We start from the raw sequence: 143,748 nt of genomic DNA, 5'->3' as shown, positions 1-143,748 counted from the left end.
TAGGCGCTGCCTAAACTGCTCATCATACCTCCACCAAGCGAGTCCCCCGTAAGTCCTGTATGCATCCCCAATGCCGTCCAGATAGCAAAAGAGCTGTGAGCACCGTTCCGGGTTCTTTTCCCCGATCACGCTCGCCAGTATACAGAAGGCACGCAGCCAGTTACCGAATGTCTTAGGTATTTTTCGATACTTACGCCGTTTCTCCTCTTCCTCCTTTTTTGCGTCCTTCTTGTCTTCCTCCTTTAAATCTAAAAACTCCTCTAAGGGAAGAAGCGAAAATATTTCGACAAATTCCCCTTTTCCTATCCTCTCCTTAACTTCAGCCTTCAAATGACAGCCTAACGGTCCTGCGAAGGACACGTGTACATTCTGTCTAGCTGCCTCCGAAATATCGCCGCGGTCTTCCAGAGCACCCGCACAGTCGACCTTCCCAGCATCCGCATCCGCGGCGCCCCCTCTCGCGCCCCCCGCCGTTGTCGCCACGGGACCCCCTCCCACACCCAAGTCGCTATCCGCTGCCCACACCTTCCCGAAGTGCCCAGGGGACCCAGCCTCCCCCGACCAGGACCCCAAAAGTGATTGTAAGCATCCTAACAAACTCCCAGAATGAGGTGTAGATGTCAACTCACCACCCACTCCCCGGACCTCGGATGGCCGCGGGGGTACCGTCCTTTCGGCCGCCTCGACTGGCTCCGAAGCGTCCAGGGGACGCCGTTTCCTGCCCGCCCTGCTGCGATCCAATCTTGTAGGCGACACACTTCGTGACCTGTAATGAGAAGGTGACCTGGGTAGTCTGTTCATATTGAGCCTCACCCGTCCGTCACATCTGTCTCCTGTCCTGTCACGACCAGACCCCGTCCCCCGCTTGGCCTGGGACCCACGGTCGCTCCTAGTCTCACTCCGCCTGGACACAACACTGTCTTTCGACCCTGACTCGCTGCGCCGGTACCTCCTCCAACCGTCCCTAGTGGTGGACCTCCTCCTCCTATCCCTACTCCTCGAATTACTCCTGTCCTTGGACCTGCCTGGCTCCGAAGATCGTCCTGAACTGCCATATCCATCCCTCCCGCTGCTTGGTGTGGCTCTATCTGCCCTCTTTGTGGGTCTTGCCCTGCGCCGTTGAACCTGGGAGCGACCTGAGAAGGCCTCCCGCGCATCACACCCCCGGGGGTCCCCGTCTGCATGGCCCCTCCTCTGGCTTCGACTATCCCGCCTCGCGCTGTCCTTCCCGGTCACCATCTCCCTTACTCCCCTTCCAACGCTCCGCTCCTGGCTGTAGTCCCTCTGCACCTCTGACCTGCCGCTGGGCTGTGGCACACTCCCTCTCCTCTGGCTCCCCTCCTCCCCGGAATCCACTGCTGAGGACCTAACCCCTGACAGGGCTGACTTGCTTGTCGAGCTGCCCGCCTGGACCCCACCACCTCCATGTGAGCCCGCTGTCATGGTCCTCCCCGATCCCCTGACACCCCCCTGCCCCTCAGTGTTGCCCCCAGGGGGCGACTCACCGGGACGCTGGGACACCAGCACTGCTCCTCCTCCGATCCTTTGCTCAGCCTCCTTGCCCTGGGCACCAGCAACATCCAGGGGTGTCCTTTCTTCCGCCCGCCGGCAGAGGGCGCTCTGGGCTAGAGGCCCCTTCCCGGCCTTCCGTCGAACCTGACCGGCAACGTGACGACCATGCAGCACCGGCCGCCGCTCCGAGCCTACCCGGCTTCCAGACCCACCAGCCACCTCACGCTCCCTGACCGCAGGGCTCTTCTTCCTCCGCGCCGCCGGCACCGCACCCGGACTGAGCCGCTGGGGCGGTCTCGCCCGCCTGACAGGCCTCTTCTCCGCCGCACCGACGGGGGGAGCAGACGTGCTCGGAACCCCCAGCTGCTCCTGTAACCATCCGAAGCCTCTCTCCTGCACCAACGATCGTACTCCTGCCATGATTTCTTCGGCGGACGCCATGACCTGCAGTAAAGACAAAGAAGAAGAGCTACTCTGACCTGTAACAATTCACAGGTAAGGGCAGCTCAGATTAAGATGGCCTCAACCTAAAATGGCCGCTATTTAAACTAACCCTCTCCTCCCCACACTAGCTAGGCCCACCCCTTGAACTCCAGTTCACCTGCCAACTTTCTGGCCCTGTCAAGGCCCACTCCCCCCCTGCGTTGCTCCGTGGGCTACAGGAGACTTGGGATGGCTTCCTTCATCACCCCCCACACCCACTACAACCTTCATCACCCCCACACCCACTACAAGTTTCATCACCCACTACAACCTTCATCACCCCCACACCCACTACAACCTTCATCACCCACTACAACCTTCATCACCCCCACACCCACTACAACCTTCATCACCCCCCACACCCACTACAACCTTCATCACCCCCACACCCACTACAAGTTTCATCACCCACTACAACCTTCATCACCCCCCACACCCACTACAACCTTCATCACCCACTACAACCTTCATCACCCCCACACCCACTACAACCTTCATCACCCACTACAACCTTCATCACCCCCACACCCACTACAACCTTCATCACCCACTACAACCTTCATCACCCCCACACCAACTACAACCTTCATCACCCACTACAACCTTCATCACCCCCACACCCACTACAACCTTCATCACCCACTACAACCTTCATCATCCCCACACCCTCTACAACCTTCATCACCCACTACAACCCTTCATCACCCATACACCCCCTTCATTACCCCCACATCCACTACAAGCTTCATCACCCACTACAACCCTTCATCACCCATACACCCCTTCATCACCCCCACACCCACTACAAGCTTCATCACCCACTACAACCTTCATCACCCCACACCCACTACAACCTTCATCACCCATACACCCACTACAACCTTCATCACCCATACACCCCTTCATCACCCCCACACCCACTACAACCTCCATCACCCACTACAACCCTTCATCACCCACTACAACCTGCATCACCCACTACAACCCTTCATCACCCATACACCCCTTCATCACCCCCACACCCACTACAACCTTCATCACCCCCAAACCCACTACAACCTTCATCACTCATACACCCCTTCATCACCCCTTACAACCTTCATCACCCATACACCCCTTCATCACCCCCACACCCACTACAACCTTCATCACCCATACACCCCTTCATCACCCCCTACACCCACTACAACCTTCATCACCTATACACCCCTTCATCACCCGCTACACCCACTACAACCTTCATCACCCACTACAACCCTTTTCAACTCCTACACCTACTACAACCCCTATCACTCCCCACACATACTACAACCCCTATTACTCCCTACAACCCTATCACACTCTACTCATACTACAACCCCTATAATCTCCTACACCAGTAATGGAGAACCTTTTTGAGCCTGTGTCCCCAAACCGCAATACATGCCAACTTTTTTTCCTTGAAGTGCCAACACGGCAATTAAACCTGAATACTGAGTTTTACGTTTAGAAAAAACAACGCATACAGTTGTCTGAACTAATTCTCCTCTTCTCTCCCCCCAGCATCTTCCCTTCTTACAGCACACGCACAGCCCCCCTCACGCACAGAGCACCCCTCACACACACAAATACAGCACCACACACACACACCACCCCTCACACATACACACAGCACCTCACTCACACCCCCTTCACACACAGCACCTCTCATACAGAGAGCACTCCTCAAAAACACAGCACCCCTCACACACACACACTGTGGCGAAACCGACCTTGCCACGTGTCCTTGGAGGGGGCTGCTTGCCCGCCTCTTGCCTTTGGACTATGGACCAGACTTTATGTGAATGTGTTAACCCAGATAGCTATGCCATGGAGCCCATTCGTGTAGTTAAAGACTTCGGCTCCATGGCAAGTGAACTGTGTGAATAGGATCTGCGCGCTATTCGGTAGTTTTGTGCGCTCAGATCCCAGCTATCTGGGGATATGTGAAATGTCTGTGTGTTATGTGTAAAAGGTGAATTTATGTATTTTAAAGTGTTTTACTGTCTTTGTGTCCCCATGTGCTCAATGGAGTCTGTCTCTGTGCTGGGAGGTAATTGGATTACTTCTCCAGGAGAGAAGGCTCTGTAAAACCGGTCTGAGCTGGAAAGCTAGGGGTTTTAAAAGATACTTTACTAACTTTTGAACCCCTGGTCTGATCCATGCCATTTTTTAATTGTTCCCCTGAATGGATTGATTGTGGATATGTAATTTTATGTGAATGTGATGTATGGTTTTGAAGTTATAAATATTGTGTAAAAAGTATATTTTAAACTGTATGAATAATGGGATTATGTGTCACACTAAGGGGAGGGGATGTGTGGGTTGCACCCGTGATGCTATTGGATATTTTACACCTCCCCTGTGGGCGGTCTTATATGTGTGAGATGGAAATAAAAGCCAGGCTGGATGGGCCAGTCCAGAGTTCCTGTTTTACCCTCAAAGTGAAGTGTCGTCTCATTATTGGGGGAGGATTTATTGTATGCTGTTCCAGTTTGACTGCTAGGATTTAAAACCTATTCGTATGGTTCCTATTCAACTGTCTACAGCATTCAGAGGCTTGAGAGGATTTATATGCTTGTCAGATTCGGTGATTGTGGTGTCTGCCAGAGTGCTTGGAGTCCTCAGGAAACGCTAGGAGCATCCTTTATCGGAGGTACCAAGTCGGGGTGCCAGGCGATCCGTTACACACACACCACACACACACACACACACACAAACACAGCACCCCTGATACACACACAGCACACCTCACACAACACCTCACGCTCACTCACACACACAGCAACTCACAAACACACACATAGCACTTCACACACACAGCACCTCACATACACTGCACCCCTTACCCCACGCACCCCTCTCTCGCACACACACCACAGCACCCCTTACACAAACACATCATCCCTCACACACACACTACACCCCTTGTCTGTCTGTGTTTATTCAGCATTTTGTGTGTTTATGTTCAGCAGTCTGTTTGTGTGTGTTCAGCAATATGTGTGTGTGTATGTGTGTTCAGCAGTCTGTGTGTTTAAAAAAGACCTCTTAGCAGGTCGAAACGTTGCTGTTCATTTTTGTTCCAATAAAACTGCCTGCAGCTTCAACACCTTGAGTGCCTGTATAATGTGTGTGTATTCAGCAATCTGTGTGTGTGTATTTAGCAGTCCGTGTGTGTGTATTCAGCAGTCCGTGTGTGTGTATTCAGCAGTATGCGTGTTTGTATTGTATGAATGTATTGCATTTCTAGGAGGTACCAATAAACATAAGCTTAATTGTATCGATAATTATTTTTTTTTTTATAATTTCCTGTGAGTGGTTGTGTAGGCAGGGCCTCAGTGCACTGCTTTGCCCGGGGGCCCATATTGTTGTTAAGATGGTACTGGCCACTTTAGGTCACTGAAGTAGTCATGGTCTTTAGCGTAACTCTTAATTTGAACTAATGTATCTCCTCCATCCGCTATTTAGCTTGGGTGTTACATCCTCCCTTCCCTATGCCTGCTTTCTATCAGATGTCTCTATGAAACATCCCTCCGTACATTCCACCTACATCATGTTTCTTCCTTCATGTTTCCCTGATAAGGGCTTTGAAAATGCGATCAGAAACGATTCACTTAATGTAAAAATGCATATAATCTGGAGTATTTGTCTCTGATCGACGATCAGATTTTTGGAATCTAAAGGGAAGATAAGAGACAAATTTCAAGTTTTACCATCTTGTCCAAGTCTTTTAACTTGACGAGACATCTGGGAAGTGAACACATACATTGTACTTTGTCAGTAGGATACTCCTTTACAATGCACAGGGTTTTAATTGTTTTAGCTGTCCCCTCTCTTTAATTAAGCAATTTAATCTCTTACCAGTCACAACAGGAGCCAGTGGAGTAGATTCATCAAAGTGTTCCTAAAAGTGTTTATTTTTGGGTTCTAATCTGTTTGTATTTATTAAACAGTCCTATTCATTAATTCACTCCGCATAAATTCTGAATTTATGTATACATTTCAGAGATTAGGGCAGTTAAAGCGGCACTGTCACGCCGAACTTACCTTTTTCCTATTGTTTTGACTTTTCTTCCTGTCTCAGAATCTGTTCTTCTTTTCTTTATTTCTGATCTAGTTTTCTTTAAAACAAAAGACAAAGTAGGGACTGAGAGCTGAGCTGTATGTAGGGTTAGACTGAGGGTGCCTGCGTTAGCTGCTTGAGTGGTGTGTGTGGTGACTGAATAGGTGTGGAGGGAGGGAGGGAGGCTGAGTATTGTGTGTGAAGGGAGGCTGAGTGTTGTGTGTGGAGGGAGGCTGAGTATTGTGTGGGTTGGGGAGGAGGTTGAATGCTTAAACTCTTTTTTTATTTGCCCCCCTTCTCCTAATCGTTTGGCAGGAGTGGTATAATCCCTGGTAGTCCAGTGGAGGGCATGCTGTGGAGAAGACTCTGTGGTCATCTGGTATGGGAGTGTTCTGGTTTAGTTGTGGCTCTCTGAGTCATTGACAAGTATAAGACTACAAGGGATTATTATATTGCAAAAACATTTTTTGAAGAAGCCACATTTAGTGAAACGCGTTATGGTTTTAAATTGTGTATTTTAGCAATAAAAGTCTTTTGGTTGGGGGGCGTGGCCAGCTGAGCAACCGACAAGACGTGCCTGTGCAGAGCTCCTGCTAAATAGACAGCAAAAACGGCCAAAAACCACGAAATCGGGCATATTTAGAAATAAATTCTTGCCTATACCTCCTATATCACGATGGGGCGCAAACACCGCAAGTTAACCCACACGGAGGGATACTGCCAGACCGATATTCGACGATCCTTCGACGGGCCGCGGCCTCAGGCCCGGACCAAGATGGCCCCTGACACAGCACGAGGATCTAGTAACTCGGAGGATTCCATGGAGGAGGAAGATACCGAGGCCCCACAGACAGTGAGTGGAATACACCAAAGGGCAGAATCAGACACAGACACATCCTCGTCCACTAAAGGGGACATTAAACAACTCCTACTGGACCTACGGGCGGTATGGAAAGCAGACCTCGCGGGGGTACAGTCTGAAATAACCACCCTGACCCACCGAGTAAACGAAGTAGAATCCAGAGAGGAGGAACGAGACGGCCTAATAGCAGTCTCTCAAACGCAAATACAAGCCATGTCCCTGCAGATCCAGAGACTTATCAACTCGGTCACGACTCTGGAGGCAAGACACCGCAAGAAAAACATTCGGCTCAGAGGCATACCGGAAACCGTGAACCAGGAGGCCCTGATGGAGTTTGCCACTAAGGTAGCCGTAGCATTGGGGGTGCAGGTGGGGAACGGAATACAGCCCTTGATATCGGCGTTCCGAGTCCGGAAGGCCCCCACAGCCCCTGCAGACGCCCCCAGGGACACCATCGTTATTACACGAGATATCTCAGTCAAGTCAGCCTTACTGTCCCGCTCCAGAAACCAGGACACCGTGGCGGTGGAAAACAGCCGCATAAGAATCTTTGATGACCTACCTTTCTCGATACTAGCAGAGCGGCGCAGATTCCAGCCCATCACCAGGGCCCTCAGAGAGCACGGAGTCCGGTACAGATGGGGAGCATCCGGCACGTTGGTAGTGCCCCACGGCGACTCTGTCCTGGCCCTCTCAGCAGGGGAAGACCCGACCAAGCTCCTCAACACGCTGGGGCTGCCCGTTACAATGCAGCCGCCTAAGGGAACAACGGAGGGAACGACCACTCCGGCAACCAGCCAGAACGGACCAGCCCGAAACAGTGCCCAGAACCCTCCTTAACAAGTCGGCAGACTGTAGTGGCCAACCCGGCTACTCATCAGGCGGTATCCAGTTGCAGCGGAACGATTGCTGTAGTTGCAAGGGACAATTAAAACCTTGACTCACAAACACTTGCAGCGCAACCCTTTAACCTCTGCTATAACTTACATTTTAAACTTGCATTTTATCAGAGCAGTAGCTCAGTTTACCGAGTGCGCCCCACCAAGACAGCACAGCAGACTAGGCCTTAAATTCAGTTTGACACATTAACATTTTTCCCTACCTACACCTTCCACATAGCGAGGTATAACCCCAAACTAGTGGGATCACTTGCCTTATAGGGGATCGCTCATTAGATCACACACTCTTTCTCTGTACCTGTAATTACTGGCAAGCAGTGAAGTCCATATAACCTCACGTCGGCCAGATTACTACATACGGGAACCTCCACCCAGGACAGGCCCTCCTAGACACCACATTATGTTTATTTTGCTGTACATAGGCTTAATTTGCAATAATATATTATATAATTTGAGGAGACAAAGTACCAAAGGCCACAAGAGATGCATGTGTCCCCCAGGGGAGAATCAGGCTTATAGCCCCTACTAGACAACCATAGACGCACTATTGTGCCCACTTACGGGCCATGATCTAGGCTAACACGATAGTCCTCCATGCCATTGTTTCGTTTCTTTTATTTTCCTTTTTCTTGCATACTTGATGTTCTTAAGAGAATACATTATATAACCTACTTTGTGACAACATAGTTAAACGGATAATCAGTCATACTAGCAGGAACCGTTTCTAAAGGTGTGAATGGTTAAGTCAGGCTCTGGTTTCCAATGAAGCCAAAGCTTCATAAGATTTATATATAACAAGCCAACACTCCTTTAACTCCAAAAAAAAAAAGTATTTTGGTTACCTAAGTTGTACCAACTTTTCTTTTATTGCCATTTTTATATACACTTTATGTTTTTTATACCTGACTTTATTTTACCTGGCAAACATCTATCTGTTCCTGTACCCAAAGAAATCCGAGGTGGGGATCATTCCACCAACGCTTTATAAAAGAGCAGTAATTCCTGCTCTATATTTGTAAAAATAATTTTATCGATTTTATATCTCATTTTTATCACATTGAGAGCATTATTGTTGTCTTTCTATCATCTGTTGGAGTCTTGGATACCCAGACTGTATTGACGGACATACCTTTCCTGTATACCGCTACACGCCCTCCATCCCAGAGCTGGTATAGTTCTTTTCAATGTGAGTGTAATACCTATCTTTATTTAACTTTATCACTGGATTTTGGCCTATTGCACTATTAGTCGTTGTATCTCCCCTTTATCTCTCCACATATACGGATATTTTAACCAGGACGGATCAACTCCTGAGGATCTCACCCCCACCCTATCCTGATATTTTTAGTAAGACTTTTATTTCCAACTACCTATTTCAGTGGACTATACCCTTATTATTGGTACGTTGCTTCTACTATATTTATCGTTTACTGTTTTATTGGCGCAACCTTGCCTGTTTTTTACTATTTCGTGTTCTTTGAAGGGTTGGAAGGATCCCCTTCGTTAAGGTTGCTGCCTACATACATATTGTTTGTGAATTAGCGCTTATCTTTTATTTGTTCTTTGATTATTATATTGCACCTTATAGAGGAGCACACCAGAATTCCCCCTCAAGGTATGAGGGGCACAGGTGTGAGGAGGGAGATCTTTTGATCTCCCTGCTGGCTCAGGAAGGGCCCTCTCACAGACAACCTGTCCAGCTGAGAGTCAGTGGGTCTATTTAGCTATTTGCTAATTTGTAATCGATTAATAATTCAGCTCTGAGCTTTCAGTCCAAATACAGACTGATTAAGGTGTTTTATTTTAATTCTATTAAATTCAGCTGAATAACTCTTGACCATATAGTTGAAAGCATCATCTGGTATCAGAAATGTAGTCGATTTTTCTTTTAACATTTTAACATTGGATATGCGAAAAAATTCCAAGAATGGCTACAGCTTTACCTTGTGTTTATCGTTCTACAAAAAGGCACATTCTAACTATTCCTTTTTTCTGCGCACACCTGTTTATGTTAACGATGGCGCGGCATCACATACCCCTCAGTCTGACATTATTAACCATTTCGGATCATTGAGTTTAACGCTAGTGCTTCAGAGTATTTAAAGGATCACTATAGGGTCAGGAACACAAACATGTATTCCTGACCCTATAGGGTTAAAACCACCATCTAGCCCCACTGGGCCCCTCATACCTCCATAAATACAGCAAAATCTTACTGTATTCAAGCCTGAAGCTGTAGATCTGCATGCTGTTTGCCTCAGAACAACAAGCTGTCTGCTGACATCAACAGAAGTGGTAGCCTGATCCAATCACAATGCTTCCCCATAGGATTGGCTGAGACTGACAAAGAGGCAGATCAGGGCGGGCTGCGAGGGAGCACTAATCCTCCTGTTCAGCTCCCTCGCGCGCACCGAGTTGATGCCGGAGTCGGAATGAGGAGCTGAACTTGAGGATTAGTGCTCCCTCGCCAACTGCAGTCACTGGACGGCCACGCAGCATCCCCACTGGACCCCAGGGAAAGTTCTAATCCACCCAGCATTCCCAAAGGTAAGGAGGCTGGGGAGATTGAATTTAAAAAAAATGTGAGTGTGTTAATGTGTGTGTTTGTCTGTTAGTGAGTGTGTGTGTCTGTTAGTGAGTGAGTGAGTGTGTGTCTGTTAGTGTGTGTGTCTGTTAGTGAGTGTGTCTGTTAGGGAGTGTGTTACTATGTGTGTGTCTGTTAGTGTGTGAATGTGTGTCTGTTTTTTTATTTTATTTATTTTTTGTGCAGGTAGTTACAGGGTATCAACAGACGCCACAACAGCGTATTTCAACATTTGCAAGAGTTAGGTAGTGGCATGAGTATTCGCTCATTTTCTTTATATATATATATATATATATATATATATATATATATATATATATATATATATATATATTATGCTCAGCTAAACAGTTATACTGTCAGAGGAAAGTTAGATAAGTAGTGTTAAATGGTGTCAGATTGACTGTGCTAGTGAAGCTGCGATGTGCTAACATGTTATGCATTGTAGTAGTAGCCAGACAATATGCAATACTAAGATAAGTTATGCTGTGTGTAAGTAGGCTGGTAGGCATTAGATAACATACCGTTTAGCTATCTATGTGCTAGGTGCAGTAGTTATTATATGATATGCTAAGCAGCTTATGAACTTGTTAAAACCAACATGGGTACAACCACTGGGAACGCTCCAACCATGGACTGGAGGCAGCCAAAACCAAGAGAGAACAAACTTTATGCGTGTGAGAATTTGCCATGCAGAGTTCAGAGTGTCCGATAGCCTGCTGTGAAGCCCTGTTTCAGCCTATTCCGGTCGGGTAGGTGGTACCTGAGTCCGCCGATCGCCTTAGCCTGTGTGACAGCAGGGCTGTTAGGTAGATTCTGCCAGTGTTCGGTAGGGCTCTGTGTGGCATGGCTTTCCTCTGGCTCTGCTGGGTTTGCAGCACCACTTTCTTTGCGTGTACCGTGAGAAGAGCTCTGTTGCAGCGGGCTGTATGTTGATCGGTCGTCCGTTTTCTTTCAGGTGCGGGTCTCACTCCTGGGTGCCGTCTCATCTGTGTGTAGCCGTGGCGTTTCAGGGGCAGGAGTTCTCTTCTGCCCCGGGGTTGCGTGAGGGCTGGTGCTTGTGGGCCATGAGCCTGGAGACCATCGTGGTCCAGGTTTGTCCTGTTCAGGGTGATGCGAGGGGTCTTTGTATGTCTCTTGGGTTTCCGCATTACTGTTCCCCGCATATGTGGCCGGCACCTCTGGGGCTCGCCCCTTGTTGCTCTCAACCCGGGAGAGCCTGAAATGAGGAAGTCGGATGTTTGGGTTGTGGTGTTGCCCTGAGGAGGGCCCCCGCTCACCCGCCCGCCGTCGGCTCCAGTCTTAGTATGCAGGATGTGGTATGTGTTGCTCGCCCAAGATATCTTCGGGTTGTGAGGTCGCTGTGGTCTGCGCGTGCTGTTGTGGTCTGGTTTAGGGTGGTGTTGCCTCACTCTGGTAGGGGCTTGAATCCCTGGGTTTGCAGGCAGCGGATGCGTTTCCAGAAGGTTTGGCACACCATATTGAATCTGTTCTCCAGGCCTGTCTCTCTGGGCTTTCTGTGAGGGTCTTGCTTTCTGGCTCGGCGGTCATCTTAGGCGCGCCATGCGGTTGCTGGTCCCCCTTTCAAGTAGGGCTTCCCCAGTGGGGACCGGGATAATCCCCGCCGGTCCATGGGGGGGGGGGGGTTGCGGAGCTGTCGGAGGTCTGTTGTGTGCAGCTAGCCCCGCGCCGGGAGATCGGCCGCTTCCCCCATCCATCAGGTCGCCACACCCGCTTGGCCCCATATCCAGACGGCTCGGTTTCGCTGCCATCGGTGTGAGTTTCAGGTGTCGCTGTGTACCCACTCGCTGCCGGTCAGTCATCAGTGCCTGGGTTGCTATGATTAGCGTGGGATTTGAGAGTTTTAAGGTTTTTAGTGCTGGAACGTGTCGAAACTATAGGACAACATGTATGGCCATCTTGGTTGCCAGGCTCCGCCCTCGTGAGTGTGTGTCTGTTAGTGTGTGTGTGGGTGTGTCTGTTAGTGAGTGTATGTGTGTGTGTGTATGTCTGTTAGTGAGTGTGTCTGTTAGGGAGTGTGTTACTATGTGTGTGTCTGTTAGTTTGTGTGTGTCTGTTAGTGAGAGTGTATGCGTGTCTGTAAGTGAATGTTAGTGAATGTATGTGTCTGTTAGTGAGTGTGTATGTATGTTAGCTAGTGTATGTGTGTCTGTCAGTGAATGTGTGTGTGTATTTAGAAGGCGGGAGGGGGGGGGGCGGTGCCTGAGTTTTGTCATGCCTAGGGCAGCACAAAACCAGAATACACCAATGACTATAGTCAGGGCCGGCGCGTCCATAAGGCGGCACAGGCGGCCGCCTTAGGGCGCACGGGCTCTGGGGGCGCAAGATTTCAGTGACCGGCAGGAGGGAAGCTCTCCCTCCTGCCGGGCCACCATCTCGGCCCCCGGTGCTGCGTGCGGCTGTGCTGTAATCAGACGCGGCGAGGGAGCTCTAACCTCTCTGCTCTGCTCCCTCGCGCGCTGCCTGTCTGCTGATACCGCGGGAGCCGGAATATGACGTCATATTCCGGCTCCCGCGGTATCAGCAGACAGGCAGCGCGCGAGGGAGCAGAGCAGAGAGGTTAGAGCTCCCTCGCCGCGTCTGATCTCAGCACAGCCGCACGCCGCCCAGCAGCCCCACTGGACCCCAGGGAAGGATTCATCATCCACACCAGCTCTCCAGGTAGGGAGGCTGGGTGGAAAATATTTATTTATAAAATAAATAGTGAGTGTATGTGTGTGAGTGTCTGTGTGTGAGTGTCTGTGAGTGTCTGTGTGTTAGTGTGTGTGAGTGTGTGTGAGTGTCTGTGTGTGAGTGTGTGTGAGTGTCTGTGTGTGAGTGTCTGTGTGTGAGTGTGTGTGAGTGTCTGTGTGTGAGTGTGTGTGAGTGTCTGTGTGAGTGTCTGTGTGTGAGTGTCTGTGTGAGTGTCTGTGTGTGAGTGTGTGTGAGTGTCTGTGTGTGAGTGTGTGTGAGTGTCTGTGTGTGAGTGTGTGTGAGTGTCTGTGTGTGAGTGTGTGTGAGTGTCTGTGTGTGAGTGTGTGTGAGTGTCTGTGTGTGAGTGTCTGTGTGTGAGTGTGTGTGAGTGTCTGTGTGTGAGTGTGTGTGAGTGTCTGTGTGTGAGTGTGTGTGAGTGTCTGTGTGTGAGTGTCTGTGTGTGAGTGTGAGTGTCTGTGTGTGAGTGTGAGTGTGTGTGAGTGTGTGTGTCTGTGTGTGAGTGTGTGTGTCTGTGTGTGAGTGTGTGTGTCTGTGTGTGAGTGTGTGTGTCTGTGTGTGAGTGTGTGTGTCTGTGTGTGAGTGTGTGTGTCTGTGTGTGAGTGTGTGTGTCTGTGTGTGAGTGTGTGTGTCTGTGTGTGAGTGTATGTGTCTGTGTGTGAGTGTATGTGTCTGTGTGTGAGTGTATGTGTCTGTGTGTGAGTGTATGTGTCTGTGTGTGAGTGTATGTGTCTGTGTGTGAGTGTATGTGTCTGTGTGTGAGTGTATGTGTCTGAGTGACAGAGTGTGCGTCTGTGAGTGACAGAGTGTGCGTCTGTGAGTGACAGTGTGCGTCTGAGTGACAGTGTGCGTCTGAGTGACAGTGTGCGTCTGAGTGACAGTGTGCGTCTGAGTGACAGTGTGCGTCTGAGTGACAGTGTGCGTCTGTGAGTGACAGAGTGCGTCTGTGAGTGACAGAGTGTGTCTGTGAGTGACAGTGTGTGTCTGTGAGTGACAGTGTGTGTCTGTGAGTGACAGTGTGTGTCTGTGAGTGACAGTGTGTGTCTGTGAGTGACAGTGTGCGTCTGAGTGACAGTGTGCGTCTGAGTGACAGTGTGCGTCTGAGTGACAGTGTGCGTCTGAGTGACAGTGTGCGTCTGAGTGACAGTGTGTGTCTGAGTGACTGTGTGTCTGTGAGTGACAGTGTGTGTCTGTGAGTGACAGTGTGTGTCTGTGAGTGACAGTGTGCGTCTGTGAGTGACAGTGTGCGTCTGTGAGTGACAGTGTGCGTCTGAGTGACAGTGTGCGTCTGAGTGACAGTGTGCGTCTGAGTGACAGTGTGCGTCTGAGTGACAGTGTGTGTCTGTGAGTGACAGTGTGTGTCTGTGAGTGACAGAGTGTGTCTGTGAGTGACAGAGTGTGTGTCTGTGAGTGACAGAGTGTGTGTCTGTGAGCGACAGTGTGCGTCTGTGAGCGACAGTGTGCGTCTGTGAGCGACAGTGTGCGTCTGTGAGCGACAGTGTGCGTCTGTGAGCGACAGTGTGCGTCTGTGAGCGACAGCGTCTGCGTCTGTGAGCGACAGCGTCTGCGTCTGTGAGTGACAGTGTGTGTGCGTCTGTGAGTGACAGTGTGTGTGCGTCTGTGAGTGACAGTGTGTGTGCGTCTGTGAGTGACAGTGTGTGTGCGTCTGTGAGTGACAGTGTGTGTGCGTCTGTGAGTGACAGTGTGTGTGCGTCTGTGAGTGACAGTGTGTGTGCGTCTGTGAGTGACAGTGTGTGTGCGTCTGTGAGTGACAGTGTGTGCGTCTGTGAGTGACAGAGTGTGCGTCTGTGAGTGACAGAGTGTGCGTCTGTGAGTGACAGTGTGTGCGTCTGTGAGTGACAGAGTGTGTGCGTCTGTGAGTGACAGAGTGTGTGCGTCTGTGAGTGACAGAGTGTGTGCGTCTGAGTGACAGAGTGTGTGCGTCTGAGTGACAGAGTGTGTGCGTCTGTGAGTGACAGTGTGTGCGTCTGAGTGACAGAGTGTGTGTCTGTGAGTGACAGTATGTGTCTGTGAGTGACAGAGTGTGTGCGTCTGTGAGTGACAGCGTGTGTGTGTGAGTGCGTCTGTGTGTGTGCATGTGAGTGTATGAGTGTGTCTGTCAGTGTATGATGAGTGTGTTTGTCAGTGTATGAGTGTGTGTCTGTCAAATCAGTGAGAGTATGTTTGTCATTGAGTCTGTGTGTGACTATCAGTGTGTCTGTCAATGAGTGTCAATCAGTGTGGGTCTGTCAGTGTCAATGAATGAGTGTGTGTCAGATCAATGAGTCTGTGTCTGTCAGTGACGTCTGTGTGTTTGTCATTGAGTGTGTGACTGTCAGTGTGTACAGAGTGTAGCGGAGCGCGGTACAGGAGCTTCTGTTTCCTGTACCTGGCCAGACTGACAGGAGGTGCTCACAGAGAGAGCACTCCCTGTCAGTTCGGCCGGGTACAGAAAACTGAAGCTCCTGTACTCCGCTCCGCTACACTCTGTACACACTGACACACCAGGAAGGGGAGTGTGACCACTAAAGGGGTGTGGGGTGCACCAAGGGACAGGGAGGGAATGGGAGAGAAACACCAAGAGACAGGGAAAAGAGGGGGTAGGGGAGAAGAACACTAAGGGACAGAGAAAGGGACCATTAATGGTCAGGGAGGGGAGAGGGGCTGGTTAAGAGGCACATAGGTGAAGATGTTTTTTTTGGGGGGGAGGGGAGGGGGGGGCGGAAAAATGCATCTTCGCCTATGTACCTAAAAATCCAAGCACCGGCCCTGACTATAGTGTCCCTTTAAAAATACTAGCAGGGTTATTCACTAAACGTGAATAACAGGAATTCAAATGGAATTTAACATTTTGGGCCAAAGTATCTAAGACATAGTCGACTTGGAAAATATTTCCAGTTCAATTACTTTGCCCTAAAAAGATTTTTTTTGGGGGGTAATTGTCTGTAGCAGACACAAGGGGAGCCCAGCACAGCATTCTGCAGGTTCTGTAGCCCCTCTACATCAAGGTTAAAGATGATGTGAATTCAGAATTGTCCTTCTGCACCCACTGTTATAAAGAGTGTATATCATGTGAATATTTGTGTCCCCACTCTGCTGGAGTCTAGCGGGTCTCATTTGCACATTATTTTTTATAAAGGTGTTTTCCCCAGCAGAATTGAATGTTTTTATCATGTTATTTCCAGTCCCCTAACAATTGCTATTTTGCGGACCTGTCCCGCCATTCTGATTTAGTTGCTGATGTTTCGCATTCTGGGACCCCAGGGAATTGTCGTTGGGCTGCATATTGTGAGCTCATGAGCTATGGGCTAAGATTCCTCAGGAACGCTGTCAGACGCTGGTGCCTGGCTATGCATCTCATTTTCAGCAGGTCATAAGAGCAAAAGGATGCTATACTAAGTCCTAAAGATGCTTGCCATGAAGGGGGGGAATTATTTGAGACTGGAGAAGTCATTAGAATTTGTATTTTCTGTTGAATTTGTGGAAACCACTTGAAGCATTCATTGTGTTGAGCTATCTCAATTGGTTTCATTTGATTTGCAAACAGCTGAAAGTCTGTAAATGTTGATAATAAACCTGATTTTCAATGGGGGATGAATCATTTTGATCACTACTGTATATTCTTCACCTTATACACCCTCAACAGACTTTCTAAATTACGTTATATCGGCATTTTATTCTGATGATTTTATTTTATTATATTTATGTAAGTGGTTTTAATCGTTCTTGGGTTACCCTCTGTATTATCCTTACAACAATTGGCACTGTTCTTCTTTAGAACTCTTTACTCATGTCTAGCAAGTGTATATGGTACATGCTGTACCACCTGGATCATTTCATAGCCCAATAAAAATAAACATTTTTTTTTAAACTCACAAGAGGTTAGAAATAATTCATCACATCTTGCACAATCATGCCAAGGTCAGAGTCTCAAGCAATTATTCACACAGCAACCTCTAGAACAGAAGTAGGCAACCTTTTAGCAGTCCTGCGCCAAAATAAGATTGTGACGTCCCGTAGCGTGCCGGTTCTATTTTTTTAAATTAAGGTGTGTATGTTGATGTATTCTGCTTGTGTTATTTATACTGCAGTTGCTTTGTATCATTGTATTTGAGTGTATATGAGCTATTATTAATAGCGCTACGGAATCTGTTGGCGCTAAATAAATGGCAATAATAATATTATATTGTATATGTTCAGGAGTAGTTTGTGGTATCGTGTATGATACCTAGGAATGTAGGCTGTGTATGGGGGCTGCTTGTGGAATTGTGTGTGGATGGATATGTCGCATAGTGAGTTTCGTAGTGTGTGTATGTGTGGGGCTGTTTGGGGTATTGCATGTGAGAGACTGCATGTGTGGGGTTGTGTGCATGTATGTGGATTGTTAGTGGTGTTACGTTTGTGCGGACTGTGTGTGGGGTTGTGTGTAGGCTGTTCGTATTATTTGTATGAGGGGAGGGTTATTCTGCATTTCGGTGTATGTCTAGCAGTGTGGGTGGCGTCCCTGGGTTCCAGTGGGGACCAGGCTGGCCTGGTACAGGTCAAGGACAGTAGCTGCAACAACAGTTGCTGGATGCTCTACTCCAGTGTGAATTCCCATACGTGCTGCAATTCATAAATTGGGGATTTTCCTTCACCACCGTTTCGTATTAGCAGATATCTGAAGTTTACTGGGACTCCTGATAGGCCAGACCCTGTTTGGCTCTGGCAGCCTTGAGTGCCGTGCAAAGACACCTCGAGTGCCGTGCATGGCACACATGCCATAGGTTGCCTACCCCTACTCTAGAACATGTCTGCATGCTTTATATTGAGTTGCAGCCACATCATATGACTACATGCATTAATGAGCAAGTATACCAAACCAAGCCACTAATGCCGTTTAATGTATTTAATATTTACCTAATTATATTTCATTTTAAATGACATGTAAGATCCAGTTCACTCTAGACTGTATACACATTTTTTTAAATTCAAGGCTGGATTTTAGATGTGACAAGATTTTGAGGTTATTTTTATTATCTTATGAAAGACTACGTTTCCCAATATTAGCTAGATTTACTAATATCCTCACTTGACCTTTTCGAAATATTGTGATGTCTCGCATGAATGCAATGTATATTTAACAAACAAAGCTACATCTTACACGCACATCATACATGCAGACGTAATGTGAGAGTAACATGCTGAGCTCTTCCAGAGCAACTTGATTAATGGGCAGAGGGTCTGACACCCCATGGAGTGACAGTGACATCCTGTGGTTATTGACAGGATAGAATAGAATGACATTCCACCACAGTTTTCTTTCTGTTTTTCCAGACTTAAGATACAATCATAATTTAATCATCTTTTTTGATGATTGAATGTAATTGTTTATACTTCGCCTACGAAACAAAAAAATGCTCTAAAATGTAAAATGCACACAGTAACGCTGTTACGACACCTTTTGCCATACTACTAACCATTAATATTTGTTAAATCCCATTGCCTTACCCATGTCTCCTGCCCACTGGTTTGATCACATATGCCTATTTCCTTTTAGTAAAACTGTTAGCCCCATATTCTTCCTGATTGGGTGTATGTGCCTTTGTGCCCGTACTCAATAAAAATCATATGGGCAGCCCTAATTATTATAGTACCATGGAACCTGTGCCAGGGTTTAACCAATCCCACAGGCAAAATAAATAATATTAATATCCCTACCTCCCTCAATACTTTAAAATATATGTGGGCATGGAATTCCATAATCTGGCACAACAAAATATTTTTGTCTTAAATCTCCAAACCTGTCTCTAAATTATGGTCAGTTTAGGGTAAGTTTGGATTAAATTTGATGGTTAATATATCCATATCTCTATTGTTCATAAGATACTTGGACATGTTTGTGCCAAACTGCTCCAAATCATATGTGCATATTTAGGGGTAATCACTACATTGGTTTTAGTAAATCTCCAAATTGCATTATTAGGACAAATTTGACGGTTTTCACAGAATTTTCCAATTCATCCCTTAGTGAATTTAGATTTTAATTATCTATAGAAATATATGAAATTAATCAATTATATTATTTTAATAAGTATCAAAAAACAAAAAAAAAAGTAAATGTACTAAAGACTATGACAGATTGTTAAATCAATGACTAAGAGAGAGTAGAGACATTGAAAAACTGACAGAATGAGCAAAATTGGCAGCAAAATAAAATGTAGAGTTCAGGGAGTGATACCAATAACCTTGATTTGAAAGAGTGCAGGCCTAGATGCAAATTAATTAACATTTAGTGGGGGAGGAAGTATGTAAATATTACCTGGTCCAGTGGGTACACAAGAAACGTGCAGCATTAAAGGGGGACGGTCTCTTCCCAGGAATTTTTATATAATGTTTAGTTATCTCTATCATTAACAAATATGTATTTGTGAGGATGTGAAATTGAAAATAAAATGAAATGTAGAAATTCCCATGCTGCAACTGGGTGCCTCCATCTTTGCTCCCTGTGAAATATTGTTATAAAATCTGTCCTTTATACCTGACAGTCAACATAGAAAGAACAGGAAATATTAAACAATGTTTCTAGTTTTCCTCTTCGTTTGTATTGTTTGCCTTGCTTTGCCAAAACGGATTCTGTACCCTAATACATTCCATGCCATGCAATACCCATTTTAGTCACTGAAAGCGAGGCGTCTCCTAATTTAATTTGTTCTTTTTCAGTGACCAGCTATCTGTTTCCGTTCTGACTCCACTCCTAATGGTTCAATTGGTCAGGTGAAGGCCCTACATCCTGCTTTGTCTATTTAAAAGTACAGACCTCTCCATAGTGCCCCTACTAGTGAGTGTAAGTTAGAACTCTCTCTCAGGTTTATCTGTATTTACCACGAGGCTAACAAGGCATTTGTCTTGGGTGGCACTTTCCAAAAGGGTGGCAAAAATCCCCACCACAAAAGCCCCAGCAGAAGCCTTGTTACCCTTGTGTCCTGTGGGGCACATGACCTGGCATGACTAAGTGTGCGCAAGGGAGCAGAGCAAGAAGAGCACGGCTACCTCGCCACCTCTATTGTGCACACACCAGTAAAAGGATCCCGACTGGACCGCAGGGAAAGACTCCACAACAGCTCTCCCAAAGGTGAGAGGCTGGGTGAATTAAATTAAGATAAAAAATAATTATTTGTGAGTGTGTGTCTGTCAAAATGTGTGTCTGTCAGAGTGAGTGTGTGGCTGTCAGTGTGTGTCTGTGAGTGAGTGTGTGTCTGCTAAAGTGTACCAAAATCAGTGAGGATGTGTCAAATCAGAGAGTATGTATATGTCATTTGTAGTCTGTCAGAGTATGTATATCTTAGAGTGTGTGCCTGTCAGTGAGTGTGTGTCTGTCATTGGAAGTCATGTCATGTGTGTCTGTCAGTATATGTATATCTGAGAGTGTGTGCCTGTCAGTGAGTGTATATGCCAGTGTGTGTCTGTCATTGAAAGTGTGTGTTAGTTAAACAGTGTGTGCCAATGATCATGTATTTGTCAGTCAGTGTATAACAGTGTGTGTATCAGTGAGGGCGTGTGTCTGTCAGTCAAAGTGTGTGCTGGTCTTAAACATGAACAGGTGCAGCCACGGACGTATTAGCCGCGAGGCAAACAAGGCATTTGCCTTGGGCGGCATTTTCCAGGGGGCGGCAAAAAACGCCGCCCTCAAATGCCCAGGGCAAATACCTTGTTAGCCTTGCGGCTAACTGACAATCCGGGCGGGCTGCTGGTCGGGCGGGAATATTACGTCATCTTCTGGCTCCCGGTATCACCCTGCAGGCAGCGCGCGAGGGAGCTGAGCAGAGAGCTCAGGGGAAGTGCTCCCTCGCCAGCGCCGCCCGCCCGACCGACCAGCAACCACTGGACCCTCAGGGAAAAGAAGACCCCCCCCAGCATTCCCAAAGGTAAGGAGGCAGGCTGGGGGGTTGAATTTTTAAAAGAAAAAGCGTGTGTATGTTAGTGTGTGTGTATGTTAGTGAGTGTGTGTGTATGGTAGTGAGTATGTCTGTTAGTGTGTGTGTGTCAGTGTGTGTCTGTTAATGTGTGTGTCTGTTAGTGTGTGTGTCTGTATGTCTGTTAGTGTGAGTGTGTGTCTGTTAGTGTGTGTGTGTCAATGTGTGTCTGTTAGTGTGTGTGTGTCAATGTGTGTCTGTTAGTGTGTGTGTCTGTATGTCTGTTAGTGTGTGTGTCTGTATGTCTGTTAGTGTGAGTGTGTGTCTGTTAGTGTGTGTGTGTCAGTGTGTGTCTGTTAATGTGTGTGTATGTTAGTGTGAGTGTGTCTGTTAGTGTGTCGTTTAGTGTGTCTGGTAGTGTGTGTGTCTGTTAGTGTGTGTGTCTGTTAATGCTATAGTGCTTTAGTCACCATTTAGGTTACCGGGCACCCACTGCCAGGTGAGTCTACTTACCTTTTCTCTTTAGAAATACAATTTGGAAATGTTAGACTGTTCCTCTTAAAAGAGAGTTAGAGGCTGAGGCACATTGACTGTCCAAGTGCAATCAGGCTCTAATGAATGTTATAATGTGTAATAAATGTGCTACTTCTTCTGTGTTTTTCAGGGTGATTGAGATAAGTCTTTTTTGTATATTTCAATATTCTACATAATGTAAAAAGCAGGAATCTCAAACTCTGGCCCCCATATGTTGCTGAACTACAACTCCCATGACACTATTGCATTCAAAGAATTCTGGGAGATGTAGGCCATCAACATTGGGGTGTGTTTGGGAAGAGTTTTGAGATCCTTGGTGAAGCTCAGTGTATCTTAAAACATTTTCTGCTGGGGGCGGGGCCAGACCACCATGCTAACCGGTCGCATGCAGGAGAGGTTCTGGAAAAACCGGGCCTTTTAAGCTACTTACAGCGGACTTTCGCACACAAAACAAGCCTACCAGACACCCATAGATGTGGAAGCGGTGGCAGACCCCGAGATCGGGAGCTCTGGTCCTCTGAAGGGGGCACGGAGCTTCGAGGGCTGCGGCCTACCGGGGATGGGAGCGTGGTGGACGGCCGCTGCTTCGTCTTCCTCCCCGGCTGCCGCAGACCGCCAGAGATGCATGCCGGCCCTGTTTCTCCCCCCCCCCCCCCTTTGGACCGGGGGGGTCATCCCGGTCCCCACTGAGGAGAGCTTGAGACAGGTGGGGGCTGAGGCGCACGGAACCATCGAACTGCCTCACAAAATGGCGGCCGGCAGACGGCTCACCTTTATCTGCTCCTGCACCACGGAGGCCCCTTGAACCGCGGGTACATCATCTGCCCTGCCGGAGGACTTCAAGCACAAGAAAACCATGGAAATACTCACCGCAGTCTGGGAGAGTGAGAGAAGGGTTGTTCCTAGGTGGGGCCGAGTGCAGAAGGCGCGAAATGAAATTGTGCTGCAGCGTGTAACAGCCAAACAGACCTACACGACTTCAAGCACTACACCCCCAGGACCACCCAGCCTGACATGGGGAGACTTACCACACACAGATGAGCACCTGCGAAGCTGAACTGCCGTGGTGAGGGATCCGTGTCCGAGAGGAAGGAGTCATACATGCCAACATAGAGACTCTCACAACACCACAGGACACTGAGAGCAGCTACCTAAGAGCAGCTACCTATTTACCTCTTGCCACCTAAACGGCGCTCTAACATTCACCGTAGCCATACTATTATATTACTATGTCTAACGTTAACACCTAATAATACAGGAATGCACTCAGCCCCGGTGGCCGCCCGCCTACCAGTTTGGCAGTGGTAATATCGAAGTTCAACTGTGTAATACTCTTGAAAGCACACATTTACTTATTTAAGTTAAACGTCTAAAATGTATGCCATAAGCTTGTAGGACCCATTGCATTAGATATGATAACTCAGCTTGCGTTTAACTTAGCGTAATGCAGGTTACCGATGTTAGTTTCTGGAGGAGTGCGCATAGCATGTAACCTAAAGCGACTAAGCTATAACTACCCTATGACTTGATTGATGAGCCAGCTTTTAGTTTCAGACGCATACTTTGCAATTGTTCATGTTGATGATTTTTTGGCAATTCTTTGTCTAGCAATGTAATCTATGCACTAACACAGTTGTCTTATGTAGCGGGTTAATTATGCATGAAAAATAACAAAAGTTGTGCTGTTTTAACTGCATACCATGACAACTTGATGTTCCCAATATTCCCACAACTTGATGTTGTGGCACTGCAAGAATTCATGTAATCTGTTTTCACATGCACAAACAAAAATAAAGAATTAAAAAAAAAAAAAACATTTTCTGCTAGTGATGGACGGTTAGCAATCTCCCTTTTAGTATTTGATTGTAGAGTCACAACAGTAAAAATTATTTCTGTTGATTTACAAATAGGTATTTACAAAATGAACTGTGGTGCAGCCCTTCAGTTGTGCTCGGGCTCATTGAAATAAAGAACCGATTGATTGCTAAGCACCATGGGAATGATTACACTCTACTAATACATTTCTGTTTAGCACAGTGAATTAAAATCACAGTATCGCACATATTTAACAGTATTGTGCCTCCTTAACGCAAAACAAAACAATAGCATGTTAGGTTATGTAACTGTAAATATGACGTTTACTTAGGTGGCTAGAATGGGGGATATTTACGGTTTTAATTTTTAATGCAAAAAAAATTTCATTTAAAAAACTTTTAAAGCTTCCTTTGATGCAGTGTGTTGTGAGTCTTCCTGCCACTACAGCCAGTCAGTTGGTACCATACCTTCAGCGTGGCACCTGTGAATAGTTGCTCCCGTATCAATGCCCTGGACCCTTCCTCCGTCAGCCACACAGCGGATCCGGTATCCGGTCGCCTGCCATCTCACATTCGAGGCTGCACCATGTTTTCTTGGTTCGGTCTTGTGCCATTCCACTAATTTGGTTGTGTGCAGCTCTATAGTATGTTTGAAAGGAGGGTAAGCCCAGTCCCCCGTTGAGTTTAGATCTCATCAGATGCGACATAAGAAGTCTGGGTATCCGGCCCCTTCAGATGTAATGCACCACAGCCACGTTTAGGGATTTAAAGAAAGCGACCATCAAAATCAGGGGTATTTTTTGAATGAGGTAGAGGATCCTGGGGAGGACATTCATCTTTATCGAGTTTATCCATCTGGTCCAGGAGAAGTGGGGTACAAGCCATGTCTTGAAGGTGGTTAAGGAGCTGTTGTAAGTTAAATCGGAACAACTGGTGTAAGTCACGTGGTATCCAGATCTCCAGGTATAGTAGCTGATCTGTGCACCATCGGAAGCGGTAATTTGAGATCAGGAGTTCATGATCCCCGTTCAAAGTAGAGATATTTGAAGCTTCTGATTTGTCTAAGTTGAGTTTACAATTGCTCAATTCGCCGTATACCCGGAACTTTTGAAGGGTATTAGGGAATGAAGTCAGGGGCTTTTCCATGTAGTTCAGGGTCTTTACCTTCTTTTTGGCAGAACCATAATGTGCGCTGCCAGGGCTTCCATCCCCAAATTGCCCTCACGGAGCAGTGAGCTAAACGAGGTGAGGAGGTGGGGGAGCAGTGTGTGGTGTGGAAGAACTTGACTAGTCCACACAAAGCCCTGACCTCAACCCCATTGAACACCTTTGGGATGAACAGAGTTTTGAGCCCGGCCTTCTCGTCCAACATCAGTGCCTGACCTCACAAATGCTCTACTGGATGAATGGGCAAGAATCTATACAAAAACACTCCAAAAGCTTGTGGAAAGCCTTCCCAAAAGAGTGGAAGCTGGTATAGATGCAAAGGGGGGACCAACTACATATTAATGTCTATGTATTTAGAATGGGATGTCATAAAAGTTTCTGTTGGTGTAAACATCAGGTTTCCCAATACATTTGTTCATATATATATATTAGTGTCAATTGGACTATTTTTCCTTGGTTTTGCCATTCAGGTTTAATTTGTGAATATATGGAGTTAATTTTGCTATCTTATGTAAGCATTAGAGCTGCCCTCTGGTGAGATATTCTGTGGTTGAATTCTCAATAAGTGTTTGAACCTGTGGGCCCCATCTGACTTGAAAGAGTTATAGCACTATTTCGAACATGTTGCAATTTTCACAGATTGTGCAAATGTTCAGTACTGATATTTTGTGTGAAAAATTACATTTAGAATCAGCCATATTTTTCATGCCTCAAATATACATTGAAAATGGAACTGCACTTTTTCTCCCTGTACATTCTGGCAATCTCCTTCTAAAGAGTCAAAATGACCTTTGTATATTACTGTTCATGAACGCGCTAAGAGTTGGTTTGTACCGATCCTGCATATTTGTGCTTCTACTTTGTAATATTCAAATCTTTTAAATCCTAACACTAGAGTGTTCTTTTAACACCACTGTTTGGTAGATACAGACCCAAATACAGCATGCATGAATTTTCATTGGGGGTATATCAAAAAACAGATTGCAAAAGCTGCAAATCTCTTGTCTGTTGCCTTTGCAAGCCCTCCCCATCTAACTCCGCCCTGACTTTCTGTGGCTGTCCAATCACAGACTTCCCAATGCAGCTCAATGAGAAGTCTTTGTAATGCAGGTGCTTGAGTTTAGCTCCACTTTTGAAATCTTAATATTTGTAAAATGAAAAAAACGAGAAAAGTGCTCTAGGTGTGTGGAGTGTTCCGTTAAAGTAACATCCAATAAAGGTGTTACATATAATTCCATTGTTTCCAAGGATTTAGGGTGCCTCAGCCTTTAAAATCCCTAGTGGGCTGCATTATTATAACAGTAAAACATCAGATAAGAGATATGTAAAAAGTTTAAAGGGACACCTAAGGCACCCAGATCACTTCGGCTCATTGAAGTCGTCTGGGAGCTTAGTGATGCAATGTTAAACATTGCAGTTCCAGAGAAACTGCATTGTTTACATTTCAGCACTAGGTCTGCCTCCAGTGCTTCCTGCATTCAAACGGATCTGATGCTGGACGTCCTCACACTCGGTATAAGGACTTCCAGCGTCAGATTTCCCCCCTAGGAAAGCATTGATTCAATGCTTTTCTATGGGAAGGTCGCATTAGCGCTCACTCATCGCGGGACAGAGAAGAAGGCGGAGCCGCGACCAAGCACCGAGGGACGTCAGCGCTAGGATAAGGTAAGTTAATAAGGTGTTTTTAACCCTTTATTGACCACCGTGCGGGGAGGGGGAGGGGGTGAGAGGGAGGGGGCAGGCAGAGAGAGCTATAGTGCCAGGATTTATTATAATATCCCTTTAAAGGACCACTATAGGCACCTAGACCACTTTAGCTCAATGAAGTGGTCTGTGTGCAGAGAAACTGCTATGTTTACACTGAGGGTTAATCCAGCCTCTAGTGGCTGTCTCACTGACAGCCACTAGAGGCAGCTTTCGCCATTCTCACTGTGAAAATCACAGTGAGAAGACGCTGACGTCCATAGGAAAGCATTTAGTAATGCTTTCCTATGGGCGGTTTGAATGCAAGTGCGGCTCTTGCCCCGCATGTGCATGAGGTGCGGACGTCGGCAGGAGGAGGAGAGTTCCCCAGCACATGAGGGTGGGGGGGACCTGAGGACTAGATAGTGCCAGGAAAACGAGTTTGTTTTCCTGGCAATATAGTGGTCCTTTAAGCTTTGTGTATATTTTATTGTTTTTTCAACCTAAATGATGGAGTTTCAGTTTTGCATTGTGTATAACAATTCACTAGACAGATGTCTGATTAGTCTCTCTTAAACATACAAGCTTACTGCATTTTTTTTTTTACTTGTTATGCTAATTGGATACATTTACCCCTCATGCATGCCTTCTGTGCACACCAGATGGCCAGAGCAGTGACGGGACAGCTTCACTTATGCATTTAGTTGTACCATTGAAATGCCTCCAATGTTAAAAGGACACTCCAACATGGGATTTGCTATGTATTTTTTTATACTTAAAAACAAAACAAAAAAAACCCCAACAACAATCAATGTCATTCAAACATTGTAAAAAGTTAATTTTAAAATAAAAAAGTTAATATATAATAAATCATACCAATAATACCGATTGACATATTTTCCTGTCTGTTTTTGCCAAGCACAAATTGGCCTCTGCATTAACCTTGAACCTTTCAAAATCATGCGCATAACCACATGACAGCTGTAAGTAGTTGATGATCAGTGTAACTCATAGATCTAGGGAAAAAAATCATAAAATGTAACACTGCCCAGATACCAAACTAGCAAGTTGTACTATAAACAATGCACATAGAGCCAAGGCACTCTTTTTTTTCCCCTCTTTATTTTTTTTAAAAATATTTTTTATGTATACATATTTATAGCCGATACCACATGCAGATTTTAACACTGAAAACAATTTGATAGTTTCACTCAACATTTTTTTTTGTTCCGTTTTGATTGAAATGTCACCCCACCCTTCTTTTCGCAGATTAAATGTATTCAGTTTTTTTTTTCCGTAACACGGTTTTTCTTGAAAACCGTAATTGAGACAAGACATGCACAAAACGTAAAACAAATAAAATAAACAAAAACATAAAAAAACGTGATAGCAATAAAAGACAGACGTACGGATGTACAGATCATGTAGGATTAGAATTTGCGAGTCTTCAATATCTGCATTGTTGTACGAGATAAAAAAAATTATTTATTTAATTTAATGTCACATCTTACATCAGCAAACAGTCTCGGCAGAACAGCTATCGTAGCAGACGTTAATTGTTTTACCGTATCTTGATCATAAGGCAAACAGTCTACGACATCATATCTTTTCAATACAAAGAATACAGCTTGCTATATATTTTTTGTACTTTTTTTTTTTTTTAACACAATGCCGAGCTGCCATGACTAAAAGAATTAGTACCTTGTTATCTGGACATACAGCAGTCTTTCCTCAGGTGCCGAAGTATCATTTTTACAGCTTCTGTGGCAAAATCTAAAAATAAAATCTCTCAAGAACGCCAATTCTACGAGATCAAAAGTGCATGCATTTAATTAAATATGGATGCAGCTTTGGCTTATAAGAGCTGTTTCAACTTGAGAACAAAAAAAATAAAATATGAATGTTCTAGTATGTCAACCAAGGAAAATGGTCTCATCAATGATTGTAAAAACTTAAAAGGGCACGCCATGGTGCATTTATCACGCTTGCTCATGCATTATAAAAATAACACATTTAAAATTAAAAGTATACTCCCCTCTGAATATCCCTTATTTACATCAAGTCCCCTGGATGTGCTTCTTCTGCCGGGAAAATCTCTTAGACATGGAAACAATTTTAGCTAATCTTAAAACTTATCTGTGAATAGAAGTGTACACGTGTGCAACCGACCCATTCGTAAGGTTTCATTCATTTAAAAAAAATGAATGAAATCCACTTGAAATGCATTATCCACAGTCCTTATTTTAATTGTAATTTGTGTGTGGTTTTACACTGTTGTTTTTTCTATATTTTTATTCAAGTGATTAAATACTTAGAAGATTCTTTTTGCATCTGGATCGCTGCAATTTATAATCTGACGGAATATTTTAACGTATGTACTTTTCTGTTACAGTGCACCACACTCCTTTTTGCTGATTTGTTTATATATTAATTTAGGTGTGCAGCTTTCAATGTTTTGACACAAAAAAATTGATACTTTACGAGCGATTTTATAAGGAGAGAGCATTTAGTAATGATGGGAGAACTATGAGCTAATAGGCATTATTTTTAAATCCATGTGCTTGACATCATGTAAAAAAAATCATAGTTATTCTACGCATGATCCTTATCAGATGGTATCTTGCAGGTTAGAAGGCTGGACTGTCCATTTTGAATCAATACCACGGTAACAAAGACGCTGCTATGGCAACAAATAATTTCAACCCATCTGATTCTCTCCTTGTATAGCGTGAACGCAGATTACAAATTGATTTGGCCCAGAAACGATATGAATGAGAGAAAATCTGAAAAACACAGTAGTTATTTCTTGTCCAGGAATGTACATCAAAAAGTCATAGGGATAGTATCTCAAATGCTGTCGTCAGATATAAACACAGGCTTAGAAGAAACTGTTAAGGGTTAATAAGTATATAGGGGTGTATATAAAAAATACCCCTCTCTGTCTCATTAGAGATATCTTTGCCAGAAGCTCAAGGAAGCAGGCTGAAGGGTCAGTGTTAGGACCCGCTTAGGGGGGTCTGCCTTGACGTTGGCAGGCGGGCATTCCCTCCAATGGCCATTGGAGCAACTAAATGACCTCCATTTGTCTAAATATACATAGGGATTAAGAAGAGAACGCAGGTAACTTTTTCTTTTCTTTTTACTATATATTGGGGCTGATGTGTACTGTAGTCATTGCTGCCGGCCCAGTAGTAATGGGAGTGAGCGCAGGACTTCTCTTTTTGTATTAGAAGAAACTGTACCTAAACATTATGAAGGCGACATAAAGCTTTTTAGGGCTGTTCATATTAAATACTATTCGAATGCCCTTGAGCGAGCACCGATGTAAGAAACATTAGCAAACACTCAGTAAAATCTCCTTTCTGGCAACTTAGAAGTTAGGAGATAAAAAGGCTGGTTCCATGGAGATAAAAAATGAAGGCTATGTTTTGACCATATCGTGGAAGCTTAATGTGCTACCCATTCTCGATATTGCCATCTTAATTAAAAAAAGAAAAAGACAAAAAATACATTCACATGAATCTTACAGGACCTGCCTATTGGCAACTAATAGGTTAAAAAAAATCTTCTTGGAGCAAGTACTTAAAGGTTATAGATACTCCATATTCTGTGACCTGCAGCCCATTAACCTGGAGAACAGAGGGTGCACCACTTCAATAACTTACACACAGAAATTTCCTTCCACCTAAGAATGCGGACATTTCTGTGATAGCACAGAACGGGGGAGGATCACAATCTTCTTATTTATGCCCTCCAAGAAAAGAAAAATAGTGTTTACCAGTTGGCACGACTCCATTCCAGTCTCCACTAGGTACTAAGGTTGGCACATTTCTCTCGGCTCTTCTTTTTCACATGTGGGTTTTTAGAAAGGTCAACACATTACTTTTCATAAGAACGTAGAATACAGCAGAGATGCTTCAAATTAAAATGTCTTATTCATTTAAATGGTATCGTAGAATTTAAAGGGTTACACAATATGTGCCTAGTAAGCTGGTAATGATAGCCAAACTATAACAGCTCGATTTATTAGGCACCATAAATAGCCACGCTGCAGTTGAATGCAGTTGCACTTGGAAGTTAGTTGAAAGATCTGTCATCTTCACTATGTTAGCATCTGAATGTAACCGAGCTCAACCATCCTAGAAGTCTACAAGACCTTGGCATTTCACACGAGAGATCCAATCAGATCTCTCACACAAAGTAAGCCAATCTGATCAATCCACTAAATAAATATATATATATATTTTAAAAGCATGTATCTCTTAAAAACAAAAAAACAAATTAGAGAGTAGAGAGACTACTTAAATATGTTATGTTTTGTCATTTTGAGAGGGAGTCCACTTTGAATTATTTATTTATATTGCGAGACCAGATCAGCTCTCACTGAGAGAACCAAGTGGGTCTCTGTAATAAAACGCTGATAATGCAAATAACACGCTAGGTTTCCTTTAGTTTTTTGGCCACGGGGGAGAGCAGTGCATAGCCAAAAGGTTTCATTTTACTGGCATACCTTGCCTAGTAAGATTGGTCTATGTAGAAGTAGCCTTTACTTGAGTTAAAGGGATTTTTTGGAGCCAAATGGTATGGCAATTTCCATGGGTTCCTAGGGAACGCTCATTCACCGGTTATAACACATTACTAACTACATCTATTAGTAAATACCAATGTTGGCATTACTTTGGTGTTGTGCAAAAAAAAAAAAAAAAACTAGTTGGACTCTAGTAAATTAAGCTGGACATCTTATTGTCATGGAGTGAAAGGTGTTGATACATCCTATCTAGGTCTGAAATATTAGCAGGTTTCAAGAGACACTAATCCCTCATTACTGAGCACATTTATGCAAAAGCAGACTTTTTTAAAAGCCAGTTCATTTTTAATTATTTCTGATATGTCTGTATTAATTATATTAGAATTAAGCTGTGATATAATAATAGCCAGGGATCTGTGGCTCCTAGAATTTTTCTTTGGCAATCAAATCCATCCTAAATTTAAATTCATTCTTTTTATGGATTTACGGAAATCTTAGGAAGTCTTATGACACATCAGCATTCCACATTCTCCTGGTTCTAAACTCCTCCGTTTCGCAAACACATGTCACCTAAACAGGGATCTCTGGCCTACAAAACTTACAAAAGACATCTTTCACGTTTCACAGACATGAGATAAGTTTAGTATCTTCACTGACCAGATATTAAAGGGACACTTAGCACAATAACCACTACTGCTCATTTTAGTAGTTATGGTGCAAGGAGACTATTGGGTACAATTATTCTCCGGTTTCTGTCAAAATCCTTTTAAAGAAACACTGTAGCGTTTGGAATATGTATCTTTATTCCTAACCCTACAGCCCTGTTGCCCCTTGTGAATCAGCCCCCCGCCCCCCCAACTTTATAAAAACCAAAAATGAAATAAATGATAAATAAACTACGTACTCTCTTTTCTCCAGCACGGCGCAGCCACGACCTCCTTCTCAGATTAGTCATCCTGAAGGCATGTCTCCAGGATGACAGGCCAATCCAGTGCTCCTCATCATGACAAGCACCGTCCATGCGCCTACGATTCCTCCATAGAGAACCATTGTACTCAATGATTCTCTATGGCAACCATGACGGCACTGCGCGTCCGTGATGTCACAGTAAGAAAGATTGCCCAGAGGGCTTGTAGGTGAGGCTTGAAGCCGTGATTCCAAGTATTCTAATTAGTTTAATATTGGGTTTTGGGGGGGAAGGACAGGGTGGCCAGCACTGAAGGCACTATAACAACCTCAATAGGATGACGTTATTAAAGTGCCTACAGTGTTCCTTTAAGTTTTAAATTGTCATTAATTGAAGGGGAAAACACAGATTTGGCAGCACAGAAAGGGCTAAAATAATACAGCGCTGTCACCTGTGGCATTGGTGGCTAGGGGTATGCTCTGGGTACAGTTTCATCCACTGTTTTTAAAGCTATTTTACAAAAACTACAGGGACGGCCTCCATTTTCCTTTAATTTAACCCTTGATGACAAGGTGTTAGACAAACTATTTGCCATGCAAAACCATGTGCCATGAATGGATTAATAATTATTTACCAAGATGGAAAGTAATACATTGTAAGCAATGCCATGCAAGCAGACTCCAGGGTGTTACAAATTCAGGCATTTCTCTGCAGGGTAACAAATATAAAAGACCATATGTAGCAGTGAACCAAATAGGGTATGTGTTTTTACTGTTAAAGGACCACTAAAGTCACCCAGACCACTTTATCTCAATGTCTTCATCTGTCTCCATAACCGATTAAAAAAGCTTTTTCCAGCATGTGGATAGTGGAGCACTGCATTTTGCCACGCATGTGCTCTGCAATCCAGTGCTTTTCTATGAAAAGCATTGTATTGGATGAGATTGTGGGTGATGTCAACATGCTTGGTGACATCACAGGAGGCGGAGCTGGAGGCTGCAGCGGAAGAGTCCTGGTGCTAGAAATGGAGGTGAAGAATATTTATTTAAATTCATTTTTACAGGGCAAAGGATGGTGGACGGTGTACACAGTGCAGGAAAGAAGCCTACAGCCCAAAAATAATGCATGTTTTTTTTTTTTCTTCAGGACTTTTTTTGCCTGCTTTGTCAGGTGGATGTTCTGGCTAGATAAATAAAGGGTTTAAATACAATGCAGTTTTCCAACCAATATGAACACAGCATGTGACACACGACTACATAAAAAATAAATAAAAAGATATGCTATATATATATATGTATATATGTATAAAAAAATCACTTATTCACAATAAAAGCATAATTCTGCATCATGTAAAATGAACCAACCCATGGAGTGCCGTGCTCTGCAAGACAGATCCAGCCTAGTCCTTATCTCATCATTTCGGAGTACCTTTCTGTCTGTGGCTGGAATAGCCTCATTAGTCTTAAAGTCATCTTTGCAACCCTCTACTTTTTTTTTTTTAAATCCTCCTCCACTACCCAGGGAATAGTTCTCTTGAAGTGGTGGAAGAGCTGAAAAAAATGTCAGTATTTTTGATCCTTAAAATCCGGCATCCCGCAGTCCTTGAAGCAAGAGGGAAAGGGCTGGTTCCTCCTTCTCAATAAACAATCCTCTGCAAGTGCAAGAAAACACAAGAAGCTGCAGGTGGGAGATGGGACGTTGGAAGATTAAAGCGCGTCGGGTACCGTTAGGCACGGGCAGCTGTGAATACTCTTCGTGCTCATCGGATTCTGCCAGAGCTGGGAGGGGGATGGAAGTGAGTTGAGAAAGGAAGAGGCCAGGTTTGGACGGATGTCCGTTCCCAGCTCGATTTGGGAGTAAAGACAGGAGGTAAGCAAGCTGCGTTACTGGCATGGTCTGGTGGCACAGGACTGATTTTATCCAGGGCATCTAAAAAGACAAGAAAGAAGAAAAAGTTAGGGGTTATAAGTCAAACAAGAATTTTCTTTCTGACTAGATCAACAAGATACATGGCTGCACACTTCCTAATAAGAGAATCATATGCAGAGCTATTTAGAAGGGACTACCAAAATCAAAATTTACTATTAATAAACAAGTCTCATAATGCTTTGCCAGCATCAGTTTTCCAAACATCACTTTACTGGTTTTAATTTTGTATATGGAGCTAACAAATCAACATAGAAACACAGAATGTGACGGCAGATAAGAACCATTCGGCCCATCTAGTCTGCCCAATATTCTAAATACTTTCATTAGTCCCTGGCTTTATCTTATAGTTAGGATAGCCTTATGCCTATCCCACGCATGCTTAAACTCATTTACTGTGTTAACCTCTACCACTTCAGCTGTAAGGCTATTCCATGCATCCACTACCTTCTCAGTAAAGTAATGCTTCCTGATTTTATTTCTAAACCTTAGCCCCTCTAATTTAAGACCACGTCGTCTTGTTGTGGTAGTTTTTCTTCTTTTAAATATAGTCTCCTCCTTTACTGTGTTTATTCCCTTTATGTTTCTATCATATCCCCCCGTCTCGTCTTTCCTCCAAGCTATACATGTTAAGATCCTTTAACCTTTCCTAGGAAGTTTTATCCTGCAATCCATGAACCAGTTTAGTAGCCTTTCTCTGAACTCTCTCTAAGGTATCAATATCCTTCTGAAGATACGGTTTCCAGTACTGTGTACAATACTCCAAGTGAGGTCTAACCAGTGTTCTGTACAATGGCATGAGCACTTCCCTCTTTCTACTGCTAATACCTCTCCCTATACAACCATCAATGATACTGAAACATTGAAGAAAGGGCATAAGAAAAACGTTGCGTGAACGTTTCCAGCTAATTCTAATAATGAACATAGTTCTTCAGAAAAAGCGAGAGAACTGTATGTTAGACGAAGATAATATAATTTCTGACGTGTTCTCTGTTATCATATTAATCAGTTACACTGCCTTAAAATTTCATTTTGGGTTATTCACTATTTTTGGGGGGAGTCAGTAAGCTCATGTAACATTTTAAACTAGAAAATTTCGAAGTGGGGGGGGGCGGAGCTAGCGGCGCAGCGGAAAGGGCGCCATTTCCAGCAGCTCTGACTACCGGGTACGGAAAAACGGCTAAAAGACGCAAAAATATTCCTCACCTCGGAAAACGAGCGGCGGGCACATACTCCCGACAACCGGCTGATTCCACAGATGCCGTTTATGCTGAAATCGGGCACGAAACGCCGCGCCAAAGGTACTGGGGCCTACCATACACGCGAGCAGACCCTTAACAGGGAATTAACATTGTGGCTCGGGGCGAGCTTATACTCAGCCGACGCTGACTTCTACTCCCAGGAAGAAATGGGACGGAGGTCCCAAAAACCAGCCCAGAACAACCCCTTACCGCACAGGGACATAAGCAGCATGCTGCAGACTCCCACGCAACAGCGGACTCGAACCGCCACGGCAATCTCACCTGAGCAGTCGGAGAACGGAGACTCTGCACATAGCGCAGCCCAGGCTGCCACTGACAGCACGACCATGCAACCCGCCGAAGAGTCAACCCCGGCCACAAAACAGGACATTCAGGTTATGCTGACTGGCCTCCAGCGAAATCTCCAGCTCATGTGGCAGGCGGATTTAAAAGGACTAGCAACTGAAGTACAAGCGGTATCAGCCCGTACCCACGCTGCAGAACAAGAGGTGCGAGAGCTGCGCCAAGACCTCACATCCCTAAAAGACACAGTCACTCAGCTGCAAAATGCACAAGCCAATGTTAATAGACAACTAAATGTACTGGAGGACAGGGGCAAAAGAAAAAACATCAAAATAAGAGGTGTACCAGAAGAGGTACCACTGGACGAATTGCCCCACTACATAAGGCGCCTGGTGGCCTCCCTCCTACCAAATAAGCAAACCAAACACTTTACGTTCGATGGCGTGTAATGTATCGCTAAACCTCGACTAGCACCACAAGCAGCCCCACAAGACGTTATCCTGAGATGTCAGTCCCTCACGGACAAAATAGCTCTGATGACAGCAGTCAGAGGGAAAACACCGTATGACTTCTGGGCACACCGGCTTACATTTTTCCAGGACTTAATCAGGGATACCTTGCTGTGGCGAAAGAGCCTACAGCCAGTCATGTCCACCCTCCAAACAGCTGGCATTGCATACCGATGGGCGACTCCAAGAACACTATGGGTGACCAAAGGCAACAACCACTATAAGATTTCCTCCCTGGGGGACGCTCCAGCCCTAATGGCAACACTGGGGCTACCCAATGTCACCGCGGACATTCCTGCTGAACACCCTGAGACTGTACCATGAAACCGGTGGAAACTACATGCCCAGATTTAAGTTAACGGGAGCTTAGCTTCAGATTGCACTCTTACTGTTATACCAGTTATCTTATTTGATATTATTTGATGTTATTTTATAATGTTTATAGCCTAGACCCCAACTTACCAGTCGGCCTAGGCCAACAAGCCCCGAAGAGAAGAGGCGAATGCCCAGTACATAGAACTGACCTCTCCCCCCCACTCCCCCCAAATGCCCTGGGGTTAAAGGGCATAGTAACTACTGGAGCTCTTACCTTACTCACAAAGCATAGCAACAACCCTTATCAGCTGACACTATCAGCTTAGACCAGGGGACACACAGTCGACCAAGCTCCGTTATATGACTCGATTACACAGCGACGAACCAAGGACGCCCAGCCCATACATTGACGCCAAACCTAACAAACCTATTACCCCGTTGCAGGCTGGGAGCCCATAAGTTAATCCCCTATGCCAGTGTTAAACTACTACCCACCACCGTCACTAGAGGCACAGACAATATTTGCGCTATGACCGACCAGCCCAGTATATCCCCCCAAAAAGTGCAGATTATACTTCAGCCCGACGTACAGGTTGCCTGTTATGCAGAGGTAGCTTAGGCATATGCTAAGGTGGCATACTTATATATATGTCAAGATCGTATTGTTAATCTGAATGTTATATGGTTTGACTATCACTACTTGTAAAACTGGAGCCAAAACCACTAACGTTACGAAATTGTACAAAATGTTATAATTGTGCCTGCATACGCTGTTGGGGCTAAGGAGGCAATGTTGTTGGATCTTGCACAATGAAAATAAAGAATTAAAAAAAATAACAAAATTTCGAAGTAGGCTAGTCTGGCCTAAAATGTGTTAAATTGCCTTGTCAATTCTCCGCTATTCATACGCAGTGGGGTTTAGTCGCAAAATGGGGTGTTGTCAGGAACGTACAAAAGAATTGCATATTTAGGCCAAATTACCCGAGATGCATCAGAATCAGTTCTTCACAATTCTAGGTTTGCTGAATAAAACCTTTAATCGTTACCCTGCATTTTCTATTGCTTATTATCTCTGTATCACAGTGTTTTACCTCTAAATTTCTATCTACATTTAAACAAAATCAAGGATATCTAAAATCGTGTTTTAATGCACCACGTTCAGATGACAGTTCAATAGTACATGAATGCTCTGTAGTCATGCTGCTGGATGGAGAGCACCCCCTAGTGTCACTACAATCTTTGCATATTAGCCTCCCTCTGAGATATTCAGGGTAAAGCGGCTATTTTAGAGATTCAATAAAGTAATGTTAGTGAAACACAGTTGTTTTCAGCCTCCCAAGATTTTCTATTACCTAACAGACACAAAGATACTTTAGTTTAATCATGTCTCTGGGGCACACATCTGGACCTTGGGGAGAACACTGTTTTATGGTAGGATCTAAAAATTCAAGGAAATTGCAACTTTGTATAAAGCATTGAAAACCATCTATAACAGTAATGGAGAACATTTTTGAGCCAGAGTGCCAAAACCGCAATACAAACCAACTTTTTTCCTTCAAAGTGCCAACACGGCAATTAAACTCGACAATTATACACACTGACACTCACATATGCACATACACTCATAGATACACACATACTCACAGATACACAGACACTCACAGGTACGTAGACACTCACATATTTACACTGACACATACACATACACTCACATATATACACTGACACTCACAGACACACACACATACTGACAGACACACACACTCACTGACAAACACACACTCACTGACAGACACACACTCATACACATTTCCTCCAACACTCACAAATTAATATTATTATTTTTTTAATTTAACTCCACCCAGCCTCTGTGGGAGAACTGGACAGGCAGGCAGGGGGCGAACTGGCAGAGTAGGCAGCGAGAGAGTTTTGATCTTCCTGCTCAGCTCCCTCGCGCGCCGCTTAATGATGCTGGGAGCCAGTCTGACGTCATATTCCGGCTCCCGGCATCACTAAGCGGCGCGCGAGGGACCTGAGCATTAGGAGCTCAGACTACAGCACTCCCTCGCTGCCCAACCGCAAATCAAGCTGCCACCTGCCTCGGGGGTGCCCAAAGGCCAGCTCTTGGCAAATGCCTTGTTAGCCTCGTGTGAATACACTGCTGGGCACCCTACCGGCGACCTATGGCCGCGTGCCCACAGAGAGGACTCGGCATGCCAGTTGAGGCACACGTGCCATAGGTTCGCCATCACTGATCTATATAACATGTGTTGACCTATTCTCACGTGATGCTTGGCTTTGTTTTAAATGTTTATTAAACATTTAGCAAACTAAATTACAATTCAGTTCAATCCTGGCACAGCCAAGGCACACATTGCACTGTAAAAGGAATACAAACTTTGGGGGTTAGGTATAAGGAGTTATTCTATGGTAAACTTATAGAGGTGGGCCAGTTATTAGGTATTTGCCATTGGTTTCCATGCTGATCTCCATGCATGCATCTTTTAATAACTACTTACTTTACCCCAAAATTACTCTTTACAACTCTCAGTGTTTATTCTACTCCACTCTAACTGTGTTTTGAGCTAGGGGTAATGAGATTATGGGATGGGGTTAATGTAATTTGGGTGCAGAGGTAATGGAATTATGGGTTATGGCAATGTGATTGGGGCTGCTGTCATGGAATTATAGAAAGATTAATGTGATTGCAACAAGAGTTGATGGGATTATGTAATGGGGGATGGGATTGGGAGTGGGGGTTAATGGGATTATGGTATGGAGTAATGTTATCTCAGTATAGAGAGATACGATTATTTGATGGGTAATGTGGTTGTGGCTGGGGGGTATGGGATTACTCATTTTAATTGGGGTTGAGAGTGATCTCATTATCGGTAGGTGACAGATTAGGGGCAAGGGTAGTTAGGATTACTAGGGGAATGAGATTAACCAGGATTATGGGACAGTGGGTATTGATGGGATTGTGATGTTTGAGTGTGAAGCGATTTACTGGGCCTGGTATTTGAGTTTTGTTCAAGGCCTCGTAAAGCAAAGCCTGGTTGTATATAAACAACAACCTAATTTATATATATGGAAACAAAATGCCATATTCACTCAAATAAAACTTAAAGGGACACTATAGTGACCAGAACATTACAGCTTATTGTATTTGTTCTGGTGAGTATAATCATTCCCTTCAGGCTTTTTGCAGTAAACACTGTCTTTTGAGAGAAAATGTATTGTTTACATTACAGCCTAGTCTATTTCCACTGGCCACTCCTCAGATGGCTACTACTAGAGGTCCCATTCAGTGTCTCCTCCCTCTGCATGCAAAGTTGCTTTGAATCAATGCATTTCTATGATGAGATGCTGACTGGCCAGGGCTGTGTTTGGCTTGTGCTGATCTGCCTCCTTGACAGTCTCAGACAATCCAATGCATTCCTACGGGAAAGCATTGTGAGTGGCTGAGAACAGCACTTCTGATAATGTCAGCCAAGCAGGCAGATCAGCAAAGATTTTACTATATTTAGGGGGCAAGGGTAGGCTATGGGGGCTAGATGGTGATCTTAACACTATAGGATCAGGAATACATGTTTGTGTTCCTGACCCTATAGTGTTTCTTTAAGTCTGCATACAAAATCATATAGTAATATTGTGATAACGAATAAAGTAAAATACCAAAGCCGTCTAATATAGAGGTCCACATGGCTGTGTTAAGAGAAAGATCAATGTATACAATTACAGGTATTAACGTCAAATACGTTTATGGAGTCCTCAAAACAGAGAAACTCTGAATCACACTGAGTCACAGGCTTCCAGGTCATCTGGGGATCTATTAGCGTGTCCACTAAAAAAACAGTTTGTTTGTTTTTATTTCTTTTACCCTGTCACCTAAGAATATTTCTTTTTTTCTCTCATAATTTAATGCTTGAATGCACTGTACATGATAATGGACACTAATGGCAATGATAATTTTCCTAATTGCTCTGCCCAGCTTTTGCTAATTAACATTAGTCAGACAGTCCAAATGGCAATTACCAATGACTATTGACTGACTGAGCTATCTACAGGCCAAAACTCCACTTACAACACTTGTGATTGGTATCGAGTTAATTCATTTTTTATTTTATTTTTTAAAGTATGGGTTCCCAGGATTCCTAATAGTGAGGAATGGGCATATATCCTATCTTGCCCTGTATATTATGGCGGAGAAAGTGTAGAGGGAAAAACAGGCCATGTTTGCTGTCAGAGACGCAGATCTGTTTATTTTCGATCATCACAAAAACAACCAGTCTGACCTCTCCTGGCTGCCTGTGAGAGACCAAGCATGGAGTGGGGGGTTGATGGGGGAAGGGTATATAACGGAGAAACGAATACCCACACATTCAACTTCGTGTTTCCATCTTTCCATAGTTACATAGCTGAAAAGAGACTGGCGTCCATCAAGTTCAGCCTTCCTCACATATGTTTTTTGCTGTTGATCCAAAAGAAGGCAAAAAAAAAAACAGTTGGAAGTGCTTCCAATTTTGCAACAAACTAGGAAAAAAAATCCATCTTGACCCCAGAATGGCAGACAGAGGGGTCAAGAAGGAATTTGTTTCCTTCCCGTTTATGGAGTCTTGCAAGCTGATAACAATGTAAAAGTTACTGTGGGCCATGAGCTGGGCAGACCCTGATCCTTAAAACATTATTCACGCTTCATAAAAACATAATATAGTATTGTAAATGGTATGGATAGTATAAGGATCTTCATAATTTAAAAAAACAAACAAACCAAAACATACAAACTAAATTCTACAGGTTACAATCTATACAAGCTGGCCCCTAGGTACTTACACACAGCTGTGGCGAGTGATCCCTATACCAATCCGTCATATAGAGATAGTGCCTGCACAATTGAGGGGTCTGCTTTTGACCCTTCTTGGAACTCCTGAAGAGTCAACTTGCCATCTGAATTCTGTAATGATAAAGAAAGGGACAGAACATTTATAAAATTCATTGTACGAAAAATACTTCTAAAGTTATTCAATATTAAAGCGATCTGAAGATACTCAATGGGAATTATATTTTCTAACGTACAATGACCGTATCTTGTCGATGTTATTACAGGATAACTTCTGAAATTTATGTTGGCTGGCTGGCAAGAAAGCGTGGTTTACAGTAGGTTATGTGGCTTCCAGCTGCATATGCTCATATTGCCAGTGATTAATCTATTGCCCATGTAAAGCAGGTGAATCAGATAGCACAGTCACAAAGTAGCCATGACTGGCTTTACCATTCATTGTATGTGTGTGTTCATTGGAATAGCTATACCAAATCAGAAATGGGACAATGGGAGACATATGTTTGCCGGAGCACCACTGTGTGAAAAAGTCATTATGAGGGTCTGTGCATGAAAAGGGATGCCTGGAAAAAAAATGATTATAGCTTATTTACCTTGTCCATCATAGCAAAAATCCGATCAACTCGCTTCTCTGGGGTATTTTCTTCTTCTGGTAATTCAACCGTGTTCCCCTGCCAGAAAGAGACAATGGTTTAAAACTCCTTGTGACCCAGTGAACACAGATAGACAACCCCTGAATATCACAGTGATACATTTCATTAAATAAAGAGACAAACAACACAAATTAAATAAACCATTGAGGGAACCGCACAAAACTACAACGGTTGCCCTGAAAACAGGCAGAAATTTAGATCTCCTCTGTAACTGAGCAACCAACACTTACCACCATTTGATAAATTGCATCCACAATGTCCAGCATCTCGTTCCGTGTGATAAACCCATCATTGTCCAGGTCGTACAATTTAAAAGCCCCTGCATGAAGATAAAAAAGGAAGTTAGGACCAGAATCCCTTTACCCTCCAAGTGGTTGAGTAAAGTGCTAAATGTCGATCTTAAGGCTCTAATAAATGTATTAACAAGCGTATCCCCAAGCCATGACCAGCATGGATGGGTGTGCTTCAATCCTTCAGAGCCATAAAATGACTTCCATTATAGGCTTACCAGATATTGAAATAGATACATATATTTTACTTAATTCAATTTATCGGGCACATAATGCCACATAAATAGACTTATCGGATTCAACAAATAATAATTAAGTTGTTGATATATTTATTTTTCCTATATGCCTGACGGAAGCATTAGAAGCCAGAGGGTAAGTAATTAAAAAGAGCCCATACGTGTCATTATGACGCCCCCTTACACCTCCACCTGCCATGCCATAGGTGGGGGCATGTCTACTATACAGTGAGCAGCCAGCAAATGCTTACTGTAATGAAAAACTAGGGACTGAGCAGCTATTGCGTGACCAAAGGGTGGAGGATATATTAAATTAAAATAAAGAGAAAACAGGGGGAGGGGACCAAGTGTCACCCACCCACCCCAATAGGGTTGGCGGCTAATAACTGAATAAAAGGAGTGTTTGGACTATGTCCACATACCATTGTTTACCCCTCTAAAATTATGGCCAGGATACCCCATCCAGAGAGGCTAGGTGTCCTCAAGCACTTATCTGTCAATGAGTGAGTGTACATGAGGTCTTTATATAATTATTAGCCCACTACCTGCTGCCCATGGGTTAAGCCCAGTCGCAGGTTTTCCATTACGCGGAGCAGCTGCTGGCTGACCATTATTTAGTAGACATGCCCCCATTGTCAATGTGACCTCCATATTTGTATAACATGTTAGTCATGAACAAAATTCCATTAGTGTGCTTCCGATGCACATTTATCAACAATTTTATTTCAAATAGCTGACTTAAATACAGCTGAAATATGATTAATAAAAAAAAAGAGAGAGAAAGATGATAACCCTGGGTAACTGATGAGCAGCTATCTTAAAGGGACACTACAAGCACCAAAACAACTTTAGCTTAATAAAGCAGTTTTGGTGTATAGATCGCTTCCTGTAACGAGAGATCTAATGTTTACACTTCCTCTATTTTCAAATTCTGTTTAATTTAGAATTTCCTATCTATTGCTTTGTTAATAGTTTGCTGGACCTTGCAGGAGCCTAGTTTTAGTAAAACAAGTTCAATATACAGAGCAGGAGATACAAACTTTTAAAGTAAGTTAACATCTGATTGAAAATGAAACCATTTTGTTTTCATGCAGGCTGTGTCAGTCACAGCAAGGGGAGGTGTGACTAGGGCTGCATAAACAGAAACAAATGTGATTTAACGTCTAAATGACAGAGAATTGAGCAGTGGGACGTCAGAGGCATGATCTATACACAAAAATAGCTTCATTAAACTAAAGTTGTTTTGGTGACTATAGTGTCCCTTTAAGTGCTCTACTAAAACAGAAACTTTCATAAAACATTTATAGTCTTCCGCTCTTAAAATAAAAAATCCTAATTAATCACTCTCATTCAAAAAATAAAATGCTTTTTACATTTGTTGGCGTTTTCATATTTCTGCTTGTGCTGAAATGTATCACAATGACAACTGTGATAAAATATTTAAAGCTGCAGTTTCCAAATTTAACCCAATGAGCGTTGCATTGAGCCTTGTTTGCGTGCCCAGGATATCCTAACCAATTACTACTATATTACAGAATCACTTACAACGCAGTTTCTCATCGAGCGTTCCTCGGGAAGTAACTGACAGCGCCTGGATAAACTCAGCAAACTCAATACGTCCATCCTGCAATGACATCAAGTGTTGTATCACAAAAAATATTTTCAAAAATCAATGAAAATGTGACATATTTTAGGCAGATTTAAAAGCTGGAGTGTTACAATATTTCCATTTGATTATTTTGTACCATTATTTGCACTTTAGGTTGTCAATGATCTATTATTCAAATCTAAATAGTCTGGGGAAAAAGGCAAGCCAGAAGCAGCATTTTCCACGTACATCATTAAACTTTTTAATGGGTAATTACAGAAAGGATGAGACACACAATGGGAGCCACACAAAATTTTCAAATTTGATTGTACATGGTAGTAGAGCTTCCCTGCCAAGTCCATCTGCTCTGATAATGGTAAGCAGTTTTTGTTTTTTTGGATGTAATAATATATGAGCTTGTTTTTTGTTTTTTTATGTTTTTACAATGCTCTATTAATACCAGCTTCAAAACTTTGATGACTTTAATTATATAAATGTAGAAACTGGAAATGATTGATACATTTAAAACTACACCACCTCATGGTAATTTCACATATTTGGGCAAATTGCACGAAATGGCCCCAGGGTATCAGCTCCTTCAGAACCTACAGCCTTGGACTAAGAGTTTACTTTAAAGGGCTATTTTTCCTACGCTTGACAAAAATGTGAAGCTTTATCGAGCCCTTAGCCTTCACTAGCGACAACTAAGAGCAAAAGGGCTATGTCTATGTAGGGTCCTACAGTCTCCGCTATAGACATCACTGACAGTGGCTCATGGTAGATGAAGCATCAGGAGTTAAAAATGACCCCAAAGGTTGTTGTCGGAGCTTGATGGTGGAACAAAGCGGTCGCATGATAGAGAGGCTCCGTGGACAAACAACGGTACCTAACCATTTTCGGAGATATAAACTCCAAATCCAGAGACCCATCTGCCTGCAGTGACGATGGGAAGAAATACAAAGAAGCAGAAACCAGACCGACCCAAAAGAGGGGCCACTATAGGCGACTTATTCCGCCAGGCACAAGGCGCAAATGGACCCAAAATGGCCGCCGAGCTCGATGAATACTCCGATTCCTCGGGGGATTTCTACCCAGAGGAAGCAATCAGCAACTTACTCGCTGTGAAACCGCCACAGCCGAACAAGAACCCTGGCGACACGGAACCTGTAACTGCGTCACTGCTGAAAAATATGCTGGGTGACCTACAGAAGGCTCTACAGGCGGACGTAGCACAAATACGGGCGGACCTCACGGGCCTAGTAGGCCACATTGACGCCCGGAACTAACCTCCACACGACACTCACAAGAACTAGTGGAGCTCAGGCAAGAGATACAGGCGCTCAAACAACAACAGGCCAAAACAATCTGCCGATCCTCCACTAGCCGCAGCCAAGACCCAGTAGTGACTGTTCGTACGTTTAATGGTGACTATATTTACCCCTGTAATCGCAGGTTGTGACAGAAATGCGACTAAACACTTAAAGACACGAACCACTGTAACGCACAAAAGTTTAATATGCACAAGTTACCTGTTTCCTTATACTTTGATTATATGTTTTTTTTTTTCCTATCCTCAATGTAGACACACAATCTTAGGCCTCAGGGAGACTAAAACATAATGCATTCCTAGTCTCACATACCCGAGAACAGGGTACAAAATGTAGTCCCACCGCATCAGTTATACCCGCAACCACATAGCTCCCCTACAAAGACCAGGCCAATGAGAGCCCGTCCTCTCTCTCCCCCGCCAACCCCCCCAGGTAACAGGGGATTGTAATCCACATAGCAGACCACCAGCCACCTGATCCTCTCGTACATGCGTTCAACGCATAACATCCATAGGCGGACCAAGCACATCAGGCACAAAGAAAGCCACGCTCTCCATAGACATCTAACTACGTTACACTCCAGTGGCAAGAAGAGCACACACGCTATAGTTAAGCCAACCCATTATCTATTATCTAATATATGAACCAAGTTTGTGAATGTCTTCAGGGCCAACGCTAACTAAATATAAAATGTGTAGTGTATATGAAGCCATATTACGGACATTAGTTGAATGTTATTAATGCACTTGATACGGCTGTGGTGGCGTTTCAGGCTTGTTTGTCACCTTTGTGCACGTGAAAAATAAAGAATTAAAAAAAAAAATTACCCCAAAGAAGAAGATGACGGTGGTCGCAAGGGACAGCTTCAGGTAAGTGAAGCTCACCTTCCCCTGCACCCCGTGGCCACCACACTGCCAGAGGCAAAGTCACCATTGGCGGTCTTTGCAAAATACGCAAAGTCCCCAAGCGGTGACAGAGCCACTTTGAGAACCTGAAAAGGGTAAAAACTTCTATTTTATCATAATAATAACCTAATGGATTTATATATTTTCTTTCTTATGGAACCCCATTTGTTTGAATATACACTTTAAAAATGTTTAATGAAATTGGCAGCTGATTAATAAAGGTTATTATTACCCTACTAAACAAGTCAACCCTGTAGGTATTCAATATATTCTGTCTGTGCTTTAAAAATATTTAATGGATATTTAATTGTTGGCCGTACCCCTGAGCTGCGGGTAGGGGTCCTTAATTACAATAAGGGAGGACCTATTGTCCCCCCCCCCGACCCCCACCCACTAAAAAAGTAATCCATCTTCACCCAGCGAGGGCACCGCGCAGACTGAGCTCTGCATGGCAGGGAAAGGCTTATAAAGCCTTCCCACGCCCTGCAGTTAGGTTTAGAGCACTCTGATTGGTTGATTCCAAGTCTCTACATTTACCTGTCACAGCACTCTGATTGGTTAGCTTGAAATCCAACCAGAGTGCTCTGTGTAATTTTACACAGCATGGGAAAGTTCTTTGGAATTTGGAACTCATAGCAACACTCCCCCGTTTACTTTTATAGCCCCCACTCAGGTCAACAGCAAAAGACAAATGTGAGGAAGGCTGAACATGATGGACGCAAGTCTCTTTTCAGCTAACTATGTAACTCGCAGTGCACGGGTTAATAGATGTTCCACCATGGGGGCATTTGTTGGGGGGGGGGGGGGGGGGCTTTTTTACAACAGTGAGCAGAAACAGGCTGCTCACTGTTTAGTAGACATTCTCCTACTTACCCCATAGAGTGAGGGAGGACATGGGGGGCTAAGGAAGTGGAGGGGAGCACTGCTCCCTGCCGCTTCTATTTTTACATAGTACAAGGAGGGAGCTGCGAGGTCTTCGTTTATTCATTTGAAATTTCTATTAATTTATTCGGCTTAACGACGAATGATTGAATTGAAATTCCCGTTCGCATGCCCAAATGTTTAACTGGGCATGCGTGGGAATTTCACAGCGCTATCTAGTGTGTGACAGATGACGTGTCCCACAGGACTTCATCTACCCACACAAAGATAGCGAGCCCAGGACCTAGGTCCAGGCAGAAAATAAAGATTAAAACTAGGTAATATGGAGGGCTTAGGGGCATTTGGGGGTGACTAGGGGGACAATTAGATGTAGTGGAGTCGGGAGGGGGGTAAAAAAACAAAAACAAAAGGGATTCGGCCATGACAGTGCTGCTTTATTTGAGCGAGGGATGGGGCATTGTATTAATTTGAGGGAGAGAGGGGGCACTTTATTAATGTGGGGGAGGGAGGAGGCAGTGTATTAAATTGAGGGAGGGGGCACTCTATTTATATTTTTAATTTTTTTATTTTTGTTGTGCAAGTGAGTACAAGGCAGAATCAAACTCCACAGTGTATACTTATACATAAATGTAGATATATAGGTTAGACAGTGGCATGAAAGAGTCGCACATTTTATTTTATAGGAACATATTTAACTAGTCTGTCTGTGATGTCTCAGATTTGTGTAGCTTAGTTATCAAGATTAGTGAGATGATTTAAGGAAAATGGTTTTAGGAAAACAGGCATGTAGCACGTGAGAACTATTTCTAGTAGCATGGCAGTAGCTGGCATATTAATTATAACCTGTGTGAGAGCTGGACACACGTATTTGAGTGCAGAAATAAAATACTAGGCCTGCTAAGCTTTTTAAACATAAATATACGCATAGTAACAGGCTTATCAAATAGATAAAACATATGAAATAGAACTTTTATACCGCTGGGTATTTAGCAGATAATACTAGTGTAAACATTCTTTAAGTCCTGCTCTGTTGTCCAGTATGGAAGCTAAAATAGAGGTAGCTGAAAGTCTGCATCCAATACCCCTAGTGTGTTGGAACAGGTAGTCCATTCCTTGGCTCGGCATGGTGAGTATCGTGCTCGGGAACGTAGGGCACTGTGCGGATTGACGTTCCAACCCCTTGTCACGGAGAGTGAGCAATCATCTGATACCCCGAGTAATTGTCGAGAGAGTAGCCCATACAGCAGGAGCTCATGCGAGGCACGACTTGTCAGCTCGCTGGCTTGGTTCCGCCCCTCAGGGGGGCACTCTATTAATTTGAGGGAGGGGGCACTGTATTAATTTGGGGGATGGAGGGGGCCAGTGTGTTAAATTGAGGGGAGGGCAGTGCAGAGTGGTGGTGGTTGTGGGGGGGTCAGTGTGTTAAATTGGGGGAAGTGCAGTGTATTAATTTAAGAGAGGGAAGGGGCAGTGTATTAACCTGGGGGAGGGAAGGGGCCAGTGTATTAAATTGTGGAGTGGTGGCAGTGTATTAATGGGAGGGAGGGTGCAGTGTATTAATTTGGGGAAGTCAGGGGGCCATTGTATTAAATTGGGGAAGGTGGCCGTGTATTTATTTGAGGGAAGGCCAGTGTTTTAGAGTGGTGGGGGGCAGTGTGTTAAATTGGGGGGAGGGAGGGCAGTGTATTAAAGTAGAGTGGTGGGAGTGGGGGGCAGTCTATCCAATTAGAGTGGAGGGAGGAGGGGCAGTGTATTAGATTAAAGGGCAATGTATTCGATTGGGTGAAGGGGGCAGTGGATGGTGGAGTGGATGAGTGGAGGAAGGAGGGGCAGTGTGTTGGATTTGGGGTCAATGTATTAGAGTGGGAGGAGGGGCAGTGTGTTAGATTGGGTCTGCATGGAGGCGCTGAATGCTCCCCATAGAGATGCTGTTTGGCCGCACAGCTTTTTGCTACACGTGCACAATAGCCTCCCAATGCTTTCCTATGGGAAAGCATTGGATTGGCTGAGATCATCAAGTTTGATGATCTCAGCCAAAGTGAAGAACACACTCATAGGACTTCAAAATAAACAAAATAACGTCATTTGTTTTTTTTTACAGCTGTGCAACAGAATACATCATTTCAATCCCATTACCAAACTTTTCTCAATATGTCAAGGTAGTTGGTTTGAAACGCTGGTTATATGCAAATGCATTTCTTAAAATAAATTCGCTCTTTTGTTTATTTTGAAGCCTTACAAGCGTGAGGATGTCCACTGTCAGTTAGGCCACTTTTTTATGATTTACTTTTCTAAATAAACCTACGTTTCTATGTTAACTAAAGTTTATTTATTTTTGCGGCCCACATAAACGTAAACCTTGTTTATTTGGCCCGTCTTAGCCTTTGAGTTTGACATGCTTGGATTACATAAATATGATTATATGTTAAATCCAGCCTTTTCTTGCTGGTATTAAAATGCAAATCTGCATGGTGCATTGTTTAAACTGTAGAGTGTCGCTACTAAGTACAGAGATGCTATAAAACTGTGTACCTTAGCTCTACCACAATTTAAATATTCGAAATAAACCAAATAGAAATCATTTGCATAAATTAATAGAAGCAGTTAGATACTAACATTAACTTGCACGAGTGATTTGAATTGCTTCTTACAAGGGGTTAAGGTCCATTTTTATTGATTTTATATCAGTTAATTTTAACCCCTAGTTTCTCGTGTCATTACAATGAGTCCCCATGGGTAGGGAAAGGCATATCGTATTCATCAAGCCCCATATGTCTGAAAACTATAGCGTCACTGCTTTCTACAGTACAATTTAGACAACTGGAAGACTAATTTAAGAATATGACAACATTATTTTAATGTTAATCATTGCAAGAATGGGTCAGTGATCTAATTTTGCAGTTAAAAATATGTGTTGAATAGCTAATGTCGCGTACATAATTTGGGCCCCTGTCAAAAAAAAAAAAAAGGTTAAAAACCACTGATCTATATAATGCGTTAAAATATGATATTAAATTAGCTCTGGAGCATCCCTTTAATAATGCATTTAAAATGACAACCTAGTAGTGTTAGCTTGTTTTAACCATCTGAGCCTCATAGGGTACAGACAGGTTATCTTCTGTAAATTAAAGAGTTTAAACCCAGTTAAGTGTAATAATGTAGCAGTATACATATATTTTATTATAGATCTTCATTTATGGTATAATACAACTTTATAAGAAATTACAGAACAAAGACGGAGATTTAAATTATTCCAAAACAGCCTTGGGCCAGTACATCATTTTACTGCACAGTGGAAGAGGGAGAAAATATTCAGTGAGATTTCATTCCTGGTCTCATAGCGACGAGGTTTAATAAGGAGAACCCAGGAGTGCTTGTCGTGAAGCGAGGCGTGGGTACGTAGAGAGCAAGCACCCTCTCATGGGAGAATAGGGAGAAGATAATGGAATGACGGGAGTCAAAAGCTCTTAGGATTGACACAAAGATTCTGCAGAATATAATTGAAGGCAGTAAACTAAATGGGGTGTGAAGCTACAGAAAACAGGCTTCTGGGCAGAGCAGATGGGACCCACTGTGCGTTTTGTTTCATTCTCACTGACAAAAGTAAACCTGGTTCAGTTTTCTGATCATTTTGATGCCAGGGACTGGAAACCTTCTGAGATCGAGATTTTGCAGCATGACAGACAGGTGATATTCCGTGCCTGTTAGAATTATATTGGTACCTCCATGTTCTTATATCGAACCCTGAAAATTAGATATCATTTCTTCTGTGTGATACGATTAAGAGGTCTAAAAGATGAATGCCAACCCTTGTCTGCAACCAGATTGAAGATAAGGGTACTGCGTTATTGGGGTGATTCAGTAAAGTGTGAAATGTTAAAAATTCAACATGAATTCAAATAGATTTTATGCCACTACAATGGAATTGATAAAAACATCTCCAAATTTGTTCTCAGTTTGGCTCTTGGCATAGATTTCAAATTCACTTAGTGTATCCAAACACACACACACACACATATATATATATATATATATATATATATATATATATATATATATATATATATATATTATGAATATATGTGTGCATATGACTATGTATACGCATTACGCATAGCTTGGTGGAGTGACTGGTATGTTACACATGTAGCTGCATGGCTGACAAGGGCTGATGATATCTAGCTTGATAAAGACCTGAATAGGTCGAAACGTTGCAATAAATCTGCCTGGAGACAATCACAGTGAGTGCCTGGGATTTTTTCTATTTTCTAATGGCTGATGATATGTGATGTATTTGTGATTGATTGTCAAGCTACTAACGTTTGGCTCAGTCTGTTATGTATATTGGATAGTGTTTTATGAGGAAGATGTATATATTATTATTATTTATAAAGCCCCGACAAATTCTGCAGCGCTGTACAATAGGTGAACTAACAGACACGTATTTGTAACCAGACGAGTTGGACGCACAGGAACAGAGGGATTGAGCCCCCTGCACAATTAGCTTACATGCTAGTGGGAGTGGGGTACAATGACACAAAGGGTAACGGTAGGGTAGAAAGGTAGGCTGTTAGGATAGTATTAACTGAGGGCTTAGTGTTTTGTTTTGATGACAGTTGCCGGAGAGGAATCAGGGTGCTGGGAGGGAAAGCTGTTCACAGTTTAATTGATACGCTTTCCTAAGTTTTCAAAGCGTTTTTGAAGCAGTGGAGATTGGGTGAAAGTCTAACAGAGAGGGGAAGGGCGTTCCATAGGAATGGTGCAGCCCTAGCGAAGTCTTTAAGGTGAGCATCAGAGGTAGGCGTACGAACAGAGGTTAGACGTAGGTCTTCGGCAGAGCATAGGGGCCTAGATGGGACATATTTGTGTATTAGTGAGGATAAGTAGGTCGGAGCAGCATTGTGTAAAGATTTGTAAGCAAGTACCAGGATCTTAAATTGAGTCCTATATCTTACGGGAAGTCAATGTAGGGACTGACAGAGGAATACATCCAGCACAAAACACTGCCAATCAGTCAGTACACAATACCCTGCCCACTGCTCGTAAAGTACATTTGTCATTCTCTAGTATCTAAGTTATTTATTCGTCTCAGGACATAACATGAACAGTTGTTTTTTTTGTTTGTTTTTTTTCATTTGAGTTGCCGACAAGCAGAGAAGCATATAAGGTAAAGTAGTTCCTACATTAACACAACAATAAGGAGAAAGCAAAACACAGAAAAAAACAAAACAAAAAACAGAATTCATTTAACAAGGAAAACTTGACAGATCTACTTTAAAAAGGAGAAAAACACTCTTATACTAGAGGAAGATTTAATGATGACTTACTTTATTTTCGTCAAAAACATTAAAAACAAATGTTGCAAATTTTGTGGGATCTCCGAAAGGGAAGAACTGCTTATAAATTTTCTGGAACCCTGCAGCGTCCAGCTGTCCACTGGGACAGTCTTTAATGAAGCCTTTATACCTGCAACAAGAGACAACATGGGTTAGACTGCAAATTATACAGACCAAGAATCAACCAAATGTCATGCATTAAAACCTAACCAGGGACACATAGAGGCAGAGATACAGGCAGAGATACAGGCTCTCAACTGTGGCACTACCCCTCAGTAGCACGTAAACAAAAAAGAAAAATGTATTAATAGTATAACACACTATCAGAGTTATGCACTAAAATCAGAATTCAGAGTGAATTCAATAGGAATTTAAAATTCTAGGTAAAAATAGCCGAACTGGAAACATTCTCGAATTCATCTATGCCTCCAATTTGGCTACTTTGCCCTTAAATTTGAAATTTACTTTGAGTTCACTTTGCAGAACAACTCTGTACATGTCAATATGCTCTTAACTAGGCCAGTTTTGTTTCACTGCAAAAATACCCATTTACATCTAAAAATAACGTGTCTCCACTGATCCAAATATTCTTCAAACCACTAAACTTCTGTCCACCATCCCATTGATGGTTCTCCCCCCTTGGAGATCTAAGCTGGTCAGGGCTCAGTATATGGTCAGGAAATGGTCCAATACAAATAAAAGCCAATGCCACAGCACAGCCACCCATAACTTCCATTCACTTGCATAGAAACCTCTTTGGCTACGGTATGTTTTCTATTGCAGGAACATTAAGATTGCGCATGCACGACATCATAAGAGCTTCTATAAAGCAATGGAATGAACTTGAATGGCTGTATATATTAGTCACTTTCTGGTTAAAGTGGGAGTGTCTAGAGTCACACCTGCTGCAAACATGCAATGTAACGCTAAATAGGAGGAGTTTGCCTGTTTTTTTTCTCTCTCTCTTTTTTTTTAGAATCTTTAATACGTTAAACTTTGCTACAAAAAAAAAAAAATCTCTGACAGGCACGCTCTCATCCACAGACAATATCAGTAGCATCAGTGCTTTGTATAAAATTGAGATCAGTGGCGAATCCTGTATAAATGTCTCAATCAATGACTAATAATAATTTGCTGAAACTTGAATTAAATTGATAACTAACAGCACTGGTAGACAGAGCTTCGGTGACATGCTTCCATTCGGTCCTTCTAAATATTGTCAAACCATGTTCACGTAGTTTGACGAAAACATTAGGAATCCCTGGGCATTTAATCCATTGTCTGTCCAAGTTCTTGAGAGGCTCAGAGTGCTGAGTTATAACACAAAACCACCACAGCAGAACTGGCACTGGATCAGGGAGAGACTGTACCTATCATTCCCTAACACCATAGCCACTACAATACTGCCAGACACAGGAATCGTTACATTTGTAAAAATGGGGGGAACATTTTTTTGTTGCAGTGCCAACATATTTAGAAGAGCTTTACAAAAAGAGAAAGTGGATACATGAAAGTCAAGAAGGCCCTGCTCAAACAAGCTGCTAATATATGAGGATTTGAGGTAGGCAGATGTATATCGTTAGACGTCTTGCCTGGGTTTCCAAGTTCTAAGACTCTAACTAGCCGATATAAAGGACATCATGAGAGTCGGACTACTGCTGAAGCAAATCAATATTAAAACAAAGTACTAAATCTACACTGCTACCTCACAGTAGGAAAAGTGAAGGTTAAAGTTTTATAAAAAAATAAGCCTGCTTTTATTGACTAGAATCTTGTGCCATTTATCTTCTTTTTTTCCTTAAAGCCAGCGTACAGTAAAGCATAAATGTTAGTTCAAACCCCACGAGTTCATAGCCAACAAGTGATTTAAGTCTGTGTCACACTTGTCCTTTCAGGTATTTTCCATATCTGAGAATCAAATCAATTTAATTCTTTAAGGTTACCACTTTGTACTTTTAAATGATGATATTGCCATTAATTGATTGAATTACTTCTTTAAATACAATCGAATGCCATGAAATATTACCATTCGCAATGTTTAAAAATGATATTTTCAACTTATTTTCTTGGCAGTGACATTTTGCCAAGTGATTCAGGAGCTATATTCTCAGATAAAAAAAGAAAAAGTAACAATTGTCTTCCTCAACAAATCTAGATCTGCACGTAAGTAAAATAATAAACTTATCCTAAAAGTTCAACTCCTTGCATAATCTACATTGGCAACTTTGACACATCCTGGAAAATTTGAAAACAAGGTAATGATAAAGTAGCACTTTTATTGAAAGAAGTAATATAAATAAATACACATGGCATTACACTAACAAAAGTCCTTGCATATGCTGAGGTAGTTCCAATATCATGTACAAAATAGTATCAAGTGTGTAAAATAACACAGTATCCAAAGAAAAAATATATAAATATTGGGTGATTGAACTACTGTTCAGAGGAGAGACCACCTAAAAAGACTACCCAGAAAACGGTAAGTGCCGCATTGGACGCGTTTCGCACCACACCGGGTGCTTTATTAACCTCGACAGATCCCCATTCTTGATCTTGATGAGGGCAGGACAAAATGCAGTCCTGGGCCAAAGCATGCAAACTGGAACTGGACTTATGAGCGAAAAGAAAGCAAGATCCCACTCATTTGTATTCTAAGGTTATAGACAAGAAAAGGGTCCATAACTCCCAGCTATGGGTGGTGTGAAGTAGCATCTCTTGGAAACCAATTAACATGGGGGAATTTCAACACACTTGGACATTTTGTCCATGAGCTCACTTTGGGTTATCGTATGGTGGTACCATGAGCAGCGTTTGGAACTCTACAAATTGAGATCATTGAACTAGGCGAACATCTAGTGTGAACACAGTTACTTTCAAAAATGGAGTGAGGAGTGTGAACTAGGTATACCAGAAGGATTGATTGAAATCAGTGCAATATGATGTTTGATTCTTTCTTTGAATGTCCACAGGATAAGTCGAGACACAGTACAGATATTTCACACAAGCGTAATTTTTACATTACAAAACTATTTTAAGTGTCGGAGAAGCTTTTGTTTGAATACATGAAATGAAATCTCTTGTCAAGACTAGCCTAACGTAAAACACAAACACAAGGTACACAGTACAGAAGAACGTATCGGCCCTTAGACTTGACGGACTAGTGCCTACGAAACGGAATATCTATACGTAGACAAAGAGTAAACCAGAAACAGGCTGATGTTTGTTTTTTTTGTAAATCATATTTTATTGTGTGTTTAGTTTTTTCAAGAGAAGATAGAGAATAAAAGGAGCACGCAGGATCCAGGAAGGTTATTAGCGATTCAACAACTTACATGTGTTAAGGTTTAGCTTTATACAATGAAAATATTTCAGGCATAGCAGAAATCAACTGGTTAACCATGCTAAGTATAATAAAATTAAATAAAATAAAATAGCCCCTGGGTGTGCATTTATCAGTTGTAGGTGGTGGCATTTTTGAGAGAGGGTATTTGATCAGCTCATTTTGGGGTTATCAGCTATCGCAAATGTATATGATCCAGGGCTGTTTGAGTCCAATTTTGGTTAATTTGCATGGTGGTATCCCCATCAAGAGTTGATGGGGTTAAAGGAATATAAAATGAAAGGAGGTGAAGAGAAGGGAAGGAGTGAAAGTAGGCATGAGAGGGAGATGATGAGATGTAGGGGGATTTGGGAGTGGCAGGTGTCTGTGAAGAGAGAAGGGAAGCGAGATCATCTATCTGTGGACCCCACTCCAGTCACTCATTGCTAGGCGGCCCGACAGTAGCATTGCCCCCATCGTTCTCCATCCAGTCTGATATATATATATATATATAAACCATGGTCGCGGGGGCGTGGCTTGGAGGTCCGCGAAGATGGCAGCATAAACTGTGAGCTCCCCGCCGGCCTAGCTATCAACCTCACCGACCGCACTATCTAGCGCCAAAAATGGGGAAAACACAGCGCGCATCGTGCACCCAAAGACCCGTGAAGCGATACCTCGTGACACCGGCGGACTTAGACCAGGCCTCAAACGACTCCACGTCCTCCGGTTTCTCCCGCCCGCGATCCCCGCAAGGTGATCACCCACCACCAATCTCCCAAGCCTCCCTACCTGAAATAATGTCCATTTTACAGCAACTGCCCACGAAAGCAGATCTGAAGACCGCAAACGCGGAACTCCACGCGTCCATTACCACTGAGCTGCACGCAATGCGAGAGGAAATACAAGGCCTCAGCCAAAAAGTGACTCAGCTAGAAGCAGACAGTAACCACATGTCTGCGGTTCAAGCAGCCACCACAGACAGACTGCAATCCCATACTAAGGTACTGCAACAAATGGCACTTCACATTGAGGACTTGGATAACAGGGGTAGGAGACAAAACATCCGTATCAGAGGGGTGCCTGAGGAGCTGGATAAGAAAAGCCCGATCCAAGATACCTTGCTGGACTTATTTAACAAATTGCTGACGCGACCACTCCAGACACCCATAAACTTTGTACGAGCGCACCGCGCCCTGAGGCCTCCGGGCCCCCCAGACGGACCACCCCATGACATTATTTGCTGTCTGGAAAGCTTTCCACTGAAGGAGGAAATCCTCCGCAAAGCCAGGGGCACAGATAAAATATTACTGGAAAACTCAGAAGTCCACCTGTTTCCTGACCTGTCCCCAGCCATGCTATCATTCAGAAGAGCACTGAAACCCCTTATAAGGCAGCTACAAGCGGCTCACATGAGGTACCGCTGGTGCTTTCCCACGGGCCTACAGGTTGCAACTCCCAACGGCCCCTTTATGGTCCTAGGAGAAGAAGATGCCCAGGCGCTGCAAAGAGAGTTGCACCTTTCGCCGGAAACCCTGACATGGCCGAGCCCGCTTAATTTCTACGCCTTCGCCCCCAGATCGCAGGACACGGGCCCCCGCCCTCAGAGACTTCGACCCCCTCGTACACAAACGACCAGACCGGTGGGGACACCCAACTGAAACCCGCTCCATCCCCGAGAAGTTACATCCTCGGAACCGCCACTTTGACATCACTAGCAGATTGTGAACTGTAATACTCTCAGCGGAAATCCCTCGGCGCTCCGCCGCCATTGTGAACATTGACAATAATTTTGCCACAGCAAGTATTATGGGAGCTGCGGCTCCACCCTGGGCATGTGGGGAAATTCAGGTCTTGATGGGGCCGCCCTGGGGAGAGGAAGGGGTCCTGAACCCACACTTTCATAGAGGGGATGGGGACCCATGAAGGGCCTAGGCCCGGGAGGTAAACGAAAGGAGTAATACACCCCACAGCCCCATTGCCAGGCCCCCTCACTCTAACACTCAAGGGCCCGCTGTCTTAATTGAGATTGGTACACTAGGCTGGGGTGGGAGGGGAAATCTAGTACGGGGAATGGAGGGGGGAGGGCGACAGAAGCCCGGGAGGGGGGAGGGACGCGGCACAGTAGGCCAGACGACCTGCACGGTTCAGCCGTATGGGGGAGGGGGGGAGGGGGGAAATGTTGAAATGTTTTGTGTTATGGCTACTACAACTGCTACTGTTATTATTGTTATTACATGGTGAAGTTGACATATATGCTGAATTTCGTATAGATTATGCCGTAAGTCGGGGAGACGGTGGATCCTAACTGGGTGGAGCCCTGAGAGGTCACAGTGGTCTGTGACGACCGTTTTGAGAGCGCACTTGGCCCCCTGGGCCCTACTCACTTGGGATTCCCGGAACTCCTTCGACTGCCCTACTGGAGTGAGCGACAAGAATCAGGTGAGCGGTCCCCCTCCGCCCTCTAACGGTCGGGGGGGTTCCAGCCCCCCGACGCTCTTTTCCGATACCGCTGGTTACAGCGATTCTGTACAGACTCGACGACTGTGACTGTGACTCACGACCCCTGACCTTTTCCCTCCCCGTCTGCCCTATACCTTCCTATATCCCCCCCCCATCCCACTTTACCGCTTGCCCGCCGGACGGACAAGTTTGCGCTACTGCACGACTGACAGAAGAGCCCCGGTCATGTCCATTGCCCCATGGCCCCCATCACGATTCTATCCCTCAATGCTAGAGGCCTTAACAAACCCGAGAAACGGTCGGGAGCTGTGAGGGAATTTCTCTCCCGTAAAGCATCGATAGTGTTTGTACAAGAGACACACTTCAGGGAGGGGTCACGGCCCACATTGACAAACCAGCACTATCCTGTAGGATACTATAGCGACTTTCAGGGTGGAAAGTCCAGAGGAACAGCGATCCTCCTCCACAGACACATCCCGTTCACAGAAAAGGGCGTACAAACCGACCCAGAGGGTCGATATACCTTTTTAAAGGGGGAGATAGCGGGCACGCTTTACACCTTCGCTAATATCTACGCCCCAAACCGCAGACAATACCGCTTCCTGGCTCGGATACTCCTCTCCCTTCAGCACTTCGCGGAGGGGGTACTGGTCCTAGGGGGTGACCTGAACGTAGCCCTAGAACCTAATTGGGACTCCTCCTCGGGACGCTCACACGTCCCTACCCAACACATCGCAGCAATCCGGGCCCTACTGGCGAGGGAGAGACTTGTGGACTGCTGGAGAGCACTGCACCCTGACGAAAGGGACTATACCTTTTACTCTCACCCGCATAATTCCTACACCCGCATCGACTACCTCTTCCTCTCACAATACCACCTACCGCTGGCACTCCGGGCTGACCAGGGCACCGCGACGTGGTCGGACCATGCACCGGTGTCGGTCACCCTGGAGTCTCCCCTATTCAGACCTAAGGTCTCCAAGTGGAGGCTGAACGAAGCCCTACTTGCCATACCAGAGCTGACTGCAGAAATAGACGCCACACTACGCAACTATTTCACACACAATGGCGACCAGACGTCCCCCACCATACGATGGGAAGCACACAAAAGTGTTATCAGGGGACATTTCATACAAAAGGGCGTCCTCCTGAAAAGACAGAGGGAGGCACGCATGGCTACACTACTGGCAGACATACACCACCTGGACGCCCTCAACAAACACCTCCAACTCCCTACACACCAGGCGACGCTGTTAGGGCTGAGGAGGGAACTGACCACACTCATACATTCCCAACACCATAGGGCAGTTCTACGACATAAGGCATTCTTCCATGTTAACGGTAACAAGAGTGGGAAGCTCCTAGCGCGCATGCTCAACAAAAGAAGACGGGACACATACATAGACCGCATCAGGGACAGGGAAGGGAACCTCCACAGACACCCTACAAAGATACAGGAGATCATTCGGTCATACTACGCAGAACTATACTCCCTACCACGACCGCACACAGGCACGCACACCCTCAGACTCCGCGACTCTATAGACGAATACCTCTCGGCCCATACACTCCCCACCCTAGCGACAGGCGTGACTGACCGACTGGAAGAACCCATCACCTTGGAGGAACTTGCGCTCGCGATCAAAAGCTCCAAATCAGGGAGGAGCCCAGGCCCCGACGGGCTACCACTAAAATATTACAGGAGATACGCAGACATACTATACTCCCCATTGATAGACATGTTTAACGCGATCAGAGAAGGACACGAACTTCCCGGACAGGCACTAACGGCACACATCACTATCATCCCCAAAGAGGGGAAGGATCGGGAGCATTGTGGAGGCTACCGACCCATATCCCTCATCAATACAGACCTTAAACTCCTGGCAAAGGTCCTTGCAACCAGACTCCAAATACACGTGCCTGGCCTGGTCCACGCAGACCAGGTTGGGTTTGTGATGGGTCGGGAAGCTAGGGACAATACTATCAGGGCCCTAACGCTTATGCATAGGAGGACCGAGACTGACACGGGCCTTCTCCTACTCTCCACGGACGCGGAGAAGGCCTTTGATAGGGTCAATTGGGAATACATGTTCCGGACACTGGCACATATGGGTATGGGACCACATCTCCTGGGTTGGATCAGAGCCCTGTACTCCAGGCCGTCAGCACATGTGCTGGTCAACGGGGCACTAACGGACCCGTTCCCTATACATAATGGCACGCGTCAGGGATGTCCCCTTTCCCCGCTGCTTTTTGTCCTTGCACTGGAGCCATTCCTGAACACCATCAGACACCACCCCGACATCACCGGCCTTCACACGGGGAACACGCACCACAAAATTGCCGCCTACGCGGATGACCTACTATTTTTCCTCACACACCCAGAGGTCTCCCTGCCCAACCTAGTGCAGGCCTTCCGAACATTCGGACTCCTCTCAGGGCTGAAAATTAACTTCTCGAAATCATATATTCTAAATATTAGTGTACCCGCACCTCGCGCAGATCAGCTGCGCAGGAGCTACAAATTTCAATGGGCCTCGGACAAGATACGCTACTTGGGTACCTGGTTGACAGTGAGCGTAACAAACCTGTATGCGACAAACTTTACCCCATTACTGACCCAATTTTGGAAAGAGATGAGGGAGTGGGCCTTCCCCCACATATCCTGGTTGGGTAGGGTGCAAGTGGTGAAGATGAATTTTTTGCCGCGACTGCTCTACCTCTTCCAGGCCCTGCCTATCCTGATCCCAACATCCTTCTTCACGACACTCCGGGGAGCACTGGGGTCCTATGTATGGATCGGGAAGAGACCCAGACTGAAACACTCACTGCTCACACGACCCAAAGACAAAGGAGGATTATCCCTTCCAGACTTCCCACTATACTACAAAGCATGTCACCTACAACGTGTAGTGGAATGGTCCAAACTAGGGGTACACAAGTTGTGGAAATCCACAGAGGAACACGCAGCGGGTGTCCCCACCGCCTTACTCCCGTGGCTCCCCGCCGGAGGATCAGGAAGGGAAGCTCGATACTCACCCTACACAAAAGCGACCCTGACGGTATGGAGGAGGAGTATGGGGCGTCATGCTCTTAGTACGTACCCTTCCCCTCTACTACCTCTCACCCACAACCCTGACTTCCAACCGGGCCTAGACCCGAAAGCCTTACGAACTTTGGTAGACGACCCCCTACCCCGACTAAGACATGTCTGCTCCAACCGGGGACTGAAAGACCTGACAGAATTGCGTGGGGTGACCCCTCAGTCCTTCCTGACGCGCTTTCGCTATGAACAGGTACGCAATTACATAAGACTTCTCCCACAGGGGCAAGCTCTAGGCAGAGATCTCACAGCCTTTGAGAGACTGTGCTCAGTCCCGGACCCACTATCACATGGAATTTCGCACCTATACTCCCTTCTCCAAACGCAAACCCCAGTAGAAACGCCTAATTTTATGGGGAAGTGGGAGGAATCCCTAAATAGGACGTTCAGCGCCCCAGAATGGGAAAAGATTTGTAACATTATTCACCACTGCTCAACATTTAGTAAGAGTCAGGAGACAGCTTATAAACTGCTCACACGATGGTATCATACACCAGCTACAGCGCATCACATAAACACTCAAGACTCCCGCCTATGCTGGAGATGTGAAAAGGAGATAGGCACACTCATACATATTTGGTGGAACTGTGAACTGATACAGCCTTTCTGGCACACTATCCATCAAGTCATAGCCCGCTTCTCAGATAATCCCCCACCTCTTGAACTGGCGGCCATGCTGCTTCATCACACATCCACCCCCACATCCAAATATAAAAAGACACTCACGATCCGGATCATCAATGTAGCAAAACAATTAATCCCACAGTTTTGGAAGAAAAAAACGGCCCCATCCATATCCCAGTGGTTTGCCCAAATGGAGGACCTCAGAGCTATTGAGGAACTTACCATGCACGCGGCTGGCCCGCAAAAACAACAACAGACCTACCTAGACATATGGACGCAGTGGATACTGACGACTACGAAACCAGAATTTCAGACTATGCTGACGGGCCATATGACCGAAGTCCCACGACCGACAAATGCAGAGACAGCTGACTAACCCTATAACCCCTTCCCTACCTGAACCCTACCCCCTTACCCCTGACTCACTTACCTCGCACCGACTAGAGAGATGAAGACCCGTAACCCAGAGTAAGCAGGCACACTAGGCTGAGTAACCAAGAGCAATAGGCACTGGTGGCTAATGTATACAACTCTGCCCATCAGCCTAAACGACCTACACATCCGAAGACCTGGTCGGTAACCGAGCACACAGTGCTCATTACGTTTCTGTGTAACACCAGACCAAACTCATGAGAGCTACAGACCTAGTCGGATAAAATGTTGCTTGTAGAGTACTGACGAAGACCTGCGAGTTCTGAGATTCATAGGGCCTACGCGCCCACAAGAATGTGTTTTTTGTTTTTCTTGTTTTCTCCTGGATGGACACACGTTGTGTCCTGAACTCTAGTCGTGATCAAATATGCAGTACTCATTATGATCCTATGTAACACCAGATTTAATTTATTGCGAGACAGTCATTGCCTGATAACATGGTTACGTGAAGCTTAGCGGAGATATCTTGATTATTGACGAGGACCTGCGAGTCCACTGATCCATGGGGCCTACGCGCCCACAAGTGTATGTTTGTGCTCTATTGTTTTTATATGGTTGGACACACGTTGTGTCCTAAATACTGACTATAACCGTATATGGAGACTTGCACGTCTCGGAATGACTCTTTTATCTTTGAAATAAAAATCATATTTACCAAAAAAAATAAACCATGGTCGCCAGAGTTCCGCATATTTGTCACTCTCACCCAGCAGAGCAGCTTGGATGGCTTCTGTGGCTTGGATATCCTCTACTTGTTCCAACCATTGATCCCTGTTGGGGGCTGGTATCAGTGATTTTGTCGCGTTGATGTGGTGATGGTGTGAGGTGTAGCCAGGCTTGTTCAGCAGGAAGTTTTTGTGTTTCCCCGAAGATTTCTGACAGAGTGTGCCGCACCCAGAATGGTATGATTTTGGAGCAGCTCCACCACATATGTTCAATTGTCCCCTCGCCCAGGCCGCATCTCCAGCATAGTGGAGACACGTTCGGGAATATCCTGTTGAGGAGGGTAGGAGTGCGGTACCAAGATGACAGAAGATTGTAATTGGTTTCTTGGGAAACAGGCTGAGGTTAAGGGTATGAAATACACAGAAGTAAGAAGCAAGTCATAGTCAGGATTACAGAGAGCAAGTCAGACAAGCAAGGCTAATAAACAGTGATTTACCTAAACAATAACACACTCAAGGTATACAGAAACAAGGTATACAGAAACAACGATAGGGCAAGTATATATGACCTATGTTGGGTTATGATTGGTTACAGAGGGCTGTGATGTCACAAGTGCCACATAGACTATAAAAGGAAACCAATAGAAGGGTTCCATGTCATAAATGATGTTAGAAAACTAGGGACGAGTGGGGAACGCCTCATCTACATCGGAACAATGAACTGACATTACTTCCATGTTCACACAGCACAGCAAGAAACAGGTATTGTGACATCTCTTCACAATAAAAAATTAAAATAAAGATTTAATGTGTATCTTATCAATTAAAGTCAGCAGCTAGAAAGCCGCACAATGAAAGAGCTCCAGCATAGAAGCGACTTATCTGGGGACAAATACCCCGAAAATCTGAGTACATACCGGCAAAAAGGCGCATTGCAGGCAGGAGAAACCCGGGGGTATCCAAAGACCCCAAACAAGCGACGAACACCCCTCGGGAACCCTCCCAAGCCACTGGGGCCTTCTCGAGACCGAACCGAGGTGAGGCGGCCGCTCACCCCGACCTCAACGACGCACGTAGCCCCTTGGTCACACCTGCATCCAACCCCCCCCCATGGACCGGCGGGGGATATCCCGGTCTCCCCTGGGTAACAGGGGCAGCCCAGCACAGCCCCACCGCAATACTGAAACCGAGCCTGTACCAGTGGGGGGCAATCCGACACACGAGGCCCTCAAGATGGCGGTGACTGGGGACGCTTACCATATCGCAGCAGACACGGAGCTCCGACTGGCCGCAATATTCAACTCCTTCTGGGAGAAACTGGCAGCCTGCATGCGACCACCCCACCTGACGACCCAAGCAAAGGGCAAGCTACCTAGCCCAGTCCGGGTGACCGCACGGCAGAACCCCAACACTCTCACAGGCACCAGGCGCCCGAAAGGCCGGCGCCGCAAGAGCGCCATCACTACTTATGCGCCACCTGCACAGTACAAAACATGTGGCGAAAGGAGGCTGGAGAATTCTCTTCAGGGCACATTACTGACCCGATCTCTGGATTCAAGCACTACTGGCCCTCCCGGGCAGAGAGCAACAGGGGGAACACCCCACAGGTGCCGACCACACTGGCGGAGGGCAGTCAAGCGAAAGCCACAACGACCCAAGATTCAGGCCCGCTGCAATGTCCCAAGAGGGACGACCCTGGGCCACAAAGGAACCCAGGCTCGTGGTACATGGGCACCAGCTCTCCTACAGCTCCGGGGCGGAAGAGTTAACCTGCATCCACGACTCCAAGAGGTCTCCCCAGAGAGCGCCAGAGCGCATGGCTCGCTTCAGCTACACACCGATAAGCATGGGAGATGGAGGAGTCGTTCGCCTCACACACACGGTGCCACGAAGCACAGCATGCTGTACACTGGCCCACAGAGCAGACCCGCAACGCAGCTGCAGCAGACAGTGCAGGGGGAGCCCATCCAAGGCATCGGATGAACCACACAGCAATGGGACTAAGGTCTAGCTAAGGACTCTTCACCTGTTTTATTTTTCCTTTTCTTTTTGCTTTAATAATTTTTTACTACTCAGAGGATCTTCCATAAATGTCTAAGCAACTAATCCCTGCACGACCCTTCCAACGGCCCAAACAGGGGACCAATGAGAGGGAAAAATTTTTTTTTAGATCAAGCGACCTCACATTAAGCACACATTAAGCATGAATATGACTAGCTTAACTTAAACCTAAGCAGATCTCTTCGATTAAAACACAACTGTTTGCATTAGCATTTGAAATATGCAGTAACGTTACCTTGTGGCATAGGACAGCCCTAGTATTGTTAATTGTTACGTGTTTTCTTTTTAAAAATGTTTCTTTCCTATAGTACAGCATATATAATAGCAGTGTAACCTGCAAATGCTTTTACGACGCTACAACTACACTAGCAAAATTGAACTCGCTTTGTTAAACGTGTGTTGTTTTATGGACATGTAATATGTTTAGGTTTCTCATACCATAACCGCACATATCTGAGTCTCTCACAGTTGCCGCTTCAACAGTATACCTATACACATTGAAACTGCATGTATCACGTGTGCCCTAGCTATTTTTAAAACGTATGCAGTTACCTTTTGTACCTTAATCTTAACAAAAAATGTGCAGACACAACAAAATGAAGCAAAGTAATCACTCTTAAGATGTAATTTCTGATGTAATCTGTTTCATTGTGACATTTGCAAGTTCCTGCACTCGTTATTGTGACGATGCAGGATGTTATGTTCACTCATGCACAACAAAAATAAAGAATTAAAAAAAAAAAAAAAAAAAAAAGTCAGCAGCTAGCTATTCAATTTTAGATTAATAAAAATGTGCAAAGCAAATGAAAAATTTAAATGTTTACAATAACTAAATATATATTATTTTAATATATATTTTAAAAAATATATAATCAATATTGAATCCCAATGACTAACCTTTTACAGAGTACCCTTTCGACCATATAGGTATATTATAGCATATATGTATAAAATGATTCTCAGCTTGGTGTGGGAAAATACATTATTGGCTATAAGCTCATAAAGTGTTTTTTATCCGAACATTACACAGTAACAAACTAATATAAAATAATTCAGACCAACATATCATTCCGGGGGCCACCACCCTTTGGTTTGTCTTATTCCAATCCTTGAGTAGTTCAACACAGTGCCAAGACGTCCCTCAGATACACTTATCGTGCAATTGGTGGGTAAGCGTGTGTGTACATTCATTCATCGTGCAACCAGTAGGCCACCAAAAGACCAAAGCCACATACATCATAAGCCACTTTTTTATTTTATTTATCTAAAGTTTCACTCTTGTCTTGCAACACAGACATTGTTCTTCATTATTATAACACCATACTCAGTGGTAGTATTTTTTTATTTTATTTTTATTAGAGGTTTTGTTGCCCCTTCTAGGCACTAGATCTGCCACAGGGGCTTAATTTAGTTATTTAATCAACCAATACATTTCACTGTTCTGTTGAGGACCAATGACAAGGACACAGATTTATTTCTGCTTTGCTTTAATAAATGTGTGGTTTGTTTCCACCAATACTTTAATTACCCTCGATACTGGTATGGCTGTTCTATTTAGAAGCAACTGATAGTAAGGCCTGGTTTAAAACATGGGAAGATTAGAACAGCAATAACAAGACTTCCACTCAGCCTGTCCTCAGGAACACCCCTTCCCGGACATCAATGGAGAAGATCAATGGAGAAGAACTTGGTGTGGCTTTCCCCGCACATGCAATTTTCGTTCGAATGCTTCTTTATGAAAAGAATTTGATTGGACGAGAAGGATTGGGAGGAGGAACATGCGGCAACACCAAGCAAGTCTTGGCGCAGGAATAAAGGTAAGTGAAAAAAATGTTTTTCCTTTTATTTTTATTGAAGTTAGGTGTCTCTCTCTGATCTTAAAAGTGAGAAGACACTATAGTGTTAGGAACACGTTTTTTATTACTAACTCGTTAATGTTAATTACTATTAATTTACAGCTTGATACATTTTATATAGAGTATGAGTTTGATAATGGTGAGATAATATAACATCAAAGTATAGAGGCAAAATGAAATAACCCTCCCACTTTGCATGTTTGAATATGTTTTAATGGAAGTACACATATTTTATTGGAATTTTTAACTGTGACTCGAAAGAAAGAAAAAAATATATTTTTTGTTGGTTGCATAATTATCACCTTAGTTGCTATAAAATGTGTATAATAGTTCTGATGCAACCAACAGTGTTTATTAGTCCAAATGGTGTACATATTCATTAAAACTCAAAGGTGCCAATTTTTTTACTTCAAAGGAATGAAATCTGAGCTGCCCTGCTGGGCATCAAGCCTGCAACCCTGAGGATTGAAAAGCTCCTACAGTTAATGCTAACTGAGTTATTTCTCCAACTTGTAAATAGTTACAACAGAAGTACAAAAAATTCCGATAAAATGTACATTTCATTTCTACCTAGACATGGCTGCTCCCTGATGCTTTATAATATAGACTGGGAAATTTTATTTGTACCATAAAATAGTTTTTACGCTTATTTCAGTAGTTTTAAAAAAAAAAAAAAAATCATATTAAAATGCCCTAAGGACATAAAAATAGAAACAACAAAAATGTGTTTTAAAGAAGGAAAGTTCTGATGTATTTTACAAAGTTATATTTGGACTGTCCTTGATTTTTACCAGTCTGTCTTATAATGTAATAACCTTACTTCCTCAATATGGACAAAAGGTTGTCTGCATTTGAAAAGTTGGCAGCTCTACATTAAACTTGTCCATTCTCAGACAGATTGCAGATCATAATGCAACACGTTCAACATTAAATTGCGAAGCAGAGATGTGCATGAGCACAGCGGATTGCGTATGAAGAGAAATCCTGTGTCAAAATCCTACAAGTGGAATCGTTAGCAGGAATAGACTTTTGGTTTTTATGGTGAATGCGTCACTCTTGAACTTTGCCCCAGAAATTTTCTTGTACATAACTCCATAGCCTTTTGATATATTGTTTCATGTATGCTAGAATCCTATGGTGTTGTAAATAAAGGGGCAGTTTAGGTACCATAACCACTACACGCTGATGTAGTGGTTTTGGTGCTATGAGTCCCCAGGTGCCATGCCCCATTAAGCAGTCAAATATAGATTTTTTTTAACAGTGTGACACTTGCCTGGTTCCCCTGTGCTTCTCCTGGTCACCCTCCGTTTGTGATATATCTAAAGTGGAAGTCTCCATTTCTCAGTAAATATATAATTTCATTTACCTGACAATTAGACAATGAATTCCATTCAAACACAGGAACAATCATCACTAATGCAGAAGTAGGGTCCTTACTTATAATTTAATGTGGCCAGGGGCCCAGGAAAGTGGCAAATACCTAGAAAATGGTTTGACTCCTTACCACGGTTTGGCTCCACAAGACTCCTGCACCATATCAAATACAGTAGGCTGCAGTGGTCATGGTGCCTAGACTGAAACAACAACGCAGACTGTTGTTCCTTGTTTGAATTGTATAGATTATGCATGTTAGTGTATCATTTTAGGCAACTGTTTGATTTTCACTATTGATCCCAAATGGCTTTGGATTGAATTATCATTATTTTTTTTTTTTTAGAACTCATAATTGCCGATAATAGGTCAAAATGATAAATGTGAGTTTTTCTCATGGGAAGCCAGTGAGTAAACCCTCTTTGGGATCAGTGGACAGAATGTGTGATGGCTAGTTGCTTGACGTGTCCAGTGCATTGTGCCAAAGTCACGTAGACTGGAATCATGCGATATGTCATCAAAACTCCCTAAAAAAGAAATCCATACAATCATATCACATTACAAATGTTCCATTCCTCCTCCCACTGCTAATTAAAAGAAACACTGGAAATCTCCCAATTTCACCACAATTAACACGAAGATTGTGTTCAGAAATCCAGAAGGAAAGAGAAAAATACATACAAGGTCTGCCAGAACCTAGAAAGTGTTGTGTGCGGAGGCGTTTATTAGACTGTCCGTCTGTGACAATGTTTTTATCAGCAAGAACTGTTCTGCAAATGCATGTATCTCCCGGTGCACATCTGTTTATATATCAGAATGCAAATATACAAATGTCCACATGCATATTCATCAGAATGAAATTATCCAGGGTATCGGGGCCGGGCTAGGGAAATTACAGCTAGACAGTTAAAGAATAGCAGCCCACTTGTCCAGTTGGACAAAATACAATGAAAGTGTTCAATTCGTACCAGAATGGCAATTATCATGTCTGTTAAAAGTAATTCTGGTCGGAATTTAGCGAACATGCTGAAAATGCAATTGGCCAGATGCAGAACGCAGGCAGTTTATTGGGAATCCTATGAATGAGACACTAATCCCATTTCTATACGTATTAGAACGCAGGCAGTTTATTGGGAATCCTATGAATGAGACACTATTCCCATGTCTATACATATCAGAACGCAGACAGTTTATTGGGAATCCTATGAACGAGACACTAATCTCATGTCTATACCTATCAGAATGCGTTCATTTTATTAGGAATTTATGAATGAGACGCTATTCCCATGTCTATACGTATCAGAACGCGGGCAGTTTATTGGGAATCCTATGAATAAGACACTATTCTCATGTCTATACGTATCAGAACGCAGGCAGTTTATTGGGAATCCTATGAATGAGACACTAATCCCATTTCTATACGTATCAGAACGCATGCAGTTTATTGGGAATCCTATGAACGAGACAATATTCCTATGTCTATACGTATCAGAACGCGGGCAGTTTATTGGGAATCCTATGAATGAGACACTATTCCCATGTCTATACGTATCAGAACGTGGACAGTTTATTGGGAATTCTATGAATGAGACTCTAATCCCATGTCTATACGTATCAGAACGCAGACAGTTTATTGGGAATCCTATGAATGAGACACTATTCCCATGTCTACACGTATCAGAATGCGGGCAGTTTATTGGGAATCCTTTGAATGAGACACTATTCCCATGTCTATATGTATCAGAATGTAGACAGTTTATTGGGAATCCTATGAACCAGACACTATTCCCATGTCTATACGTATCAGGCAGTTTGTTGGGAATCCTATGAATGAGACACTATTCCCATGTCTATACGTATCAGAACGCAGGCAGTTTATTGGGAATCCTATGAATGAGACAATATTCCCATGTCTATACGTATCAGAACGCAGGCAGTTTATTGGGAATCCTATGAATGAGACACTATTCCCATGTCTATACGTATCAGAACGCGGGCAGTTTATTGGGAATCCTATGAATGAGACACTATTCTCATGTCTATACGTATCAGAATGCAGGCAGTTTATTGGGAATTCTATCAACAAGATACTATACCCATGCCTATACGTATCACAACGCGGACAGGCCATCCTACGAAGCAGTGTGTGTGTTCCAGAATCCATGTGACTGGTATGCGTCTTGTGTACAAGTTAATGTAACCCTGTGTACATACAAAGATGGACCTTACAATGCAGAGCCAATGAGAGATAATAGGGAGAGGCAGATGGAGGAAGGTTTTCGGTAGCAAGGGATGGCAGAAATGGCATTTTATCAGTAAACACAGCTGTGATCCCGGAGCCCTGGGAAGAGAAACCATTATCTCTTCAAAGAAGGTTCATTAGAACGTTTTCATACACAGATTCTCTCCTCACCCAATGGAAAGAAAGCGAGAAGGTAATTACAGCAGCCAAATAATTAACCCTTTCTACGGCAGACATCTACGCATCGCTGTGCCACAGAAAAGGGGGAGTTATGCTTCTACAGGCCTCGTAATTGATATTATGCTATAGAAGAGCAAAAGGAATGTTGGAGACAATTTTCTTTAAAATGAGAAGGAAATAACACACTTCCATCCGTTACTAATTTTCTACATGCTGTTAGTGAAAGGATTTAGAAAAGCCCTCAGTTCAACACTAATCCTGATATTGTAGGTTTCATTTCTGAGCCAGTCAGAAAAATACTTGCCAACAGTTCCGAATCTTGCAGAGAGTCCTGATTTTGAGCCTATTTTCCCATCATCCTGGTTTTATTTTTTCTAGTCCGCTGCAGGTTGCTGAGTATATCATTTTTTTAATAGTCTTACAGATACAAAAGGAAAGTCCAGGACATTTTTGAACATAGGTAATCATATCAACAGCCTGTTATCCATCAATGCAAACCTTCTGGAACGACATCCTCCCCATAGAAGTGAAATTGACAAAAGTGACGCAAAATGCGCAAATGGCATGTTCCCATACTAGCACTGCGCTCAGACTCAAAAAGATATTTAAACTTTAGTTTCAACCCACAGTTGCTAGTAGAATTCATAAATAAGCAGCATTGGTCACTGTCTATCCACTTTGTAAAGTGTGTTAAAGGGACACTATAGTCACCAGAACAGCTTCAGCTTATTGAATTCGTTCTGGTAAGTATAATCATTACCTTCAGGCTTTTGGCAGTAAATACTGTTTTTTCAGAGAAAATACAGTGTTTACATTACAGCCTAGGGCAGGCATAGGCAAACTTCGTCACTCCAGATGTTTTGGATTACACCTCCAATGATGCTTTGCCAGCATTGTGGGTGTAAGAGCATTATGGAGGATGTAGTCCACAACATCTGGACTGCAGAAGGTTGCCTATCCCTGGCCTAGGGATATCTCCTCAGATGGCTACTAGAGGTGCTGCCTGGGGCAGTGCGTGACAGTGAGCAGCACTGCTATTCAGTGTCTCCACCCTCTGCATGGAGACACTGAACTTTCCTCATGGAGATGCATTGATTCAGTGTATCTGTATGAGGAGATGCTGATTGGCCAGGGCTGTGTTTGGCTTGTGGTGGCTCTGACTCTGACTGACTCAGCCCACGTGATATTTTCTCCTTGATGGGCATTCTCCTCATTCTCCTGGGTTCTATGATTGAACTAAACACCCAACCACAACTACTGACAGCGGGTGAGCCTACAGAACAAGCTCAGTGTTAAAGGTGCACTTAATGGAATAGTTATGTTTTTTTCTGTGCATTTCTTAATGGAGGGCTATGCTGTGAAAATAAATGAATACAAAGCAAATTTGCTGTGTGCATCATATTTCCATTAAAAAAAAAAGAAACAATAATTGAGAATGATAGTGGTTCTGCACTGATGAGCATGTCTATGCACATTTAATGTGCTCCTTATTGCTGAACAGAATATTAAAAGGGGTAACTAGCAAGAATTACAGACTGATCTGGTGTCACAAGGGAGGCATCATGGTATAGAGATAGATGAATGTAAGGGGTAAAGGGACTCTCCAGATCCCTAAAACACTTTAACTTGCTGAAATCCTTTATGTGTGAAGAGTGTGACCTTTTTTATAAAATGTTACAAAAAGTGCAGATTTGAATAGAAATTGGCAATTTTAGAAATTACTAATCCTCTACCTTTTAATCTGACAACTGGTCCTCTTACTTCCTGGTTGGGACAGTGCAGTGGAGCTAAACACAAGTGGCAGTGTGATGTAATTCCAGTAAAATACAAGTTTAGCAGGCTAAGATTGCCACAAGGCATATGTATGTATATGTGTTTGTAGTACACGTAGCTAAGATACTGTTATCACTGTACTGACCAGGTGCAGGAATGTAAGAACTGGAATTACGCGTCCCTCTCCTTTATATCAGATGAGTCACGTGGTTAGACCGGATGGATGAGTTTAGACTCTATTTATTAAATAGGTTAAGGGTATGTGTGGGTGTAGTTAATTGTGGGAGGAGCTACAGTGCTATATAAGGAATGTACTCTATGTATTCAGTACTCAGACTTTGCTGTATTTTGGTGACGCTAGTCCCTCTGAGTCCCGATCGGTGATCCAATAAAGAATCTCTTCCTTCCTGAAGAAACCTGTGTCCATCTCTCTGTGCTTGGCTTCCGTCAGTTTCTCCGGTATCATTTGGTGCATTGGCCGGGAAGCTCATCGTTCAACGGTAGCTGAGAGGCAGAGGCGTGAGACGGTCTATCTTTGCCCACGTTCTCTACGGCTGCACCCCTGAACTTCTGCGTGGACCTCCCTTCGTCTCGGCGCCACTGGTCTGTTGTCCAGGAGATCATCGGCCTCTACGTGAGAAGTGCTGGGGTGTCCCCGTCGATGAGTGTGAACTCAGGTTCAGGAACGAGGAGGTAAGACAACTGCTGTTTTAGACGGCAGGACCCACTAGGGGTATACCGATTGTGCGGTAGGCCCAAAGGGGTTTTGAATCAGTGTATCTGCCCCCTCTGTCGGAGGGAAGGAGCGAAGGCGCACCGCTCGATCGAACGCTCTTTAGTCAGACCGTTTGATTTGGTTAGTCAGGCGGGGTCCTGGTGTAAATAGCCCTAGCCGGACACCGGTGTCTTGTCTAGACTAGCGTTCTAGGGTGTATATTACGTTCGCTAGGTCGGAGGGACCGGGAGACTAAGCGGCGCCTGTGTAAATTCGGTTCGCTAGTTCTCATCCTATCTGGGCTAAGTGGGAAGGCGTGTAAATTTGGAACCCACTAGACTTTTGATAGTGCGACTAAGAGGCGCCTGTGTAAATTCGGTTCTCTAGCTCGCTATATATGTGGTGATTGGGCAGTGTGGCTAACCAAAACGGGTGTATATAGTTTTAGGTAGTCCATTCAAGGTACTGGCCAATAGTTTAGTTGGGAATTGTAAATGTGTTAACGATTGTTTTAGTAAAGTGTATATCTTGTTAGATAGCGCGAGCTCAGCCGTCTAGCGAGAGTGTTAATAGTGTGTTGCTGTATTATAGTGCACGGTACCATAACCCTGTATATTTACTGACATTATATAATAAGTACTAATCATTGTCGTCCATTGCATGTTTAACACCATAACCACTAATAATTGTATTGTGACCTTAACTTGTGCTTTGACCTATGCTAACCGTACTGTAACCGCTATTTGTAAAAGACGATGTTACTGGGGTGTGTTATAGACGGGTAATTCGTATATAGAGAATTATAGCGTGGGTGACTGTATAGTTACGCCAAAGGGCATAATATTGATTATATAGTGACTGGTGTAACAGCTGTGTGTGTACGGGAATTCCCTGAGTGTTTATTGTTATTGTGTACGTTTCACTTGGTAACCGTACCACGTGGTGCTGTTGCCAGAGGAAACGGGTGTGACTGTTGAATAGTACGCGTGTATAGTATTCGTTGTCGACGACGTTCCATTGTTAAGTATGGGTGCGTCGCAGTCAACGATTCCGGATCCCTTAGGATGTATGGTTAAGAATTTTAAAAAGGGATTCAAAGTTTGTGATTTTGGGGTAAAGATGTCTCCTGTACGTTTGGTCACTTTGTGTACTAGGGAGTGGCCTACTTTGGTTGCGGCATGGCCGCCACGTGGCAGTTTGGATCCAACTCTGGTACAGCGCTTACACGTGGCTGTATCGGGTAGGCCTGAACTTTACGGCCAGTTTCCTTATATTGACTGTTGGAGACAGGCCGTAAATGACTCGCCAAAATGGCTCCAGACATGCCACGAGGAGCAGTGTCGCCTCATGGTAGCTAGGACTTGCTCGTCCACTAGGACTGGTGTTAGGCCCATTTTGGACACGCCCCCTGAGTCCGAGATCCCTTTGCCGCCCCCTTACTTTCCGTTAAGAAGAAGTGACGCAAACGCAGGAAGTCCTGCACCCCTCCCCTCATTACCCTCATCCACTTCCGCTTCCTCCTCCAGTACAGGATCCACCCCCCCTCGTACTAAATCTCCCCTTCCGGAACCAGAATCCACCCCCATTAGAAACGAATATCCTGATTTGGCGCCACTTCAGACTTCCGGTCAAGCTTCATCTAGCTCGGCTCGAAGTGTTTTATTTACGACCTTTTCCCAAAACCGACCTCCCACATCCCCATACCCTATCTCTCCCCGACCGGAACCCATGACTGACGCCTCTCTACGTAGCCCCATCCAAACCCGACAGTTGACTGATGCCCAACAATTAAAGCACTATCAGATGCCTCTTCGTCTGAATCCCGGGTCAGCTTATATCGATGCCGCAGGTCAAATGGCACACGCTGACCCAGTCTTCGTATATGTCCCATTTACCACAACCGATCTTTTAAACTGGAAGAAGTGCTGAAAAACCGGTTCTTAAAAGTCGACTCTGTACATTGGGAGGCCACGTAGTAAAACACCAATTCCTTTATATGCCTGAATGTCCAGTCCAATTGCTGGGACGTGATATGCTATCAAAATTACAAGCGCAGATTACGTTCCTACCAAATGGAACAACATCCTTAAAGTTTAATGGACCTTCAGGTATTATGACTTTATCCGTACCAAAGGAAGAAGAGTGGCGACTTTATACAGTGTTGACTAGCCAAAACCCTAGGAGTGATGAGACATTGTTTAACATACCAGGAGTTTGGGCAGAGAACAACCCACCAGGACTGGCCCGCAATATTCCACCAATAAAAATTGAACTGAAACATGGGGTTTATCCAGTGAGCCTAAGACAATATCACATTCCGCAGAAGGCTAAGAAGAACATCCAATCCTATCTGGATAAGTTCATACGGTATGGTATCCTAAAATTCTGTACTTCCCCCTGGAACACCCCATTGCTGCCTGTTCAAAAGCCCGGTACAGATGAGTATCGACCTGTACAGGACTTAAGAGCAGTCAATGATGCGGTTGTTAGCATACATCCAGTTGTACCCAATCCATATAACCTGCTTGCTTTAATTCCGGGCGGGGCTACTTACTTCACAGTCTTAGATCTCAAAGATGCCTTCTTTTGCCTCCGAATTGCCGCAGAAAGCCAATGTATTTTCGCTTTCCAATGGGAGAACGCTGTAACGGGCTCAAAACGCCAAATGACTTGGACAAGACTGCCCCAAGGGTTTAAAAATTCACCTACCCTATTTGGTTCAGCTCTAAGTCAAGATCTACTGGATTTCGAGTCTATCCCAGGAGAATGTGTATTGTTACAATATGTAGATGACTTGTTGATAGCAGCAGTTACAAAAGAAAAATGTCAGCAAGCAACGCACGATCTACTACATATTCTCTGGAAGGCAGGATACAAGGTGTCCAGGAAGAAGGCTCAGTTGTGTTTGCCAACTGTCAAGTATCTGGGATTCCATATCTCTGAAGGTCAAAGGATTATGGGGCCAGAGAGAAAAGAAGCTGTCTGCCAAATACCAATACCCAAGAATAGAAGACAAGTGCGAGAATTCTTGGGGGCAGCAGGCTTCTGTAGGATATGGATTCCCAGCTATGCGATACTGGCAAAACCTCTGTACGCAGCCATCAAAGGTACAGAGCACGACCCCTTCTTATGGACCCAAGAACAGCAAACGGCATTTGAAGATGTGAAGAAGGCTTTGATGAGTGCCCCAGCATTAGGTCTACCTGATCACACACGACCATTCTACTTATATGTACACGAGCAAAGAAGAATGGCTGTGGGAGTATTGACACAGTACTTGGGATCATGGCAAAGACCTGTTGCCTACATGTCTAAGCAACTGGATGCAGTGGCCAGCGGACTTCCACCTTGTCTAAGAGCCGTAGCTGCAGCTGCCCTGCTAGTAGCTGAAGCCGATAAACTCACTCTGGGTCAAGAACTTTATGTACGAGTCCCACATGCAGTACAGACGTTGTTGGATTACAAAGGAAATCATTGGTTTAGTAACAGCCGTATGACCAAGTATCAAGCAATGTTGTGTGAAAACCCAAGAGTGCATTTAGAGACTGTAAACACCTTAAATCCAGCTACCCTTTTGCCGCAACCTACTGAAAGTCAACATGATTGTTTGGAAGTAATGGATGAAGTATTTTCAAGTAGACCAGATCTTCGTGATTTTCCCATCCAGAACCCCGATGTTCAATATTACACCGACGGCAGTAGTTATGTGAAAGAAGGGATCCGCTATGCAGGATATGCAGTGACAACAATAGACAAGGTGATAGAAGCTCGGCCACTGGCGAAAGGAACATCAGCACAAAAGGCAGAATTAATAGCACTAACACGAGCGTTACAATTGGCTGAAGGTTTAAGAGTAAATATCTATACGGACTCTAAGTATGCGTTTTTAACCACTCATGCCCACGGAGCTTTGTATAAAGAAAGAGGACTACTGAATTCAGAAGGCAAAGAAATCAAGTACGCAGCTGAAATCCTACAACTTTTGGAAGCAGTGTGGGAGCCGAAAGAAGTCGGTATCATACATTGTCGAGCGCATCTGAGAGGAGATGGTGATGTAACCAAGGGAAATCGGATGGCAGATAGTGCAGCTAAGCGTGCTGCTGAATCAGGAAGACAGGAGTATGTGGGGCATATAGCTGCTCTTATACCAACTCCACTGTCCCAATGGACTCCAGTTTATACAGCTCAAGAAGAGGAGTGGTTAAAGACTGAACTGGGAAAGTATTTGGAGAACAAGTGGTATCAGCTAGAAGATGGAAGAATAGTCATACCAGCATCACTAGCGGTAGAAATTGTCCAAAATTATCACAACGGGACACATTCTGGGAGAGACAGTACTGAAGAATCTCTCAGGAAACATTTCTACATACCAAGATTGTCCAACTTGACTCAGGCCATTGTACGCAGATGTGTAACGTGTGCTAAGAATAATGCAAGACAAGGACCAGTAAAGCCACCAGGAGTCCAGTTTATGGGGGGACTCCCCATGTCCGATCTACAAATAGACTTTACAGTAATGCCTAAATCGGGTGGACATCGTTACCTGTTGGTAATTGTGTGCACCTATTCAGGCTGGGTAGAAGCATGTCCTACTCGTACAGAGAAAGCAGGAGAAGTTGTAAGATTCCTGCTACGAGAAATAATACCCCGATATGGACTACCCTGTTCTATAGGATCGGACAATGGTCCAGCTTTTGTTCATCAGTGCCTACAACAACTGACTCATATGCTTGGTATAAAGTGGAGGCTTCATACTGCATATAGACCCCAGAGTTCTGGTAAGGTAGAGAGAATGAATAGAACTATAAAGAACCAGTTGGCTAAAATGTGTCAGGAAACCCAACTTAAGTGGAACGTTCTCTTACCCATAGCTTTATTGCGAATCCGCAGTACCCCTACCAGAAGGATGGGCCTCTCTCCTTTTGAAATCATGTATGGGCGACCACCTCCCGTACTTGGTAACTTAAGGGGGGACTTGAGTCAGTTGGGAGAAGGAATTACCCGGCAGCAGGTTGTAGAGTTGGGTAAGACTATGGAGGAGGTACAGAAATGGGTACAAGATAGATTACCTGTGAATATTTATCCCCCTGTTCATAGTTATCATCCAGGAGACCAAGTGTGGATTAAAGAGTGGAATAATGTACCGTTAGGGCCCAAGTGGAGAGGTCCTTATGTTGTTCTTTTGTCTACCCCTACAGCGATAAAAGTAGCCGAAGTAACTCCGTGGATACATCACTCCAGGGTTAAACCAGCAGCAGTCGATTCTTGGCAAATTACAGCAGATCCAGAGAATCCCTGCAAGATCCGGTTGAAACGCACTACTCAGTCGGAGTAACGAGGAATTATTGTGGATTACAAATTTTATTGTTACAGGTGTGAGTGAGAAGGCCATAATAAAGCCTGTCCGCTTACCAACACATAGTGTATAAGCCAGGAAAGTCTCGAAGGGACACCTGTGAAGACGAGCAGAACTCCATTCCCTGCAGCCCTCACATCCTGGAAGCTGAGGTTCCATCGCACGGACGAAGACTGAGGATGACGGCGAAAGATGTGCTTTTGATTGTGTTTATTTATATGTGTTTTTATATTCAGGAAGGTAGAGGTACCGACACTCCTAGCTGTGAGGTATGCATTAAGACTACGAGAACAGGTAACCATATTTCCCAAACCCTAATTTGGCATTCACAATACGAATGTAAAGGAGAGGTATCAAGATGTAGATACCTAAATATAGACTATAGTGTGTGCCATTTAGGAGTAGGAGAACCTAAGTGCTTCAGTCCAGAGTATCAACCTCGTACAATTTGGTTGACTCTCAGGAATGGAGATCCTCAGGGGACCCTAATTAATAAGACGGTGTTAGAATCCGTACATTCTTCGGGTGTTCTGCTATTTGATGCATGTAAGGCGATATCAAGTGGTAGAAAACCGTGGAATGTATGTGGGGATCTTAGATGGGAGAGGACGTATGGGTCTAATGATAAATATATTTGTCCCAGTAGTAAAAATAAATATGTGAGTCCTAGATGCCCAAATAAAGACTATAACTTTTGTCCATATTGGTCTTGTGTGGGGTGGGCGACTTGGGGACAGACAGTAGATAAAGACATGATAGTGACTAAGTTGCCGACTAGCCCTTATTGTAAGTCTATGGAATGCAACCCAGTCCATATACTTATTAATAACCCCGACAAGTTCCTAGATAAGTATGGAAATTTATTTGGGTTTCAGATATACGGGACGGGTTTAGATCCTGGGACATTATTGTTTATAGGAATAGAGACTGATACGGTATCCTCCCAGACTCATCAAGTATACCATTCCTTTTATGAAGAGATGAGTATAGATAATAAGATCCCCCATAACGCTAAAAACCTGTTCATTGACCTAGCTGAAAGTATTGCCGGTAGTCTTAATGTTACCAACTGCTATGTGTGTGGAGGTACTAACATGGGAGACCAATGGCCTTGGGAAGCAAAGGAGGTAATGTCCGGTTCTGAGGCAGTTGACCAACTAATATCTACACAAGCCGATTATCATTTGAGTGTTAGAGGTAAATCTGAGTGGAGATTAAAGACCTCCATCATAGGTTATGTTTGCATAGCAAGGAAAGGAATAATGTATAATACTTCTGTAGGAGAATTAACTTGTCTAGGGCAAAAAGCTTATGATGATGATACTAAAAATACAACTTGGTGGTCGGCTTCAAATGTCTCAGAACCATCTAACCCGTTTGCTAGATATGCCAGTTTAAAGGATGTGTGGTTTGATTTATCCATCACATCTACCTGGAGAGCCCCAGCAAATTTGTACTGGATCTGTGGTAAGAAAGCCTATTCGGAGTTGCCACAGGACTGGGAAGGGGCATGTGTGTTGGGTATGCTCAAACCATCCTTCTTCTTGTTACCGATTGAAACAGGTGAGACTTTAGGTGTTAAAGTGTATGATGTGAATCATAGGAAGAAAAGGGGACCCTTAGAGATAGGCACCTGGGAAGATAATGAATGGCCTCCCCAGCGTATCATAGATTATTATGGGCCAGCCACGTGGGCAGAAGATGGTACCTTTGGTTATAGAACCCCAATTTATATGCTCAACCGTATTATAAGATTACAGGCGGTGGTTGAGATTATTACTAATGAGACCTCACAAGCACTCAATCTTCTAGCGAAGCATAATACCAGGATGAGGACAGCAGTGTACCAAAATAGATTAGCCTTGGATTACCTTTTGGCAGTAGAGGGAGGTGTATGTGGGAAGTTTAACCTGAGCAATTGCTGTCTTCAAATAGATGACGAAGGGCAAGCAATAGCTGAGCTTACTAGCCATATGGTTAAACTAGTGCATGTGCCTACTCAGGTATGGAAAGGGTACAATCCAAGTAGTTGGTTTGGTAGCTGGTATGAGTGGTTTGGAGGGCTTAAGGCAGTGGTAGGTGGAGTCCTACTGATTTTACTGTTGTGTCTACTCCTACCGTGTCTTATACCCTTAGTAGTTAGGTCTGTGCAAAGCCTGATAGGAAGTATAGCAGAGAGGAAGGCTGCTGCACAGATAATGGCGATATATAAGTATAAGGCTCTAGATCAAGGAGAACCAATGCAGGAAGATGAGTGTTAAAAGATTCACATCATAAGATAAGTCTGGTCTGGTTCATGGTAACCTGAGGTATATGCAAACCAAGGTTAAGTGATGCCTCAAGTAATTGTGAAATATCAGAGGCATCAAAGGGGGGAATGTGATGTAATTCCAGTAAAATACAAGTTTAGCAGGCTAAGATTGCCACAAGGCATATGTATGTATATGTGTTTGTAGTACACGTAGCTAAGATACTGTTATCACTGTACTGACCAGGTGCAGGAATGTAAGAACTGGAATTACGCGTCCCTCTCCTTTATATCAGATGAGCCACGTGGTTAGACCGGATGGATGAGTTTAGACTCTATTTATTAAATAGGTTAAGGGTATGTGTGGGTGTAGTTAATTGTGGGAGGAGCTACAGTGCTATATAAGGAATGTACTCTATGTATTCAGTACTCAGACTTTGCTGTATTTTGGTGACGCTAGTCCCTCTGAGTCCCGATCGGTGATCCAATAAAGAATCTCTTCCTTCCTGAAGAAACCTGTGTCCATCTCTCTGTGCTTGGCTTCCGTCAGTTTCTCCGGTATCAGCAGCAATTGCTCGGATCACCTGCCTTCCAAAGACTTCTCATTGAGCTGCATTGGTAAGTCTGTGATTGGACAGTCACAGAAAGTATGGGCGGGGTTAGAAGGGGAGGGCTTGCAAAGGCTGCAGACAAGAGATCTTTTGCAAGCTGTTTTTAGATAAACCTCCAATGAGGTATAGCTACTAAACAGTGATTTAAAACAAAATTGTGCTGTGTCCCTTTAAAGAATGCAAGCATATCAGGATACACGCGTTTCAGAAATAAACCCTTTAAACACAGAAATCTCAGCGGTGACTGCCCGTTCTGTTGCAGTGACTTCGCTGCAGGAGATAAATATTCAATTCACCCACTTCTACGCTTCACTTTATAAAAGGATAATCCCACTTATCCCACTAACATCACATTTTCTGCATTCTTCCCACATCTCTCAGAAACGATAGATCATCTTAATTTAGAAATATATGTGAAAAATATAAAATTAATTTGGAGTATTTCAGCATGTAGTCTTGTGAAACCCTTTCTTTCTTCACAGTTGCTGCTACGATGTATGTGGTTACCATGGAGATTCAGAAAGCATCCTTCCTGCAATTATCTGTCTGGCTTAGTGCACTGTCATTACCTATTTCACTGTTAATATGAGCATGTGATGCGGGGGGGTAGGTAGAGGTCAGTGATGGCTATTCTTAACATCTCCGTATATTTTTTAACTAAATGTCCCATGATGCACAGCAAGTTATAGGATATGTAGTTCAAATAAACAGGGTTCTGGTATAATGACCAGTGTTGAATTTGCACGTAAATGATTTATTGCACTAAGGGCTGGTTTAAGATATTGATATTTTAAAACACATTGTCCGAAATGTCCCTAGTCAGAAGCACAGCCCGTCTTTTTTATCCTCATGTTTCTGATTTCTGGGACCCCGTCATTTTTGGTGTATGATCGTGTAACTCATGAGTGTATAAAGCAAAGCCATGAATAGAAATGTGTATTTAAAATACAATAAATGTGTTTCGAAATGAGTTAATGTAAATAAGACAGTTTGGTTCTAAAATAAATTATTTGTTACGTAAACAGCAACTAGTAGGCTGTAATGTTACCCAACAGGTTTTGGTAATAGCCCCATTTCTAGCCACACCCCCAGTCACACACCCTAAAATTAAGGAAGGCATCCATCGTTGGCCATCTGAAACAAGTGAAACCACCAAGTATGGTTTGAAAATCCTGACCCCTAGTCCCATGTTTGTTACCTGGCGTCCCATTTATGTAGAGACACCAGAGAAATACCCTTAATAAGAAAATGAAGACCTCCCCAGATGCACCTGCGCCATGCAAACTCTTCGCAGGGTCTTCAGAGCATTAAAGAAAACTTCAGAAGCGCCCCGCTCATGGACAGACCTGAGTGAAGCTGGCCTTCAGCCTGGCATAACATGCCACATTTTTGGGTCGAATTTTGAGCGAGACATACCTGTGCATTGCCACTATGCCGCAAGACCCAAATGGCCCAATTTTGGGAGATCTGGTTGCCTAAGACAGACTATAAATGAATGAGATAGTTTGAAAGCTAAATTTAAATTGAGTTCTTGGCAGATTCCAACAGCTAGCAAAAGACGTTAAGAGGGCCTTTTATTTCCCAGTTGTATTAATCATAACTAAGCAGATGGTCATTATTTGGCCTTTAGTTACATGCCCTCTGATCTGATGGCAGGACTTCTTAGCAGATGGATGGACCTTAGAGGTATATATATATATGAGAGAGAGAGATTTACATTTATTTTCATGATAGACTATTCTCAATGTGAAAGCAACCTGAGTATGTCAACAGAAATGCATGTCTCTTGACGGGCTCTAAAAAGCAGAAATTGATATGTAAACATGTAATATATTTACATATAGATTGAATACACTTGTATATGTCACAGAGAGACAAAAACACAGACGGTGTAACACATGTAGACGCTGTAAAGATGACGTGATGCACGTGCAGGCTTTGGCACACACACACGGATACAGGCAGACTCATTAGACAAGTCATGTTGAAATCCTCCAATTCTGCCCAATCTCACTATGAATTTACTAAGAGGCTCTCAGAATCTGCCATCAATAGAATGTGCTCGTCTGTTCTAGAAATCTGCCCATTCATCATGAGACACTGCGCAATACCTTTCTGAAACTCCCGGCCCATCATCAGAATCTGCCTATTTACCCTAATAATCTGTTCATTCAGCATCCAATTCTGCCCATTCACTCTACAGATCTGACTATACATCATCAATAATACCCAATTGCCTTGAGAATCTGCTCATTCATCAAGAGAAGCAGCCCATACACCCAAGAATCTGCCCATTCCCTATAGACAACAGAGATTTGTGGAAGGGGCACTCAAAGCTCTATAAATCTTTCCGCATGCTGTAGTAGTTATGGTGACAGGAGTCCCTTGGCACCACACCATGGTTAATAGGCAAAACATTTTTGCACAGTTTGACACTTACCTGGGTCCACAAGGATCCATGAAGAGGGTCCACTGATACCTCTTCATGGATATTCCTAATGCGCAAATCCCCCTTAAAAAGGCATAGTATGGGGGTTGTGCACCATGACATCACCCTGCATTTCAGCCAACAAAAAGATCCCAGCAGGATGCAGCGCTGCAACATGTGTTGGCGCTTTATAAATAAAGTATAACCATAATAATAATAATTTTTTCATGGTGGTGATGCACGCACGGATGCTGTGTCATAAATAGACGCAGGGTCCAGACCTATTGTGTGAGCTCCCAGAGGCCCTGAGCATTGTGTGAGGCTGAGTAGAGGAAGACATAGCACCGAGCAATTGTGACAGCAATTAATTAATCTTTTAAATCAAGGAACCCCTTCGTGTATGAAGATATTAAAGACAGGTTACTCTGAGACACAGGGTATATCCTGCCGGAGGCTCGGCCCCGGGGCCCGTCTGGCAGCAGCTGCAGGTGAATAATGCATGATTAGGCTGCTGCGCCCACCCTTGACACAGCCTGCTGCACCACATCACTAAAGTCAGTTATTCGCTTGGCTGCGAGCTGCAAGCTCAGCTATTTCACACGCTGTCTGGAGCCTGCGACCAAGATTCCCCCGAAGACATCACCCTGCATTTCAGCCAACAAGGAGATCCCAGCAGGAGGCAGCAGGGGGGAGGAGATGCCTGACTTTGCACTTGTACTAAAACCTGCTTAGTCTGACCTTGAGTCTTTTATGCCAAAAAAAAAAAAACTATTTAGGGAACCATGGCATAGCTATGATAAACGCACTTTCCTGAAAGTCCAACGTTATATAAAGAAATATTAATTAAAGGGACATTCCAGGCTGTAGACTAATTGCCTCATTTAAAGACATTAGCTAGATAGATAGATAGATAGATATTAGCTAGCTAGATAGATAGATAGATAGATAGATAGATATTAGATAGATAGATAGATATTAGATAGATAGATATTAGATAGATAGATATTAGATAGATAGATAGATAGATAGATAGATAGATAGAGAGATAGGAAGATAGATAGATAGATATATATTAGATAGATAGATAGATAGATAGATAGAGAGATAGATAGATAGATAGATAGATAGATAGATATTAGATAGATAGATAGATAGATAGAGAGATAGGAAGAGATAGATAGATAGATATATATTAGATAGATAGATAGATAGATAGATAGATATTAGATAGATATTAGATAGATAGATAGATAGATAGAGAGATGGATAGATATTAGATAGATAGATAGATAGATAGATAGATAGATAGATAACACACACAAATGTATATGATTTCTGTATATCCTATCATGTTATTTACAAATCTGCAGCTACCCCAGAGACCAGGAAGCTGCTAAGATTTCTTCTAAATACTTTATTTAAAAGGTAATTCTGCACAGATCCCATATACCTTTGCCCTGCAGAGATTGGTTCACATGCTATGTAGTTCACCATTTCTAAAGTAGTTTTATTCATGAAAAGCTATGAAAGAAGCTACGCTGCATAGCTTCCCTCTGTTGGAATGGGGATTTGAAGTTGCATGAGATGCAGAATTTAACAAGAGCAATACTAGAAAGCGTTTTGTACCATAAGTAAAATAAAAGGTTATGGTGCTCAGACCATTAAAAAAAAACAGATAATTAATTCCTTGATTTCATCCGTATCATTTCATTGAGGTGAAGTGGTCTCGGTGAAGTGCCCCTGTCAATTTACCCCTGCATTCTAAAACATTACTGTTTAGTAGATACGGTAATGTTTTCATTGCAAAGCTAAACACACCACTAATAGCTTTCTGGAAGACTCTGCTTTTGTAAGTATTTACCCACTTGCTGTTTAACCCCTTAACCCCTTAAGGACACATGACGTGTGTGACACGTCATGATTCCATTTTATTCCAGAAGTTTGGTCCTTAAGGGTTTAAGGACCAAACTTCTGGAATAAAATGGAATTTTGACGTGTCAGACATGTCATGGTCCTTAAGGGGTTAAACAACTGTGCAGACTGTGATAAAACCACCTCTTCATTCCACATACTTATTGCTTTTACTGTTATAAACCCTTTCCTTTGGCTTAGACGAAATCTCCTTTATTCCAGTCTAAATGCGTGACCTATACATAATCCTGTTTATGAATAGATTTCCACACCATGGTTTGTATTGGCCCTGAATATATTTGTATAATGTCATCATATCACCGACCCGATCTACACCCGCCGCACCGATGAGGCCTACTAGCGTGGCAGGCGCGGGAGAGGCGGCCACTTTCCCGCCGCCGAGAATAAAGGGAAGGCAGACACAGAGCCCTCGTTCCCCCCCCTCTGGACCGGCGGGGGTCATCCCGGTCCTCCCTCACAAGATCAGCAGGACACGCCATACCCAAGCAACAGGACCACAGAGTCCAGAGGCCCCTAGCGGAGTACACAATATGGCGACTGGCCCAAGCACCACCACTATGTGCGAGATTAGAAGGGACACGGAGCTCCGATACAACAGCCTATTCAGGGCAATCTGGGCGAAGCTGGAGGCCCTATTGCAGCCCTCAAGACCGGAACGCTCACCCGGCGGTATGCTACAGGGCCCGAAGCGCAAAGGCAATGAGAGAGATGGGTCTAATCCCACTCTCACAACGTTCACACGCCAAAACAGGCGCGGCCCAACAGCACCGAAACGGACCATCCACAGCTTGCGCAAAACAGACCAAGCTAAGCAGATTCCGGGGACACAGACACACAGACAGCCCAGCCGACAGGCAGCGACCCAGAGCAGACGCAAGAGGGGCAATACACAACCAGTCAACCCGAGCAGAAGGCGGAAAGTAAAGCCCAATCATGACCGCTACGCCAACACCACGAACCGGCAGCAGCCAGCGACTACTCCGACCCACACGAATCTCAACCAGGGTCACATTTAACCCCCTCCGGGAACTGTCCTCCGGATATGCCAGCGAGCCTCACCTTTACCTTACACCTGCCTCAAGCTACTCACCGGCCGGTCCCAGCAGCCTCCCTCTGCTGGGCATCGAATGAGGATGACTATTGTGGACTCATGCCAGCCACCCAGGGGGACATATCCTTAGTGCACAACGTTAGATATTCCACCTAAGTGCTTTTTACGTGTGCTAGGATGTCTTGCACCCCTTTTTGCTATACTACTTAAAGCATGTTTTGCTTCCTTGACAACACTCAGCACTGGTGGTTGCACTATATTTGTCCTATCTGAAGCGGTCAGCTAGCCTAACAAAGCTATTTCAAGTTGTATATCTTATATTCTATTTAATCGTGATTAATTGTTACAACCTTTTAGCTTACTCTTGCCACAGTGAGGCTCAGAGAATACACTCATAATACACTAAATGTAAGCTTTTAGTAAACTCACACAGCCATAAATGTCTAGCCTTGAGCACAGCTACCACTGTAGGCACGTTTAGCATAGATACCTTCTTACAAATCGTTTTTTCAGCATTTAACTCGATAAAATCCAGCTCAGGCAACTTAAGCAGCGAAATCCAGCTAGTTAGACACTATTTGCATGTCTTCACCTATTTTTTTTTTTTTTTTATATACTTAAGTACCGCTGTCTGTTTATTGTCTTACGCTTGTTGATCCAGTAAGACCCACTAAGATAGACATATATACGATCAGCCTGTATTCAGCTTGTTTTATAAAATATAAAAATGTGCTTTTCTATAAATGCCATACAACTGTTGACTTATGCATGTTTTTCAATTGCCTGTGACTGCTGTTGCGGCATTGCAGGTATGCATTTGTTATCCCATGCACCACAAAATAAAGAATTATAAAAAAATATATATTCCAATCCTTTTATCAAGTTTGTAGCCCGCCTTTGCACTTTTTTTTTTAGTGTTATAATATCCTTCTTTAGTACAGTCTTACCAATGATTTATAAAGAGGCAAAATAATATTTTCATCCCGAGAATTAATGCCTCTATATATACACATGACAAAACCTTACTGACCCTAGCAACTGCTGATTGACATTGCACACCGTTACCTAGTTTGTTGTCTATAGCAATTCCCAAATCTTTCTTGTGTGTTGTTATCCTTAATCCACTACCATTTAGGGTATAAGTTGCTTGTGTAGTGTTCCTTTAAGTAAGTGTTATTTTTTACTGAAGCACAATAGCTGCACATCATAAGATTAAAAATAATCTCTCCCTATACACATAACTCTGACAAGACAATAGCTGTCATTTTAGCCCTACAAAGTAAAAAAATTGCAGTTTTAAATCCAAGGTTAAATCTTTCTCTATAGTCTTCCTAACAGCCACTAGGGGTCCTTCCTCCTCCAGACAGAATAAAACTCGTTCTGGTTATCAAACGCTGCTATTAGCCAAAATGTTGCCATGCATAGGCTCTCTGATCCAATGCTTTTCTTTGACAATTTGGATTGGACAAGATCATGGGTGACGTCAGCATGCTTGTCGGAGGCAGGGATGGAAGCTACAGCGTAGGAGTCCAGATATTGTAAACAAGGTGAATAATATTTATTAAACTTAGTTTTTACACTGCAAAAGGAGGTGGACTAAAGGGAACCTATATTCCCGAAATAACGATTGTTATTTTGGGAATTAAAGGGTCCCTTTTAAATCCTACCAATTTGTGGAGGGCTCTCTTTCCCCTTATGTGACACATGAGGACAGGAAGAGTGGACATGCTGGAAGATCTAATGCCATTAATCTGTAGTCCTCATGATCATTGGACTTACTGGAACATCTGACAAACCCTTTGAGATGGTCATACCTGAAGAATGTGCAATATTTTCCCAAGAGCAAAAAGTTCCAATATCTACAAAATGGCAGCTACCATAAATTCAGAACCCAGATCTTGATTATGTGTAAGACATCCCAATTTTTGCCAGAACAGTCCCAATTTTAGGGTAAGGACCCACTATCCTGGATTTGTTCCCTAATTTGCCTCTTATGAAAGCACCAGGGGACTGTCCCCAACAAGCGTAGCATGAGCCCACCATTAGATGAGCACAGAAACACAGCAACCTACAATATTTCATTAAAATACTACATAGGGTTATCTCACTAAGCAGTGTATTAACAACTGAACTGTATTCCAGAATTAGCATAATTTCAAACATTACTCCATATATCTACTTATTGTCAATTCTCACATGTAACTGTTTATTGAGTAAACCTATATATAACAGCAGGGACTGCTACATATTATTATTTTCTCTTGCTTTCGAATCTGTTGTTGGCTATAGATGGTAATGATTACCCAGCATTTTAAGACCTGCAGAAGCATGAAAAGCTGGGTTTACTCATTATAGTACAAACTATAATGAAGTGAAAATTGAATAGAAAAATGTCTGCAAAAATACAATTCTCCAAGTGAGCTATAGTCACAGCTTGGCCATTTTATTCCAAATTGTGGCATTTCGACTTCAAATTTATTTACTAAGAAGGTAAGTGAATAACCCAGGCTGAGTTCACCCTTCTGGCCATGATGACACTTTCAAATCTGAGGTTTGAACACGCAAAACATATCTCTAGCTACTGTAGAGAGGACAACAGCCCTTTACTTAAGAATGAAACTACTATACAAACATGCATTTCCATATTTAAACATTAATAATACTTCAAGCGTGTCATTACTACAGCTGACTGTTCTGAGCTCCATAGAAACCAAACACTTCATTAATTGGTTGATTTATTTGTATCTGGTTACTAAGACCTCATTATAAAAACCAAGCCTGGCCCATCCCTTGCTCATTGTCCTGGGCAAGCAATACTGTTCGGACCGTCTGCTACATGGAGTTTTCTGCGCTGGACAGATGTTCAAAATCACTGGACTGATTATTCCCTAGAAGTTTGAATTGTTGAGAATTCAAACGTGGGTTTATTCACTAAAAAGCACATTTTAGTGGATTGAAACCCTAACAGCAAAATGTGTAGTCAAAGACTGCTGTTTTGGAAAAATTCTCCTATAGCCCCTATAGTGTCCCTATTTAGGAGGGACAGTCCCTATTTTTAGGCCCAAATCTCTCTGTCCCACTTTTCTATCCTAATACCCCTATTGTAGATAACTACTTTGACCTTGAAATCAAAATATTTTTCATCACATGAAATACTTTTGTTTGATTTTATTCTGCAAAAAAGTTTTCAAAATATATATAAATAACTATTGTGTAGAAAGGTTAATTTTTACTATTTTTTTGACATTCACATATTCCTGGAATCTCTAAGTGTGGAAATGTTTTCATTGTCGCTGCTGAAATCCATTATGGGCAGGGTCCTATGGATTTGTGTGGACTTATAAGGAAAATCTATTTGCATTCTTCAATTTCTTAAAGAGGAACATTTGCTTTCAATGCAATAGCACATTCTTTGAGTCATGGTAAAGACTGTGAAGTCAGCTATTAGTTGTGCTTTCATGTATTGTTTAATGTATTTGTAAATGATAGTACTGTTCTCAAGCAAAAGTCTTTACGTTAGTTATCGACATATCAGTCATAGTTTATTGCTGTTATCTAAAACAAATTATTGTGTTAGTTGACAGGAGTCAATTATCAAGTTAAAAAAAAAACACATATTCATACATTGGAATAGGATTGTGGCACAGTCTGGCATTTGATGCAAATTGAAAAATGTCACATTTAATAGGTTCCAAAATATCACTATGGAGCCCATTTCTTGAGTGTTTCAAGAAAGATGGCTGCACTAATCAGCAACAGCTGTGTTAAAATTTCAGGGTTTCCGAGCTGCATTTAATCTATCTTAAATCACTAAAATGTGTGCCAGTCACCATTATGCAAATGGCCTCCTCCCTGTGGATAAGAGGGTTTGCAGAACTCACTGCAGCTACTGCAAAGTCTCATGATTTGCAGCAAATGCAAGAATCACAAAATTAATTTGCATCGGCCTAGAGTGGGCCTTTAAAGTCAGGTAGATTCCCAGGGACTAAAATCTGTGGCTCCCACATCACAGTTCTACTAAATCTCTATAATATATTTCTGGTAATAATAATTTGAGCTTAATGGAGGGTGTAGAAATAAAGAGTAAGAGAAAAGAAGCAAGCAACAAATAAACAAAGCAATTACATCAAGCAAACAACAGAGAAACAAGCAATTTTACGGCACCAGGGATGGCACGCGAGAACACCAATTTCCACAGCTTTTTTCCTCTAGAGTACCACTCAAATTCTAATTTAATTAATGGCAGCTGTTCCAGACTTTGGAATTTTATAGATACCTTTCATTGAACTGAAAATTAGTTAAACTAAGTTATACATAGACTAAGACACAGCAAATACAATGGTGATCTGCTCTATTTAAAATGAATTCTACAGGTAATACTTAATAAACATCCTATAAACTCCCCTAATCTTCATTCTAGTAAATATAATTAAAGTTTTTTTTTTCCTTTAGTGGGTTTGCAGTGGAAGTAAATATTATGAATGTATACCACTGCTGCACAGGACATTCCACAGGGCATAATTTTCCCATGATTCGCTGCATGACACATTTGGAATTTGCATAGTATGCCACATTGTGCCAGGACAGTTTTGTATCTAATGCAAATACATGTTTGTTGTTTTTTCATTATAACTTTTTATGAATATTTTATATCTAACTTTCATCTGAATATCAGAATGCGACTTTGTTTCTTAGAACACACAATGTATCTACATACACATACAATGTGTAGATATGCATACTTGTTTTAAATGTTTAACTGTTATTGCGGGTACACTGCATTAAAGAATGTGTGTTTAAAAACGCTAATCTTACCTTGATGTGCTAGATAAACCTACTGTGTCCCTCTCTTACTGTAGCATAGTAAATGCAATGGCAACTATTATTTCTTACAGGATAAAACAATGTTTTCCCTAATGCGATCACATGATGACCTAACATTTTGACAAACCAGATATACAAAGAAATCAAGTATAACCCCTTGATTACAATCCCTTCATTTGGTGTGGTACAAAACTACTTCGTTTTCACTGTTGGATCCCCATGTTGCATTCCTGTCTAGCCATCTTAAGTAATAACAATAAAAACAAAATATATTTGAGACTTATGTACAAAGAGAAATTCTTCGGCAAATTGCCAAATATGGAAAAATCATCAAGGGCGTTACGTTGTTTCCACGGTGATTGCTTAACTTTGACCACTTTGCAACTGAATTGCAGCTCATACATAAAGCCAATTGTAATCAATACAATTTATATTGTCAATAAAGCATTTATCCTATAGAATGTCTCTTTAATTTCTGTTTGGAGACTGAATTTAAGATCCACCTCTCTGCACCATTCAAACATCGTTCAGGTTTGGGTGCACTGTGCAAGATTCAAGCTGGCATGTAGCACTTCTCAAAGCTATTCACTAAGCTGTGAATTTCAAACTGTAGGCCAAAATAGCTGAACTGAGAACATAGCTGACTTAAGGATTTTTAATTTCAATTTGACTATTTCGGCCTATAGTTTGAAACTCACACTGTAGAGCAGATTCCCAGTTGTTGTAAAACTACAACCACCATGATGCTTTGCATGCCTGTAGCATGACTTCAGAATGACAAAGCATCATGGAAGTTGTAGTTTTAAAACATCTGGGGGGATCTACTTTTTCGTCACACCTGCTGTACGGTTTTATGGGGAAAAAAAAACTCCAAATTGTACTGAACTTCAAATCCAAATAGCAAATAAAAAGCAAAAAATATTTGATCTGGAAAAATAATTCTCCAAATCGACTCTAGTCCTAACTGGTCTATTTTAACCTGGAATTTGCCCATTAAATCCCATTATCTACAACTCACAATTTGGCCGATAAAATCCCGTTAGTGAATTCTACTCAAACTGATTGATGGGCACTGCAGTAACGTGTGCTATTCAGATATCATAAAGCGATTAAAATGAATTGTAACTCACCACTGCTGCACCTCCTTCTCTGTAACTGCAAGAGAATATAAGAAAGGGCATTAGTTAGACAAAGTTCCGAGCTTTTTCTACATAGAAAATAGTCTGCAAATAGTGTGTCACAATGTAATGAGAAATGAGACCACACACAGTGCTGTGTACAGCATCAGTCCTATTTTAAGATGAATCACTACCGCTTCATGCAGTTTTTATCAATGAATCATGCAATATTCTGCTACAAAGCCCCTGGTACCTAGTTAAACCCTTCATTGCCAGATCTAAACACAAAAAGCGCAGCAATTTCTCCGAGCCTTTTCAGTGCAAGAGGCGGTTACTTGGCTCTGCGTAAATAACTTTAGTGATTTTTCTAATATAAGATTGTTATTTTATGCTCGACTGGAGTTACTGTTATTATTTGTATTAAAAGAAATATGCATTAGTAACTCAATATTCCCCCTAAGCATTTGTGATTGTGTTAAATAAAAAGAATTACACCTTCAGTAGGAATAAAAGGAAATCAATAGACAATACAGGAGGTTTGAAGATAAGGACTTTTTTTCTTTACCGTTTCCTGGTTGGATCGCTTACAAAGGACTACTTAGAGGGAACACTATATTGGATATGCATTGGAATAGGAGCTAGCTAAATATGCATGCAGACATATATATATGTATATGGAGAAGAACTAAAACTGGGATATGTGATAGGGCACATCCTGGGTCTAACACAAATTCGGAGCAAAACCACCCACTACAAGAAGTAATTGTCCCGTTTTATACCATTTATTCCACTAAATGTAAAAAAAAAAAAAAAAAGGTCATAAAAATAATATTTTTAAAAATTCATAAAAAAATAAATAAATTATACATATATATATATAATGGAGTGCACACATTATATAGCCCAGTATACCAGTGTGTCTAAGAAATGGTGCATGAAATACATGGATATCAACTGAATATTTGGCCTAAAGAATGATGATTTTAGGTGGAATGGACAGTATTAAGATGGTGTATATAGAACCCATAGAGTATAGAGTATAACAGCATTTGAAATACCACTTAGTACCAGGGCCGCCAGTTGGCCACCCTGGACAGACCTGTTATCAATCATTAACATACCTGCAGAATGTGAAACTACAGAGTACATTTGTTGCCCCTTTATTAACTTAGCATTATCAGCTTTCTCCAACACCATCCAGAGTGTCTATGTCCCTCATAACATGATGATCAGATTTGAATTATAAATGGTGCTACAAAAATTGGATTGCGGAATGGAACGAGGGGTGCACATTCACACACAATAAAATCGTTACTAGGGGCGTGGCTTGGCTGCCGATGGAATAGGACGCAGGAGACCAGAGCTCCTAGGCCCCAACCCGCAAAAACCCAATAAAACGCAGCGAAAATTGCAAACTATATGGGGAGAACCAAACGTGGGGCCACCCCCAAACCCCCGCACACACACGGGACCCACACACCGGGCCCGATGGATGACTATCTCTCTACCCCGCTCACCCTGGGGAGACCACGCGATGAAGGCAAGATGGCGCCCTCATCACCGGGACCTAGCAGTCCGGCAGAATCCACAAGGAGCTCCCCAAGGGGAGATGCCCTTTCCCAGTTGTCCGCTGACCTCGCAGCCATATCAGCGAATATGCTCACACGCAAAGACAAAGCAGACCTTGTGGCGGAGCTCCGCACCGCGATCCGAGAGGAAATCACGGCAGTTCGGAGGGATCTTGCGGCCCTGGAGACGAGGGTTGACGCCCTGGAGGAATACCGCTTGCACACCACCAATCACTCGCAGGCAGCCGATCTAGCAACGTCGAGGCAAGGTAACATGCTCCTAGACCTCAGACGACAAACGGAGGACCTTGATAACCGTGGGCGCCGCAATAACATCCGGGTGCGCGGCCTACCGGAATCCGAGGGGGAGACGCCCCATGAGCTCCTGACAGGCCTGTTCTCCCATATCCTAGGAGAAGAGGCCCCAGCAGACTTCGGCCTGGAAAGAGCCCACAGAGCATTGAGGGCCCCGCGCAGGGACGGCTTGCCCAGGGACCTAATCTGCTGCTTGCAGTCCTTTCAACTGAAAGAAACCATCATGAGGGCTGCCAGATCGCAACGCACCATCAGATACAGAGAAGCCCAAATATCCCTATACCAGGACCTATCCACGCTCACTTTGGATGCCCGACGAGCACTGAAAACAGTAACCAGCCTCCTGCGGGAGAAGAGGATCCCATACAAATGGGGGTTCCCATTTAGCCTACAAGCTAGAGTGGACGGACAATGGCACATTATGAGATGGCCTAATGACACTCCCCGATTTCTACGGGCCGTTGGCCTACCACCCATGACAATTCCAAACTGGATATTGGACTACCCGCCGACTCGCCCCACTGGACCCACCATCCCGGCGGAGAATCTTTTTGACGACCACACGGGCCCGCGCCCGAGACGGGGCGGCCCTGTAGCTCCGGAGGAATAGACGAGAAACCACTTTGCACTGACCGGGCAGCTACTACACCACAAGCCGCCGGATCCCTGCACCATAAGCGGAGATGAACCTGCCAAACACCTGCCCCCCTTGCCGTAAAAGCCCAGTTACACCATGTGAAGCAGACTCCACCCGAACTGGTATGTACTACAAATACACTCCATCCCCGCCATTCATACACAGGCCCGGGACTTATGCCCACTTGGGAGGGGAGAGGGTATGCGAAGAAGGGAGTTCACGGCGGCACCGAGATGGAGACTACCCCCTCACAGTCACAGTAATAGCATTGATAAGGGGGAACCAGCATAGGTTGGGAGGGAAGGGCCCATGGAGGGAGATGGGGATTCCACCAGGGGTTATTGAATGTCACCAAGCACAGGGGACATTGCTGCCCAAACCCGACAGGGCCGCTGAGTCCAGAACTGCTCGATGATCTAGTCAGGCCCTGAACTCTCCCCAATGGACCTAACACGAGACACTCGGCGCTCGCAGCCGTTCAACCTTATACAAGGCGACCCGCGGGTACTAGGCCCTAAGGCGCGCAGCTCACGTCAGCCTCGTTGGCTAGACTGATCCATAGCCAAGATTAGCTCAGAATGGGTCACCCAGACACAAAACCCAGACGATACGCATCAAACAGGCCTGGATTAGAACAGATGAGCATAAGTCCGACTACGAAACCCTGTGATCATGTATTATGGTTGGGCATAGACACACGGGGCGGGGGAACAGGGGGTACGTGAAGGCCCGGGACGCAGTACACTACGAATAAGCAATGAAGGGAAACGCACCCACCGCACCTCTGTGACCTAGAGGGCCTCCCGCCGCTACCACAGTTAATAGCAGGCTTGGGGCCCGATCGCGGGGTCCGGCGGCCGCGGCATTTAGATAACCTGAGATAGGGATCATGCAATGTGTGAAGTAATGTAAATGTTTATTGTCTGAAACTCTATGGTTTTCTTGTTTCTGTTAAATGTTGCCCCAGACCGGCCTTAACATGCCCAGATAGTACTGACCCAATGCTGTAACAGACTAGACCGAAATACTGAAATACCCCGACCAGCGAGCCCTTGACCCTAGACTTGACAGAGGCCCCCTGAGAGATGGTCAGACCACTGGAATCCCGGTGGCCCGAGAGCCGAGACAATGACAATGAGACTGAACACGGCAGGTGGCCCCTCTAAAGCCTGATCACCAGAAGACCCAAACTAAGACGCCCCCTCTCTCATACGTTACCACTACCATAACAAAGAGACACCCCACTCGACAGACGACTACGAAAATAGACAATCACCCCCAGCGGGTTGGGAGACCTGGGAGACAGACACGGACTAACTTCAGACAACTGAGTGACTGACACCGTTGGCTGCCCTCCCCGCACCTCACGCAACTGACCAGACTTGTACATACCGGTCGGAATTCGGCGGAACCACAGGTTGGCCTCCGCCGAAGATAGCCTCCGACCGAGGTTCGACGTTGCACCCACCTGACCTGATCACCCCCCCAAACTTCCCCCCCCCACCTGGTTATACGACCCCTTAGCCCCCCCTCACCCCGGACCCATCCCGCTACCCCGGCCGCACGCACAGGACACCAGGGGGAGACCCCCGGCCCGCGAAACCATGTCGGGCATTCGCCCAGCACAATTGAAAATATGGTCAAACAACACCCGAGGCTTGAATGTCCCGGAGAAGCGATCCCAATTACTTCGCCACCTGTGGGCCGAGAGAGTGTCGGTAGCATTCCTGCAGGAGACGCACTTCATGAGCAGATCCCAGCCCAAACTCGAGAACAACAGATTCCCCCAAGGGTTCTACGCTAGCCACCCAGATGCCAAAAAAACAGGGGTCGCGATACTGATTGCACACACGGTCCCGTATCAACACAGGGAAACACTCGCAGACCCGAATGGGAGGTATGTATTCATCAAGGGCACAATAGCTGAACACACATACACACTGGCATGCATCTACAGTCCAAACCGAACACAACACACATTCCTAGCCAAGACACTAGCCAAACTAGACCGCTTTAGAGAGGGCCTCCTCATACTAGCGGGAGATCTGAACCTCCCCCTGAACCCACGCCAAGACACCTCGAGAGGTATTAGTGCCATACCACCACACTGCCTACAGGCAGCTAGGAGATCCCTGCACAAGGCGGGGTTGGCTGACAGCTGGAGGACAGCCCACCCAGATGGTAAGGATTATACCTGTTATTCGGCGGTGCACAAGTTGTACAGCCGAATAGATTACATCTTCATATCGCAGGAACACCTGTCGCTCCTCCGGGAAGCGCACATAGGGATAGCCTGCCAGTCTGATCATGCCCCTACAATGATGCAAATCAACTCCCCCCTTTTTAAACCAACGGAACGCCAATGGAAACTCAACGAGTCCATTCTGGCGGACCTGGTGATCCGTACCGAGGCACACCAGACCATCACTCAATACTTTGAACTTAACGAGACCCCTGACATGCCCCCGCTGACTCTATGGGAAGCACATAAATGTGTAATCCGAGGGCACTTTATATCAAAATGCACCCACCGTAAGAGGGAAAAGACACGCCGCACCGCAGACCTGTCAAAACGGATCGCAGACCTGGAATGCGCCCACAAACAGACTTTAGACGACACCACCTATCTCCAGCTAACAGAGACCCGAAGGGAACTTAGAGACCTCCTTGCTCAGGAACACCTACACATACTGAGGAAATCATCCAGGTTCTTCTACGAGTTTTCCAATAAAAGCGGGAGACTCCTGGCACAAATGCTCCGAACCAAGAGGAGGGCACAACACATACACAAGCTTCAGACACGGGCGGGCACCCACACCAGCATGCCCAAAGGGATCATGGAAGCCTTCAGATCCTACTATACAGACCTTTACAACCTCAATCCACCCTCACAGGACGCCCCAAGTCGAACCCAACTCCAGAATATAACAAACTACCTATCGAAACACATCACCCGCAAGATCACTCCCGAAATCGCAGAAGACCTGGACAGCCCCCTGACACTGGAGGAATTGACCCTGGCACTAAAACGCTCAAAAACGCACCGGGCTCCGGGCCCAGACGGTCTCCCGCTCACATACTTGCGTTCATTCCAGGACATCCTCCTACCAAGACTCCTCGCAGGCCTTAACTCCATAAGAGATGGTGGGAGCTTTCCCACGGACTCCCTGGCGGCGACAGTCACGGTCATTCCCAAGGAGGGCAAGGACCCCACCATCTGTGCTAACTACAGGCCCATCTCGTTATTGAATGCCGACCTGAAATTATTCACCAAGGCCCTTTCCTTGAGGCTGGCACGAATAATGCCTGACCTGGTCCACCCGGACCAGGTGGGCTTTATCCCGGGAAGAGAAGCCAGGGATGACACCATAAGAGCCCTTAATGTCATTCATGTCGCCAGGAAATCCAACAGAGCGACGGTACTCATATCAACAGACGCCGAAAAGGCATTCGATAGGGTGAACTGGAGGTTTATGGCCGAAACGTTACGACATATGGGCCTTGGACCACACATGCGCTCTTGGGTCTCCGCGCTTTATACCACCCCGACTGCGAGGATCAGAATCAACGGAGCCTTGACAAAGGCATTCCCCATCAGTAACGGCACACGTCAGGGATGCCCCCTGTCCCCTCTCCTGTTTGCCCTCACCCTGGAACCGTTCCTGGAGGCGGTCAGACAGGACGGGGGAATAGCGGGGGTCCAGGTGGGCGGAGAAGAACATCGGGTGGCGGCATACGCCGATGATATGCTCTTCTTTCTAGAACAGCCACTAATATCGGTCCCCAACCTACTGCGGGCATTTGAGACCTACGGACGACTCTCCGATCTGAAGCTAAACATCGACAAATCCGAAGCCATGACAATATCGAGAGATGAGGGCCTCGAAACCCGACTCAGCTCCCAATTCACGTTCTCTTGGTGCACATCCAAACTTCGCTACCTGGGCACCTGGCTGCCGAAAGACCTATCACAACTATACCCTCTGAACTTCCTCCCCATCCTGGCATCCATACAACAGGACCTGGCGCGCTGGACGGGTCACTACATATCGTGGTTCGGCCGCATTAACGCGGTAAAGATGAATATCCTGCCTCGGCTGCTCTATTTATTCGCAACCCTGCCAACAAGGATCCCTGGAGCCTTCTTCAGGTCGGCGGAGACGGCCATCCGAAAATTCGTATGGAATCAGAGACCGACCCGACTCCGTAAGACCACACTAGAACGCCCCAAAGCTGCCGGGGGGGTGGGGTTACCCTCCCTCCTCGCCTACCATCAAGCAACCCACCTACATAGAATAGTAGACTGGCACGCCCATCCTAGCCCCAGACGATGGGTACAGATGGAGACGACACAGTACCCAGGTACCATCCCGTCCAGACTCTGGCTGGGGAGACTAACCTACACCGAACTACAGACGGGCAACCCCATCATTGATGCCACACTCAAAACTTGGTGCTCACTTAGATACACCCGTCAATTGACGACCACCCCAAACCCCCTCACCCCAATCACCTATAACCCCGACCTGGCAGGGGGCCTCCCCCCCGCAACCTTTAAAAACATCCAAAGGTCAAACTGGATCTACACGAGGCAATGGTGCACGGGAAATGCACTACGGCCACTGATGGACCTGATGGAAGGACGACCCCCCACACTACTGGACGCGTTTCACTACCACCAGGTGAAGAGATACTATACATTAATGCCCGGTAAAACCCAACTCCACAGGCAACTCACTGAATTCGAGCGAATGTGCACAGACAGGACACACATCGAACACGGGATCTCCCGGATGTACAGTATACTTCAGGAGTCGGAGGATAAGGGCAGGCCAGCCTATGTTAACAAGTGGGAAGAAGAGACCGAAACCCAACTTACGGAGCAGGAGTGGGTGAAAATATACCAGCTCACACACAAATGCTCCATAAGTTCGAAGTTCCAGGAAACAAACTACAAGGTATTGACCCGATGGTACCAAACACCGGAAGACCTCAGACGCATGCGAGTCACAGACACAGGGGAATGCTGGAGATGTGGAACCGAACGGGGTACCCACATACACATATGGTGGACGTGCCGGCACATCAAACCGTACTGGCAGATGATCCACTCAAAGATCAGGGAGATTACAGGCTCAGACATCCCACTACAACCCCTACAGATGCTCCTACACCACACACCCATACCAATACGCACATACAAAAATTCCCTCACCATTCACTTACTTACAGCAGCAAAAGCCCTAATACCACTACACTGGAAAAGCACAACGGTCCCAACATTCCAACAATGGGTGGATAGAGTCGAAACCATCTATGACATGGAGATCATGACCGCCTCCCTGCAGGGGCGCTCCGACAAGTGTGCTCTTAGGTGGTTCCCATGGAAATCATATCTGTCAAATAGGACGGCATAAGCCGTCATCCGAGGCCACACAAGGGTAAGAAACCCGAGACGCGGCCACCAACGGCCTATGAGTAGACTGCTGTTGAAGGGCGCTACTGGCATGGGCGCGCGGGTCGAGGGGTCAAAGGCCGGACACCCCCACCCCCCTGTTCCCCCTGTCTAACCACCCTGATCCTAGGAACCCCCCCCTCCCAAAGTAAACTACTTGGACTGATAAACCGTAGAGACATTCCTACTTACCCTGACCCGCTCCCCATCCTAAGACTATACCTGATAGCACCAAGGACTGATGGGACTATGACCCACCCACTGTAAGCCATGACAAACGGACCTCCCCAACTAAGCACCTCAGCTCCACGAACACGGAAGGGGACAGGTTATGCAAACCCCAGACCTTGATATCGCTCTTTTACGACACCCAAAGTTTTAATCTACCCTGTTGGATTAACCTACAAAGTTATATAGTTATATAAAAAACTCAATAGAATGGTAACACGACTTGTGCCTGGAACTAGACATTGTTAAAACTCAACTATTGTGTATACCCTACTGTTATAACACTTGAGACACGGCTCTTGCATGAGCATGCAAAATGTCTATATTACAAACTCTTGTATTCACTGACTGTACCATTCGAAAAAAATAAAGAATTACAAAAAAAAAAAAAAAAAAAAAAAATCGTTACTATCTCCCAAAGCTTTTCTATGCCAGAAATTATGAGGATTTCATTGTTGAGGCCCATGGAACTTTAGGTACTGTATTGGGTATCAACACCATTTCTGCTACAGTGGACAGACAAGGAGTTTTTACACCATCATGCTGAAGAATATCTAATGAAACCATGGTATAGGTACAGGTGACATTAGGTTACCCTGAATATGTTGGCACTCGGGTCCTACATAAACTAAAATGCTAGCCAAGTTCAGTATTTGATTGACAGCTCTGATGGTTCCTGAATTCGCAACCTGGATTTCGCTTCAGTTTTGATTGTATTTATTAAACCAAGGTTAATTCAAGGCAACATTTATCATGAGATAAAATATAGGTTCCTGAGGATGCCCTAGCTTGAGGGAAAACGCACAGGCCGAAGAGGAGGACTCGATGTTTGACCATTGCATGTTTTATTTACCTGTTACAATTAACTTCCATTTCGATCTAAAATATTCACCTACAGTTTAATATATTCTGGTTAATCTAAACTTGGCAACTACAGTGAGATTGTCACAATGGCTATAATCAGGTTAAATACACTTGTTTTATCATCCTCTCCGATCCCTTAACGAGTTTAATGTTCAACAAGACTGTGACATTAACCCAACGGAAAATACAATGCTCTACTGTAACTGAAGGTAAAATCTTGTTTCTATATTCAGGAGGAACAAACAAAAACGGATCAATATGTCAATATTTACTGGACGTATATATCTTCAACTGAGTCGTCTAGGTTTGAGCACCAAATAGGTATTATCTCACTGGTAGTTTATAGACCCAGTGTTATCTCATGGTGTAACTATTTTTAGTGTTCTCCTAGATTACCTAGATTTAGGAGAAAAAGAAAGAAAGAAATTAAGAAAGAAGGAAAGAAAGAAAGGGGAAATTTGGGGGTTGAGCAGTAAAGGGGGGAGGTCTTCAAAAGTTCAGGATCACTAATTTTTTTTAATAAAAAAAAAAAAAAAAAAGTACATGCGTCATTGGTGAGTTTGAAGAATCATTTTCTTGTTTCCTGTGCAAATCACAGACTCTGATAAACAGCTGATATCGTACGATCTCTGCAGCCTTAGTTTTTTATTTAATCAGTAACTGTCATTGAGTGTTTAATAATCGTGATGGCCGCCTCCATGCTGCAACACCGATAGTTCTTCAAGTGGTAATTCCAGATAAACTCACTGTACCTTGTTATAAAAAAATAATATGAAATGATTTGTATTGTTATTCCAAACTGATTTACAGAAAGAAATATTAGGGGAGAGTGCCACTTTAAACCGAACTGTTATTGTCAGACTTTATTTTTAGATTTAAAGTGCCACTTACAAAACTATCTGTTCAAAAAATCAACCAGTCAGGATATGTTTTGTGATCGACATTAAATGAACGGCCAGAATTCACAGTTAAAATAGCGGATCTCCATGAAAAAAAGGACCTACTTTCGGAGAACTTGGGAGGTCCAGTGCGTGTACTGATCTCCTGTGGCTCACATGTGCCTATCCTCAACCTGCTACATTTACTGCCACAATCAATTACATCAAGAGCCAGGTCATTGCGTTCTCTGGTCTCTGCGGGGTGTTAATGCAATCAGGCTGCCTATTGTTAAATCCCCCTAACGCAGACCTCTTAGAGCCTTCGTAAATTAAGGGATAGAAACCCAGTGACTGCAAAGATTATCTCAGAGAGTAGGACTTGCTGATTGGTCGGAGTGCTTCATTCCCTTGGATATTAATTAGAGGACTCATCTAGAGCGCCTTGATTAGACTGTTTAGTTTCAGTTCTCTTATGTATCCCATCATGTTCCGTTGGTTAGTTCTTTAGTACGTAAAGTAACGGTTCAAACCATTGACTTGCAACGCAGCCAGACTCTCATATTTTCAGTGTTAATAATATGAAAATTATTGAGTTGGGTAATAGCAACATCTAAGTATTTAACCAGGAAAAGTATATTAATATTTATTTACAGTAATTATCACCCTACTTAATGGTATTCATGTTATCATCTTTGGAAGGATAACTGGCTAAGATGACCTTTCCAATAATTTATACCATAACCCTACATAAAAGCACCTATAAAAATTTTAATAATTCTGCCTACCATATGCAAATCCTTGCACAAGAGATCTACAGACCCAAGCAGGGTACATAAAATAAGTTTAGCTGGAGACGGGGCCGGACCGCCATCCTGGCAGGTCGCATTACTGAATGGCTCCTGCTAATCTTCTCAGTTTTTCATTAAAATACGAATTAAACAACTACTAAAAAGACTGAAAATGGTCAGACCTGCATGAGAGGATACCCTGGTTCCGGGGAGAGGATTGCTGCACAGCTTAAGTCCCTCGGTGGGACGCTCTCCGTCTCCCGCGATGGGGAGCGCTCGGGCGGTGAGCGGGGTGGACGGCCGCCGCCCTGCTATCCTGCCCACCAGCGGTCTGACCAAGGAATGAGGCTAGGGGGGTCCGGCCCTGTTCCCCCCCCATGGGCCGGTGGGGGTGATCCCGGCCCCCACCCCGGACCCACCGGCGTGCAAATGCACCAACATGCCGGGCGACGACAGCACAGTTTCAACACTCAGAGGCCGCTCCAAAATGGCAGAGATGGCATAGTGAGCAACCGGAGCCAAAGGGAAGAAGGAAGCGCCCACCTTACACGAACAGACAACCGACATGGGCCACGAGGACGCCGGCAAACACCAAATGAGACTCACCCCGGGCCCAAACACAAGGTGCACGAGCAGCCGGAACCACACTGACTCAAGGATGGCGGCAGAGTACACAATTGGCGGGAACTGGAGCTAACGACCCAACAGTCCAGACCACCTCACAGAAAGAGCCCCCCCAGTGACAAAGCCCTGTAAGCCAAGCAACATGAGGAGGCCGAAATACTTGGACCGACAGCCCGCAGCCACGAGGCCCAACCCAACAGCCAACAAGGCTGCATGATCCTGGCTCCCACCAGAGACAAGCACAGGACTAAAACTCGCAAACATACCAAGGGGGGACTATCACCAAGCCATTTACCTGGACTGAGCCTCACATGGCAGTACCCTGACTCCCGCCCATATGATGCCAATATACCTCACAGACAGGTCCCACAGCAAGAAACTACTGACCCTTATCTGGCGGCTGGGGGGGTTAACCTGGGGTGGACAATTTTAAGCACGATTAAAGCTTTTGTGTATCGTTAACTTAGCTTGCTAGGATTAGTCCTCTAAGCATAGTGTAGCAGGGCAGCTAGTGTGCTAGGCAAACACTATGAATGTTCTTTTAATGCATATTGAGCTAAGATGCTGGTGTAGCTGAGTGGCATTATCTGTACGTTTAAAATCAGAGTTTTCCTTTTATGTTTCCCACAGTTAACTTGCTAGCACTGTACTCATTTAGCGGGCACACTTTTCATAAACAGATTATGCTAGTAAACTCGACAGTAATGCGGAATCGATATAACTCACCGCTCTGTTCATGCATTTCTATATAGAAAAAAAAATTGTGCACTGCTTAAATGCCATAAATGTACAATTAATGTGATATGTCTACGCTTGCGAATGCTGTTGTGGCAGAGTAAGCTGCTTTGTTTATTCATGCACTCAAAAAATAAAGAATAAAAAAAAAATAAAAAAAATAAGCTTAGCTTAGATTAGCCTAAAATTTCCAAATCTGTTTCAAAACCTTTTGATGGTATACTATTAAAGTATATTAGTTTATAAGCAATTAATTGAATACGTAACCAGTATTCAGGCTAAAATATTCTATGGCTATAGCTATTTTGGAGAATTTTTCCAAATAAGTTACTTTGTCCTAATTGTTTAAATTGAGTTTTCAATACGCTGCATTTCCGATATCCGAATTTAGCAATTTTGCTTTACAGATGTGACGCAGCTTTAAAAAAAATATATATATTATTTTGTGTTGCTGCGATAGCATTGACAAGCATATTGCAAACACACATGTAGATACAGGGTCATGGCATACGAGAAAAAAAAGTTGCACATTTTTTATGGTTTTAAGAAACAAGCTGAACTATAGGTCGAATCAGAAAACTAGAGAGAGATCATGCTGCTTTTAACTATTTATTTGAACACGTATTTATCTTGATACAAGTATTTTCTATTACAGATAGTGCACTTCAACAATTTCACACAAAAATTTATGTTTTATTCTACCAATTCATAATCTTTTGTATAATATCTATTTTTTGGGGTTTTGTTGCACACAAAAAAACCTGATTGTTTTGTTTGGTTAGTTTCATTATTCTGTGCTCTTACTCAACTTTGAAGATTCGATCAACATGTATGATAATCACAAGAACCCAGAATAAAAATGTTGTTAATTTGACATGCTGGACATGGTATGTCTGTCACCCACAGATATGGCACATAACAGATTTAAAGCCATTTGTAATATGCTGATACAGCAAGGACAAGAAAGGACAGATCTGTTCATCATTTCATTATGCTATTTAGGTGACATTCAAGGGGACGCCAGCTCGGTATTCTTCACACATACGTTTGGCAGCTTGTCATCATATAGGTATAAGGAAAATGTCAAAGAGCAACATAATATATCTCAAAGATAAGCAACTGCAAGCCACTCCACATCATAACTCCCATCACACCCAGCCAAACAATATGCTGCCTCAGGGCATATTTTATCAGTGCAAGCTCATAGGCATGGACTGTTGTTTAGTCGTTCAGTCTTGTCCGACTGTCCGTGACCATACGGACCATGGCCCGCCAGGTACATCTGTCAGTCACTGCCCCTCTGAGCCCCAACAACTTCATGTTCGTGGTTTCAGTGACCTCATCTATCTGTCTCTGTCGTCCCATTCTTCGTGTGCCTTCAATCTTTCCCAGCATCAGTCTTCTCTAGAGAATTCTGTCTTCTCATTATATGGCCAAAATATTCCAGCTTCAGCCTCATGATCATAGCTTCCAGTGAACAGTTTGTCTTGATTTCCTGTAGTACGGATTTATTGGATCTCCTTGCAATCCAAGGGATTCTAAGCAGTTTTCGCCAACACCACAGTTCAAAGGCATCAATTCTATGATGCTCAGGCTTCTCTATAGTCCAGCTCTCACATCCGTATGTTACTACTGGGAATACCATAGTTCTGACAATGCGGACCTTTGTTGATAGTGTAATATCTTTCGTTTTTACCAGCTTGTCCAAGCTTGTCATAGCTTTCCTCCCCAGAAGCAAACGTCTTTTAATTTCATGACTACAGTCACCATCTGAAGAGATCTTGGATCCCAGGAAAATAAAATCTGTCACTGCCTCCACTTCTTCCCCATCTATTTGCCAGGAACTAAGATTTTCCATGATCTTAGTCTTCTTAACATTAAGCAGCAAGACAGCTTTTGGACTCTCTTCTTTTACCCTCATCAACAGGTCCTTTAGTTCTTCCTCACTTTCAGCCATCAGAGTAGTATCATCCGCGTATTTGAGGTTGTTGATATTTCTTCCAGCAATATTGATTCCAGCTTTGGATTCATCCAGCCCAGCCTTGCGTATAATGTCGTCCGCATATAAGTTGAATAAATAAGGTGACAATATACAACCTTGTCGCACTCCTTTCCCAATCTTGAACCATTATGTTGACCCATGTTTGGTTTTGACTGTGGCTTCTTGGTCCACATACAGATTCCTCAAGAGGCGGATTGAGGTGATCTGGTACTCCCATCTCTTTAAGAACTTGCCACATGTTGTTGTGATCCACACAGCCAAAGGTTTTAGAATAGTCTATGAAGAAGAAGTAGGTGTTTTTCTGGAACTCTCTGGCTTTCTCTATTATCCATCGTACATTGGCAATTTGATCTCTTGTGCCTCGTCCTCTGCGGAACCCAGCTTGTACATCTGGTAATTCACGATCCATATATTGTTTGAGTCGAGCTTGTAGGATCTTAAGAATTACCTTGCTGGCATGCGAAATTAGTGCAATTGTTTGATAATTGGAGCACTCTTTGGCATTGCCTATTTTTAGGATTGGGATGTAGACTGACCTTTTCCAGTCTTTTGGCCACTGTTGAGTTTTAGGCGTGGATTACAACTCCCTAAATGATTAGGGAACTGAAAATAGACTGTCTCTATTACTAAAACTATTTTACATTTTTTAAATAAAACATTTAAGATATTTGCATTTTCTTTGATTGTTTTCAATTAGCGAAAGACAAAATTTGCTCATCATAAAATAAAAAACGATGTCAAAATAAAATGTAAGAAAAAAAATTATTCTATTGCATTACAATACTCCTTGCTCCAAGCAATTTTTATATTGTTTTATTGTTTTATTATTTTTTTCAATTTTCTTTTTTTACCAACAAGTTAGCAATCCTAGCTTTAGGTCGGCGTGTTTCCAACGCCCCCACCTACCCAGAAATAATAAGTTATAGAATACAGGCTGACTCAGAGAGCTGTCTCTGAGCAATTAACAATTACTGCTCTGCAGGCGCGGGTCAGGGACAGGATATTAGACTAGAAGAGGAAAAATGAAAGTCTGAGGAGAAAGTTAAACACAGGGGAGTCTGGAGGAGAAAATAGAAAAAAAAATGACGAGGACACGTAAATGATAAAATTGCGGGGATGAGATTGGGTGGGTGGAAATAGATAAATAAACTCTAGGTTAAAAAATTCAGTTTTTTGCTAATCTACTGGAAGAGAAGAAAAACTACAAAAATACTTAGTAATAATTCCTTACTCGTGAATTCCCTCACCCCAATGCTTAACGCTGGTCAGGGTCAGGTTTATAGTCAGTGACATATCTGGGAACTCAGGTGGTTTGACACAGAGATTTATTTACTGCAATCCTATGAGCAGATACTCTCTGGTGAATTGGAAGATTCTTGGGGTCTCAATGTAACTATGCAAATTCTTATGGTGTTTGTGAAGATTCTAAAAGTATATGGGCAGATTCCCATGGTGAATAAGCAGGATCTTGTGCTGAATGGGTTGGTTTTCAGGGTAAATGGGCAGTTTCTGAGGGCATCAATTTAAAGCTGCAGATTCTCTTTTTGCATGGTGTCACGTTTACATAGATTGATGTGGAGCGCAACTGCAGATTTCTTAGGATTTAAAGTGATGATTAGAAAATTAGAGAATAAAATAGGAATTGTCTATTCAATATAGGAAAATACAGGTACTGTATCTTTAAATACTTCGCTGTTGGTTTAATTGGAGTAAGCAGTTTCCTTTATACATGCAATCTAGCACATTTGGTGTTTGCAGTTTTTTAGGGTAATGAAGAAAGCTATGAATGAAGTTGTAACAGCAGAGATTCGTTTTGGTTTTAGAGATAGCAGGTCAAGGAGCAGCTGGTGCCTGAATGCTTAACGGGCTTGAGAGCAGACTGTAGCAGAAATGCTTGGAGAAACTTGAGAGCAGACTATGGAAGGAATGCTCAGCAGGCTTGAGAAAAGGAAGTTCTTATCAAAGATGAAACAATTGACTTAGCTTCCAGAGGGTGAACTTCAGGTTCCGGAGTTCTCCTCCGGGGAGGTTCTTCCTGAGGCAGGATGAGAGAAGCCCAGATACTAGCCGTGGTCGAGGAGAGGAGAAGGAGGTTAGTTCGAGTTCCAGTCCGGTTCGGTACACAGGTAGGTTGCAGAGAAACTTTCAGCCGGTTTGATATCGCAGTAACGCTGTTCATTAATCCAGCGTCTTGTATCTGGCGCGGTCGCATTATGTAGCGTGGCGAGACCGCGTCAGAGAGGGGGTGTGGCTAAACTCCGTCAACCCAGAAGAGACAAGGAATTACCGGTAACTGGGGCATGACACATGGGCAGATTCTCAATGCAACTCTACAGATTCTCAGTGTTCCGGAGGTTGAGGTAGATGGTCAGATTCTCAGGGTCTAAAGGTTACTGGGAACGATCTCAGGTTGAACAAAGATTCTCAGAACCAGTAACTTAATTCGTACTGAGATTGTTGGGTTGCTACTTTGAATCTGTATGAGTTATTAATTGATAAAGTTCTAATGAATCGCGGGAATAAATCAGTTGTTATAGATAACTCTCAGGATAATTAGATCCTAACTGGATGCCTTAGAACCTACAAAAAGGTCCACTGTGAACACCAGAGGGATATGCACACCTCGAGAAAGATCGAATGATATCAGCAATATATGGAATTTTATTGTTAATCTTTTAGTATCAAGCATTCTATAGTAAACAAGCCCATCCAGTATTTCGTGGGTTAAAACATGGGTTAACTGAGGACATCTTCCCAGGTTAATAACATCATCTAAATGTAAATATTATATGAGTGGACAAAATGCCTAAGGCCCCATAACACAAGGTATACTGCACACAGACAAAGAATGTGATTGGGACGGTCTCTGGAGGACGGAGGAGATCTATAGCATTGTATATGACAGCATTAAAATGATAAATTAGGGGCGGGGCTGGACCGCCGAGCTGGATGGTCGCAGACCAGATCAGCTCCTGCAATTCACACACGTTTAAGCCTATAAACTATGTAAAACTACCTGAATACCGATCAACAGCACTGGTTTTCTGTACTACGGGGACACTGGATCCAGGGTGAGGCTGGCTCACCGAGCTGCAGTCCCCTGGAGGTGAGGCATTCGACAATCAAGTTGGGGCCTGTGCCAGCAGTGAGAGGGGTGGACGGCCGCTGCCCCACTATCCTGCCCGACGGTCCCCGACCAGAGGCCCAAATCCGGAGGGACCCGGCCCTGTCCCCCCCCCTATGGACCGGTGGGGGTGATCCCGGTCCTCACCCAGAGGCTAGGCAGCCAGAGCCGAAAGACGCCACCGCCACGCTCAAGGGCCCGACCGCACTAACAAGATGGCGGACGCCATGTGCGCCGGTGTCAGCAGAGGGGAATGCTCTACAGCGGAGCTCAGAGCATCCAGCGAGGCATCCAGACATGGGCCCAGGGGGTCAGAGGAGTCCGGGGCCTTCCTTCCCTTCATTGCAGCCCAACCGGCGATATCATACCCGCCCACGCAACGAGCCAAGCTAAAGGAGGGCAGCAGCGGAGGCCTAACCGGACCCACAGACTGGGACCCCGCTCAACGATCACCCCTGCCTGTAACTTATGATCCCGTCACCGAGCGAGGCACTCTCACAGCAGGGCCGACCACACTCTTGCCCTACGCACTCCCTGCAGAGCGGCAGCCCCGAAGAGAGCCAAGCAATGACTCCCAGCAGCAAACCAGAATAAGAAACGCCCGCACGTACACTCACCTCCTGATGCCAAAAAGAGGTAAACCTAACCAGACAAGGAAGCAGCCCACAGAAAGCCAGCGAGGAGCCCAGAGACGCGCCTGGAGAGACATCGCCAGAGCCCCAGCCTTGAAAGACACTAACACCCTGTCACAGCAGATCAGGCATCGGCTGACCATGTGTCCGCCACCACCCGCGAAGCATCGAGCCCGCCATGTCGATGGTCTTAGGAGCGTGTGCCAGCTCATAAACTTTCGATCAGCCAGGGTGATATTTTATCTGTAGACTGTTGTTTAGCCTCAGCATGTTTATATACTAAGCCTTTGGGTATAGCTTACCGTACAAATCTTGTCACACACCCAATAGACATGCATTCAAACTACCAGCCAGCATTACACAGCACAACAGTACCTAAGCCTGTTCCACACTATGTTCAACTATGTACTGTACCTTTAATACTTATACATCACACTAATGCCATCTCTGTTATCAACCTTTGAAACACACACTGGCACATGAGCGAGCCGCCAGCTAGATTTCAGATACATCACAGATAATCTAGGGTTAACCTGATATCAAAGCGCAGCAGTTTAATATGCTTTAAGAATGCCGTAACGTACCAATTGATTGATGTCGGATGTAAATACCCAGCATGTATTTAACAGGTTTCATCGAAAAAAAAAAGTGTGCTTTACATCTGAATGTCATACAGCTGTTAATGAATACTTGTTTTTAAAATGTATGCAAATACTGTTGTGGCATTGCTGACATGCGTATGTTATCTCAAGTAAGCAAAAATAAAGAATTAAATATATATATGTATATATAAATTAAACAAGAAAGCATTCTGTGATATATGAAAAAATAAAGACATTTATTTGGACTTTTCATGTATAAGGCAGCAGAGGAAGGTAAATACGCAGAGAACTGAACACGAGAGGGGGTGGGAGAGAGTGAGAGACGCAAGCCAGGAATGACAGTCTGGATAGCAAATTCTTACATTATGGGAGATGCTTCTCGCAGCCAGAAAATAAACAGGAGAAGGATGGCTGTGAACTTGACGAGGGGGTGGAGTGGTCCCTTGGGAGGGGAGAAGCAATTTCACAAAAGCAATTTGCAAGAAACTGTTCTAATTCCCTGCGTAAAAAGGGCCGGCTACCACAGATTCCCCCGAGCCACCTCTCAATCTTAGCTGGCAGTAAATGCATACACTTAGCTGGGCCATGCAGTCACCATCGACATTTTAGGACTGGCACTGATTGTGCTAATGTATAAACAAGCTTTAGCAGCTGCTTGCCCAGAGTCTCCTTCAATCTTAAGGCCTCATCAAAGGCCACTTGAAAGGTTAGGGAGCATTGTGTTTGTTGAGGTGATTTCAACTTTTAGGCCAAAATAGTCAAAATGGAAGCTATTTTTCCAGTTGGGCTACTTTGGCCTGAATTTAATGTATGATACCATGTCCGTCTAAGCACAGCATTTGTTTTGTCGTAAGGGTATTGGTGAGGGAATATAGCCTTTAGACCAGGCCTGTCCAAACTGCGGCCCCCCAGATGTTGCCAAACTACAACTCCCATGATTCTTTCAATGAAACAGATAGCCAGGGAATCATGGGAGTTGTAGTTCAGCAACATCAGGGGGGGGGGCGCAGGTTGGACAGCCCTGCTTTAGACCAAGGGTGCCCAAAAGGTAGATCCCCAGATCTTTTAAAACTACAGTTTCCATGGTGCTTTGTCATTCTAAAAGCATTCCAAAGGTATGCAAAGCATCATGGGAGTTTTACAACATCTGGGGATCTACCTTTGGCTAAAAGCTAACGTAAGCATGATCCTTTACATCTCGTGTTCTTGTATGTTAAAAAAAAAAAGTTTATATGAATGTTTGGTTTTATTACGATTAGACTAGAATGAGGAAGTTTTAGCTAATTCTAGAAGGATTCAGAGGGTCTAACTTGTTCATGGCTGTGTAGATGATTAGTGTTGCTACTCAAGACACAAGTTATTCACTAGTAAAGCTAGCCAGGAATTCAAAATGAATTAAACAGAATTTCAAATTAAGACCAAAGTAGTCAAACTGCAAGCAGAGCTGATTTGCAGACTTTTTCAGTTTGGGCTATTATGGCCTTACATTAGAAATTTACCTTGAGTTCCTAACAATTGTCGCTTTAGTGATAGTGTAAGTACAGGACAACTGATCTGGTTGCCAGAGATCTTGGAGATAACATTGAAATGGTTAAGAATCATAATGGTGGGAGTGTTGCTGATGAGGGGATTTGCCAGTGATGAAAAGTGATGAGGAGTCCCCAAAAAGAGGACGGCTTAGTCTAGCACACATATCTGCTGGGCTAATACGCCAACCTGCCGACCAGTAAGACACCGCTGTTCATGTGCACTATAAAAGTGCTCCTCAATGAGCAGGGATGCCTTGCGACGATGCAGCAGAGTTAATAGCACATATAAGAATACTTTGGTCATCTTGTGGAATGTTTCGTGGGGAAATATGGACACCAGAACAAAAAAAAAACTAGTCTCCTGGGCCGTACTCTCAATAGCTTGCTCTTACCACCATTAAAGTAATATATTTTATACATACAGGCTTCCAAGTGTGTTTTTTTTTTTTTTTTTTTTTTTATGATATGCCATGAATGACTATACACAGCCGTATGCTAGTAGCATTTTATCTCAAACCACATAGATTCTTGGAAATGATGAAGGTTTGACCCAGAGTACTATACTCTCAGGAAGTGTGTCCACAGTCCCAAGGTCATTACTCATTCCATTAAAAAAAATGTTTGTTTTTTTAAATCCCAAAAGACGTGGGCAGGATATATAGGAAACATGCACATATGGAGTATTAAGTGGTGTTTAGATGATGGGAAGACATCTTATATCTCTCCAGCTGGTGGACTACACCTCCCATAATGCTCTGCTGTCCAGTATAACGCAAGTTTGTTTGTCACTGAAGTAGGTGCACTCATACATACCTCCCATGTTTCACTATTTAGGAGGGACAGTCCCTACTTTGGGCCCAAATCCCTTTTTTTCTGTTTTCTATCCCAATGTCCTTCTTTTCTAGGAGCCCCATATTGTTTGTGCGTTTGATTGTATAACAGAGCTCCACGGCAATATTACTCGCAGGAATGTGTCTTTAAAATGACAAGTAATGTATTTAGAAGTCAGTCAGTGTAAACAAGATACATTGTCCTTGATCTAAACTACATTTTAGTTGCTTAAATTGTTATTAATAACACAGCTAAAACTTTTTTTGTTTAATTTCTTTTTATTGTCATTAGCTAAAACTTTACCCCCAAGAATGAAAGCGCCCCTCTTTGTCCATTTGAAATGTTGGCAGGTATGCGGCGGCCGATGCCGGGGCAGAGTCGTATTCACTCAAATAATAAATTGTGTTTGGTACTATAAAATGAATATCATGCTAACACCTCTTTAACCAAGAAAATTAGGGAGTAAGAGTCCAACATATCCCGTACCCCGATTCCTCTCCTGCAACTGTCAACACAAAAAAAGACACTAAGCCCTCAGTGAATACTTTTCTACCCTTACCCTTACATGTTGTGTGACTGTACTCCAGTCCCTCTAGCATGTAAGCTCATCGAGCAGGGCCCTCAATCCCTCTGTTCCTGTGCGTCCAACTCGTCTGGTTACAAATACGTGTCTGTTAGTCCACCCATTGTACAGTGCTACAGAACTTGTTGGTGCTTTATAAATAATAATAATAATATCTGCTTGAAGACGGGTAATATACAGGAACATTTTAGTGAATTGTGTGAAAATTTAAAGTACATTTCCAAATCACTGCAATTCATTATCAAAAACTAAAATAAAAATCCTCGAAATCAGTTTTGCTTAGTGTTGGCTATTTTGGCAATTAGATGAAAAAACACTGTAAGTTAAGAGACACTCAAGGTTCCAAATGCGCAGGAATTAATCTGACAGCAAATCATAAATAAAATAACTAGATGTGTATTTTTTTTTGTAAAAACATTTTGTGCTATAACTACAACTCCTAGTGCCCGAATAAGGAATCACCGGCAGCGAATCTACCTCTTTCATTCACTTACAGAAGGTCTCATTCCTTTTGTTAACAATACAAAACAATCATACTGAGATGACCAGGACTGGCTGGATTAACCCCTTAAGGACACGTGACATGTCATGATTCCCTTTTATTCCAGAAGTTTGGTCCTTAAGGGGTTAAAGGACCACTCTAGTGCCAGGAAAGCATACTCGTTTTCCTGGCACTAGAGTGCCCTGAGGGTGCCCCCACCCTCAGGGACCCCCTCCCGCCCGGCTCTGGAAAGGGGAAAAGGGGTAAAACTTACCTTTTTCCAGCGCTGGGCGGGGAGCTCTCCTCCTCCTCTCCGCCTCCGTTCCTCCCCGTCGGCTGAATGCGCACGCGCGGCAAGAGCTGCGCGCGCATTCAGCCGGTCACATAGGAAAGCATTCATAATGCTTTCCTATGGACGGTTGCGTGCTCTCACTGTGATTTTCACAGTGAGAATCACGCAAGTGCCTCTAGCGGCTGTCAGTGAGACAGCCACTAGAGGAAATAGGGGAAGGCTTAACTAATTGATAAACATAGCAGTTTCTCTGAAACTGCTATGTTTATAAAACAATTAGTTAACCCTAGCTGGACCTGGCACCCAGACCACTTTATTAAGCTGAAGTGGTCTGGGTGCCTAGAGTGGTCCTTTAAGATGTCTCCACTGGAACAGAATTAGATTAGCTGCAATTTTTTAAAGCTTTTTATGTAATATCCCTGTAATGTTTATTAAAATAGCCTTCAGGTGGCAATGAATATATGTTATCTTAACAGTAGCTCCTTTGAGAGATTAGCTAATATCCTGTAAGTCCATGAGGAGTGTAAAATCCATACATGTCCTTATGACATACTTGTCCTGACTCTAACCTCTGTCTGATAGCTAATTAGACTGGGGCATCAGCGTGCACACCAGAAAGGTCGCTGTGACTGATGGTGAATCAGTGATCACATAGTGACATTCTCTGCTTCTGCAGAAGAAAGAGAGTTTTGTCAATTTCTTACAAAAAAATTACATTTTTGGCAGGTAGGATTGAGCGTCTGCAAGTGACAGTGAAACCTCACAATGAAGCCTGGGGTCTCTCTGCATAGAATACAATGTATATATTTCGAGGGGACTCTTTAAGCGCCATTGCAATCTATACTTATTTGTGTGAGTTTTGGTATAAGATCCCATGTTTCTGTTTTCCATTTACACTGTTGCTTATTATAACTGCAACAATTTCCAAAAATCACATTGATTAAAATGGAAGGCTACTGATTGGTGGAGCCTCTTCCTGGTCTGGTTATAGTTTGCTGCTGCTGAACTTACCTGCACAAGTGCAGTAGCTACAAGAACGTTAGAGGTTTTGAATTTTATTTTTTGCATAAAAAAAAATGGGGGACATTTCCAACCTAGTGTCTGTTTCAAAAATACATTCTATCTACAGTGTAGATGTAAATAATTATTTTGCTTTTGAGTCTATTTATAAAAGAAAATGTAAAACAAAAAGCAAAGCAATGCACTATTATTCTTAGATGTGCACAGAGCCAACATACCCCAACCGTACCCACCTAAATGGGTATTACCCCCAACCAGACATTTACGTCCTCATAGTGACTGCCTCAGGAGAAGATCCTGACTTGACTGTTAAAGTAACATTCCAAGTGGTTATGGTGTGAGGAATACCCTTGAACCCCTCCCATTCTAAGTAGTCACACGGTTTAAGTACAATTTGATATCGAATCTGGGGTCCACTACAGGTACAGAAGAGCCACCAGTTCTCTGTCTGAGCCAAGTCAAGCGGTGCATGGATTAGCCCTTTGTCTCAGAGCAATCAGCTGACTCTCTCAGCCAATGAGCTATCTTGCACTACAGGGCTTAGCTCAGGAGAGCTAATGGAAACTCCAAAGCAGGAGCTTCAGTACTATGGCTGAGGTAGTGGACCAGAGAGCGACACCCAGCGGACCCCAGGTAAGAAGCCAAACTATTTTAAAATACTGTAGTGGTTAAGGTGCTTGGAGTGTTCCTTTAACCCAGAGCACTGTAATGGGCTATGGGTGTTTTTACATTTGAGCATTAGATGAAAGGGGCTATATGTCATGGTGCAGACTGGGGACTGAGTTCCATTTACTATCCTTTTTATATTATGAGGACTTAACTTGCACTGCACTACTTTTTCACCTATATTTACTTCTTATTAGTTCTGTGGATGTGCAGTGACTTGGATAAGATCTCTCGTCTCTAAGCGACAATATTGCATGATTGTTATTAGTCTTATCTGTCTTTTCTTTTCGAAATGTGTGGTTCTATTATTATGCTGTCATAAATCACTCGTATGTCACTATCTACAAATATCAAGGAAAAAATATAGAAATTAAAAATTGTTCAGCAACTCTTTAAGCCTTAACAACTTGAGGTTCCTGCCAGAACCATATCAGAACCATTGGCAAAACGTACAAATATTATTATATATGCAAGTGCTATATATATCTCATAGGTCCCAGCACTCTACGTTTATTTAAAAGCTACTTTATAGGCAAAACAGAATAAAAAATGTAATGAAAGTAAAAAAGAAATTAACAAAAAAAAGGTAAAAGTGAAAGAGTCCTTAAGAGTGAATTTTATCTTAAGTTATTAAAACACATTTTCATTATGAAACACAAAAGGTGGCAAAATAATGGATTTTTAAGTGGTAGAAGAATGGATATTTTCATCTCAGATGTGTTCACAGATCCGCAATTAAGTGGGACTACACCTCTAGGTGAAAAAAAGACAATACAAAGTGATAATTAGGTGGTAACGTTCTAAAAGCGTATCTCAGCCTAGATGTTGGAATAAAACCACCATTACAGAATTACCAGACCCACGGTCACAGACCATGAAAAACGACACAAGGAAACACCTTTCAAGGAGGCTAGAAGACTGCTGATTAACCTCTCCTGAGTCCTGACCCAGTCAAAAAATACCGCTTAGGGGAGGTGAAAACGCAACTGTCACTCACACTGTCATAGCTCATCAAATAACCGAATTACTACATTCCACTACACAGTACAATGTGCATGTTGGAAACAGGGACACGTTCTCCTTTAAAAGGACATTCCAAGCATGGTAATCATCTACTGCGTATGTTATGGAGGAAGGAGGCCCCCGTGTCCCTGCACCTTGTTCCTTATTAATGCAGGCTCCCAGATAGTTTTCTATGAGAGAGCCTCTACCGTCTGAATGAAGCAACATAAATGGAGTCTTTTCATGAATGAAATTACTGTAAAAAGTAACAATTAGAGGTCAAAGACTGGCTGAGAGGGGTCAAGCAGCCCCCTCAATTTTGTAATTGTATTTTAATTTTCCATATGTGCCCTGTATCCTAATGATTATACTCCCTCCCTAGATACTACTTATAACTATTAACTTTTCTTTCTTGTACCGATATAAATACCTGGGCGCAGCCATATTGTTTTTTACCTGTCCATGATGTCTGCAGTTTACCCTTCTGTAAGATTGATGTTACTGATGAATTATGGGTAAAATCTGATTGGCAACTGAAATACGACATTGTCAACTTAAAAGTACAGGCACATGGGGCTATATAGAACCAGATTAGATAATGGTTATTTTTGCCGACAGTGCTGCTTTAAGACAGTTTCTGGCCTGAAGATGGCTAACTAGAAATTTTAAGCACATACATAAACTCCAAAAATTATACAAGGCATTAAAATATAAGTTAACTTAAGCCTTCTAAGTGATTTTAAAGCACTTATAGTACAGAGACGAGGGAGCCCACTCCCCTAATGATATACCATAATAAAAGGCTTTCAACGTCTCTAAGAAAAGCAATTGTTCATTAAGTCCTCTTTTTGGTGCAAGGATTCAAATTAATCTCTGGTTCTAAAAGAAAGAGCTTAGAACGTATACTGATAGTTCGTGGTTAAAAAGGTTCCAATGTTGTCAGATAACTTAAAGGGACACTTAAAGAATAGTAACTGCGGTGCATTGAAAAAAACTCACAACTTTGGCTAGCGCAAAAAAATAAAAAATCACAGTGGCCTGGGAGATGTTAGTGGTCATTTAACTGTTTCAACACTGGGATGCATGCCAGCTTTAGAGGGAACAATCTGGTGTTAGGTAGACATTAGAGAAACTACCTCTAGTTTAAAACATATTCATGAAACCCACATTTCTAATGATTGACACTTTTTTGCCTTGTTGCACTGCAGCATTGATACAGACGAGATACAAATTATGCCCCACATTAAAAAACAGATTTACCAACAGTAAAAGTGACAAGTAATGCTAGCTTATATCCAAGGAGAAACAAAACAGATAAGTAAACTCAATGTAGATCCAATTAGGGTATAATACATGGCAGGCTACATTGGTGCAAACTACAGATTCTATAGACTCTATAGACAAAATATATAACTCCCCATGTGCTTCTTAACAATGGTGTGGGTCCATTTGCACGAGCAGTGTATACTTTCCAATACTTACATAGCTACATAGCTGAAAAGAGACTTGCGTCCATCAAGTTCAGCCTTCCTCACATTTGTTTTTGCTGTTGATCCAAAAGAAGGCAAAAAACACAGTCTGAAGCGCTTCCAATTTTGCAAGAAAATAAGGGGAAAAAATCCTTCTTGACCCCAGAATGGCAGTCAGATATCTCCTTGATGAAGAAGCTATTACCCTACTAATTAAAAGGTATATCCATGAATACTACCAAGTATGAAGCCATGATAGTAGGAGGGCAGTGTGGTAGTGAAGCTTGCATCTGCGAAATAGCCATATCACATGGTGTGCATGCGCACCTGGATGACAAGAAGCCCTTTGAGGCTAGCCGACCATAACTTCCTTTTTGCAAAACACCGCTTAACCAATCTCCAATTGGCAAAATCAGCCTTCAAAAGTATTGTTTAAAGGGACACTCCAGAAATCAGCTAGCTGAAGTGCTCTATTTGTGAAGAGTGTGTTAATTTTACCAAAAAGTACAGATTTCAAGAGAAAATTGCACATTACAAATTAACCGAGTTATACCCCCTTTCCCTCTAGTGCTGTCAATCAGTAACCGGTCCTGTTACTTCCTGGTTGCTTAGCTCAGTGGAGCTAAACTCAAAAGGCAGCAATTACCTAGAGCACCTTCCCTGCAGCAACGTCTCATTGAGCTGCATTGAGAAGTTTGTGAAAGCACAGCCACAAGTCTGGGCGGGGTTAGAAGAGGAGGGCTAACAAAGTCTGCCGATTTTACACGCTGTTTCTAGATAACCCCTCAATGTAAAAATGCATAATTAAATGCATGCATGTTTTTGTTGTGGGTATATCCACCGAATAGTTATTTTTATTTATTTGGGCGCTGGAGTGTCCCTTTAATGATATCCTGTCTCTCTCTGCTATTGATCCCTTCCCAGAAGATGGCCACCAGAGAAAAAACATGGGAAAATATGACAATTGTCCCACCGAACTACTTGAAGCTGTGAAATAGGAGGATTTAGCACTACAATCCCCAAAGGTCCATGCCAGCCAATAGTAATGCTGAGAGTTTAAGTTGAAGTCCCGCAATAGTTAGGGGGCCAAGATTGGACACCCCTGAAGCAGACTGATATCTGTGCTTTTCCATTTCTATATTTGACTAAAATTTGCGTTTTCCCAGACAATTCCTGCAAAGCATTATTTCAAGATTGTCTGATATACGTGTGCAATTCCTATGTCTGAGATACGTAGCTCTGAACGCCGGGCACACACACATTATGTACAGCCAGCATAAACCAAATACACATTCGTTACACACAGCCAGCACACAGATTATGGAACAATGACAAAACAGAGACTAACAAGGGGGAGGGGGCCCCTGTAGTGTCATTACTCATTTAGTTGTTACATTACTTTGTTTATGCAGCCCTAGGCACACCTTCTTGCAAGCAACTTGCACAGCTTTCCCAAACACTTCCTGTACAGAGAGGTCTAATGTTTAAACTTCCTTTATTGCACAGTCTGTTTAATTTAGAATTTTTCATCTTCTGCTCTGTCAAAAGCCTTCTAGATGATGCAGGAGCATCCTGTGTGTGATTAAAGTTAAATTTACAGAGCTGGAAATACACTTCTAAAGCAAGTTAGCATCTGAATGAAAATGAAACCATTTTTAATGCAAGCTGTGTGAGTCACAGCCAGGGGAGGTGTGGCTAGGGCTGCATAAACAGAAACAAAATCCTAAATGGCAGATAACTGAGCAGTGAGACTACACAAGCATGATCTAGACACTAAAAGTGCTTCATTAAAGGGACACTATAGTCACCAGAACAACTACAGCTTCTGTATTTGTTCTGGTGAGTAGAATCATTCCCTTCAGGCTTTTTGCAGTAAACACTGTATTTTCAGAGAGAATGCACCGTTTACATTACAGCCTAGGTATACCTCCACTGGCCACTCCTTAAGTGGCTACTAGAGGTGCTTCCTGTGACATTGCTGCCTAGTGCGCAGTCTGTCATTCAGTGTCTCCACCTTCTGCATGGAGACACTGAACTTTCCTCATAGAGATGCATTGATTTAACACATTTCTATAAGGAGATGCTGATTGGCCAGGGCTGTGTTTGGCTTGTATTGGCACTGCCCCTGATCTGCCTCCATGGCAATCTTAGCAAATCCAATGCTTTCCTACGATAAAGCATTGTGATTGGCTTGTAACACCACTTATAAGGATGTCAGCCATGCAGGCAGATTAGGGGCAGTGCCAGTACCAGCAAACCGGAATAAAGGTAAGTTTAACTATATTAAGGTTGGGGTAGAGGGAGCCAGGGGGGCTAGATGTTTTTAACACTATAGGGTCAGGAATTCATGCTTGTGTTGTTTTAATGCCTTTAGTTGCTTTAGTATCCCTTTAATTAATTAATAAACCATGATATCTAATAAATACATATATTCTCTATCCCACCTTCCAGAATAGTGCGCTGATTCCCAAGAGAACTGAATTGCACATTTTGAAAAAAACAAAAACGGAAAAATTGTCAAAAACACCTTATTCCCACTTGGCTGATTTTACCTGTTTGCTATTCCCCTGTTAAGGTTCCATTATTCCCGGTTTAGTAAATAGCCCTCACTAGTGGAATGAAAGTAACATAAAGCAGAGCAGTATGAGTGGGGGTGGTACAGCACGTTGAGAGTTAATTCAATTTGTGTGGCCAATACAGACTATAATTATACCTGGAATTTCTCGTGATTAGCCCTAGGGGCATTCCACTGGAATGGCAAAGCATAGCTCAGCTCTTTAGAGTCACTCAGCCCCAAACATCGTGGTGGATTCTAACACCCTAAACACAGTTGCAGACACTCTTAAGCTCATATCTGCGAAATTAATTTAAAGGGACACTATAATCATCAGAACAACTACAGCTTAATGTAGTTGTTCTGGTGAGTATAATCATTATATGCAGGCATTTTCATGCAAACACTGCCTTTTCTGGAGAAGCTCCTGAAATGCTCCTCTCCCCCCGTGCTGCGGCTTGCGTCCTCTCCCTCCTGCACGGTCTCTTTGAAAGTCACTTCCTTCCAGCTGGCCAACATTACAGGGGCCTAGTCGTGGTGTTAAAAGGACCGCGGCACCCGACCGGGCCGCTGTTCAGCAGTTATGTTACCCCGGAGAAAATTCCGCGGCACCCCTGGGGCGCAGGGCACAAAGTATGGGAACCGCTGCTCTATGGGGAGCATTGGATTGGACCAGAGACAGAGGAAGTGACGCCTCGTTGATGATGTCAACAGAGAAGGTAATAGCTAGCAGCGCTGAGACTGAAAGACGGTAAATAAGAACATAAGTAATTAAAATTAATTCTTTATTTGAAAACCAACACACAAGTGTACAGTTGTAATATATTATGGCATGTCACATTTTCACATTTTTGTAAGTGAACATACACCTAACAAGGCAGTCTAACACTAAGACTAACAACGGAAAGGCGGAGTCGAGGGAAAGAAGAGGACGGAAAGAGGTTAATCCATTGCTGTTGGGTATAAGTGAATAACACCCTGTAATTAAAGGAACAATATAGTGTTAGGAATACAAAAACACCACAGTGTCCATCTGCCCCACAGGCAAATAAACAGTTAAAACTCTTACCTGATTCCAGCGCCAATGTCCCTTAGGTCCGCAGACGTCTTGCCAATCTGGAAACGTGCATTAGGGATTTCCCATTGCTCAAATGCTTTCCTATGGGGTTTTTCAAGACGCTGGAGGTCCTCCTAATGCAGAACGTGATGACATCCAGCGTCATTTCACTGAAACAGCAGGAAGCGTTTTGAGTGGCTGTCTGGAAGACAACCCCTAGAGGCAGTCTAAACCCTGCAATGTAAACATTGCCGTTTCTCTAAAACTGCAATGTTTTACACTGCATGGTTAAGGGGAAAAGGACAGTACACCCAGACCACTTTAATGAGACAAATCGGTCTGGGTGCCTATAGGGTCCCTTTAACCTTTATCAGGTAGCATTATAACTGAGCTATGAGTGTAAGCTGGTTTGAGCAGGGCCCTCTTCAACCTATCGTTCCTGTAAGTTTTCTCGTAATTGTCATATTTATAGTTAAATCCACCCTCTTATAATATTGTAAAGCGCTTCGGAATCTGTTGGCGCTATATAAATGGCAATTATAATAATAAAAATGAGTTCGAAACATTCTGAAAAGAAGAGAAGTGTTTAATAGACAATCAATGTTAACTTGTCCATTAGAAGAAGAAAATTTTCCTCTATTTTTGCAATGATCTCCATGCAGGAGAAAGCACTATCTCTGTGGAAAACCGCAGCTAGCGAAGCCTTTTTAAAAAATATATAAATACATTTTATGACAAGCGAGGCATGGAGTGAATATAACTAGGGACAGAGCAACTATAGTGTTAGTAATACAGATAATTTCAGTGGTTGAGAAGGAATTACAACTTTGTAGACAAATTAGCCAAATTGAAAGAATAAAAATTATTACTTTTCCAGTGCAATGCATCTCTCTCTATACACACATACACTTAAAACCACTTGATGCCATGTACCCATAGCCCTTCCGGCAGCCTCTCAATTTGATACCCTGATATCATGAGAGCTTAGCCAAATCCATGTTCCATAGTACGACTCGCAAAGAACCAGAACGGCAAACTTAATGCCCACGCACACATGCCTCCGAAGGAGGGGGATCTGCTGCCTTGCGCATCTTTTGCAGCACAAAGGAAAACACGCTCTGTACTACATGGCAAAGATGTCAAAATTACCACTGCGACTATAATTAATAACATTAACCTTTTTCTTTCCAGCAGCCAGTGATGAATACTGGGAATAATTCTCTAGCATAGGACGAAGCAAAACACATAGTTTTCAAAAACGGCTAAAAAGAAAAAAAAGTCTAAAATTATTTATTAAAGTCTAAATTAATTATCATTGAAGTTTTAAACACTGCATTTGCCAAATCTAGGTCAAAATAGCAAAAAAAAAAATTAACTAAAATATAGTTTTCATCAAATTTGATTGCATTACCTTGATTTAGCAAATAACTTCAATGTTTTTAGTTTTGCTAATTGACTTTTTAATTAATTACACTGCACTGTTGAGTAAATAAGCCCCTTGGAGTTTCCTGCTCTTTTATTGCCACTAATAAGCCAACGGTGTGAAAATGACAGCCTTATAATTGACAAGGTATTCATTGAAGTGGAAATCTTTAGGGAGCAGTCATCCCATTAGGTTTGTGTCTTTTTGTAAACCTGAGGCGAGACAGACGTCTCACTGTTTGTGTATCGGGATGGCCACCTGTCTCCAAGTAAAGCCAGTCTTATACCTTATTCTTTCTCGCTTAAACAACTATGATATAATGTTAACAGCCCAATCAGTAACACCTCTAAATTCCGTCTAAAGCCTGCAGAGGCATCCTGTCCTAATTTCCCCCTGAGGACCGATTCCTTCTGTCCTATTCACAGCCAGGGTGACAATATTGTTCAGACTTTTTTTTTTAGAAAACTGGAAATTGGGGAGAATTAACAAGGTGTTTGCAAATTTAGCTTGGAGGAAAGACGAGACAGGGGGGATATGACAGAAACATTTAAATACATAAAGGGAATCAACACAGTAAAGGAGGGGACTATATTTAAAAGAAGAAAAACGACCACAACAAGAGGACATAGTCTTTAATTAGAGGGGCAAAGGTTTAAAAATAAGTATTACTTTACTGAGAGGGTAGTGGATGCATGGAATAGCTGTCCAGCTGAAGTGGTAGAGGTTAACACAATGAGGGAGTTTAAGCATGCGTGGGATAGGCATAAGGCTATCCTAGACTTAAGATAAGGTCAGGGACTTATATAAGTATTTAAAAAAAATTGACAGATTAGATGGGCCGAATGGTTCTTATCTGCCGTCACAATCTATGTTTCTATTTCCAAAATGAGATGAGAACTTCCCCCCCTCCCCCCCAATTTTGACTATAAATTAGAGACCTTTCCCAATATATCTTGCTGATTTTATCAGACTAACTAAAAGCGCATACTTTGGTTTACATATACTCTGGACCAAATTTTTATTTTTACAGATATGTACCTGCATAGGTAGGCGAGTGGTTTATTAATACGGGTTAGATAATTACTCTATCCCCTCTCCTAATTTGCTCTATTTTTTTACAGTTCCATTTATTAAAACAGTGAGTCCCATCTTTATATGTATATATTTTATTCTTATTTATATATAAACAAAATACACAGTATTTAATTTTACGATATATATTACTAAAAATGATGTATATTAATGTTTATTGTACTATTACCATCTTAACACATTTAATTTGTGTATGACTATTTGCATATCAGACTTATCCCAACCACAAGGAAAATCTAGAACTAAAATGACGGCAAGTTCCCATTTTAGTAAGAATTTTGCAATTCAGTTTTCCAATCACCGCAGTTTGCTGTTTAGTGAATAAACCTCCATGCATATACAAATACATTTCCCAGATCCTCTTGGCAATAGTTTTTCATTTATCACAAGAGAACACGGGACAGTGCCTTTACAGGCTGTATTTCTCTCTGGATCCATTTCCTTCTAGAAAGCCGAATGTCTATTTCTAAACCTGGCAGCTAAGGAATCCCATCTGGAAATCCAAATCCTGGCTTACCAAACTATTTCATGAAAGATTAACTCCAAGTACCATGACCACTTAAGTGATTTGGATCGGTCATTGTGCCTGGAGTCTGTGTGTTCAGTGTTTTGCGTTGAAATGCTGAACATATGGAAATTAACCTCCCCCTGCTGCCAGAAGCGGAACTCCACCTCCGGCAGCGTCTTAGGGCGCCATTATCGATCCCATTATCGATCCCAGAACTAGAGTTCTAGACGGGCTAATATCAATTCACTGCAAATTTTGCCAGCATCCCCTCAGCCCACCTTCCCTGTGATGTCAGCTATGGAGGATTAAGCTGCAGGGAGAACTTGGACTCAGCGCTGGAATAGAGGTAAGTTTTAGCAATTTTCTTCTCCCAAGTTTGGGGCGTGGACCAGGCTAAGAAGGATTACTTTAACCCAGTGGTTCCCAAACCAGTCCAGGATTTAGGGATTAGCCAGTTGTGTCCAAGGTGTTTTTATAAAAAAAATAAAACCCCTTAGAGACAACTGGGTAATCATTAAGGACCAGCCTTGAGGACTGGTTTGGTAACCACTGATCTAACCATCAACTTTTTTGGTCGCTGGAGTAACTGTTTAACGATTATAGGTAACAGGTCATTCCAACCATGGTTCTCATTTAGTTTTTTCACTAAAATAAAATTTGTGAAGAATTGACAAGCGGACTGCAAATCCAACTCAGCTATTTTTCCAGTTTGGCTATTTTGGTCTAAAGTTTACAATGCCCCTGCCAGTTCTAGAGAATAAAACCCATTGACATTTTACAGACACGAAATGCAAAGTGCGTCTGGAGAATGGAATCAGGATTTAGCTCATTGGAAATATTATGAAAAATGCCCGTTCTTTTAATGAGTAACCAAGTAGTATTCTGAATTGGAGATCATCTCTCAAAGCAAAGGGTTATCTTCTTAAAGTATTACATTAAGCACTTAGTCTGAACAGCTATGTAACGATCTAATAACCTGCGATCTCGCAAATTCTGGTAATATGACAGAAGGTTTAACAAGCATGCCGGATTCACTGGTACATTGGAACTCCAGGGTAAAATGCTGAATCCTCAAAGTATAACCCCTTAAGGTCCAGCTGGTATGTTTGCCATCAGTCTGGGACCTAACACACCTAACAGATCAGCATGTAATGTTAATTTAAGTGTGGTCGTTCCATGCGGATATTAATTGAGTGGGCCATTTAATTCTAGAATAGGATCTAGGAAGAACACATTGCTGTGATGGCATAGCCATAGACTGTTCTCAGTTATTAAAGGGACATTCCAAACTCCATTGCCACTTTACCTCACTGTAGTGGTTATGGTTCAAAGAGGCACTATCACAGGTTTTTGTCACAGTTCTGGAAATGAGAAGAAAGGATCAGCACTGTAAATATCTAACTAGAGGAAGTGAAAAGGCCGGCAGCTAACCCCAAAAAAAGGATACATTTGATGACAGTTCTGGACCTGTTTTTTTTTTTTGTTTGTTTGTTTTTTAAATCAAAGAACAGGCCTTTCTGAGCACTTAAAGCCCAGCCTCTCTCGAGCCACATCAAAAATGCCAGAACTAACACTTCCTTATTACCAATATCAAATAAGTACAACCGGAACTGTAGTAATAGGCCGAGTGCGGTGGGTTAACCTTCCCCAGGGATGGCTAAACTTAGTACTGCAGAGGTTCTAAACTACTCCCATGGCACTAAGCCAGCTTTTGGTGCCTCTTTGTCTGAAGTTTCTACCATTGTTAGCAGGGAAAATGTGTAGTCTTGCAATATCAATATTTTATAGGTAAATCTGGTAAAATAAACAAATTCAGCCACATTATCATCACAACATTGGAGGTCACAGCTTATCAGACAATGAAAAGAGCATTCATCACATGAACCGCTGGCAAGTTAGATTACATGACATTTATAGACGTTCGGAGGGAAGATGTTCCAGAAGATGATTTGAAGCTGGTAAGTGTAAGACCAAGGGATAAAGTATTTTATATAAAGTGTGCTAGATAATAGAAGGAGGGAATTTAAATGTTGCCGTTAAGACGGTAGTAAGTTTTTTCTACTTATCCTGTAAAATTAGAGAGTTTAATTACGGCAAGCAGTAAAATGTTTAAGTGCATTCATTCACAGAAAAAAAATGATTGCACCATAACAGTTTTATCAGCGAGCAGAGATTCCTCTGGGTGCTAAATAGCATCAGCTAGAAACAGCATCAAAGGAAAGTCAATTGCAAACAATTTAAAAAAAATTTAATTGGATTAGAGCCCAAAATGCTTGTTACAGGACCCCTCTCTCTATCTAGCGTAATTTAAACCTTTCAGTGCGGCAAATGAGAACTCAGGCCTGAAAATAAAAGCTAATTATCCAAGAAGTTTAATTTTTTTTTTTTTTAAAGATATAGATTATAAATTATATGAAAAGAGATAGATTTGCTGATACACCAAATTAGTATTATGTAGAGTGAGTTTAAGGGACATCAAAAACAACTTCACAAGTGTTTGTTTTTCCGCCACGGATGAGGTTTGGAACATCTTTAGTCATGTTGAAGGGATGCAGATTCGTCTTGGCAGTAAAATTACAGTTTTTAACAATTATTACGCTGACGGCAGCCATAAATTGGGACGTGTTTTACCTTTTCCTTGTAACGAGTGTAATCAACGGCTAGCGGGTGACATTGAATGGTGAGCTTTGAAGTTGAAAACCCCAGCAGGTAAAGTCTTCTTGAGGAGGTGGTCAGGACACCAATATTTGAACACTTGAGAAACAGCTGGTAGTTTGCCCTCTTGAAGGCATTGAAACAAAAATCTTGTTCATTGTATTGATGTAGAAATAAAACAAATATTGGAGATTGCTTAGGATCAAATATGCCAATGATCAATATTCTGTTTTAGAACGCTTCTAAATTCTCTATTCTGTCAGGCAGAAGCTAACATTGCCATCCGGAAGTATGCAGCATTCATGTGCTCACTGTGATAAATCAATTAGCCAATGATTTCCACAGTTCCTTGGAGATTCTAACCCTGATAAATTAACTATCAATATTCAGCACATACGGAAACAGCACCTACCAACCAAGTATACACGAATCAGATTTGCCTCCGATCTCAGTATAAACTGGAATCAATAAATAGTGTCCTAACATATCCTTATAATAACTGACCTCACGTCAGGAGCATTGGAATGCCCATCTATTGCTGGTCAGCACTTTCAAGCCCTGCCACAAAGAATGAAGAATTTATAAACATCACATAAAAAATAGCCTTCTACCAATCATAGGTACTGGAAAAGAAGGCATCTATCTATGCCTCTCCCGGCCTTCATAGTTACATAGGCTGAAAAGAGACATGTGTCCATCAAGATCAGCCTTCCTCACATTTTGTTTTTGCTGTTGATCAAAAAGAAGGCAAAAAACACAGTTTGAAGCACTTCCAATTTTGCAACAAACTAGAAAAAAAAAATCCTTCTTGACCCCAGAAAGGCAGTTAGATAGCAAGAAGCTATTACCTACAGTTGAAAAATATCATTGAATATTCTGTTTTTGCAAGTATGCATCTAGTTGCTGTTTAAACATCTGTACAGACTCTGATAGTTCAGTTTATTTATTTTAAACCATTAAAGGACCACTATAGTGCCAGGAAAATACACTAGTTTTCCTGGCACTACAGGGTCTTTAGGTCCCCCCCACCCTCAGGGTCCCACTATCGCCGGGCTGAAGGGGGAGGAAGGGGTTAAACTCTCCTCCCTCTTCCGACATCAGCGCTGAATGCGCATGCGCGGCAAGAGTTGTGAGAAGCCACTAGAGGCTGGATTAACCCTATAATAAACATAGCAGTTTCTCTGAAACTGCTATGTTTACAGCTGCAGGGTTAACCCTAGATGGACCTGGCACCCAGACCACTTAATTGAGCTGAAGTGGTCTGGGTGCCTAAAGTGGTCCTTTAAGAGTGCTCTTTGATGGCACAATGTATTAGTTCACTGCGTAGACTAGTACGCACCAAGACATACTTGGGACAGAGTTATTGTGTGCTATCCTCACAAGACCACTTAGTGATGATACTACCAGACCAGTGATGCTGAATTCCTTAAAACTTAGCTCTTGGAAGCATTTGATGCATCTTTAACTAATATATCCTGCTACTGCATTCATACCGTTGAATATAGGGGGAATCACAGGATTTATTATTATGAATTAAATGAAATGCCCTTCTGTAAATTTTGACTTGGCTAACAGAGGAGCCCATAATAAACGTATAAGCCTAGCAGGAAAGGTTGATACAGAGATTATATTATGACTGTTTTACGTTGCATGGGATTGCTGAAACCTCATATTGCAACTCCTAAACTAGGCCTCAGTAAGGCGGAATACAGGACGGCTGCAGATCTTGTAACTGGCGTGTGACTGGGAACAGCCTTTGACCAGCTGTGTATGGGAAGTACCGTATACATTAATCAATTAACTATTCTGCGGCCAGGTGGTGGGCGACAATGCTTTGTATACAGTTAATAATGGGAATCCATAGGGGGATATTTACTAAGCTGTGAATGGTGGCGAAATTGAAAAGTAAATTTGCTACTGAATTTAGGCAAAGGTTAGGAACAGAGCTGAGTTGAAGAATTTTTCCAGTGTAGTAGTTTAGGCCCACTTTTTTTTAAATTTGTTTTAAAATGCAACGCAATACGCACGTTAGTAAATTAGCCGTTTGTGAGCAAACCCCAGCCTAGTATATCTAATCTCCAAATACACTAAGTGTGAGACATATTAGGAGCATTGCCCTCTGGGGGTTTAGCTGGATTAATGTGTAAAATGAAACACTCTTTGGACCTAATCTTTGTGAGCCACAAACACTAATTAGCTATTTTGTGTAATATTTGGCTAATTACTCTTAGTCTCTAATCATATATTGGGGATAGTCCACTGCTGTCTTCATGGCTGCTTATGCAGACTCCCATGATTCTCAGCCAGCCTAACTGTTGCACTACTCATTCCAACAGTCCACTCACTGCTGAATTTTCTTTGGAGATAATTATACAGGAAATTCCAGAGCTTAAATGGTTAAATGCCACAACCAAATGCCTCAACAACAGATGGCAGATATTGCAGAGCAGAGCTTTACATATGATGACATAGTGATTTATATATTCACATTGCATGCCACTTACCACATACATCAGCTATGTGAATCTATATCCCATGGATAAGAGAGTCTGCAGTGGGCTCCTAGCTAGCTAGACTGAATGCAATGCCCATCTCTCAGCAAGCACTGAGCAACACAACACCCATCATACTGTGCCAGCTGTATCATTCTTAACATGCTATGGCACTCAGCTGCTAACACTGCAGCACCTATAATGCCCAGCCATCTTTTCAGGGTCCCAAGCCTTTGGCTCCCCACTAACATGGACTGTAACACCCAATATCCTTAGCAAGACTCTAGCATTGAGTTGTTGTGACTGCAACACCCATTAAGTTATCTTACAGCGAACGAAGCAACACGTATCATTCTCAGCCATTTATCATTACCTATCACGATTCATCAGCGTTATGCCAACACCTACAGTACCAAGCTCGCCCAAGCTGTGCCAGCTATAATGCGCCACCAGCATGCAGCATGCTTGGCCAGTCATCGACTCCTATCATGCTCGGGCAGCCTTTGTCTCTGGCTGCTACGTTCCCTTGCTGACACACTGACCCTGTCTATCACCGTACCCATGGCTACCAGTCTGCATGGAAGCTTCAGGTCTGTATCTCAGGAAAGAGAGAGATTGCAACATGCATGGCAACTGTCACCCTTGCCTCCCTTAGCCCTTTATCCCCATATCCCCCCTAGACCTGAGCTCGCTATCCTCACACCCCCACCCCACCTGAGCCCCCTGACATGACATCCCCCCAGACCTGCTGAGCCCCTCTATCTTTATATCCCCCCATACCTGAGCCTCTCTATGCTCACCCTCCCCATACCTGAGCCCTCTACCAATACATCCCCCACCCCCCAGACCTAAGCCCCTCTATCCTCATATCCCCCCAGACCTGAGCCCATCTGTCCTCACCCCCCACACCTGAGCCCTCTACCATTGCATCCCCCCCCCCCCCCCCAGACCTAAGCCCCTCTATCCTCACCCACAGCTCAGCCCTCTACCATTACATCCCCCAGACCTGAGCCCCTCTAATCTCACCCCCCACCCTAGACCTGAGCTCTATGCCACTACATACCCCCCAGACTTGAACCTAATATTCCCGCCCCCCACCCCAATACCTTAGCCCACTGGCATTATACCATTTAGGTTTAAACCCTCTAACATGACATTTCCCCCATCCCTGAGCCTTATATTCCTACATTCCCCCCTCCTCCCCCAGTCCTGAGCTCTCATTTATAATACCCCACGCAGCCCTGAGACACTATCCTCACATCCCCCACACCACCCCCAGCCCTTGGACATTTACATTATCATCCCCCGCACCCCCATGCTCATACCACCCCTCCCCACAGACAGACTTACAGTATGTTTTCTTAGTCAGCTCCTCCACCACCTCCGGCTTCAGTTTGCTGTTGGATTTCCCCATCGTTGCCTCCTTCGTAATGGTTAATTCATGTAGCAGCCTCCACTTCCAGAGGCTGAGGCCCTTCACCCTGCCCCCCTGCACCCCCAGTCTCTGGGATCTCCCCCAGCAAACACCCCTGGAGAGCTCTGTTCCCTTCAGACAAGGAGCTGTGTGAGCAGGGGAGAGCAGGGAGCTGGCTGGAGCTCTGCACGCTGGAGGATCCTCTTTGTCTGTGAATGCAGCTCAGATTTCACTCTTTCCCCCTCCAGTCCCTGGCAGAGGGGAGAGGCTGGAGGCTGCAGATGTGTGTGCCACCCAGGCCCTGCTCTGGGGTGGAATTCTGTGCCTTCCCTGTGCCTTGTGTCCCTGCCCACTACCTGCCTCAGATTCTGTGCTTCTCCTGTTGTCCCTGGTAACACTGACACATTCTCTGTCCCTCCTCTCACACTCACTGTCTCTCATTCACTGACTGCCTCTGCACATTAGTCTGCTACTCTCTATCCCCCCTCCCCTCATTACTCCCTCCCCTAAATGCTTTCTTCTTCCTTTTTTTTTTTTCTTTCTTCAATCCCTCTCTTTCTTTCTCTATCCTCCTTTGCAGAAACGCCTCTATTCTCTGGCATTCTTTATGGTCATCACGATTGCTGAGCTTTTATGTCTATATTCCCAATTTTATTTTAATTATAGTAACTCCCCCACCCCCTTTCCTTTTAATCTATAGCAGGAGCCATTCTTGTATTTCATTGCAAACCCTTTATTGCCAATATTCATTCACTGGGCATTGACACTCTTCATGTGGCAACATACATTAGAACTAGTTAATAATTGAACTTTTAACTAAAAAAAATATTAAATTGCTAGCTTCATATCACATCATTGTAATAATTGGGCTTATTCATTATTGTTTAAATATTCTATAATTCTAGCCTGTGACAGAGGTTTGCCCATAATGCCAGGGAGCTGTGCCCACCCCATGCCCACCTTGCCAACTTCTGTTCAATATACTTTATACCAGTTTTACACAACTCTGCTCTTCTCTATTGTGCAGTTATGTTGTGCACTCAATGATTATCTTTTATAGCTAATAATAACATAATAATAGTGACTGCAGTTCAGTACTATTCCCTGACAGATTTGAAACTCATAGAAAAGGCAAATATTAAATGATTACTCAAGCATAAAGAACATGTATTTTAATTCAACTAACACCTAATAAATGGCAACATTTTGCTCAAAGATAACCAGGTGTACACAAACTCAATATTCATGCTTTTTATTTATTTTTAAATACATTTTTAATTTTCTGCCCACAGTAGACACAACCAGAGCCCAATGTCTCTTTCAGATTTCTATCCCATTAGAGTGCCAGCATATTCCATAGAGGAGCAAGCAGAATGTCCACATAAGGCAATACTAGAGTGATATAACATATATAGACCAAAAAATATCCACCCAATTCTGTTTGGTAGTTTTTTTAATACACTACTAACATATGCTGTTTCTTCTAAAGTAAACACACTGTGCAGTTAGATCAGATTGAGAATGAAACAATTTTTAATGGGGGTTGTGTCAGTCACAGTTAGGGGAGGTGTGGCTAGGACTGCATAAACAGAAATAAAAATGATTTAAACACCAAATAAGTGAGTCTGCAGGAGCATGATCTATAAACCACTTCATTAATGTCTTTCATTTTCCGTTTCCAACAAATCACAGTTTAGTGAATAACTGACATTTATCTAGTCATATAGCCAAATAATCAGGGCCGGACTGGGAAAAAAATTAGGCCCGGGCATTTTTCAATCAGAGCGGCCCCCTAAGAAGGGGGCGGGGCCAGAGAGGGTGTGTTTTGTCATCACTAATGACAAGCACGCCCCCTCTCAAAGTGAGCATGTTGGTTCAATGTGCAGAGCCCCGCTGAAGAGCTCTGGCATTAGAAAAAGGCCCTGAATTTGTTCTGTGCAGCGCAAGCAAATTTAATAACATGCTTGCGCAGAGTTTGCTTTTAAATTGTCTCTGGTGTCTCCACAAGTGGGATACCAGAGGACAAAAGGGCCAGGAAAGTGTATGGTGCATGTGTTGGGAGCCTGCTTGTGGGATTGCGTGTGTGTAGAGTGTGGTGTGGTATTGTGTAAATAGGTCAATTTCATTTGTGTTTGTGGTGTAATATGTGTGGCTAGGGGCTGTAGAGAGTGTGTGTATAGGGGGCATAGTGTTACAGGGGATGTAGCGAGTGTGTGCATACAGGCTGTAGTGTGTGTGTATAGGTGATGTAGTGTGTGTAGGGGTTGTAGAGAGGGTGTGTTTAGAGAATGTTGTATGTGTTTGCTGACAAGGAATGTAGTGTGTGTGTAGGTGGTGCAGTGTGTGTGTGTGTGTGTGTGTGTGTGTAGGAGATCTACAGTGTAAAGGACCCAGAGTGTGTATAGGAGATTGTGTGTGTGTGTGTAGAGGATTAAGAGTGCATATAGGGTAAGGGATCTAGCGTGTATCTGGAGCGTAATGTGTGTAGTGGTGCAGTGTGAGGGGTGCTGTAGTGTGTGTGTGTGTGTGTGTGTATGTATATATATATATATATATATATTTGGACATATTGTATGTGTGAGGGGCGCAGTGTATGTGTATGTAAGAGGGGTGCTGTGTGTGAGGGTGTTTTTATGTGCCGTCACATTCTAGGTTTCTAATATTCTTTGTCTGTTAACTCACTGAGGGTTATTTTATATATTATATATATATATATATATGTGTGTGTATGTGTGGGAGTGCGCTGTATATGTGTGAGCGAGGGTGCTGTGTGTGTGTCTGAGGGTGCTGTGTGTGTGTCTGAGGGTGCTGTGTGTGTGTCTGAGGGTGCTGTGTGTGTGTCTGAGGGTGCTGTGTGTGTGTCTGAGGGTGCTGTGTGTGTGTCTGGGTGCTGTGTGTGTGTCTGGGTGCTGTGTGTGTGTCTGGGTGCTGTTTGTGTTTGGGGGTGCTGTGTGTGTCTGAGGGTGCTGTGTGTGTCTGAGGGTGCTTGGGTGCTGTGTGTCTGGGTGCTGTGTGTGTTTGGGGGTGCTGTGTGTGTCTGAGGGTGCTGTGTGTGTGTTGGGGGTGCTGTGTGTGTTTGGGGGTGCTGTGTGTGTTTGGGTGCTGTGTGTGTTTGGGGGTGCTGTGTGTGTTTGGGTGCTGTGTGTCTGGGTGCTGTGTGTGTCTGAGGGTGCTGTGTGTGTCTGAGGGTGCTGTGTGTGTTTGGGTGCTGTGTGTCTGGGGGTGCTGTGTGTGTCTGGGGGTGCTGTGTGTGTCTGGGGGTGCTGTGTGTGTTTGGGGGTGCTGTGTGTGTCTGGGTGCTGTGTGTGTCTGGGTGCTGTGTGTGTTTGGGGGTGCTATATGTGTCTGGGTGCTGTGTGTGTTTGGGGGTGCTGTGTGTGTCTGGGGGTGCTGTGTGTGTCTGGGGGTGCTTTGTGTGTGAGTGTGAATGTATATTTTATTTAAATATTTTTTTTTTATTAATTAAGAAAAATGTATATATCCCCCCTCCCTCTTACCTTTAGCCTGGGAGGAGGGGGGTTTCCGTTCTGCCTGGGGGGATCCGTGTTGCCTGGGGGGAGGAGGGGTTCCGTGCTGCCATCCCTGGTGGTCCAGTGGTGAGAGTGAACTCTAGCCCCTGCAGGCTAGAGTTCACTCTCGCGAGATCTGAGCGTTGCCGCGGTAACCGCGGTAACGCTCAGACCTCGCGAGAGGACCCGGCGGAGCTGCTGGCTAGAGCTCCGCCGGTACTCTCTCCTGCCTCCCTCCCTCCCTCTCCTGCCGGCGGCCGCCTAGAAGTGCCTGTGGGCCGGTGAGGGAGATCTTTGATCTCCCCACCGGCCCATGGAGACACACAGCAGGGCCGGCGCTCGGGTAGCGCTGGCCCTGCAGAGACTGGCAGGGGAGATCCTGTGATCTCCCCTGCCAGCCTCGGCCCCACGGCCATCGCGGCCCACCGGGCATTTGCCCGGTGTGCCCGATGGCCAGTCCGGGCCTGCAAATAATGACCTTGACTTAATTCATTTCAAATGTTTCAGATTTTCGCAACGTGTTAGAAAAACGTTTCACATGATTTGTGTACAAAAATTTCCAAAGGTTTTAATGGTGATAAATCATTTGAAACATTTTTCTAACAGATTGAGATCATTTGAAAATGTTATCCAAAACAGTTGAATTAAGGTCTATATAAGATGGCAGGCGGCCACTAGAGGTGCTTCCTAAGTTTTAATAAGCAATGGTACCACCAGTCAGGACAGGGGATCAACACTATGGTGCCACACAGACCTGGGTGACTACCACAACTCTCTCATAAATTGTAGACCAAAGAAAAAATATCCAGGCACAAATGGGCTCTCTATCCCAAACTGCATACTTTATTGAAGTTCAACAGGCAACGTTTCAGCTCAAACAGGAGCCTTTCTCAAGCCACTAGAGGTGCTTCCTGTGGCAGTGCTGAACAGTGTGCAGCACTGACGTTCAGCGTCTCCAAGCTCTGCATGGAAAACCCATAACGCTCCCCATAGAGATGCATTGATTCAAGAGATGCTGATTGGTGCTGCACAGTGTTTTTCTGCGCATGCGCAATAACCTCCCAATGATCTCCTATGGGAAAGCACTGGATTGGCTGAGATCATCAATATTGATGATCTCAGTCATGGAGGTGGGGCCAGCTGCAGCAAGACCAGCACAGCAAGGGAGAAAAGGTGAGTAAAGCACGATCGTAGCAGGGCCGGTCACACCAGCATTATAGTGTCAGGAATACATGTTTCCTTGTTTGACACTATAGCGTTACTTTAAGGCTCTTTTAAAAAATAAAAAGCTATTCACATTCAAAAGATACAGAGGAACATGAATTTATTCAATACATTTTAATTAATTTTCTTTTATATTACATGACCACAGGATCCTGATAAAGTAACTCTGACATCAGAATAATGTAGCATCAAAAGTAATTTTAACCCTTCTTAGTTTATTGTAAATTATCAAATAACAATTGAGTAAGCAGACATATAAAACATGTATGAACTTTTTTTTTACAGACAGATTTATTTTGCAGTTACGTACGCACAATTCTTCACCCTTTCTTTGCACTATTTCCCTTCTTCTCTCAAGCATTTGTAGATATTTTATATTTACTATTACTTCATTTGCACCATATTGTACTAATCTTCATGGGTGGCCAAAATATACAGACGTGAAAGAAAACATTTATATTTATACATACAAATATATATATGTGTGTGTGCGCGCGTGTATGTAGATATATAGACGTAACACGATTTTGTTTATATGCTCAGGTTTGTTGATGCGTAAAGAAAGGTATGTCACACTTTGTTATAATTGTGTAAGATTAAGTATTGTCTGTATCGCCTTGTTGTCTGTGCTTTAGAGGAATGTGTTTTTGCAAAAAACAGGTACAAAAGGGACACATTTAGCCCTGTCTGCTGGCAGCGTACAGACGGTACAAGGTAATAATTAGGGAGAATTCTGTGTTCCAAGCCATCTCATACGTCATGAGCTGGGACCACAGTACTCCTGAGAATGCACAATAGAACGAAGATTTCAGCTCTCGTAGCAAAGGGTGGATTGATGGTGAACGCTGCCAGCTTTCAGAGAATTGTAGATAATGTCATAGTTAAGGGAGCAGGCCATCTACTGCCAACACATTAGGTCAAGCTGATACTTACCTGTCATTTCACAGTGTGAAGATAATTCATTGTGCTCTCTGGGTTTCTGTTGGTACTAGGCAGCGTGACCTAGAGTATACTGTATTGGCTGGAAGAAGAAACCTTAATACAATATTTCAAGAAGGTTATTTCTCAAATAACGATGACAATGACGATGACTTATTTTATTACAAGCTAAATAAAATAATAAATTGTACATGCCTATTTTTATCAGCTTTTCTTTAGAATTGTAAACCAAAAAATTAATAGAATTTAATAGTTTTTTTGGTTTTAGGATAGTAATTTATTTAAAGTTAAACTTATCATTTAAAAAAAAAATAATAATTATTCTTTATTTTTGCTGTGCATTAATAAGATTATAGGTCATAGAGATCAATATCTAGCAAACTATACGATGAAATGCACATTTTTTTTAAATGAACACAAGAATATTACAGTGCTTAGGTTTCATCACATAAGAAAGACAGCATAACATGTGCACTGGATGATTGAGCAGGGAGGAAACCAATAGTATGAAAACAACAAGAATTAGTAGCACTATATGTCATAAATTTAATAGAATTTAATATGTTAATGTCAAAAAATTAATAGAATTTAATAGTTTTTTTGGTTTTAGGATAGTAATTTATTTAAAGTTAAACTTATCATTTAAAAAAAAATTATTATTCTTTATTTTTGCTGTGCATTAATAAGATTATAGGTCATAGAGATCAATATCTAGCAAACTATACGATGAAATGCACTTTTTTTTTTTAAATGAACACGAATATTACAGTGCTTAGGTTTCATCACATAAGAAAGACAGCATAACATGTGCACTGGATGATTGAGCAGGGAGGAAACCAATAGTATGAAAACAACAAGAATTAGTAGCACTATATGTCATGCTAAACTATATAGTTTGAGTTTAGGTTAAAGGTAAGCTGGATCAGTGGATGAACTACCAAGTTTGGTACAAGACATGAGTCCACCGCAACCAGGGCCGGCCTTAGGCCTTAAGGCGCCCTGTGCGAAAAATCTTAACAGCGCCCCCCCCCCTCCATCATACCCCTTTATCCATGTACAGTGTATGTCAATAGGTGTGTAGTGTTTGTATGTAGAATTTATTAAATTAATAATAATTTAAAAACAAAAATGATTCCCCCTTCCCTGTTACCTTGCATGGAGGTGGGCATGCTGAACTCTGGTGATCCAGTATGCTGGGAATCTGGTCGGCGCTCAGAATCCAGTATGCTGGGAATCTGGTCGGCGCTGGTCTGGTGAGCTCAGGCACTTACAGTGTCAGAGCTTTCCTGTAGTAATCCGTGGCAACGTTCTGAGTGGCCAGAGCTCGGAGGACAGCTACACATTGCATTTTGTATGAGACAGCTCTGCTGTAAAAAATCTCATAATAATATGATGTAGTGTGTGGTGTCTGTGTGTGATACGAGTGATCGCTGTGTGTGATATGTATGCTATGTGTTGGCTGTGTGTAATATTTGTAATTGTTGTATTGGATGTGTGTGATATGTGTGCTGATATGAAGAGCAGAGATCGTGTACTGGTAGGTGGGGAGCAGGAGGCATAGTAGAGGAAGGTGGGGGAGCAGCGGTAGTGTAGTGGTAGGTGGGGGAACAGGGCAGTGTAGTGGTAGGTGGGGGAGCAGGGGGCACAGTGGTGGTAGATGGGGCAGGGGCACAGTGGTTGTAGCTGGGGGCACAGTGGTGGTGTATTGTTAGGTTGGGGAGCAGGGGCACAGTAGTGGTAGGTGGGGGAGCATAGGTAGTGTAGTGGTAGGTGGGGAGCAGGGGATCAGTGGAGGAGGGTGGGGGAGCAGCGGTAGTGTAGTGGTAGCTGGGGGAGCAGGGGGCACAGTGGGTAGTTGGGGGCACAGTGGGTAGCTCGGGGAGCAGGGGGCACAGTGGTGGTAGCTGGTGGAGCAGGGGCAGTGTAGTGGTAGGTGGGGGAGCAGGGACACAGTGGTGGTAGGTGGGGGATCAGGGGGCACAGTGGTAGTAGCTGGGGGCACAGTGGTGGTGTATTGGTAGGTTGGGGAGCAGGGGCACAGTAGTGGTAGGTGGGGGAGCATAGGTAGTGTAGTGGTGGGTGGGGAAGCAGGGGACACAGTGGGGGAGCAGGGGTAGTGTAGTAGTAGGTAGGAGAGCAGGGGCACAGTGGGTAACTGGGGGAGCAGGGGCAGTGGGAAGGTGGGGGAGCAGGGGCACAGAAGGTAGCTGGGGGAGAGAGGGCACAGTGGTGTTAGCTGGGGAAGCAAGGGTCACAGTTAGGCTAGGTGGGGGAGCAGGGGGCACAGTTAGGCTAGGTGGGGGGGCAGCGGGCACAGTTGGGCTAGGTGGGGGGGCAGGGGGCACAGTTAGGCTAGGTGGGGGCAGGGGGCACAGTTGGGCTAGGTGGAGGGGAGCAGGAACTGCTTCCCTTAACTTACCAGGCAGAGGGTTCGCCTGCATGTAGCTCCGCCCCGCTTGCAGTGTAGCTCCGCCCCTGCTTGCCATGTAGCTCCGCCTCCGATTGCCGCTTAACTCCACCCCCTTTGCCCTCACTGATAGACCCGAGTGTGGTCTGTCAGTGAGGGCTGAGTTAAGAGGCAGGGGGGGCGTAGTGCGGCCACGCTACACAGCGCAGCCTGTATTAGGGGAGGGCTCTGAGCTCTCCCTCACAGGCTGCCACTAGGAGGCAGTGCAAGCTGTGTAGGCTGTCAGGGCGCCCCCTGGTCCATGGCACCCTGTGCGGCCGCACAGCTCGCACACCCCTAAGGCCGGCCCTGACCGCAACATGTGTAAGCTGGGATGGTGCCACTGCCGTATCTGTGAACCTGTAGGCAGTCAGGGTCCCTTTGCTCCCTCATCGGATTCCACATTAATGTGAGGACAGCTGGGCCATTGATAGCAGGTTTATGGCAGGTGGGTATTAGCGTTGCAGAAGCAGTGACTGCAGCCCTGTGTTGGGGTGCTATCTGGTCTTCCCGCAGTAAGAGTCGCCAGTCGGGGTGCCTTGGAATGCAGAGTCCCATAGCCTTGTGCCCTGGCCCTGCTTCTGCTCCTCAACGCTTTACTTGTCTGTCCGTGGTCAGGTTTCGGGGAATCAGTGTTCTCCAATCTCTCCGCCCTCCGTCGAGTTGAGTGGGTTTGTTGCTGACCTAGCCAAATGCAGGGCTGCTTGGATTGGGAGGTGGTCTGATGTGCGCTGGACTGCAGGGTCAGATGCTCGGCGGTGGTCGTTACAGGTATTCGCTTGCGCTGCTGCTGTGCTGCCAGGTTAGCCCAGAAGTTAGCAAAATGGGAGTCCAGTCGAACTAAGAACGTGTCGATGTGGGCCTCGGCTGAGGGAACATCTGCAGTCGTCTGCATCATGATTGCAGGTCACACTTCAACTGTAGGTGCAAGAGGTAATGGTGGCTACTTTCCAGGGACCGGGATGATGCCCGGTCCATCCCGGTCCAAAGGGGGGGTGGGGAGTGCAGAAGTCTGCTTAATTAGCAGGCTTCAGTGCCAAGAGAGCAGCCGTCCCTCCGGCGTCAGAAGTGCTTGAATGCCGCACTGAGTGTTAGCGTGGCAGCGTGAACCAAACTGGTAAAAATTTTGGTATTCATCAGTTCACAAAGGTCACTGCTGTGCGGTATGCGGTATTTTGCGGTGAAATCTGCTGAATGGCTGAACATATAAGGTATTTTGTGGTGTGGAGCCCGGGAGTTCCTGAAACATGCTTCCATTCAGCAAGCCAGTCAGGCTCCACCCCCTCATTAAGGATCACTATAGGGTCAGGAACACAAACATGTATTCCTGACCCTATAGTGTTAAAACCACCATTTAGCCCCACTGGGCTCCTCACGCCTCCATAAATATAGCAACATTTTACTGTATTCAAGCCAGAAGCTGTAACTTTTTTTCTCAGAAAAAACAAGCAGTCTACTGACATCATCAGAAGTTGTAGCCTGATCCAATCACAATGCTTCCCCATAGGATTGGCTGAGACTGACAAAGAGGCAGATCAGGGGCAGAGCCAGCATGCTCCAAACACAGACCTGGCCAATCAGCATCCCCTCATAGAAATGAATTGAATCAATGAATCTCTATGAGGAAAGTTCAGTGTCTGCGGGAAGAGGGAGGAGATACTGAATGTTTGGATGCATTTTAGGCAGCCATGACCCAGGAAGGATCTCTAACAGCCATCTGAGGAGTGGCCAGTGAAGTTATCACTAGGCTGTAGTGTAAACTCTGCACTGACAGTGTTTACAGCAAAGAGCCTGCAGGTAATGATTCTACTCACCAGAACAGATTTAATAAGCTGTAGTTGGTCTGGTGACTATAGTGTCCCTTTATTATTTTTTTTATTACTGTTATTATTCAGTGTCTTACAGTATGGCAGTATAATGCCTTTATTTATAACAGAATCTTCTTTAGCAGAAAATGGTACATTAGAGTCGTGCGGATATGGAAGAGGGTAAAAGATTCTATAGGGATGTGCAATGGATATCTCTGGGGAGAAGGCCGCTGCACAATGTTTTTGGAGTAGAAGGATGCAGTGTAAGTTCTGGAGGCTTGAACGGGAGCACAATATTCTGGTAGTGGAAGGATGCAGTGTAAGTTCTGGAGGCTGGAGAAGGTAGCACAATGTTCCGCTAGTGGAAGGATGCAGTATGAGGTTCTCTATGTTGGGAAGGCAGCATGAGGTTCTGGAGCATGAAGAAGGCAACATGGGTTCTGGAGGTGAGAGTACGCAATATAGACCTAGGAGGTGGAAGAAAAAATATGAGGTTCGAGGGGTGGGAGGTGGCAATACTGGTTCTGGGGATTGGAGGAGGCAGCCCGAGGTTCTGCAGGGAGCTTCTGGAGGAGGTAAAATGAGGCACAGGGGTGGAAGTATGAAATAGGAGGTTCTTCATGTGGGAGGAGGCAGCATGAATTCTGGTGGTGAGTGGAGGTGATTGGTTCCAGGGGTGGAAGGAGGTAAATATTGGGTTCTGGTGATGCAAGGAGGGAGTACCATGAAGCACTGTCTCCCCTCAGCTTTGAATACCATGTTCATCATTGTTTCTGTGCTGAAGTGGGGATACTATGAAATTCTGGCGTGTCTAAGGACAGATTTCAAGAACATAATTCTAGCAAATTTTCATAAAAGAGTTTTTAAATCTGTCACTGATAGATTCAAACGAGATAACACACACACACACACACATATATATATATATATATATATATATATATATATATATATATTAAAGATAGGTTATTTGGATAGAGAGACATCTGCATATATAAAATACATGATTGTAAATGTTGTTTAAACTACAAAATCATATAGGATAGAGTCGAATTCAACTGGGTTTTTGTGTAAATTCAATAAATGTGTAAATGCATTGTCCCTGAAGCAGAGCTCATCAGGTTATTAATCAATAGCTCTGAGCGCCTCACTAGTTAAATAAGGCTCAAGCGAATGAAATAGAGCAAATTCCTGGAGGATCAATAAAACAGAGGCTCAGACTGTTTTACAGTAAAGGCTAACTGACAGAGGGAAGTGACATAGATTACACTAGATATTTTTCCACGTAAAATAATATAGAAAAACAAAAATCAACTATATATAAAAAATTTTAATTGACTTTCTCAACTATCTCCGGGTGGCATTTTCTGTATTCCTAATTCTTTGTCCCTCTACCAGAGTTCTGGGAATCTGAGGGTTCTGCACAGGATCTTAGCTGATCCTAGCATGGCATGCACTGGTCAAAGTTCTCAGATGTCCCACCTGGAATCTACTTGAGACATTCTCCCAACTTGGGAGTTACAGCCCTGAGTGCTCATATCACAACTGGGACTACTTCTGCCTTAACTTTCCACATTCTTTCTAGCTTATCACTGAGTCCACAGTAATTGTCCATCCTTTTATATTCCTTTTTCTTGATGTTATGGTCACTGGGTATTTACACAGCCACCACCACTGCAGTCTTCTGTTTCTTGTCTTCCACTATGATGTTTGGTTTGTTGGCCAGTACCTGCTTGTCTGTTTGGATCTGGAAGTTTCCCAGGATTTTAGTCTTGTCATTTTCAACTACCCTTTGTGGTATTCAATCTGGATTTAGGCAGGTCGAGCCCATGATGATGATTTGGTACACAATCCCAGCAACTTGGATGTGCCTCTCAGTGTACCTTGCACCCAGCTCCTATGTCCTGGTTTGTC

At 43.7% G+C, this 143,748-nt stretch overlaps 1 protein-coding gene across 2 annotated transcripts; it reads right to left on the bottom strand.

The window, feature by feature from the left end:
• Positions 1-33,053: 33,053 nt before the first annotated feature.
• Positions 33,054-132,372, bottom strand: NCS1 (neuronal calcium sensor 1). Of its 2 annotated transcripts, XM_063432430.1 has the most exons (8): positions 131,845-132,372; positions 92,401-92,425; positions 52,005-52,143; positions 43,520-43,598; positions 41,679-41,767; positions 41,389-41,466; positions 40,789-40,909; positions 33,054-33,590 (listed from the first exon to the last, which is right to left on the bottom strand). In XM_063432430.1, exons 1-7 carry the CDS (start codon positions 131,906-131,908, stop codon positions 40,811-40,813), a joined length of 573 nt encoding a protein of 190 aa, XP_063288500.1. In that variant the 5' UTR covers positions 131,909-132,372; the 3' UTR covers positions 33,054-33,590; positions 40,789-40,810. The 2 variants fall into 2 exon arrangements, with proteins under 2 accessions (XP_063288500.1, XP_063288501.1); XM_063432431.1 differs by lacking the exons at positions 92,401-92,425; positions 131,845-132,372 and adding an exon at positions 83,476-83,552.
• Positions 132,373-143,748: the final 11,376 nt, after the last annotated feature.

The sequence above is a fragment of the Pelobates fuscus genome, chromosome 9, assembly GCF_036172605.1.
Source record: "Pelobates fuscus isolate aPelFus1 chromosome 9, aPelFus1.pri, whole genome shotgun sequence".
NCBI classification, from domain to species: domain Eukaryota; kingdom Metazoa; phylum Chordata; class Amphibia; order Anura; family Pelobatidae; genus Pelobates; species Pelobates fuscus.
The sequence above is the reverse complement of the archived record's forward strand: the minus strand, read 5'-3'. Positions and strand labels throughout refer to the sequence as shown.

Excerpts from the sequence above, each read along its gene's own strand:
- NCS1 (XM_063432430.1), bottom strand. The coding sequence starts at position 131,908 with ATGGGGAAATCCAACAGCAAACTGAAGCCGGAGGTGGTGGAGGAGCTG. Across the intron at positions 43,599-52,004 it reads ATGTTTTTGACGAAAATAAA|GATGGACGTATTGAGTTTGC; the intron begins GTAAGTCATCAT and ends ATGTCATTGCAG. Across the intron at positions 40,910-41,388 it reads TTTTTGCTATGATGGACAAG|AATTCAGATGGCAAGTTGAC; the intron begins GTAAATAAGCTA and ends TTATCATTACAG.